The sequence below is a fragment of the Equus asinus genome, chromosome 20 (assembly GCF_041296235.1).
Source record: "Equus asinus isolate D_3611 breed Donkey chromosome 20, EquAss-T2T_v2, whole genome shotgun sequence".
Lineage (NCBI taxonomy): Eukaryota > Metazoa > Chordata > Mammalia > Perissodactyla > Equidae > Equus > Equus asinus.
The window spans coordinates 51595381-51739056 of record NC_091809.1 but is presented as its reverse complement, the minus strand read 5'-3'; the positions used below and the strand labels follow the sequence as shown (position 1 = coordinate 51739056).

At 39.0% G+C, this 143676-nt stretch overlaps 5 protein-coding genes across 18 annotated transcripts; 3 read left to right on the top strand and 2 right to left on the bottom strand.

The window, feature by feature from the left end:
• Positions 1–25705: 25705 nt before the first annotated feature.
• IL18 (interleukin 18) lies at positions 25706–44061 on the bottom strand. 2 transcript variants are annotated; one of them, XM_014855460.3, is made up of 6 exons: positions 43875–44061; positions 35668–35757; positions 34863–34874; positions 30623–30757; positions 29680–29813; positions 25706–25958 (listed from the first exon to the last, which is right to left on the bottom strand). In XM_014855460.3, the coding sequence occupies exons 2-6, from the start codon at positions 35744–35746 to the stop codon at positions 25737–25739; spliced, it is 582 nt and encodes a 193-aa protein (XP_014710946.1). In that variant the 5' UTR covers positions 35747–35757; positions 43875–44061; the 3' UTR covers positions 25706–25736. The 2 variants fall into 2 exon arrangements, with proteins under 2 accessions (XP_014710946.1, XP_014710947.1); XM_014855461.3 differs by having other exon boundaries at positions 35668–35754.
• Positions 44062–46463: 2402 nt separating this feature from the next.
• On the top strand, positions 46464–50840 carry TEX12 (testis expressed 12). Its single transcript, XM_070491499.1, has 5 exons — positions 46464–46600; positions 48478–48556; positions 49328–49439; positions 49537–49588; positions 50572–50840. The coding sequence occupies exons 2-5, from the start codon at positions 48494–48496 to the stop codon at positions 50714–50716; spliced, it is 372 nt and encodes a 123-aa protein (XP_070347600.1). The 5' UTR covers positions 46464–46600; positions 48478–48493; the 3' UTR covers positions 50717–50840.
• Positions 50841–53623: 2783 nt separating this feature from the next.
• On the top strand, positions 53624–101357 carry BCO2 (beta-carotene oxygenase 2). Of its 5 annotated transcripts, none has more exons than XM_070490297.1 (13): positions 53624–53795; positions 63169–63296; positions 66237–66441; positions 78788–78999; positions 79213–79328; positions 80021–80123; positions 83714–83842; positions 84878–85038; positions 85948–86115; positions 96325–96462; positions 97042–97224; positions 97712–97822; positions 99190–101357. In XM_070490297.1, the coding sequence occupies exons 3-13, from the start codon at positions 66251–66253 to the stop codon at positions 99301–99303; spliced, it is 1626 nt and encodes a 541-aa protein (XP_070346398.1). In that variant the 5' UTR covers positions 53624–53795; positions 63169–63296; positions 66237–66250; the 3' UTR covers positions 99304–101357. The 5 variants fall into 5 exon arrangements, with proteins under 5 accessions (XP_070346398.1, XP_014710951.2, XP_014710950.2 ...); XM_014855465.3 differs by lacking the exon at positions 63169–63296 and adding an exon at positions 57706–57803 and having other exon boundaries at positions 53625–53795; XM_014855464.3 differs by lacking the exon at positions 63169–63296 and having other exon boundaries at positions 53625–53795.
• A 130-nt stretch (positions 101358–101487) lies between these two features.
• Positions 101488–109558, top strand: PTS (6-pyruvoyltetrahydropterin synthase). Of its 9 annotated transcripts, XM_070490299.1 has the most exons (8): positions 102312–102630; positions 103780–103860; positions 104189–104268; positions 105452–105543; positions 105932–105988; positions 108292–108362; positions 108560–108614; positions 109381–109558. In XM_070490299.1, the coding sequence occupies exons 1-8, from the start codon at positions 102551–102553 to the stop codon at positions 109417–109419; spliced, it is 555 nt and encodes a 184-aa protein (XP_070346400.1). In that variant the 5' UTR covers positions 102312–102550; the 3' UTR covers positions 109420–109558. The 9 variants fall into 9 exon arrangements, 8 of the variants coding, with proteins under 8 accessions (XP_070346400.1, XP_070346399.1, XP_070346401.1 ...); XM_070490298.1 differs by having other exon boundaries at positions 102372–102630; positions 108560–109558; XM_070490300.1 differs by having other exon boundaries at positions 102395–102630; positions 105521–105543; positions 108560–109558.
• Positions 109559–125184: 15626 nt separating this feature from the next.
• Positions 125185–135734, bottom strand: PLET1 (placenta expressed transcript 1). The gene is made up of 4 exons (XM_014855469.3): positions 135496–135734; positions 130963–131164; positions 128398–128459; positions 125185–126400 (listed from the first exon to the last, which is right to left on the bottom strand). The coding sequence occupies exons 1-4, from the start codon at positions 135677–135679 to the stop codon at positions 126144–126146; spliced, it is 705 nt and encodes a 234-aa protein (XP_014710955.3). The 5' UTR covers positions 135680–135734; the 3' UTR covers positions 125185–126143.
• Positions 135735–143676: the final 7942 nt, after the last annotated feature.

Genomic DNA, 143676 nt, shown 5'->3' with positions numbered 1-143676 from the left:
TGGAGTTGGCCACTTTCTGCTCTGCATTCTTTGATGAAATTAGCTGGGTGGGTTTTGGTAGTGAGTAGATGTAGGCTGGTGATCTTCATCGTTGCAGACTGAAGAGTGTTGGTGTCTGGAACTTCGTCGTCCTCACTCTCCAGAAAGTGTGTTCACTTACCCGGTTAACATTTGAGCACTGGGAATGGACATGGAGACAAATATGTTGGTACTGTATGAAATTTTAAATGATGATGTAGTGGAGGGGGGAAAATGTGCTGTATAACCACAACTGAGAGAATGGGGTCAACACACAAAGAAAAGTCTTCTAAAAATGTTAGTTATATGAAAATCCGTTTTATTCTGCTGAGCGCATAATGGATTGGGAAATGCAGGTGTAAGCCCGAGTTTGAGGGCAAACATTGAGGGGAGCTAAATTGTTCTGCAAAATGAAACAAGGAGAATTTGAAGTTACTAAAACTAATTTAGGAAGGGACTCAGGAAAGAGGAGAGATCAGAGGAGCAGATGAGAAAAGAGGTGGCAAGATGGAGTGAGCCTGGGATCTGGGGGACCAGAGGGGTGTAGAAACCAGTGAAAAAATTTTCTGATTGTGGAGTGACCAAAAGATGGACGAGTGTGTCCGTGTGCAATTTGAAGATTTTTATTTTTACATTTTGACAATGTAACTCATTCTTTTGTCCCTCACAAATTTTCAGTAATATCTACTATGCCTTGTAAGAGTGTGAGTGTTTTGTTTCATTTTATTTTGGAAATTGTATCAAGAGTGAATTCCTATCAAGGTCAAAGCAATATCCTTAATGCAGAGCACAAGTTGGATGCCAAGATGATCCACAAACTATACCAATTCACTGGAAGAAGGACTTTGGAGCCAGAAGTGACCAGGAGAATGTAAGCCTCCTAGGAATTTGCAGAATCTTTGGGGTAGGAGGTGGCGACTTGGAGCTTCCACATTGCATGGAATATTAGATCTCAAGAAAACTTCAGGTGACATCTGGGTTACACTATGCAAAACCCCCTGTCCAGCGTTCCTTTATATTTCCTGCATTCAGGCTCAGCCCCGTGCATGGAGTCCTTCCACCACTTATAAGGTGAGATTTGAATTAGCTCCTGCACCTAGCCTACCTGGGCTTTGTGTTCTCACCTATCTGACCTAAAAAGCTTACCTGAACTCTATTCACTCCTCTAGTCTAGAGAGCACAGGTGAGGCATTATGTCAGCAGAGTCCTATGTACTTTACAGGATTGTTATAAAGATTTTTAAAAGATGTTAAAATACTTAAAACATTTTAAAATGCTATGCCAATATAAAATTTAATTACTGTTATTAATGTTTTTATTTCTAATAATGATGATAGTAAACATTAAATGGTACCTATAATTATATACTAGGTACACTGCTACTTTTCTCATAATACTCATGACATCTACAGGACAGGACATATTATTTTCATCCCTATTTTAGAGATGACGACAAATACCCAGAGCCAAGAATTAAACACAGATCCACCTGACTCCAAAACTATACTTTTAATGGGTTAAATACCATTTTCATGGATTGATTTACAGATTAATTATTGTCTTAGAAAATAAATCAGTGAGGAATACAAACAACTCTTTTGAAAAGTGAGCAGGGGTTATAGGCAGACAAATGACTTTTAAATATATGAAAATAGCAACATCTTTACTTACAATAATCAAAACCATAATTAGATACCATAGCACTTATGTGACGACCAAGGATGAGAAAGCTTGATAACTCAATAGGTGAAGTTATAGTGACGCAGGCAGAAAAGCAGAAAAGATAAAGAAAACCACACAGCTTGATGAGGATCCTGTGAGAAAGAGGAGTTAGAGTCATTCGACATCCTGTCCAGTCCCCTTCAACATGTATGTAAATATGCACAGAAAAAAGAGAGTTCCAGCACCCCAGGAGCTCATGGTCTGGGGGACGGGGAGACAGGTAAGTGAAAGTTTATGAAATGACTGTAAAGGGCTGTAATATGAGTAAGTTCACAAAGTAAGTCTGAACATGAAGAATGGGGAATGGGATTCATACAGCATTTAATTTTCCTATGTGGCTTTTTTCTTTTTTGAGGAAGATTAGTCCTGAGCTAACATCTGCTGCCAATCCTCCTCTTTTTGCTGAGGAAGACTGGCCCCGAGCTAACATCCGTGCCCATCTTCCTCTACTTTAAATGTGGGATGCCTACCGCAGCATGGCTTGCCAAGCGGTGCCATGTCCTCACCCAGGATCCGAACCTGCGAACCCCAGGCCACAGAGAAGCTCCATGTGCACACTTAACCCCTGCGCCACCGGCCGGCCCCCCACATGGCATTTTAAAGTTATAGTGTGGGAAAGGATTGATTAAAAGCAAAGCTCCCAGGCCAGCCCATTAAAAGACGTCCTAATAGTTGTAGTGAAAGTGAAGAGAGGCTTCTGGCATGTACCATAAAGAATTTGCTATAATGAACCGAAGTTAAGATGCTGCGTAGGAGGAAAGCTGAGCCATGGTGCATGGTCACAGGTGTATAAGCAATCAGAGGCTGAAGTAAAAACATTATCATACTTTTGCATCTCCTGTTCCCTCTGCCTGGAATGACCTGCCCCATCTTCTTGCTCAATTCTTCCTCATCTTTTTATTCATGGCTGTCACCCTCTAGAACTGTGTGTCAACATAGTTGCCGTCAGTGTCTTTTCATCTTTTTTTTCTTTTGCCTTTTCCCTCCTTTTCTTAACTCATGTATTTAATCACCTAGAGAGGTTTATATTCCATTTTGATTTAATTTGGCTACATATTATTCTCAGGAAGTTAACCCAGCTTTAAAATTAAAGTTGTTGCCATAGGAATCTCATTGTATTTACATATTTCTTTGCCAGGCAAAAGTTTGTCACTGTCATATAATCTGAACCTTTCCTGACAAAAACGTGTCTGCGTGTGTTCTGTATTCCTTCCTTTGGTTTTTCAGCCATGCTTCCCAGTTAAAAAAGCAATAGCTATGCTTAGAAGCCAAGTGAAACACAGCAGACCTCTAACTCCCCTTCAACAGTGACAAAACGGAACAATCTCCCCAAGTCTTGAGATTTGACCCTGAATCTTAGAGTTTTTTTTTTAATTCACTCTCAGAAAACATACTGGTCATTTAAATAGCTCTTTTTCCTTCTGTACAAACAAGTAAGCACTTTTGCCAAGTGGACTTCCGTATCAGCGTCACGGCTGTGAGACAGCTCTCCGGGAGAACTGTGAAAAGGATGTGAAAGCAAAAGAAATGGCACTGAGTTAAATTCCCATCTTATTATAACTTAGAAATCTTCTGTTCATGTTTTACTTACCCAGTTGGATTGTGACACTTTTAAGGCCTGGGATCCTGTCTCAGATACCTTTATATTCCCACGCTTGAACTCAGCACACTGTCTAGCACATGCTGAGTCATCAGGAAAAAGTTGTTGGATGAATGAATGAGTGTGGCTTCTGTAGCCTCCGCCTTTTCATCAGCAAATGAGCAGCGCACACCTGAATGGAAGGAGGTGTTGTAAACAGAAGTGACGCAGTGTGCAGCTCGAGAGTGATCAACAGATGCTCAACAATACGGTGACATTGTAAATAAATATTTTTTGGCAGTAGCAGCTGCTCTGACAAAAAAACTAGACATAAAAAAAAAAAAAGAGCTAAGCCTCATGGCCAAAGAATGCAGAAAAGTAAGATGGTTTGTACCCAGCTCTTCATTTATAAAAATAACTTGAGTGGAAACATGGAGAGGTCAATGCCATTGAAAAAAAAGTTGCCTTAGAAACGAAAGGCATGCTATGCCATGCAGGGCCACAGTGGGAAGCACCAGTGTTAGTCAGGAGGCAGATAGCAGCGAGGGAAAAGCATAGGCCACAGCTTTTATTGTGTGTTTTTGCAGGAAAGGCAAGGCAGGGAAAAGCAAACCGTTCAGGATTGGATAGTTTGAGTAATTCCAGTGGGCTAGGGCTGTCTCTAGTTGTCTGGTGTCTGGCCCTGGGTTGATTTAGGGCAAGAGAAATATTGGCTTTGTGTGTGAGAGCTGGAGAAAGCAGGTGGTTGGGAGAATGGATTTGAGATTGGTTGGTTTGTATAGGAAAGGTGGGCTCACCAACAAGTTGTTTACCGTCTTAGGAATTAGCTAGCCCTCAAGGCAGATTCTCTCCAGCCAGCAAGGCCCTCCAAAGATGTCAAAACATCATGAAACATAGAAAATAAAAGATGCGACTAATACATAAGACTCTAGAGCTTAAAAGAAATGCTATGGCTAAAAAAGTATATGAATGGGAGTTTTAACCTATACCCATTAACATGGTTCTGCTTTAGGTTCTGTATTAAATCTGGATGTTAACTTGGAAAGCATTGCCATCTTCACTGTATTTAGTGTTCTCGTCCATGAGCATCTCTCTATCTGTTTTAGGGGTCCTTTATTTCTCTTAAGTTTTATCCTTTTTCTCTGAGTAGCTTTTATTACCTAATTAGATTATTCCCAATATGCTCCTTCTTATGACTATAAATGGAATTTTTAAAAAGTATGTTTTCTTACTCATATCACTCATATATTGAAGTGAAATTATTTTTTTGTGGCTATGTGTAACATTTTGCAATTTTGCAGAATGAATGCATTATCTCTAACAGATCTTTAGTTTTGAAAACTTTTGCTATACAAATTAAAAAACCTACACAAGTACCCATCTCTCAGCTTTCACAATTATCAAAATTTTGCTTATCTTATTTCTTCTACTTCGTCACTCGCATACTTTCATGTCTTCTTCAAGTCCACTTAAGACATCCAACAATTTCCTGTAATTTTCTTCAGGCTCCAGCGAAAAGCCATTCAGATGTATGTAAAGCTTCTGAATCTCTGGAAAACTTTTTCCTTTCTCTTGCTTTATTGTTTTGTTTTTTTTAATAGTTTCCATGCTGATTTTTTTTTCTTCTGTTTTCCACTTTGAACACGGTGATATCTGTTTAGATTCAGTTTTTGCTCCCAGGCAGAGTGAGTGAGGATTCCCTTTGGTTCTGATTTCTGTTCGGTGGCATAATGATTGAATCCTTGCTGAAAATCTCTGTGTGGAGAGCAGAGTGAGATGCATATGTCCCAGTTTCCAGCAGTTTTTCGCTTAGTATCCTTCTGCCCTGTTGAAGTTGCATTTTTCTTTTCTCCTATTGCCTGGCTTTCTGTCAGTCTCAGCTATTCTAGTCCATGAGGAATTGTGATTTTTAAAAATGCTGTCCTAGTAAGATTTTCCCTGCGTCCTCCCCCAACTCTAAATGACACCAGGGTCGTATACTCAAGGGCTAGTTAGTTTCCCCAAACTTTCTGCCCAGTTGCACTTTGAGATTCACGTGATTGAAAGACAAAACGAAAGAACAAAAACAAAAAAACAGCTACAAGTATGATTTCTTTTCTCTTTCTTGCGGGGAGAGGCGACCTTCAGGAGACAGAAACTATGGGCTAGAAGCAGAAACTACTCCTTCCAGTGGAAAGAAAGGGACATCGCTGCTAAACAACTTCAGTACTAGCACATCTAAATCTTTCCTGGCCTAGCTCAATATTCTACCCATATGGAGATTTTTTAAAAAAATACCATACACTTAAATAAAAGGAAATTAGGATGCTGTGAATACAGAAGGAAGTGGCACTTTCTATTGTCCACCTGTTCTCCCGCTTCCAGTGTGCATACTCTTCCCCTGAGCAGATGGATGTGACTGATGGCCGGCATAGAATGAACGGTGCCTCCCGAGCCAAGACTCAACCATGTCGGTGGCTCTGCCAAGTTTGTGGCCATGGCACCTCTTCCCCATCCCCAAACTATGTCCATCACTGATTACTCTCTCTCAAGGCTCTTCCAGCAGAATTAGGGGCTTATTTGTCATTGACTTATTTCTTCCTGTGACTTAGAGGTTTGGGGAATTCAATGCCTTTTTATTTAGCTTCTTAGTCTTACTTAATAAGTTTAGAGAATCAAAATATTTTTCTGGCCAGATCAGGGTCTAACCACTACAGATTCTCTCTGACTTAGTGTATATTTTAACCCAAATATACTCAGCATCTCACCTAAACACAACAGTGTGACCTCTTTCTTTTTCTAAGGTAAAATGATCCTGACAATCTTCTCTGGAAAGTTTTCGCTCGTTGACTGACCCGTATTTTTGTTTTTCCTCATTCCCACCCTCCAAGGGAAAAGACATGCAAGCAGAAATTTTTGAACAATCTCCTACAGAGACATTTTCTCCTGTTAGGTATGGAACCCGAGTTTTGGAGTTAATAGACACGTGGTGCAGAGGTGTGAATTTTTAGTTTTCGGGTTCCCCTGCTTCTCTCTCTGCACATCAATTCATTCTTATATTTTGGTCATCTAAAATGCTTTTAAAACCCCATTCTCTGTACTTTATATCTCTTTCAATGTTATCTAAAACTATTAATTGACGTTTCGACGTTAATCTTGCTTTTATGCATGTGCACTTTCTTCCCAATGTTTACGTTCATACTTCCATTGCTCCCACTGCAAAGATGGACACATTAATCAGTGGCAGCTTAAGGTCACCGCTCCTTATTCATAGTCATAATTCTTTCTTTATATAGTGCCTTGCAATTTGCAGAGTTTTCACATACATCATCATTCATTCACTCATGTATTAAAACATATTTAAGTGTCTACTGTGTACCAGGCACTGTGCTGGGCCATGGGGATATAAAGATGAAAAAAACCCGTCTCTTGATCTCCAGGAGCTCAAAGGCACATAAGACAATAGACAGGATACTATATTCAAAAGTAAAATTCTGATAATGATTTGATTTCTAAATAGATTTTTTTTTTTTAGCTAGGAAGTGAGTATATTGACTAATGGACACTGGAATTTTGTCCGTTTGACAGTTTTATCGTGCATGTGTGTGTGAGTGCACACTCATGTATGTGCATAGAAACTGAATAAATTGGCATTTTGGCTTATAAATTACTCTCTTAAGAGCACAGCCAGAACTTAATCTCTACTGGGCAACTAGACAAATGTAAGGATCTGATCCTTCAATTTGAAGCCTGTTTCCATGACCCCTGGTCACCTCACCAAAGGTCAGGCAAATAGGGGAGCCTAGTCTGGTCAGTCAACTGTCGCCTTTTTGCTTCTCAACATTGGTCAATAATGCTGGATAAGTTAAGGATTCCTGTAAAAGGTAAAAGTTTTCTCCTTTGCTGGCATTCATGTTGTAACTCACAGATAAGGAGGTCAGCCTTTTCCCATGCTACTTCGTAACTTTGGCATCATTCAAAGTGGAAATGGATTCTGATGGTGTAAGTGTTATTTCCTGGGCAATAAACATCTTAAATAGAGAAGTGAGTCAGCAGAGCCCGTGAAATTTAAGAACCAAGATTAGTCACACGGGCAGTGAAGCTGCTTAATCTGAATATAACTCTCTCTTCAGATCATTTTGCTTTAAATTGGGTGGAAATCCCCACACCTCTTGCTCAATTTGACAGCTGCAAGGATAAACTAACGCAATAGTACTCTGGCAACACTGTAGCTATTTGAATAATCATAGTCAATCCATTTTAGTTTGAACTTTTCCTTTATATGCTTTAAAAAAGTATAAATTATTAGAAATATTGTAATATCCAATTAAAAGGAAAGGCGATTAAGAAAAAGACTCAGAACCATAGCAAAAACTAAATGCAGCTTTAATTCTAATTGGGGCTGTTTTGGAATAAAGCAGAGTCCCGTGCTCTCAAGAAACAAAGGATGGAGGGCAGCGTGACTCAAATGTCAGTAGGACTAGTTGGTAATCTGATTTATCTATCTCAAGGTTTCAAAGTCTATTTCTAAAAGTTACCTCGTTTTTTTCCCCTCATTGCAAAGGGGAAGTAAACCTTAATTTAAAACCTGAATTTTTGCACTGAGTACATGGAAAGATTACTTCTCAAGTTCTCAGCTCATTGATCCAGCGTAGCTAGATCCCCCGTTAAGGAAGAGCTTTGAGATTATGCTGCTTCTTGACCTTTAAGTGGAGGAAGCAAATTACTTACAGCAGAAATTACCTGAAGAAATCCTTGACTGGCTTTTCCTGACTGTGGAATTGTGACTTTTTTCTCCAATGCCCAAGGGGAAGAGTGTAACTGCCCCCCCTCCCCTCTTCCAATTTCCTCATGTGCATGGCTCTGAGGAGGAGGTGGAAATTTGTATGGGGAACTCAGGAGCCTCTTGAAAGGATAGGCTTTAAGAGTCCAGTCTCTTGCCTCAAGGTTAGGGAGTCTAGAAGGAGGGACGCTGTGTTCAAGCTTGGTGGCAGGTAAGACCAGGGGTTCCAGTTCCCTGCTATAAAATACCCATGATGGCTGAAGATGGAACCAGTGAGCTGGCCTCTGTGCCAGTCAGGTGAGGAGAAGGACACAGCTCTTGGTCTGTGGGGTGATCAGTGCTGGAAGCTGGCCTCACCCAGCTTTCTTGGGGCAGTCTGGCCTCCTGGGGAAGTAGCTGTGTGAGAAGTACTGTCATCTGCAGAACCCCTGACCGAGCTTCACAGTGAGGCACGAGCTTGTCCTCTCTCGAGGAACTCTTTAGACCAGAGCAGCAAATGGCAAGTCCCTCAGACTTTTCTCAGGACGTCTGTGACGCTAGCTCTCAGAGCAACCCTTCCAGGAAAAACCAGTCTGGTGGTGACAGAGGCATCCTTCAGCCTCAATTGTCACGGGGTTGGGGGATGGGGGTGGGGGAGCTCTCTTTCCCTCTCTCTGGACACTGTACTCACACAGGGTTCCCGCACACTCCAGGGGAGCAGAGGCCTTACGGAGACTGAACTGGACTTGCACTTGGGGGATGAGCATTACATTTTGTGGGGAGGGCATTGCTCACACCTCCAACTGTGCAGTTGAACATTACAGTTACGTGAGTTATGATTTGCACATGTAGGGCAAACAAACGTCTACAGTAAGAGGCTTAGTTCTCCCCCTTAAAAGTAAGGGAGGAGACGTGTCCCCCTTCCCCCTTCTGAGAGCATTTACTTCAGAACACTGATCATTGTCGGTTATGTCTCCGTCTCTGAAATACATGCAAATCCTTTTGAGAGTTAAATAAGGCTTTTGCCAGCTTTATGACCCAGGATGTCTTTCTGAAAGACCTGGAGGCCATCTCTCAAATAGTGCCCCTATCTCCCAGTTTCTGTGGGCAGGTAGGAGCCTCATTCAGTGGGTATCTGGCTCCCGCTTGCAAAACTACCTCTTGTCACAAAGATAGAAATTTATTTTTTCTTTGTATAAAACCAATTAACTAACACAGTTGATCACCTCAATTACTAGGTGAATTTAGAATGAACTATATGTAATAAATGGTGCTATCATGAGGACTAGTTACTGCTTCTCTGGAGAACACAGAAGTAATGGGTTGTATCTGCTTGGCTGTCTAAGGGGATGTGATTTCTTTCAGTTTTTGCAACCTCTTAGCAGATTGCTTGGCATGTGCATAACGTTCTGTTTCAATGCTTATTCAATAATAAAACTTTTCTTTCTCTTCCTTTGTGGAGAGGTTTTCTGGATTGGGAGATTTTGTTCCTAATTATATTTCTCCAACACACACTAATGCCACAACTCAAGAGAACAGCAGATGTGAAAAAGAAAAGTTTACATCCAATCGACTCTCTCAGAAGACCTGACTTCTAGTTTATTCCCCTCAGACTTTGCACACAAGAGAACTGCTTTATCTTTTTTCCCTTTGTCTCTTCCTCTTCCCCTCAGTTTCTCTCACTTTCTTATATTGCCTGTCTCTCTTTTATCCTGTTAAAAGGTAACTTTCAATATAAAGTGAAGTCATGACTCTTATACAGGTATAAACATAAACACACATTAAAGATTTTATTCTAGTCGTTAATCAATGAAGGAACCAGGAAGAGGTTACGACTGGTTCAAAAGAGAATCCAAAGAACAAACCAGTTTTAGATCAAGAATATTGAAATAAATGTGCAAATGGTGGCCAAAGTAGTGTTCCAGAAGGAAGGAGGAAAGTCAATCGCTCTTCCACTGGATGGGACAGAACTTGCATGTCTATAGACGAGAATTATTTCGTGTTGCTATTAGTTGTGTACAACTTACAGAATAGTAAAATAGCTCCAATAGAATTGGAATCAGATAACTGAAAGAGTCTTCTTAAGACAATGCAGTTTGATGTGGAAACAGCTTAAATGTCCATCAATGGATGAAAGGGTAAAGAAAATGTGGTATATATATATGTATATGTATATATGTGTATATATGTGTGTATATATAAATATATACATGTGCAATGGAATATTATTCAGCCATAAAAAAGAATGAAATCTTGCCATTTGTGACAACATGGATGGACCTTGAGGGCATTATGCTAGGTGAAATAAACTGGACAGAGAAAGACAAACACCATATGATCTTGCTTATATGTGGAATCTAAAAAAAACAACCAAGCTCATAGATACACAGAACAGATTGGTGGTTGCCAGAGGTGGGGGTGGGGGGTTGGGCTCAAACAGTGAAAAAGGGGTGTGCATTACATCCCCATAAAGAAGTCATAGGGATGTAATGTACATCTTGGCAACTATAGTCAATAATACTGAATTGCATATTTGAAAGTTGCTAAGAGAGTAGATCTTAAAATTCTCATCATAAGAAAAAAAGTTCTGTAACTATGTACAGTGATGGATGTCAGCTAGACTTATTGTGGTGATCATTTTGCAATACACACAAATATCAAATAGTTATGTTGTACACCTGAAACTAATATAATATCTCAATTATACCTCAATTAAAAACAGACAGTAGTTTTCCACTGAACACAAATTTTTCCCTATAGTCTTATTCTTCTTACTGTAAATAAAACAAACAAAACACATGTGATGACACTTTTGAGAAATCGACAGTATGTAGTAATTGTTTCCTCTTTTTTTCTACCAGAACAAGTCTCTTACCTTAAGTCTGATTAAAAATCTCCTCTTCTAGGAAGAGTTCGCTGAGGAACCTTACTTGGCTTGGCTTCCCTGTTGTGGCCTTCATGACTAATAAACATTTTTTGTGTTTAATGTGCTGTTGCTGTGTCTGATGCTTATTGTCAGTATAGATATCTATAGCTCTGTAAGGCCATGCATAACTGCAATAGTTATTAGGATTACCAGTAAAGGTAAAAAAAATTAAGCAATTGCTTTTCTTTTATTGCAAGATCCCCAATAACCTGCCTAATTAAAAAAAAACCAATTAAAAAAATTTTGCTGAGGTCATAATAGTTTATAACGTTGTGAAATTTCAGTTGTAAATTATTGTTTGTCCGTTACCACATAAATGTGCCCCGTTACCCCTTATGCCCCCTCCCCAACCCGCTCCCCCTCTGCTAACCACTAAACTGTTCTCAACAAACCAATTTTAAAAGCTGAATTTACTGAATTGATGGATGATTTTGGCATAACATAGACCCCATTTACAATGTCTTTTTTGGTTTTTTCCTTTTAACACTTTTCAAATATATTTGTTTTTTTCTCTTATAGACAGTCATGTTTCTTAAATCCAGCTCTGTGTCTGCTTCATCTGTGTGTGCCAAGCACCTAGAACAATGCCTGGCATGTTGTTGGTGCTTAATGATATCTGCCAAGTGACTAACTCTCTGGCTCTCAATTTCCTGAAGGCACGGATCTTGCCTGCTGTCTCTCTGGTACGCTCACTGGATATTGGCTCGTGTGCCTCTACTAAGGTCTCAATTAGTCTCTTTATTTTGAACTTCATTTTTCTTCTCTCCTTGGGGCCCAGGATGTCCAATAAATAGTGTTGTGGTTTATGGGAAAATCTTATGGCATCGTGGAAGAAGCACTGGATTGACCAGGGGGCCTGGAGGTCTGGCACTACCAGGGACTGGCATGTGATCTTGGGGCAAAATATTTCACTTCCTGAGCTTCCATCTTTCATTTCCTCAGCACCTCGGTTTACTCTTCTGTGCAATGGGGATAACAGCCTCTTCCTTTCTTTTTTTTTTTTAAAGATTTTATTTTTTCCTTTTTCTCCCCAAAGCCCCCCAGTACATAGTTGTATATTCTTCGTTGTGGGTCCTTCTAGTTGTGGTATGTGGGACGCTGCCTCAGCGTGGTTTGATGAGCAGTGTCATGTCCGCGCCCAGGATTCGAACCAATGAAACACTGGGCCGCCTGCAGCGGAGCGCGCGAACTTAACCAATCCGCCACGGGGCCAGCCCCCCTTTATTTTTTTTTTAATTGGGGCTTTGCAATTATGAACAAGACCTATTCTGTGTGTTGAATTCTATGGAAGCAATTAGAGGATCTGGAAAAACGTGGGCTACAATTTGATTTTTGGTCTCAATTTTTAAAGTCACAAGCATGTATGTTGGTTGTATGTTATTATGAATAGGCACACAGTAGGTTTATCTCTCTTTATCTTGCTTTAGGGATGGATGATACACTGCCCTTGTAGTCATTACTTCAAACGTGACAATTCAATAATCAACATCAAGCCTGTATGGAGGCCTTTTTGAAGATGTCTGTCTGTATGTGATTTTGCACACGGAAAATTCCACTGTAAATGTAGAGGGGCAGATTTTTGTAGAGAGAACAGTAAATGAACTATACCCTTCAGGTATTCAGCTTGCTTGAGAGGTAAGATCGGACAGGCCAGGTGTCTGTGGGCACAGCGATGTCAGCCCCAAACCTGGGGGTCATACTGGACCTGCCTACTCTTACCCTCACGTCCAATCCACCAGCAATTCCTGCTGACTGCTCTCCTCCAAAACACATGTGAATCTCAGAATTCTCTCCACTTCCACTACTATATCCTCATCCGCTGTTATCATCACTCACCCAGGCGAGTACATTGCCTCTTGTCTCCCTGCTTCCACCTTTACCTACTAAAGTCCATTCTCCTCCCAGTGGCCAGAATGATTTTTTCTTTTTTTTTTGAGGAAGATTAGTCCTGAGCTAACTGCTGCCAATCCTCCTCTATTTGCTGAGGAAGCCTGGCCCTGAGCTAACGTCCGTGCCCATCTTCCTCTATTTTATATGTGGGACGCCTGCCACAGCATGGCTTGCCAAGCGGTGCCATGTCTGCACCCGGGATCCGAACCGGCAAACCCTGGGCTGCCGATGTGGAACGTGTGAACTTAACCATTACGTCACCGGGCCGGCCCCAGAATGATCTTTTAGAAACATAAATCAGATCACATCGTCCCCCTGCTTAAAGCCCTCTATTGGCACTTAGGTAAAATCCACACTCCTTACCTGAGTCCACAAAGCCTCTCATCAAGCCTCAACTACCCCTCCCACCCCATCCATGGCCACTCTGCCTTCTGCCAACTCTCCTCTGGCCATAGAAACCCCTTTCTTTGCCTCGTACACTCCAAACTCATTCCAGCCTCAGGACATTTGCACTGGCTGTTTTCTTTGCCTAGAATGTACTTCCTCATAATCTGGGCATGAGAACCTCTGTCTTGGCCTACAGATCTTAGCTTAACTGCCGCTTCTTCACAAACTTTCTTAATTCTCCCCATTGCATTTTTCACTATCTGATATTGTGATCTTTTAAAAAAAATTGTTTCTAGTCTCATTTCCTCTCTCCTAGAATGTAATCACCTTGAGAACAGAAATCTGTCTCTCTTATTTGCTAAATTGTTAGTGTCTATAAAAGAGCTTGGCTCATAGTGTGGGCACAATAAATACTTGTTGGATGCATGAAAGGCACTCAAATAATTCTTGTTAACTTGATTTGTCTTCCTCTACCTATGGGTGAAAATAACATGTGAGCTTCAGGGATGCAACACATGGCTTCCGACCTTGAAGAGCTGGCTGGAAATCAATGAGGGGAGGTGGTGAGGTGGCAGATCAAAGACTGATAGTCAGACAATGAAGACGAGAAGGGACCAGGAAACCAAGTTCTTAGCATCATGGAACCACTGACTGATGAAAGTTGTGACTTTGGCAGGCAGCCCAGGCTTCCCCACTAGTTAGAGGAGTAGGGAGACTCTGCCCTACCCCCAGCCCTTCAGGTTGTTATTGCTTCCTTAAGCAATTTGTGAGCAGTTGGCATAGACTGCACTAGCCTTTCAAGCCTCTGTATTAGGCAGTGGATTCATGGATACCTGTGCAGTTAAATGAAATAATGTCTGGCACACAACAGGCATTCGATAGGGAGGAGTTTTACTACCACTTGGCTGGGTATAACCAGCCCTGTCAGGGTGCCAGGAAGGAAGGGTGGGCCTTTCTGGAAACTGGAAGGTCAGGGTGTGAGGTGTCACTAAGGTGAGAAAGGAATGCCAACCAGCCAGGGTCACTGTGTTCATTTTGTACAACATGCACCACCTGCACAGCTCTCCTCAGTGGCGCTGGGCCCAGCAGGTGTTGGCATTCTCTCTTCTATAGTAAGTATTTTTAACCATGGGAGGTGCTGAGGCTGCCAACCCCTGCTGAGTGATGGGCAAAATCGAAAGTCACAGATGTTGCCCTCTGCCCCCAGCTCAGAAAGCTGAGGCTATTCACTGTGGTCCTCAACACTTCAGAGAACTTGGAAGTCTGTGCTTTTTATTGACTGACTTACTCTGTCTGTAAGAAAGTTTTAAGCCCCAGAATTTGTACTTTACCTTCTTCACTCACTCATATATATTCATATATTGAGCACCTGCTATGTTTCAGGTTCTGCATTAGGTGCTTGGAATACATCAGTAAATCAAACAGATACACGTCCCTGCCTTCATGGAGCCAATATCCTATGGGGGATCTCACAATAAACAATGGCATAGTGTATAAGTTAATTATATAGTATGTTAGAAGGTGATGGGCCTGTCAATGAAAAGCAATGCAGTGTAAGGGGGATCAGTAGTGCCTGGAGGTGGGATGGGGCAGGTTATGGTCTTACATAGAGCAGTCAGGGTAAGCCTCCTCAAAAAACAGAGATTTCATCGGAGTCTTGAAGGAGGTGGGGAATTAGTCAATGGGCATCTGCACGGGAGGGAGGTGGAAAGAATTCCAGGCAGAGAAAACAAGTGGACTCTATGGTGGAAATATCTGTGGTGTGTTTGAGGAACAGAATGGCCAGTGTGGCTGGAGCAGAATGAATGAGAAGAGAAGTAGGAGCCAAAATTGGAGAGTAAGTGGGGACCAGTTGGCATAGGGTCTTGTAAGCTGTTATAAGGACTTTGGCTTTTACTCTGATGGAATGGGGAGCCTGTACAGAATTTTGAGAAGAATTTATGTTTTCAAAAGGACACTGCAGCTGCTATGTTGAGAATAGATGGTAGGGAAGCCAAGGGTGGGAGCCCGGGGACCGGGTGAGAGGCTGTCACGGTAACCCAGGTGAGAAGAAGTGGCTCAAATCAGGGCGGTAGCAGTGGAGGTGCTGAGAAGCGATTGGAGTCTCGATGTATTTTAAAGATAGAGCCAACCTGCTTTCCTGATGGATTAGATGTGAGCTTGAGAGAAAAAGAGGGGTCAAGGGCTACTTCGAGGTGTTTGGCTTGAACAACTAGAAGGATAGAGTTGCTATCAACTAAGATGGGAATAACTGTGAGCGGAGCAGGTTTTTTGGGAGAATTCAACAATGAAAAGGACTGAACTATAGAAGATGCAAAAACTTGGATGGATCACAAAGGCATTTTGTTGAATGGAAAAATCCAGTCCAAAATATTTACATAGTGTATGATTGCTTTTGTGTAACGTTCTGGAAAGGATAAAACTATACAGAAGACAAACAATCTGTATTTTCCATGGGCGAGGATTGAGAGGTGGGTTTGACTGCAAAAGGGCAGTATGAGGGAATTTGGTTGCAATTCTGTATCTTACTTACGTTAGTAATTTCACGAATATCTGTTAAAAATCCATAAACTGCACACCAAAGCTAAGTTAATTTCATAGAATGGCAACTTAAAAATTAACAAATATTAAAACATTTAAAGATATTATGTGTGTGTTTCAGGAAATTAATATTATTTATCCGTATATAGTAATATTTATGGAATTTGTCAGCTTTTAAAAATTATAATTTGATTTCTTTTCTTATTCTAAATAAGTATTCATTTTTGTACCTGATTTTTGTTCATAATATTGTATTATTTTTCTTTTCTTTTTTTTTTTCTTTTTGAAGATTTTATTCTCCCTTTTTTCCCCAAAGACCCCTGGTACATAGTTGTATATTTTTAGTTGTGTGTCCTTCTAGTTGTGGAATGTGGGACGTCGCCTCAGCATGGCTTGATGAGCAGTGCTGTGTCTGCACCCAGGATCTGAACCCATGAAACTCTGGGCCACCAAAGTGGAGCACGTGAATTTAACCACTTGGCCATGGGGCCAGCCCCTGTATTATTTTTCTTAAAGACGCTGTTTCATTGGAGAGGGCTCAGGCCCCTACCAAACCAGCATCTGCCTGTGCGGACTTGAACAGACATGAGACTGGTGACCCTCTGCAGGAAGAGCTTCATTATTGGCTTATATTTCTGTTTGCTAAGGACTGCGCCCAAATCAGTGAGTGGTAATATACAAGTTCACAGTCAACTACTGTGGGTACAGACGTGGATTTAGGGGATACTCTTAGAAACTAGGACCCTATAAACAGAGCCCTGCAGTGACAAGTGCCATGAAAGCATAGGCAGGAAGGCAGGGTTTAGTGGTGCCAGAACAGCAGAGATGCCTCAGGGCACCACTCAACCTCTCTTTCTAGGAGGAGCCTTCCTTGGCCATGCCACAGAAAGTTCTTCTCAAGGCCTTCAACCACAAAGCCTGGTCTGGAGGACAGTCAGGGCTGTGGTGACAAATATGGATGGAGGAAATTGCTAGGATGATTCCATTTTAGACAAGTGAAGTGTGTGTTGTCTGTTAGGCATCCAAGTAAGAATGTTGAGTATATGACTCAGTCATATGTATATATGACTAATATATGTATATACTAACATAGTATATGACTAATATATGAGGCTGTAGTTCAGGAGAGAGGTCTGCACTTCAAGTTTAAATTTGAGAGTCAACATTTATATGGTATTTATTTCTGATGCAGACCTTGCTCTGCCCAGGGAGCGTTGCTCTGTGATAACTCTCCATTTCCTTTCCTGTTTTTCCTGTCATCCTTTGGTCTTTATGCCCCACCACCAACAGTTCAGCCAAGGAAAGGAAGAGGACACAGAGGAGATAAATTCGTTTGGAGGTACAGGATGAGCAGGCTACCCTCCTACAGTTTGTACACACTCTCCCTTCCCAACTAGGAAAGGAAGCCTCAAAGCAGGGGAGGAGGTAAACATGGAGGGGAACCAATGAGAGCCTTCTTGCTGAGTAGGTCTTGGAGACCTGACTTCCCACCAGGCTGAGTTCTAGGAATGGGGTATAGGTCGACACCTCCCCCCAAACACTTGCAGATGGCTTTTGAGAAATAAGAATAGAGGATTTCTATGCCCCCTCTTCTGCCTAGAGCCCTAGGAGGCAGCAAGACAGTAAAAAAGAAATGGTTATGTGGCATATCCAGTAGATCAAACCTGAACGACCTCTCAGAGTTCTCTGAATCCCAGTGGATCCCAAACAACCAGAATACTTTCAGTGTGCCCAGGAGTGTCACTAAAGTAGACTGGGTTTTGTACGAAAGTAATAAGAAATTCCATTCCAACTGATATAAACAATAAATGGATTTTATTGGCTTGGTAATAAAGCTCAGAGGTAAGAGAGACTGATCAGGTGCTGGCTCCATTGCTGTTCTCTTGTGAGTATTGGCTTTGTCCTCAGGCTGGCTTTCCTCCTAAAAGCAAATTGTTCTGTTGGTTCCAGGTCTCAATCTGCCTGTTCAGAAAGGGAACTAATTTTTCCAAGCGTGGAAAAGTACTCCTGGGCTTTAGTCTGGACCAACCTCAGTCACGTGCATGCCCCTAAAATAACCACTCTAACAACTTGCCATCAAGGAGAGAAGGATGGGATTATGCCTGAGCCAATCAGGATCCACCAACGGAAATGGTAGGGGGGAGTGGTTTATGTCAATCCCACCCCAATCACCTGTCTGTTACATAATAGAGAGAGATCACTTGGATCCTGGACCAGCAACCCAATAATGTTAACCACGTAGATGCAGAGAGCCATACACCTACAGGGGCTTTGTGGACAGGAATGAGAGCCTACACAGTAGCAACTTTGTGGATAGTTGGTCAGGGACCAAAAGGGGATGATGGACATCTCAGCAGATGTGAAACTCTGTTGACAATGACCAAGGGCTAGATTCCCTGCCCATCCCATCCTGGACACCTTTATATTATTTAGCCTATGGAACTTAAATACAGCTGTGGAGAAAGAGGGGCACCCGGCAATTATTTAAATTAAGTGTCTACTACCTCAACATTGTGAAAACTTGGAGTAGAAATGAAAACATAGAAAATAAGGTTGTATTTCTTGCCCATTAGAGTTTAAGGACTAAGACTCATACCTGCTACGTCATTAGCGCTCTAACCTTCAAAGAGAACTTTCAACAAATCCAGGTTCACACCCTAGGAGGAAAGAGTCCTTCCTCACATTCATCTATTGAAATTCTTCTTGTCCTTCCATGCTTAGCTTTGATGACACTTTTTCTGTGAAGGTCTCCCCAGTCAGCCAACCAGAGGTCCTCTTCTCCCTCTGTGCTTTGTTTTTACCCGTCTTGTTGCAACGCATCTTTGGAAGGCTCTAGGTTCTGCCTTACGTGTGCTTCTGGTCTTAAAAGGCATTGTGTTCAGAATATGGTATCTGAGAGCTTTCTGGAAATATCTCCACTTGTTGTTTCGCTTCTGTCAAATGGCTTCACAACATGAGTTAAGGATACTAAAAATATCTTGCAGACTGTCTTGCAGTCTAAGAGCCAGAAAGAGAAAGTGTTTCCTTTGTAGGTCAATTGAGGAGCTCTTTTGGGGGCCGGTGGCATCTCACGTCATCTTGCACCAAATTTTATGGTTTCCAATGCCTATACCTTTGACTGCTTTTACTTTCTAGTTTCCTGAACTGAGCTCTCTGAGATATGCTTAATTTAGGTCGTAGACAAAACACAGAGTCCACTCACAGGCGTGAGGGCCCATCCATGAGCAAACCCATTATCATCGGAGGAAAAATCAAAGGCTAAATTTTGAGCCTTCAAATGTCTTCAGATGTGAATAGAAAATTTTGTTCTCCTATGTGGGTTTTGTGGGTCCAGAGACAATCATAAGTAGATTTAGCAAAACTGCAATCTTTGAATTGCTATTGAAGGGGTTTGGAAAAGGCCACCCCAAGATGTGCCACTTTGGCATGTGGAATACTTTGAGCTAAAGACATTTGAGACCCTGCAGGCTCAACAGAAACTTTACCTCTCCCTTAAAGAATTTCAGTTGGGGCCCTTGCCCATAATAAGAATTATTACCAGAAATAATTCTTTTTTTTTGCAAGGGTAGATTCGTCCTAAGCTAATGTTTGTTGTTAGTCTCCCTCCCACCACGCAAGCCCTAGCACATAGTTTTATATAGTTGTGAATTCTTCTAGTTCTTGAATGTGAACCGCCATTACAGTCTGGCTACTGACAGATGATTCTGCTCCTGGGAACCGAACCTGGGCCTCCAAAGTGGAGCACATTGAACTTCAACTGCTGGGCCATCAGGGCTGGCTCCAGAAATAAATTTTTATGACCTATCTCTATGTCAGGGCCAACATCTAATTATTGAACCTGTGCTCTTCTTAATGCCCTGTGGATTAACCTCCTCCCCTCCGAAGCCCCAGGCTCCTATCCCATTCCTGGGCTCAAGATGGCATAAATATCTCATTTTACCTTTCTGTGTCTGAACCTGTCATGTATGTGGGGTCTCTGACCGTCTCATGTATGTGGGCTTCCTGCACGTGTAAAATTAAACTTGATTTTCTCCTGTTAATCTGCCTCATGTCCATTTAACTCTTAGACCAGTCAGAAGAACCTAGAAGGATTCTAGAAGAAAATCTCTTCCTCCCTCACACTATTTTCTGTGGACTAAGGTGAAATTGGATATTTTTGGGTGCAACAAAATCAAGGGTTGAAAATTTAGATGTCAACAAGCAAAACAAAACAGACTTTTATGACCTGACATTTTCTCTCATAGAGCCCATGTGTTGAGATATGATAGGGGAAAAGCAATATATGTCTAAGAGCCAGAAAGAATGGTAGGAAAAGCAGTGCTGTTTTTATTCCTTCAGAGTAAGCAATGAGTTTACACGTTGTAGGAAAAGAAATGACCTAAAGCAATACAGGTTTAGTTCTCGTAGGAAGGAAAGGCCCTGTTTCTCTCTGACAGACGATGCGTGTGTGCACTCACGTGTGGCTCACGTGGTAGTGGGTAGTGGGTGCGTGAAGATGTACAAGAAGGGAAATAATACTTATTAACTACCATGTTCCAGTGCCAGATGCTCTCAGTAGTAACAATCTGTACAACCACCCTATGAGGTGGTCGAGTACAAGAGATGTGTACTTTGGTTATGGGACAAGTCTTGGGTCATGAGACAAGATTCAAAACAAGGTTGCTTGTCTCCAAACCCCATTATCTTCATTTCATCACTTCACACTACCTCTTTAAATCTCCATATTATATTGTCAGGAGTCAACATATAAAGAAAGTAAGACCAAAACAGTTTAGAAAAGAAAAAGGCATGACTCAATCCTTCAGTTTCTTAAACCTGACAAAGCTGGAGACGACTGGTCAAGAGTGATTAAACAAAGCTGTTTTTAGACACACTGTGTTCTGTCTTAATCATTATTTATTTTTATTATTAAAAAGTTTAAGAATGCCAAATTTATTGAAGGAAAGCCTACAGATAAGATAGCACCACAGGATCAGATTTATTTTTCTAAGATTCAGACCTGTGACAAACTGATTTCAGCTTTTAGTCAGTTAAGGAAGTGATCAGGGGCTGGCCCTGTGGCTGAGTGGTTAGGTTCGTGTGCTCTGCTTCCGAGGCCCAGGGTTTCACCGGTTCCGATCCTGGGCGCGGACATGGCACCTCTCGTCAAACTATGCTGAGGAGGCATCCCACGTGCCACAACTAGAAGGATCCACAACTAAAAATATATGACTATGTACCGGAGGGCTTTGGGGAGAAAAAGGAAAAATGAAAAAAAATCTTAAAAAAAAAAGTGATCAAATTACATAATTAAGAAGAAAAGGACATAAAATAGTCTGTTTAATATGATCCTAGTTTTGTGTTCTTTTAAAAAGTGATCTCCCTGTCTATTAAGATCTTGTTAAGACTGGCTCAAACTCCATTCTGTGAACGGAAGAAAGTCCAACGTTGTTATCATAGTTCTTCAGATTCCTGAGACTCAGAGCCACCTTTGGTTCCAAGCTCCTGCTTCCTCCAACAGTGGTTATCTTGACATCCAACGCATGTCAGTCTGCTGTTCACATTGATTCAGATGTGAAATTCAGCCATTCCCCCTAATTTGCACAAAAAATGAGCCGCACAAAGTGTTCTGTGTTTAGCAGACTTTATTAAAGGTTGGAGATGGAGGCATTTACGTTCCAGTAATACGAAGAGTTTAACGTTGTATATGTATTTCGTCAATTTTAAGACACGCAACTTCTCTCATTTTAATATTTCTGAAATAAGAACGTGTCTTACAACTGAAGGCATGTCAGAGTGTAGTCGGCAGTGTCTTTTCTTTCTCAGTGGTACCCAGAATAATGTGCATTTTACAATCAATGGCATCTTAGATTCAATGAAAAAGGGAATTCTACTTCTCTGTGCTTAAAAAGTCCTCTGATGATTTCCACCACCTGACCTCTTCCTTCTTCCCATGAGGCTCTGATCCAGTCTGGTGCCCTGTGTCACATTTCTTCAGCCCACTTCTGATTTTGGCAGTAACTGTAGTGGGCAGTTCCCTATCAACTTTACTAACAACATTGCCCCAAGTGTGCTGTGTGTCTTTTCACTTTCTGCTGCAGATAAATCTGCCTGGCCAAGCACAGCTCAGAAGTGTAGGGGTTAACATCCCCAGGGGCAACCTTCAGCTAATGAGTGTCAGGAGCTGGTGGGTGAATGCCCCTGCCTCCCTTCCTCCAGGGGGATGATTTTGGGAGGCATTCTTTATGCTTCTCAGGAGGTTCTGGACAAATCAGGCCCACAGTGACAAGCTTGATCACACACCTTACAGTAGCTTTCCCACCTTCCTTTTCTCACACTCCCAGCTTTCTCACTCCGCTCCCTGGGATCACTGCTCAAATAAATTACCTACACACAAGTCCTTGTTCTGGGCTCTGTGTATATTTTATTTTTTTTCTTTTTTTGTGGTGGGGAAACTCAAGCATGGACTTTCTTTGTACTCTCCCTCTCAGAGGCCCCTCTTTCTTTATGCAGAACCATTCAGCTCTTTCCATTCCTTACATCCAGATTCAGCTCAGGCTCTTCCTTTGCATGTCCAAGATTTCAACCGCAGCTTTGAAAGGATTGTGGTAAATGTATGCCAGATTCTGTCTAGGTCAAGGGGTAGGGACTGTTTTCGTTTTTCAGCCTACGTCCCTAAAGAAAGAAAAACTGTAAGGACCCATGTCAAAACGTCAAATATGGTTATCTGAAGATGGAAGGATGGGTGTTTAACTTTTCTTCTTTTTGCTCCTTTGTATTTTCTAAAATTTTTGTAAAGAATATGTCAATTTTATAGTAAGGAAATTACAAAAGTTATAAAAACTTGATCAAACTGACATCCCTTTTAAAATAACTTTTCTGATGTAAAATTTATATACTGTCAATTCACCCATTTTAAGTATACAATTCAATGACTTTCAGTAAATTTGCAACCATTACCGTATCCAGTTTTACAACATTTTTTTCTCCCCATAAGATTCTTCATATCTGTTTATAGTTAAACCTTATTCCCACCCCCAACCCTAGGCAAACATGAATCTACTTTTCTGTTGCTATAGATTTGCCTTTTCTGGATATTTCATATAAATAGAGTCACATAATATGTAATTTTTTGTGTTTGGCTTCTTTCATTTAGCATGTTTTTAAAGTTCATTCATATTGCAGCACGTATCTACATTTTACTCTTTTTTACTAGTATTGGTATTCCATTATGGATATACCACATTTTGTTTCTCTCTTCACCAGTTAATAGGTATTTGGGTTCTTCCCACTTTTTGGCTATTATGAATAAAGCTGCTAAGAAAATTAATGTATGAATCTTTGAACATATGTTTTAGATATGTTTTGATATGTAGGAGTGGAATTGCTAGGTCATATTAAAAACTTATATTTAACCTTTTCAGAAACTGCAAAACTGCTTTTGAAAGTGGCTATACTACTTTACATTTCCACCAGCAATGCGTGAGAATTCCTGTTTCTGTACATCTTTCCCAATGCTTGTTATCATCTGTCTTTCCAATCATAGCTAACCTGGTAGATATGAAGTAATAGCTGGTGGTTTTGATTTGCATTTCCCTCATGACTAATGATGTTAAGCATCCTTTCATGTGCTTATGAGCCATTTGTACATCTTCTTTGGAGAAACGTCTATTCAAATCTTTTGCCCATTTAAAAATTGGATTTTCTTCTTCTTGAGTTGTAAGCATCCTTTGTATGATACAAGTTTTTTGCCATATATGTGATTTACAAATATTTTCTCCCAATCTGTGCCTTGTCTTTTCATTTTCTTAATGTTTTTTGAGTGCAAAGTTTTTTTAAAATTTTGAAATAAAGGTTCACAGAAGTTGCAAAGATAGGATAGAGAGGTCTCATATACGGTTCATCCAGTTTTATCCCCAAATTTTGAATTTTAAGTCCAATTTATTAATTTTTTTCAATGGATCATGTTTCTCAGATTGCCTCTAAAAAATCTTTGCCTAGCCCAAGGGTCTTGACATTTTCTCCTGTTTTATTCTAAAAGCTTTATAGTGTTAGCCCTTACATGAATGTCTTTGATCCATTTTGAATTAATTTTTGTATATAATGTGAGGTAAGGGTCTACATTCATTTTTTTTGCATGTGAATATCCAATTGTCCCATCACCATTTGTTGAAAAGACTCTTTTTCTATCAAACTGCCCTTGTCAAAAATCAATTGGCACTTCCAGTTATAAAATAAATAAGTCATGGAGATGTAATGGACGGCATGGTGACTATAGTTAATGATACTGTATTGCATATCTGAAAGTTGCTAAGAGAGTAAATCTTAAAAGTTCTTATCACAAGAAAAAGGAATTCTATAACTAAGTAACTAGGTATGTTGATGGATGTTAACTAGACTTATTGTGGTGAACATTTCACAATATGTACAAATATTGAATCATTATGTTGTAGCTGAAACTAACATAATGTTGTATGTCAATTATACTTCAATTAAAAAAATCAATTGACCATAAATATAAGGGTTTATTTGTGAACTCTCAAATCTGTTCCATTGATCTATACTTTTATCCTTATGTCAGTACCGAACTATTCTGATAACTGTAACTTATATTAAGTTTTAAGATTAGGAAGCGAAAATTCTCCAACTTTGCTCTTTTTCAAAATTTTTTTTGGCTATTTGGTGTCTTTTGGCTTTCCATATACATTTTAGGTTTCTCTTGTCAATTTCTGCAAAAAAAACCTGCTAGAATTTTGATGGAGATTGAGTTGAACCTGTAGATTGATTTAGGAGAACTGCCATCTTAACAATATTGAATCTTCCAACCAGTGAACATGGAATGTCTCTCCATTCATTCAGACCATATTTCATTTCCCTCAACAATGTTTTGAAATTTTCACTGAACAAGTCTTGCAATTCTCTTGCTAAATTTATTCATTTTATTCTTTTTAATACTATTGTTAATGCAATCGCTTTATTTTTATTTTCAGGTTGTTCATTCTTGTATATAGAAATACAATTTATTTTTGTATGTTAATCGTGTATTCTGTAACCTTGTTGAACTTGTTTATTAACTTTAATAGGGGTTTGCGAGCATGTATGTGTTTTCCTTACGATCTTCTGCATACACAATCATGTTGTCTGCAATAAGGACAGTTATACTCCTTTTCTAATCTAGATGACCTTTCTTTTCCTTACTGGCTAGAACCTCCAGTATGATGTTGAATAGAAGTTGCAAGGGCTGACATTCTTGCATTATTTTTTTCACCATTAAGTACGACGTTAGCTGTAGGTTTTTCATAAATGCCCTTTATCACATTGAGGAAGTTCTCTTCTCTTTCAAGTTGTTTGAGGATTTTTACTATGAATTAGATTTTATCAAATGCTACTTCTACACCTATTGAGATGATTGTGTGGTTTTTATCCTTTATTCTATTAAGATGGTGTACTACATTGATTTTAAAAGCATCTTTGCATTTCTGGGTTGAATGCCTCTTGATCAGAGTGTATAATCCTTTTTGTATGTTTGCAGATTCAGGATCAATCTGACTTTTAAAGATATTCTGACTTTGGAAGAAATGCAGGAATTAGTCAAGTGAAGTGGTCGCTTTATAAAATCTTGACGGTTTTAATGATATTTTTAAGAATTAGAAAATTCAAACATCAGTATCTTTCATCATTAGAAGATTCAAAACACTTCTACTGAGTATAATCTATGTTCCAATTAACAATGTAGAATGTTTTTTCAAACTATGCATTCTTTCTACATTTTACAAATATTTTATTCACCTGATAAGAGGGAGTCAATTCAATTTTGTGAAAGTTTATTATCCATTTCTTAGTGGTATCTTTTGGGAGCAGTATTCATTTTATTCATCACAGTTATAGGTTCAAACTCATAAACTTTTTGAAAGACAAAAACTCAGAAAGTTTCAACTATGCAATTTTAATATCTAGTTCTGGTTTTGAACAGTGAACATTACAGATTTATCCCCATTTTCATCCTTTTCTTTCAAAATGAGTTTGAAAAGATCATTCTCTTTTTCACAAGCTAGAAAGTATCCTTTATACAGTGAAGACTCAAACTGTATCTTATCATCATGTCCTGGAACACTTCTCTGAAAGAATATGATGTCATTTCCTTCATCATTGATATTCTCAGGAGGACTCATTTCCTATTGAGAAAAAAAATTACTCAATTTTTTAAGGACATGAACAATTTGAATATGTGCAGTTTATCTTGAAGTATATTATTGCATAGCACTAAAGAAGTTTTTATTCTCAAAAGTTAAGGAAAAAAAAATCTCTGACTATAGGAATACTGATCTCCCCCTCTTAATTCCCAATCTCTTATTCTCCCTGTCCACTCTGGCTTTTCCAACCATGAAATGCACATTCAGGTCTAGGTCTCTAAGTTTTTCCACATTTATCCACCAGATAGCTTCCTTCTCTTCTCTCCCCTTGAGTGGAGTCCATACCTGCTCAAGAAGTAGAGCTCCAGCAAAGACCACAACCTTTTTGGGCTAATGTCAGTGCCTGTCTTCTCCAACCATTCACAGCTAAAGATATTGATGACCCCCACCCACAGGCCTAGCCTAGCTCTAGTTTGTGAGCCAAATGTGAGAGAGCAGGAGGGGCAGGAATCTCAGTTTCTTCCTTCCTTCAGCGGAGCCTAGAACTGAAACTTGCTGTAAACAGACCCACCATTCGTTCTAGGGCTAGGTCCTGGGCTCCTGTACAGCCCTGCTGTACTGGCTTAGCCAACAGACTTCGACTTTTTCTGCCAAGCACTCCAGTTCTATAGTAGTCCTGAATTTCTATTGTGAAAGTAGTCTACTGGATGGGCCCTGCTCTGTAAGGGCAAATACTGCGTCCTATATCTTTCAGCTTCAGAATAGGGTTTTCTCAAGAATGGCTAGATCACTTGAAACCATAATCCTGCTGGTCATCTAACTGATAGTACTACCTGCACTTTTCCTGTTGTTGTGTCATGTCTACTTTACAGGATGGACTAGAAAATGTGAGGACCACCCAAGTTCTTTCCATGTTAATCCTGGAACCAGTAGACATTTTGAACTTAATCTTAACCCCATGGTGACAAAGATCTCCATGATCCTAACTAAGGACTGACTGAATGACCTCCAGACCCAAAATGGCATTCCAGCTTTCTCCTAAGATGCCCGAAAGAACTGCGGGGGGTGGGGTGGGGTTGGCTCCAAATTTCTCAATTATGGAATTTATAGTCATAACTCTTGACGTTTGTCCTTTATTGACAAACGTGAGTCCTGAATTGATGACGATATAAACTGGATCCCCTACTGGCACTTATTTCTGCAGCTGTCTACAGTATATGAGAATTTAGCAAGAGACTCTAAGCTGGTGAAGCCAATTTGAGACTAAGCTAAAGTCTAACGTAAAAGTGAGAAATAATCCTTAGCTGAAATTTCAAAAGCTTTAGAAATACTAAAGGGAGATGAACCTGTCAGTTCAAACCTAGCATGGAAAGTTATAGTTGAAGGTTGGGGTGTGGAGAGGTAGAAGTGATCTCTAATCACAGTTCAATGTCACATTTCAGAACAAACACGAAGAAATCCTAGAAGAGCAGCTTTCCTTGGTTTTGGTGTGGACTATTCAACCCATCATACACACGAATGGATGTGGAAACAATCCTGGTGACCCTGGGGAACCCCCAACTTAGAAAGCCTGGTGCTCTAAGGGCCTAAGGGATTCTTTACAAGAGGAGGGGTTGAATCTGAACTGAGGGAAAGTTAAGCTTAACCTAACATCTGTTCTTTTTTTTTTTTGAGGAAGATTAGCCCTGAGCTAACTGCTGCCAATCTGTCTCCTTTTGCTGAGGAAGACTGGCCCTGAGCTAACATCCGTGCCCATCTTCCTCTACTTTATACGTGGGACGCCTACCACAGCATGGCTTGCCCATCGGTGCCATGTCCGCACCCGGGATCTGAACTGGTGCACCCCGGGCTGCTGAAACAGAACGTGCGAACTTAACCGCTGCGCCACCGGGCTGGCCCCTGTTCTTTTGGCCCTTTTCCAAGTGCATTAGTAAGTCTGAGAGAATCCTAACCAAGGCTGGATGTATATACAAGAAACAGACACTGACAGTAACCTCTTGAAGCAAATCTCTTTTGGTGTCTTGAAGGTTCTTGCCCAAAGAAAGACAGGGGTAACTCTAAGCACTAGGACTTTATAACTAGTAACCAACACAGAAAGGTGAGCATAGAATGGCAGCCAGCTGTGTCTTATTATGTAGAACTTAGTCCATATTTATAATCACCACTAAGACCTTTATTAGTCGGGGGAAAGGGATTAAAGAGCATCAGCTAAAACTGATCCTAGCCTACTTCTTCCTCCCCACTCCCTCCAACTAACATTCACCGAGTTCCTTTGAGAAGCAGATTTGCGATGAAGCTAGTGAAGCTTGAATGCCAGAGCCCCTCAGTTGCACAGGTCTCTTCCAAGCCTCCTTCTTTTCTTATTCTAAATGAATTGTCAACTTTACGCCTTGGGTTATTTTATATGCTCTTTCTTCGAAAGGGCTGCCCCAATTGTATAAGCTTCAGGCTCCCCTAAACCTGGATTTGCCCCAATTCCTACTATATGCCAAGCATTATTTGCATCTTCTTGACACTCTCCCCTGTATCTCTCAGTAAGAATCCACTTACAGGTGAGGCTATCCCAGTTTCCGAATCTGCTTCTGCAGCTGAATTAGTTTTCCTCTACTCCACACGGCTTGACCTTGGCCATCTCCCTCCCTTCCTTCTGATTTTGTTGCCAATAACAACATGCTTAAATCCTCCCAACCCTACCTGACACTCCCAGGCCTCTAAAGCCATTTTGATAACTAAGCTTCCTGACTAGCAGCCCAGAGAGTGGGGACTTCAAATTGCCACCTGAAGGGGTGGCACTCTGGTTGGAAGGGGATGGCTAAGGGATTTGTTTGGGGGCTATATTTGTTGCATACACACTGATTTTACTTGGATTATATTTTAAAGTGGCTTTTTCCTCCCTCCCAAGTTTTCCCTTGGCATGTCCATCAAGCTTATACTTTAACTTTCAGTGGGACCTGCGTGATCTTGAGAGCAGTTCCTTACTGGCAAATCCCCACTCAGAAAATCTTCATGACATGGGATTCACCTTTGAAACACAATTAATTTGTTAGCATTTCCTGGCTGCTCTCATTGGGAGGAAAGTTTTTTGGGTCAATCTGTAGCTACAGTTAGTGGTAGTTTATCTAATAATAATGGAGAAAATAGAGAAAAATAATAATGGAGAAAAAAATGGAGAACACAGAAAGAAAGCAGTGGCTGGAAATAATTGATAGCTGTCTTTGAGACACATTATACTATTGCTTTTACAACTGATCTTGTTAATTTTATTCAGTTAGATTAACATTAAAAACAACATACACCAACTGAAAGCTGAAGGATGTAGCCAAGACTTAGGATAAGAAACAGGAACAAAACAATTAGAGATTAAAATATTATCATCATAATTTACTAAGTAGAAGGTTTACAGAAGGGCAATTAGCTTCATCCTGTGTAGCAAGACTTATTCTGGAAAGGCATATGCAATTCTTAAATAAATATGATAATTCACATACATATTTTATATTATTATTTATCTATAGATTGATCAATCAGAAGACCCAGGTCATGAAACAAGTATCGCGCCCCTTCCTCCCTATGGCAGGCTCAGAAAAACCATGATGTTACTACAACAGGTTAAAGTGTTTGACAATTTTTAGTAACTATCCATTTTAATGGTTCTCTGCTTCTTGCTATTCTTGCTCTAGACAAAAGGTTGGACTGAGGATATTTGAGAGTTTTCTAATTTTGTGTATAAATATGACTAAAATAAATTAAGGCTCAGCCTTACCTTAAAGGAAATAATTTTGTTCTTACAGGAGAGAGTAGACGTTTTCTCACACTTCACAGAGATGGTTACCGCTAGACCTCTAGTGAGGCTATCTTTATACATATATATGATAAATACGGTCTGGGGTGCGTTGTCTGAAATAAGCATTAATAAATGAGAACTCTAGTTAGAAGAATTTTTGCAAATCAATATTTATGGAAATTAGCCAAAGGACAATCCTTAATAGATCCATTACCAACCCCGTACTCTGAGATTCAGCCAGTTAGCAGAAGGAGACTATGCACAGCTACTCATACATGCTTTAAAACACATTCGAATATGTATCACAACACAAATGCAGCAACTTTTTGAGTGTCTTAGAGATATTCCAAATTCTAAAAGATTGTCTTTAACTTTTAAATGCTAAATAGAATATTAAAAATCTGTTAAGGTAAAAGTTCAGTATTTTTCAAGAGCACACATTCACTGCTTCAACTCTGCCTAAACTCTAATGTTTAGAATTCATACCTTGGAAGGCACAGTAAACATTCATTTTCTAAGGTACTCTAAATTTCTGGTAGAAGACAGACTTATTTGAAATGTTAGTGTGTTTATTTTTAATTTTGAGTTTTGAAAATGCTATCAGCAAATTTCAGCTATAACCAGCAGGTATTAAGGAGCCAACTCTATAGACATTTTACATGGTTAATGCAATTACAGTGAAGGAAGTGGTGATCCAAATGTAGGCTCAGAGTAGTGTGACCTCTAGCAATATCTTTATTGTATCAATTTTTTGCCCCACCTGAAAAATATGAGTGCCCTATAAAGTTTCTTGTAAGTGAAATTATTACTACTCCTATGACTTCATCTAAGGACTAGGTCTATCATAGAAAAATACAGGCAGTAAAACAGAATGAGAAGTAGCTTGTCATTTCTACATTTGCAAATATATATAAAAAAATACCTGTACAATCAGAATCAGGCATATCCTCAAACACAGGTTGATTTCCCTGGTTAATGAAGAGAACTTGGTCGTTCAAATTTCGTATGATTGAGAGTTTAGGTTCAAGCCTGCCAAAGTAATCTGATTCCAGGTTTTCTACAATGCACAATAAATCTCATTAAAAAAATAAGTTTTTTTTTCTAAATTTACAAATAGGCATACTATACATTTCAGTTTTCAATAGCTATTAATCACAATTTTCTGTTACAGAAGCAGCTAAGATAAAGTTGCGTGGTGTTTTTTTAACTCACTTCCAAGGGTATGTTTCTTATCACTCAGAACAACTCTACCTCTGAAATCTTAAATTCAAATATCCTACTTTCCGACCAAAATCTCCCATCTTTTTAGTTTTTTAATACTTTTCCTCCACTTCGTTGAGTCCTCCTGACTCTTGCATTTTCTATCTAACCTCTTTCTGTCTTCCCTTCCTTCTCTATGCAGCCCGGACCTCATGTTCACCATTTTACGTACCCTTTTGCCAGCACCTTAAATCCCGAACTCATTTGTCTTTCTACTACAAAACTCCAAACCTGACTGCTGAGTGCTGCTAGTAAACAATTACACAAATGTGCAAATTGGTGCCATTACAGACACATCACTTGTCAATTCTTCTTCTCTTTTACAGTCCGTCACCCTCTCCCATAGTCCGGAGCTGCAACTTTAACCCTTCTTCACGCTTATCTCTACATCATCACCTCTGCTTTCACTTTCAGCAAATGATTTCCTGCTACTCCACTTAGAGACTTAACTGCAGCACCACCAGTTACTTCTACCTCTCTTGTCCTAAAGGAAAATGTGGAAAGGTGCCCCTTCTGGTATCTAAGGCTAATCCTATCTGTGCTCTACAAGAACTTTCTATTGAAACCTCGATTTATCAATCGTTCCCTCTCTTCTATCAACCCAGCAATTCTACTTCCAGGATTTTAACCTAAAGAAACAACCAGACAAACATGTAAATATTTCTTTACAAGCATGTTTAGGGGAGCACTATTAATAACAACAAATTGGAAACAATTTAAATGTTCATTAATTGGGGGTTGATCAAATAAATTTTGATATGCCTTTACTATGGAATATCGTGAATTTAATATAACTGTAATTATTCACTGCCTTGGAAAGATGTCCATGTGTATTAAATTAGAAAAAGAAGCCTAGGTGCAGTATAATATATATATTGAAAGAAGTACAGAACTACAACATCAAAATGATGGTAATGATTATTTCTGGGTTATTTCACGTTTTTATTTTTCTTCTATAAGAAGAATAAATATTCTTATATAAGAAAGAATATTCTTATATTCTATATGTTTCTATGTTACATCCTATATAAGAATATTCTATATATCTATATTCTTCTATAAGAAAGAATATTTTTCTTCTATAAGAATCTTCTATAAGATGTTCTTATCTTCATTGCCTGAATTATTTATAATAAACACATTATTTTTATAATCAGAAAAACATAAAGCTCTTTTCATTTTGAGATTTAAAAATCCTCCACCAACCATATCCTACTCTGTAGCTAGCCTTCTCTCCTCCTTTTAACAGCCAAGCTTCTGGCAGGAACTGTCTGTATCATCTCCGTACTTTCCATTCACTCTTCTACTCGTTGCAGTCTGCCTCCATTTTGCCATCAAACTGCTTTCACTGAGATCGCCACACTCCCTGTTGCTAAATATAATAGGTGCTTTCCAGTTTTTGATTTTCAAGGCTGCAAAATTCAACACAGTGCCTATTACCTCCATCTTGAGATGCTCTTCTGGGATTTTGTGGCATTCTCTTGGTTTTTCTTCTTCCTCTTTGGTTACCCTGCTCTGTTCTTTATTAGCTTCTTTTTCTACTGCATCCTTTATTTATTTATTTATGTTTACTGCATCCTTTAAATGAAAGTATTTCTCAGAGTTTAGTCCTTAGCTTTTACTTTTTCATGCTACACATTTCCTGATTTGTCCTTTTATTCCTACAGCTTCAGATGCCAGTTCTATGCATAAGCCTCCTACCTCTATATCTCCAGCCCAAACTTTCACCCTGAGCTCAGAATCATTATGTCTAAGAGTCTCCTGGACATCTCCACTAGGATGTCCCACAGACAAGATCCAAAACTAAATTCATCATCTGTAGTCCTCTTTGCCCTGCATATCTCTTTACCCTGCTCTTCTTCTTGTGTTTCCTATTTCACTGAATGGTACAAATTGCGTAGGTGAAAAAAAAACAGGCAGCATCTTTTCTATCTTTCTCTCCATCCCCTTCCAAATCCAACCCCAAACCATGTCCTGTTCATTCTTCCAAATATTTCTAAATACTTCATTGACACCCCATTGTGCCTACCTCAATTCATGTCACCATGATTTCTTATAGGGACTACAATAATAGCCTCTTAATTGGCATCCCCCTTTTTTTGTCCCCATGTCAATTATTTACACTCAAGCCAGAAAGAATTAAAGTTCGATTTTAATTAAAGTGAAAATTCAGAGATATGATCATGTTATCTCTGAATTTTAATGAGGCACATGGCCACTCAAAATAAAGATTATATTTTCCAGATTTCCTTTCAGTTGGTGTGGCCATATGACTAAATTCTAGTCAATGGACTATGAGTGGAACTGATGTATACAACTTCCAAGTAGAGTCTTTAAAAGGAACGGGCCTGGCTTCCTCTTATTTTGAACTCTTTCTTGCTACAGGGGCTGTGGACCCAAGAAATGTGATGATGGTTTTCAAGTACAGTATGTGAGTGAATTCAGTAAGTATGGGATGATGGAATAGCAAGAGAGAAGAAACTTGAGATCCTAGCATCATCAGGCTGCATCTAGCTGTACTAATCATGAACTACCTACTTGGACTCGTTTTTGAGAAAAATATTTTCTATCTTATTCAGTTACTACATTTTTGGATCTCTTTGTTACAGCAAACTAATCTGTATCCTAGATCATATATATTTTGCTTAATAAATCCCCATAACCCCAAAGATAAGGTCCAAACTCCATATTTTGGAATAAGAGAAACTTCATGATCTGCACCCTATTTATCATTCTTCTCTCACCATTCTTCTACTCCCACTCTACTCTCATTCTGAATCATTATTAATTCCTCCTACATGCCATGCTTTCTTTCATAACTTGGCCTTTGCACATGGTCTTCTCTCTGCCCAGAACACCTTCTCTTAGCTAACTCCTATTCATTCTTCAAATCTGTCCCTCCTGCAAAATGCCCTCCCAGAATCTACTGGACTGAATTGGGTGCTCCTTCTATGCTCCCATAGTATCCTGTGCCTTTGTAACACTTAACATACCATATTCCAATTGCCTTCCTTATGTGCTTGCTTCTCCCTATAGGAATTGTGTTTTGCTCACCATTATATCCTAGTGCCTAACACAGTGCCTGAGATACAGATCTCAATATTTATTGAATTAAATCAATGCAGAGTAGGTCAATCTTTAAAAAACATGAGTTATATCTCAATCATATCTCAATAAAGTGGGGGGGGGCGGGGAAGAAACATGAAGGAACAGTATTTTTAAAAAGTTGCTGTTTTCTATTTCTAGTCCAGTAAGGATTACCTTACGAATGGGGAAAGTGCTATTTTTAAGGAAAAGTATGAGAAACTAATGACTTTAATAATCTAGGGGTCTGTTAGAGGACCACAGGCTGATGCTCCCTGAATGCCGTAAGAACAAAGGCTGGGTGCATCCACTTCTTAAGAAGACAATGACTCAACCTCATAGTTCTATTTGCTCTACCCTTCCCCACCTCCTCTACTTTCAGAATTCTCTGCCCCCTGGTAGCCTCCTAAACTTATTCCCAAAGCACTTCTGAAACAGAGGGTTGAAGAAGGAAGAGTTCTTGATTTTGGACAGTTCTCATGCTTCAATCCGCTTTTCCTATGTACTCCAGATAGTCCATGACTTCCTGCTAATCTCAGAATCTATGTAACGGGCAAGGTCTATTTTGTAGATTCTAAGAGGTAGAGAATTTCCTAAGGTGTAGAGAAACATATTGTTTAGAGGTTCTTCTTTGTACCCCTTATGATCATGTTTATTTCAAAGCTGTGCTATTGAGTCCACATTCCTTTGAGGGAAGATTAGCTTCTCAAATAGATTAGTACCAGTTTCTCTCTGCTGTGAACGGTGACATGGATGTGTCTGTGAGATGCTTACTCAAGTAATTTTTGCAAAGAAAGAGAAATAAATGTATACTTTACCATCGTTTTCAGCTAAAGGGGAAAAAAGATAAACAAAATATGTTAAATTCTATATTTCAATTCAGACTCTCCCCTCACTCTACCCTTTTATTACTCTTCTCTACAACTCCCTATTATTTAACCCCATACTTACCAGTGATGCCCTTTGTTGACCTCCAACAGAAATATTATATACTCATCCAAAAGGCCCCATAAAATGAAGCTCATTAGACTTAGTGTGTTCTCATGTAAGTTAGATATAAAAACTTAAATTCAGGGTTTATAAATTTAAATTTGTAGCTAAAAAGAAATTTTATAAAGTGATAGATTTTACTCTTAAATTTATTGTTTCAGTGGAAAGTCACCTAATGACTTTCTCTGAAGTTTTCAAATGAAGCCAAACTGCCCATGGAAGATTAATCATAAGAATGTGTTTTCATTTGTCACATATTTACATAAAATGGTATAACTCATTCACAGAACTCTAGACCTAAGGTATCTCTTATATAATTTGCCACTTTAATTTCGGAAATTGTATTCCCTGAATGTACCCAATTTTGTGGGATTTTCATGACATACACCTGCAGCCACGTTGTGAGTGGGCTACTGCTAACTAAAGTGCCAGGACATGTGGTGGGATAAGGTGCTGGGACCTTGGACATATTATAGTTAATTAGAAGCTATTTTTTTTCCCCAGAGAAGAGTGTCATTAGTATTACAATGGAATTTGGTGACAAAAAGGAGTCACTTAATAGTTTGCCCCATACCCCTTCTAGTTCAATATATTTATCTGAACCCTGTATTTGGCCTATGGCTTCAGACTTACCTACAAAGTAAAGTGTGTTGTCAATAAATTTCATTTCCACCAAGCTAATGCAATTGTCTTCTACTGGTCCAGCGGCCATCTTTATTCCTACTGAAAGCAAAGAGTCATCTGTTAAAAGGTAGTGATTGTTCCTTTTACACAAAAGGGATCCTTTACTTCTTACTGCTATATATTCTCTCCAAACTCAGAAGACAGTGAATCACTCAGTATGCTGATGAATGCTGGACATTTAATAAGTGCTGAAAAGTCTTCAGTTTGTGAATACACATGTTCAAATGTTCTCTTACAAACCATCAGATACTTGGAATCTAGAAAGGATTTTCTAATTAAACAATGTTACAAAGGGTGGATAAGTGGTCCACTATTAAACTAAATTATCATCCTAGTATTTTGGGGGAAATATAAATATATTATCAATATAAATATAGGATGCCAGAAACACAGCTAATCCTGTCATTTAACTAGGGACTGGTTCTTTCTGTTTTACAACTAGTGGCTTCCTATGCACGAGAGATTGAAGGTTTGTGACTTCATTGTCAAAGTGCTAAAGGTGAGGTGATGATAAAAATGGTGTTTCCGCTTGCGAGTGGGGGCAGGGTGGGAGGGGACCGAAGGGCTTTGGAATCTGATGGCCCTCTTCCTCCCTGAGCAGCAGCAGCTTTTGCTCTGGAGTCTGGATTATACTATGCCTTTTACACAAGTAATACATAAATACAATCTTTCTGTAAAAGAAAAAACCACAGGATTTGAAAATGTTAAAAATTCTTCGTTTTAGGGGCTGGCCCCGTGGCCGAGCGGTTAAGTTCGCGCGCTCCGCTGCAGGCGGCCCAGTGTTTCATTGGTTCGAATCCTGGGCGCGGACATGGCACTGCTCATCAAACCACGCTGAGGCAGCGTCCCACATGCCACAACTAGAAGGACCCACAACGAAGAATATACAACCATGTACCGGGGGGCTTTGGGGAGAAAGAGGAAAAAAATAAAATCTTTAAAAAAAAAAAAAATTCTTTGTTTTACTCTTCTCCCCTGCTCCACCCCACCCCACCCCACCCCAATATGATGTGTATCCTTCCCCACCTTTTTTTTTTCTTTTGGCACCTGAGCTAACAACTGTTGCCAATCTCTTTTTTTTCCTGCTTTTTTCCCCCCAAATCCCCCCAGCACATGGTTGTGTATTTTTAGTTGAGGGTCCTTCTAGTTGTGGCATGTGGGACGCCACCCCAACGTGGCCTGATGAGCAGTGCCATGTCCACACCCAGGATCCGAAATGGCAAAACCCTGGGCCCCCGAAACGGAGGCTCGAGCTTAACCACTGGGCCACGGGGCCGGCCCAGACCTTTGACTATGGAGCAGGGGTTATAAATCTGGGAAATTTGTGAATTTGGATGGGAAAAATTTGCACAGTTATTTTCACCAACTTCTAACCGAAATTTAGCAGTTCCTTCCATGGTGTAGGAAACAAACCACAGTATCATCAGAAGCACCTATCACTGTCACTAATAGAAATATGTATTTCCTATTGTGTTATAATTGTTGAGGAGATTTTGAAATATGGTTTAAACTTACTACTACTTTGAAATATATGGAAGTTATTAGTCCCACCAGTGGATCTTACTTAATGTGTTAATAAAGAAGCACATATATACTATATCAAACTATGTTAAAAAATTTTTTTTTACACCCCATCAACTTTGCAATTTGCAAAGAAAATACTTGCAAATCATATATCCGGTAAGGGGTTACTCTCCATAATATATAAAGATCTCACACAACAGGTTCAGTTCCTTATACACATGCAAATGAGGATAGTTAAAAAATTTATGTGAATATATTATATATATAATATATATATAAATTGGTAAAATAATGGCTAGGGTGGTCTTCTCTACAAACTTTAATACTATGTAATACACATATATTTTGAAAGTTATTCACCTGAAAAGTACCAAGCAGTATGTGCAGGAACTGGATGAAATTACTAGTGTTTAAGACAGTGAACATTTAGTTAGTTGATGAGTGAATGGATTTAGAGAAGCACATATTTACCTTAAGAAATTCTACTACTACACAATATTTGAATTCATTCATCAATTAATTCTTGAGCACCCACTATGTATCAGGCATGGTGCTAGAAAGCTGACAAAACACACGATTGAGACTTAGTTCCTACCCTCCAATTACTCAAGAATCTAGTGGCAGAGACAAATACATAAACAATTACAAAATAGTAAAATGAATGTTGTAAGAGCTGGATTTACAGGAGATCCTCTCTCTCTGCCTGGTGGTGTGGAAGAAGGCTTTTTAGAGGAAATGATGATTGAGGAAGAGATGCTGCCTTGAAAGACAGGCAGGCATTTTCAAGGCCCAGAGAAGAGCATTCCACAAAGAGGGAGTAATGGGAGCAAAAGCCAGGAAGCAGGGAAGCTGAGAGAACATGGCTTGTTTGGAGCTTCATCATTTTTACTGTAATTAATGCCAATGCAGTTACGTTTAACAGGAAGAATGCGTTTCTGAAGATCTCACATAGTTCACAATTAACAGTTCCCTGGGAATAAATATAAAAGTATGTGAGGAAATATCCTTGGGTACATAAATCTACAACGACCAAAGTGTATTCTTTATTTCTTTCTGTTTTTCAACTTTCTCAGCATTATTACTAATGTTTTGCAGAGGGCTCTCTCCACAAGGCCTATCGTGGTGACACTTGGCCTTTTTATTATTGTTTTCTTGCATCTAACTTTTCCCCAACTTATTTATTTTAAGGTACAAATAATACAGCACAAACAGTAATAATACCTCTTAGTACTTTGATAACATTGTTATCAGATAAAAAAATACTTTAAATTATAATAGTGAGTGTTAAAAAAAATAACAGCACAACAATAACCTGTATGTCTCAAGAACTTCTGAGATATTTAAAGAATAGCCTAGCTTACATGATACTGACACAGAAGCAGATAATTCTACTAGGTATGAGACACTTCCATGTGGCAAGAGTTAATAGTTCACAACTCACTTGGCCTACCAGTTTTCAAACTGTCCTTCTAGATAAACTATTTAATTTGGAGGAGCTCACATTTCCATTTTGCCTATAGAGTGAGACTATTATTTTTACATTATATTACATTCTGTTTGATTCTGCCTAACTTAATTTACATAAAATGTAACTTGCAATGTAGTTCAGTTTGACACAAGCTTGTAAAGGAAAGTCAGATTCAAAGGCCTATTTAAGTAGGTTAAAGAGTTTGAATTTTTTTTTTTTTTGCTGAGAAGATTAGCCCTAAGCTAACATCACCCACCAATCCTCCTCTTTTTTTGCATGAGGAAGATTAGCCACGGGCTAAAATCTGTGCCAATCTGTCTCTATTTTTTGTATGTGGGTCACTGCCACAGCATGGCTGGTGAGTGGTGTAAGTCCATGCCCGGGACCTGAACCTGTGAACCTGGGCCACTGAAGTGAAGCATGCTGAAACCGACCACTACGCCATAGGGCTGGCCCTGAATTTTTTTCTGAAAAAATATTGACTTTTAAGAAGGAGAAAGATATGGTCAAATGTATGTTTTAAAAAGCTCACTCTGGCAGCAGTGTAGAGAAGGGATTTGATGGGGCAAGACTGGACACAGGCCAGAAAAGAACCTTAGAAGCAATTTTAACAGTTAAGGCAAGAGGTAGTGGCTGTGCGATGAAAGAGGGAGAGGATGGATTCAGAGAGATTAAACAGAACTTTTTAGCTGATTAGTTGTGGGTCAAACAGAAGAACAAGGAACTGCCGATGACTTCAAATTTCTGGCTACAGCAATTTGTTGAGTGATTACCTCATTAACTAAGAAAAAAGAGAATGAAAGACACGCTTGAGTGGAAAATAATTAGTTCAGTTTTGCAAATCTAGGAGTGAAGAGTCACAGAAGTCAAGGGAGAAAGGAGCTTCCAGAGGAGCTGCTTGAAATCAGAAGCGTCAGAGCCCATAATTTAGATACAGGCTTAAACTTGTTCAACGAAATTGACAACTAGGAAGTGTGGAATCAGCAGAACAGTTTGGGAAAAGCGTAGCAGAAGGCAAGTTAACAAACATCTAGGACAGAATGGGATAGGAAAAAAGTAAAGTCAGTGAACACAAACTATTCTTTTAGGAAGTGAAGAGAGAGGGCAGTAGTTCCTGGGGGCTATATAACTTTCAAATTTCAATTTCTGGCTCCAGACCCACAGTTCTGACTGTAAGGTATCCTAATGAATTATTTTCCAAAACACGTCCAAATAATCTGTCCAAAACTGAGACCTGGGGCTGGCCCAGTGGCGCAGTGGTTAAGTGCGCACGTTTGGCTTTGGCGGCCCTGGGTTCGCAGGTTCGGATCCCCAGTGCGGACACGGCACCACTTGGCACGCCATGGTGTGGTAGGCATCCCACATACAAAGTAGAGGAAGATGGGCACAGATGTTAGCTCAGGACCAGTCTTCCTCAGCAAAAAGAGGAGGATTGACGGCAGTTGTTAGGTCAGGGCTGATCTTCCTCAATTAAAAAAAAAACAGAACTGAGACCTGGGAGTCCTTCTTGACTCCTTTAACCTTTCCTGTCTCATAAATACTGTAGATTATAACTCAGAAATTTCTCTAGAATTTGGTATCTCCTCTCCATTTCCACCAGCCCTGTTTTAAATCAAGCCCTTACCACTTCCACTATCTTGTATTTTAATATTCCTTTACTTGTTTTTCTTGCTTCCAGACTCTTCCTCCACTCTGTACTGTTGCCAAAGTTATTTCCACTGCCAGGCTGGAACTTCTGCTTTTTTTGCCTGCCGAGCCCTTCTTCATCCTTCTCTTTAAGTCCTAGCTCAAACATCTCTAGGAAAACTTTCTTGTCTTCTCCATTCCTAGATAATCATTCTCTTATCAGGGCCCATCCCACCCCTGCCTTCACGCTTCTGAAATAGCTCTTACTACTCTGAATTAAGATTTGGTAAATTACAAATAGGTCTGTCCAGCTTCAATCTGAGTTTCTTTAAGAAAATGTATTGTCCTTTTTTTTGAATCTTCAACACCTGGAAAGAGCTTATACATAGCAGGAGCTCAATAAATATTAAATAAATAAATGTTTCTATGATAAACCCTGTCGCCACAACAACAGTGAATAAAGGGACTGGTAGAATTTTTTTCTCTTAAAACTTTTACTCCATCTGAAAGCCGATGAGAAAGAGAAAGAAAATGAGGGAAGTCTGAAAAGAGATTTTAAAAAATAGAATAATTTCTCTAATATTCTTCTTCTTCTTTTTTTTCCCTATTAGTTTATTTTTTATTCCATGTGAGTGTTTATTTTGAATTCTTTCTTACTGCTCTTTTTATTAGATTTCAAAACATCTATGATTACAAGTGTTCTGCCTCCCTTCCTCTGTTCCCCCCAGTTTTCCTCTTTTCCTTTCTCATCTGTGTTCCTTTGCTTTCTTAACTCTAATCTATGAAAATTATAGTTCCCATTGGATAAAAATGCTTTGAATATTTCATCTAAGATTATCAGATTATTGACTTCTTTTTAAACGAGTTATATACCACCTTAGAAAGATCCTCCCAGGAGCATGCAGTGACAACTGGTTCTTTGAAACAAAAAAGAATTTTAGTTATACAAGCCTTGGAAACTAGCCAGAGGCTAGTGGATGGTAGAGAGTCAGGATGTAAATTAGGCCACATGCATTCCAATCTTGTCTAGGGCAACTCATTTAATTCTGAGGGTCTCATTTTCCACAGGTGGACAAGGAGGGTGTTGAATGCTCAGTCTTTAAGGTCTTTTCCAGCTTCGGCATTCTGTAATGCTAGATTCTAGTCAAGGCTGCAAGCAGAGAACCATTTATATGTGGGAAATGCCCTAGTAACCACTTCTTCATAATTCTAAAACAACAATACTGACTGAATATTTCTTGTATAGTCAGCATTAAGCCACTAGGAATTTAAAAACACACTATTAGGGGCTGGCCCGGTGGCACAGTGGTTAAGTGCGCACGTTCTGCTTCGGCGGCCCAGGGTTCACCAGTTCGGATCCCGGGTGCGGACATGACATCACACTTGGCAAGCCATGCTGTGGCAGGTGTCCCAGATATAAAGTAAAGGAAGATGGGCACAGACGTTAGTCAGAGCCAGTCTTCCTCAGCAAAAAGAGGAGGATTGGCAGTAGTTAGCTCAGGGTTAATCTTCCTTAAAAAAAAAAAAAAGTACTATTAGATTATAAGTAAAAATGCCTTGAACTTGAAAAGCAACTATGATTATGTTTATCCTTGCTGTGGAATTTCAGTTCTGTATAATAGGTATGGGATGAAATGAGGAAGCACGTTACCTAACTAATTCCCTAAAATCAGGTAGGTAGTCATCTTGACAGCAACAAGATCAAAACCTAACTTTTCAATTCCATTAATCATTTGGTCCTTGAAAATTTTGCCATCTTATGAAGGTATGTACATGGGTATGGTGGAGTTGGGGGAGGAAGAATACTTAGGAAAAAATTTAAGTAAATAGTTAATGACAAAAAGTATATATAATCAACTGCTAAATACAGACTCAAAGCAAAAAGCCAAAATGGAACTGATGTAGTTGGAATGGGCTTGTGTGAAAAGGAGAATTGAATTTAATCTTAAAGAATGCTTAAGATTTGAATAGATGGAGAAGGGCATGGATGAGCATTTCTGTGATAATTAAAACAGTGCTGTGGTGGGGAGTGGACTGAATGGAGCCATTTTTTGACTGTAGTGGAACAATCCTGCTTTCCTGCAGTGAACACAAGGTGGGGAGGGGGGTTAGATTATGGAGGGTTCTGGAATTCATGTAAAATAATCTCACAGGCAATAGGAAAAGCAGGTTACTGAGTTGGCAAGTGCATTATGAAAATGATCAGAGACAGGCTACGAAACTACTGTAGAAATTCACGTAAGAATTTATAACATTCATGTGGCTTCTGTATGAACAAGCCAGATTAAAAAAGATATTTTGAAAGAAGATTTAATAGAACTTGAAATAGCTGGATATAGGCAAAAAGAAAAGAGGCATTTAAGGGGGGGGTCCTAATTTTTTATTCATACTTCAAAATAGAGATATCTATTCAGCCCTTTCCTTATTGTGAAATAAAATTCTCCTGGGGAATGCTATAATGTTGTCCAACTGTAGCCCAGCCTAAGGGTGCTGATGCAGATTCCATTAAGATCATCAACCTGTGCCAAATATTTGGTTTGCTTTTAAAATAACTTAGTCTCCCTTTAAAGGGAATTAAGACTCCGTTTAAAGAGAAATTCATCATTCTAAAGCAGTGATTCGCAGGGGGCTCACAGGGTCAAAGTGATTTTCATAATAATTCTAAGATGTAATTTGTCTTTTTCTTTCTTTCCTTTTTTTTTTTTTAGGAAGATTAGCCTTGAGCTAACTCCTGCCAATCCTCCCCTTTTTTCTGAGGAAGCCTGGCCTTGAGCTAACATCTATGCCCATCTTCCTCTATTTTACACATGGGACGCCTACCACAGCATGGCGTGCCAAGCGGTGCCATGCTTGCACCCGGGATCCCAACCCACGAACCCGGGCCCGCAGAGTGGAATGTGAGCACTTAACTGCTGCACCACTGGGCCGGCCCTTAATTAGTCTTTTTCATTCTCTCACGAGTGTACAGTAGTTTACTAGATGCTACATTCTGTGTGATGCGGCATAGACCGAATGCAGAAGCGGAAGAGAACACAGCTGCCTTCTATTAAGCCAGGCATTAAAGAGATTTGTAAAAATGAAAAACAACATCACTCATCACAGTAGATTATTTTGGAATATATAGTGATCTATAAATACGAATACTGTTTATGCTAACGTGACGCGCTTATTGCTATTTCAAAATAAATTCACAGGTCACTATTTTTTAAATTCTCAGTTTTAACTTCTAATACAGTAAATGACAGTAAATAACCTAGGGAAACATCAATTCTTTGGGGTCCTCAATAATTTTTAGGAGTGTAAAGAGGTCATGAGACCAAAAAGTTTGAGAATCTCCTCTAAAGTGATACTCTCCAACGTTGGCTAAAAGAGAGAAAAAGTTTCTCCTCTGACTTTGCTATGTCACTGACGTTGTTACCGCCTGCCCATCACAGTGATGTCAAAGGACTTAAATTCCTTTCAATCGCTTTTCTAAGTTATCTACCTCTAATCGCCATGCCAGGTTTCCAAATAAAGAAGAATGAATGGTATTTCTTACCTGTGCTCAGCAGTTTCCTACGAGAGGAAGCGATCTGGAACGTACGAAGTTCCTTTCTTTTCCTGAGGCTGTGTAAATGGTGGAAGGCGGCGGCCCCTTCAGCAGCCACAGCAAGCAGCCAGGAATGCAGAAAGCATCGGAAAATGGAACTCCTCACTGCTCGTCCAGATTCAACAGCTGTCCTGGGAGCAGTGAGGGGCCCAGGCGCTTGGGAGAAAGAGGAAGAGGGCGGAGGGAGGAGACTGTTCTGGCACGCCTTGGACCGCCTTCAAACCTGGGCTCTCTCCTGCGGCGACAGAACTTGAAACAAAGTGTCAGAGAATATGGGTATTTCTTTTAATGTAAAATCATTATTTCAACAGCATCATTTCTTCTGTAAAAGTTGGAGCCCCGGCCCTTCCAAAGCTTGTACCTTTTTCAGAAGTACATCCAAGCACTTTGAAAAAAGCACTTGCTTGGTCAGTTAGAAGCATCTTTTCTCACATTAATCTCTATTTTGAGACTTTCTACTCACACTTCGGGATAAAACTTTTTTCTCATTTAACAGTGCTGAATAATCAGCCCCATTAGAATAAGTCCTATAATGTAATCATAGCACCTAAAACATAACTTTTAAAAAGCAGAGTCAAAGCCTTGAAAATAATTAGCAGAGACAAAGTTTCTTAGACAATTTTCTCTTGAACACGTGCTAATTGTATTATCTTGCTAGCAAAGGAATTAACAAGGTGACTTTTTATTTTTGCTTTTATAGCTACTACAGAGACTGTATGAAAACAGAGGAGTTCTAGAGTAAGGAAACAAACTGCTTACATAAGTAGCTAGTTGGGTCTTTTGGTTTTATTTTTAACAAGATAGGGTTTTCATTTTCTAAGGTCATAAAAACATCATTCCACAGCAGTGATTACAAAGCAAGTCTGCAGCAGTATGGTTGGAGCTGCTTGGTGCGGTGACTATCAGAAGAAAAAAAATAGCACATTTAAGAAGTTTATGATAAGAATACACACGGTTGAAACAGACATAAGAAGTTTTCGTCCTCCACCTGTAGCGTCCAACTGGGCCAGTTAACACGAAAGCATGAAGTGGGGTCAAACAGGGATCAGAAGCAGAGCATCAAACAATGTTTAAAATTAAACATTAATTTTAAATGGCCCATTGCCAATTGTTTCACTCCAGGTGTAAAGACGTAGAATGTATAATTTACCCATTTCTTAGTTTTGGGACAAACATTTTTTTCTTTGAGATAGAGCAACCCATTTGGGTCTCCAAGTCCTGCCTACGCCACAGGATTTTTTTTTTTTTTAAAGATCTTATTTTTCCTTTTTCTCCCTAAAGCCCCCCAGTACATAGTTGTATATTTTTAGTTGTGGGTCCTTCTAGTTGTGGCACCCAGGACGCTGCCTCAGCATGGCCTGATGAGCAGGGCCATGTCTGCTCCCAGGATGCGAACCAGTGAAACCCTGGGCCACCAAACCACTTGGCCAAGCCGGCCCCATCCATAGAGATTTTTGCGAAGATTACATGGGATGGTGACAGCCCTTTGAATTTTTAAAGCACTAGATAACCATAACCCTCCACACCCTCTCACTTTCTCTTATTTAGCTTATAAACAGAAGATAAGACTTTAAAAATAAAATAAAATGACCATGGTTTCTCTTAATTTGATGTTAACAGTTATTTATTAGATGGAATCATTTTCCCTGGAAATATTTTAAGAACTACATGACTAACTGTTTAGCTGTTATACAACGTGAAGGCTGGAAGAAGAATTAGATCAGTATTTCCCAGACTTTTGGATTTAACAGACCATTAAGAATAATAACAAAAATAATGATTAGAATGAAGAGGAGAGAGACACTGAGGGGACAACTTTATATTTTACCAAATAAGGACATTAAAAATTTAAAAATCTTTAGATTTCTATTGCAGGAAAGGACACTTTAACACCAAAAAATTAGAAAGGACATAGTATAAAGGACAACCCTTTAAAGTAAATACATTGGGTTTATGAAAAACTCCTTCCTTTTTCCTTCATTTTACCACAGATAAGGAAAATTTCAACACAGATTGGCATCATCCTCGGACAGTAATTGGGATCCTTTAATGACTGCACCATAATCATCTGGCCTAGTTTTATTAAGTTAAACAGAGTACTTGTTTTCTAGGAACTTACTTAAAACAATCAGCTTCTTCACAAACGGCCAACAGATAAACAAACACACACAATACTTACAAGTCTTTATGACAACAAACATTTAAATAAACCAAAAAGGAAAAACATGTTAAATATAATTTGCTAAGGTGTAAGATCATGTACCTGGAATTTATGGGGGGTGTTAGTGACCTTTGCTTTATGAGGTGATATGCTTGCTTTCTTCTACATCTACTAACTAGGCTTTAGTTTAGAAGGTCTATCTTTGAACCGGCAGGTCAAAGTCACCACATTAAAACACGCGAGGAGGCTGAGCTTCAAGGATGCGAGCCATGCGTGTTGCAAAGTATTTTTTGAGAGCTGCCAATTAAGTCCACTACACTTAGTGACACATCAAGTAGGAACTTTTCTAAAAGGGTGTGACTCCAGAAGTCTGCTTGCATCAAACAAAAAGAACTGAAGGAACGTAGTCTCTGGATCTAGAACTTTCGCTTGCAGGCCGCGGGAATGTCGGTAGAAACTCTTCCTTCAAACCAAGCACCTGGCATAAGACGGAACTTGTACTTGAAAAGTGGCGGTGGGTGTACTATTTTGCGTTCCTTTACTGAGATCCCAAGAGGCGGGGCCCCACCCCTGCCTTGCTGTGGCGAGGCTTCCCTGTTCTTTCTTGAGAGACCTGCGTCAGCTTTTTCCCTTCTTCCACAAACAGGCCGGGAGTCAGAGAAAGAGTTTTTGTTTGACAGAGATTCTAAGGTGAGAGAAAGAGCGGGAGATACAAAGCTGCCTTTCCGCGCGCGGCAGCTGGAGGCCCCACGCCAAGCTCCCAGAGGCCTCGCGCGGGGTCACGTGACTGGCGCGCTGACCGCTGGGAACGCCGTGCCTCGCGGCCGCCGGCACAATCTGCGCATTCGCACCCTGTGATCTCTCCATTTCCGGGCTGTCGCTGGCGAGGAAGGTCCCGGCGCTGGGTACCAGACCCATCTTGGGGTGGGCTGGAGGGATGAGCGCCCGTGAGGGTGTGAAATAAGGCAGCAAGAGGATAGAAGCTTCTTCTCGGGGTCTCTAGTGGGGAGGAAGGAGAGGGGGACGGAAGTGAGAAAAAAGGTGAAATGGCCTCAGGGGCCCAGGTGGCCTTGAGAAGAAAGAGAAGTCTGGGAGAAAAAGTTGCATAAGGCAAAGGGGTACTTCTTGGTAATGACTAAGTTCCCGACGCCTGAGATTGCATAGCGGGGGGAAGTGGCTGTGAATGGTGTTTGTCACATGACGAGGCCCAGCCTCTTGACCAGGCCTGGATCCAGCTGAGACCCTAAGCTGTGACGGGAAATTTATTTTTGTGGAAATAGGACTATGAGAGAGGAGATAAGAGATGTAAAAGGAAAAAACAGAAAGGGGAAGAGGGAAGAGAACGACTCTCGTGTTGGCTTCTCTGAAGCAGTTTTGAACTTCCCGAGGCAAAGTGAGCACTACTGTGCATTTTTCCACGTTTTTATTGTAGCACTTAAGTGTGTATATTAGAAAGCTGACAGGAATGTAGAAGCGCTGTACAGAATTTACGAAACATCTTTATTATTTGCGATTGCTATCTTACATATATGATTATTATGTGTGACTAATCAGATTCATTACAATTAGCCAGGTCAGCATAGTTTCTCAAAAAACAAGCACAGTAACTTGAGTGTAGACAGGGCTCCTCATCTCTTAAGCTGTAGAGACTATATCATCCTAGGTTTCAGCATTTTGGCTTTAAGTTTAAACAATCTTTCAGACTCCTAGGGAAATTGGCTTCAGAATTTGTGGGAAAGTGATTTAAAAGTAAAATTCGATGCTACAGGAAGGTAAGATAGGACAGTGGAAACGATCTCAGACTAGAAGAGATCTTGGTTCTAGTCTGGCTTGTTTTACTTGTTTGATCTTGGTCACCTATCTCTGCACCTGTTTTCACCTCTGTAAAAAATGAAATTGAATTAGATGAACTTTAAGATCTAGGTCAACATTAAGAATTTATGAAGGTAGAAGGATCTTAAATGAACCCTGAAACAAGGCGGAAGTGCCAAAGAAACTGCTAGTTTGGCTGACTGTATCTAGAGGGAGTACGTGAAAATCACGGGAGAAGTGGGTTGGCCCCAGGTGATGTAGGACTTTGGCCGCCATACCATGCAGTTTGAACTTATTCTGGAGCGATCAGTAGCCAAGGGAAGGTTTCTGAGTTTAAAGAATGCAATAGTCAGAGTTATGAAAGGTTAAGGGAATATGGGAATCAGAGTTTTGGAAAGATTGCCCAAACAGCAGTTGGCAGATGAAATAGGGAAGGGAGAAATTGAGTAGTTTAGGTAAGTGACAAAGAAGGAGAGCCTAAATTCACAGTGGCAGTAGGAATGGAAGGAGAGGGAAGGATTCAGGAGAGCTCTAGCATCGATTTTGTACTTAAATTTGGCATTGCTCTAAACTTTGCAGCTCTTGCCTCCTGAATATGATGGCAAGTCACCTTGTAAAACCTGATACCAGAAATTGCAAGAGAACAAGAGAGTTGGAGGTAATCTGTATGCTCCCGGAGCCTTCTATTTTATTTTATATGCTTCTCAAATTTCTTCCATGTAACGAAATTATATTGGTAAATGGAATTTAATGTTTTCATATTCCCAGAGCTGGGATTGTCCCAGCAGGAACTGTGTTGACTCCAGCTGTATTTTCACCAAGTGCAGGCCTTCAAGAAACTGTGGGGAGATTTCTTTGTGGTAATTTGTGATCTAGAGACAGAAGTGGGTTCACACCTTTATGATACATAGAGCTTTAAATAGTTATTTTGCTATAATAAGTAGAATACCTAGGTACTGTAGTTGCTGATATTTTTAAAGAGACCACTGTATCCTGCTCTCCTTCACTGCGACCCCCATCAATTGATCTGTTTGCATTTGGAACATTATTTATTTGCTCCCTTAAAGGTTATGTTATCTTGTAAAATTTTGCAAGCATTTGGCTATTGTTAAAATCAAAGTTTTGCTCTGGAAACATCTACTGGTTCAAGAAACAGGAAACTTCTTCGTCAGGGATTAATACCATATTCAAGGTCTAAGGTAAAACGAAAATAAAATTTAGTATGTTGAACAAGCTGCTTGTTGGGTCTGAAAGTTTCCTGAATGATAAAATTTCAAATGACTATTTAGGACACAAGAGCATATAATTTCTAGCATACTTGCTTTTTTTCTGAAAGACATTTTATTTGCTTTTTTTCTTTTTTGAGAGAATGTATATGTTCTAAAGATCTTGTTGACTGTTTACCTGTTTTTTTACTTTCTTCTAATAGTCTCAAATGCCAGATAGTCCACAACTTTCCTCTCTTGGAAAATCAGATTCCTCTTTCTCTGAAAGCTCTGGACTATTTTATAAAGATGAAGCCCTGGAGAAAGATTTGAATGGTGATGTATAAAATGCTTATATTTCTATACATTGATTTTCTGATACAGAAGGTTTCTTACAGTTTTTAACTTACCCAGTGATTTTTTTTTTGAACAGATATGAGCAAGGAAATTAATCTAATGTTGTCTACATATGCAAAGATCTTAAGGCAAGTACTTATAATTCTCTTTAGTCTTTATCTTAGAAATACAGTCATGCATTGTTTAATGAGAAGAGTATGTTCTGAGAAATACATCATTAGGCGATTTTGTCATTGTGTGAACGTCGTAGAGTGCGTTTACACAAACCTAGATGGTATGGTCTACTATACAGCTAGGCCTTATGGTACTAATCTTACGGGATCGCCATTGTATATGTGGTCCACTGTTCACTGAAACACTGTTATGCAGTGCATGACTGTAGAAGTTTTCTGCTGGAAGCTCCATAGTGAGAAGTTTAGTTCAGTTGCTGCAAAACCTGTCCAGTAATTATAATTTTGGAATTTTTTATTCTACCTCAGTTTCTTGTGATAGATTAGTTGGTTATTTTCAAAAGATAACCCCAAACTTCCCTATAACCATTCTTTGTTTTGCTACTACCAGAGCTAATGCTAGGCTGGATATATTTTGATCTCTAATATGATGATACAACATTTAAAATTTTGTGAAAAAACCTCTTTGAGACAAATACCATTTGGTAAAGCTAATGATAATGATAGAGTGATATTAAAGATAAAATAAATATTTATATTTATGAAATACTTAACTATTATCTATATACATTTGAAGGCTGAATTTAAATATTTAATTGGCCTGAGATTGTGTTTTATAAGGTATTTTTTTAAACTACTGGACAGTCACTGTATTTGAATAATGGTTTGTGTGGCTGTTAAAATAATGTATATAGTTTAATATTAGAATTATAATGTATAAGATACACATTTTGCTGTGTTAGGAGACTTGATAATCAAAAATATTTGTGGGACTAATTTAACCTTTAGTGAAGAGTGTTTGTAAATTAACGAGGCTTTCTGATGTACAAAGCCATTTAAATGAAATAGCTAACAAATTTAGAATAATAAAGAACATCACTATGGTAGTGTGTTTAGATGTTATAACTATTTAGTTTAACTTAAAATTTTTTCCCCATTAGTGAGAGAGCAGCAGTAGATGCATCTTATATTGACGAGATAGATGGACTCTTCAAAGAAGCCAATACTATTGAAAACTTTCTAATACAAAAAAGAGAGCTCCTTAGACAAAGGTTTACAATGATTGCAAACACACTGCACAGATAAAGTTGTGTACTTAAAATAAGCTGAGAATTTAAGCCCATTATTGTTGTAATGAGAGAATGACATTTATGCTCTGAAAACTCTCTAGTTGTTAAAGGAAAATGTGTACCTTAAACATAAGGGGAAACTCCTTGAATTTCTTTTCTAGAGTTAAAAGGGACTTTAATCTGGACATTAATATGAAGTATGTAGCTTTTCTTTTGAGGGTCAAATACTTGGCATATTTTATAAAAGTAAATTATTTAACTTATATATGAATTCTTTTCTTTCTTTTTTTTTCTTAAACCTCCTGGCCTTTCTTAAACTTCGAAAAGAGAACTCGAGTTAATTTGATAATGTTTAACAATATTGCACTTTTTCTTTTAGAATATTTTGTTTAAATAGCAGATAGATAGCTTTGGAGATAGTTTTAAAATGTTTTTCATGGTCAATAGTATAAAAAAATTGAAACCCAAAAGTAATTTGTCCACTTTCTCAATATGTAATAAAATATAACTGTGCTATTGCTATTTAACGTTACCATTTGATTATTTTCACTATTATTGTACATGGCTAATAAAAATTCTTGGTTTAAAATTATTTTCTTGTGGTAAAAGTGGTAAAATAAAAACCAGCGATTACTAACCAGAACCTTGTATGAGTTGGCTTTTTTACAATCAACAATATTAATGGTGCAGTTAATGAATTATATTTAGAAGCTTTAGCAGCTGTGTGGTAGCGGATAAAGACTAGTAATCCAGAAGTAAAGAGATTGCCTAAACAACAAGGCAACCTTGGTGGATCATTTCAATCCTAATATAATTCAGAAATTGAATTTGGACTAGAAGATCTCTAATACTCATCAAACTAAAAAAAATTCTCACTTCAGTGAAAGTTATTGCTGTGCTTTTATTGCAAACCTTCAATATGTTATGTAATTAGATATAATAACTATATTAATCAGACTTAAAAAAAATCACAGCACCTATTTTTCAATCATATAGATAATTCAGTCTATAATATGTATATTTTGCTGATATAAGCGTCACAGGTTTGGACATATTTACAAACAGTGCCACAGGGAATTTGGTATTCCTCAGGTGGACACCATGTTTGCCTTGCTGCCTTCTAAATGTTAAAATAAAATCTCATTTCATCAATTTATTATTTTAAGGCATATATACCATGTAACAAATATTCATTCAAGAAAGGATTAAAAATAGTAAAGTAAAATAATATTACTAAAAATATTAATTATTCAGTGGAAAAAATTACTAGGTTTGTAGAGGGATATGCTCATGGCATGGGACAATTTGGAGGTCAATGAAGTAACTATTAGAAATGGGATTTTTTAAATACTAAATACAATCAGAAGACTCTATTTGAGTTGATATGACATGTCACCTGGATTTTGAGTTAGTCTGTTATGTTATAGAGTTCTTTAATGTTCTGAATACAACGATGACTACTGGCCCATGACCATTAAGAAAATGTTCTTGAGTTGTTTTTTTTCTGAGCGATTATTATCAATGTGAAAATGAGGCTAACAGATTGTTTCAGAGTGGGTTTCGTAGTATACTTGTTATATCTTGTTGGTGTCACCGTTGTTCAGCATCTGGTCCTTCCCTCTGCAGGTTCAGAGAATTGATTGGATCATTTCATTTGTCTGATTAAAATAGGGAACTGGTTTATAGTCACAATGTGTTTACTGGTCCGAACAGCTACCTCTGAGAGTAAAAGTTCCTCAGAGCCTAATTAAGGCTTATTTTTATCAAATTTTGATGTCTTTGGTACCATCCACATAAACGAGAATAATTATCTCACAGCTGGAGGTAGACTATTGCAGGAATAACATTGCCCTTTAATTTATACATCTAATATCACTCTTTCATTTCAAAGAAATTTCACAAGTTTATATTTTTCACTGATTACAAATTAAAATACATATCTAATATCTTTGTACATCATACTCTGCAAGCCGTTGTAGGGAATACAGAATAGTGTAAGATACTCTCTGTTCTCCCTTCTGACAGTTTTAACCATCCCTTTCTTGAAATATACTTACCTGTCTTTGCTAGGAAGACATGACGTGTAAGCGTTAGAAGTATCTCTGTGGTGTTGCTAGTAACTCCTCCTAGTGGGAGTTACTAGAAGGCCTTTGGCAAGGGGGTCAGAGAGGTAGATGTTGAAATAGGTTTTTGAAAAGGAAAGATGGAGGATATTTCAGGCAGGGAAAATTTTGTTCAAAGGCACAGAAGAACAAAACACTTGGTATGTTCAACAGTCATTTTACTGGGCTGAGGATTCACACGGGGTATAGCAAATCATCTAAACAAGTAGAAAGCAGGGACTGAATTTTGTTTCTTGATATTCTCAATTTGTAGCACAGTTGTTTGACACATTTGTGCTGAAAAATGTTATATTAATAAAATATATGGTTAGAAGATTTTTAAGGGCATACCTTCACAGGGACTTATTCACATTAGATTGTCAGAAAATGTTTTGTAAATTAAATGAAGATAAAAGAAAAGGATGAATGAAAGTACTAGAAAGGCATAGAGACAAAGGATGAAATGTAGGTTGTGACCACGTTGTAGAGTCCTTTGTTGACAGACTAAATTTGGACTTTATTCTGTAAGGAAAGAGGAGATCTGAATCTTTCAGAGAGGGGCGGCATAATGAAATTGATCCTATGGATCAACTGACTCAATTGTAGTGTGAGGACAGATTTGAAAGAGGAAAGTTTAGGAAGGAAGACCACTATTGGTAGTCCAATTTTAATATTTCAAACAGCTACTTATAGATAGGTTGTTGGGATACTTGTCATGGAAATGAGACACAGAGATTGTGGGAATTTTGAAGCCCCGCCTCTCCACCAGCTCCCCCTTCCTCCCATTCCCTCCTGTTCTGTCAGTGAGCCAGGGACAGCCCAGGAAGTGCATGTTTCAGCTCACTGCCAGTGAGTAGGAGGATTTGGAAATCACGGGAGCTGCTGCTGCTAAAGTCACCGCAAACATGGTTTTTCAAATCTATCTCCATTTTGTCAGCAATCTTTCTCCCATTACAATGGGTCTCCTTTCTGTGAGAGTGCGCTGGATTCCAGGTAAGAGGTTTTCCCCTTCCTGTTCCTCTTCTTACCAGCCTGAACTTAGAATTCTGTGCCTCTTTCCTGAAGAATACTGGGGGCTTCTGAAGTTTTCCACTCTGTGTGGAGCGGATGCATACAGCAACGCCACAGAGCTGGGAATTAAAGAGGTGGGATTTGTTTACTTGTTGTCAGGGAAACAGCCTTTGCGTTTGTGTATTTTACACAACATATAGAGGCAGGATTCAGGGTTTAGCAATTCTTTTTTATCTGCAACCGATCACTCTTTAGATCTTTATCAATTGGAAATCGCTGCTACACGTTCTAATGTAAATGTTTGGTTCTTCTATTTGCATTCTAGGGTACTGCATTAAAACTTCTGTTTATTGTTCTGTAGCTTTTTATTATAGCTACTATTGATACATGATTTTATTTTTCTAAATTGGCTGATACAGAGTTATCAGAAATCATACTGATATATACTATAATCTTTAAATTTTTTTTTTTAAGTTTGGCACCTGAGCTAACATCTTTTGCCAATCTTTTAAAAAATTTTTCCCTTCCTTTTTCTCCCCAAAGCCTCCCAGTACATAGTTGTATATTCTAGTTGTAGGTCCTTCTGGCTCTGCTATGTGGGATGCTGCCTCACCATGGATTGATGAGTGGTGCTAGGTCCGCGCCCAGGATCCGAACTGGCAAAACCTTGGGCGGCTGAAGTGGAGTGCCTGAACTTTAACCACTTGGCTATGGGGCTGGCCTCAACTTTAAAATTGTTTAATTCAATAATTTAGTACTTGCAGTATGAAAGGCAGTGAGTTAGGTACTGGGGTGGGAGCAGATTCAAGACCTTGTACTCAAGGAATACTGGTAGCAAAGGTTATAAAGTATGTTCATCTTTAATGCACAAGACAGAATAAGATAAGTGCCATAAGAAAGCTAAAACAGGCTGTGTGAGTTCAGACTAAGAGAATCAGTTCTTGCTGTAGGAAATGGGAATGTTGTGTTTATGAAGCAGGTGACATGGCACTGGATCTTGAAGGATGGGTAAGGTAAGTGAATTTCTCCTGCAGGAGATGGAAAATATCCTAGGTGAAGAGAAGGGTACAATTATGATGAGGAGAAGAGAATGGAGAGTGGTTCAGTTTGACTGGAGAGGACAGCATTAGTGAGAGGCAGAACTGGACAGATAGGTTGGTGTGAGACTGTACAGTGCCTAGCCAAGCAGTTTAGAATTACTTGGTAGACAGTGAGTAGTCATTTGTGAAGATTTTATGCAGGAATATATGATACCATCAGATCAATACTTAGGAAGATTAATTTAGTAGTAGTGCTTCCCAACCTTTTTCACATTGTAGCACACATAGAAAATGATAATATTTTTATCTCACATTGGAGTAAATTAGATGGGATCTGGAGCCTGGATGAGCTGCTTAGAGCTGGATGAGATTGGCTTGGGGCCTCTGGCCATCCCAAGGGCTAAGGGGATCAAGAAGCCCACCAATTAGAAAGCTCTGGCATAGAAGACAGCTTTCTGTCTAGTTTCTCTTTCAAATTAAGAGGCTGTGATAATATCCATCTACGAGGTTGTAAGGGCCTTTATCAGGACAGTAGAAAGGAAGTGACTGATAGGCAAGAGAATTTGAAGGCTCAGTGTTGATGAGAACAGGTTTGGGCCAGAGGGAAAATTTGGGACACTGCCTGGGAGGGATGGACTGATAAAACTCCCTATAAAAGATTTGCCCCCAGACACCCTTGCAAACTTCTGAGCCCTAGTAATTTGTACTGGCTATCCGATATCATCCCCTCAGCATCCTTTTCCTGGCCCTGCGTGGATATAGTCAGCAGAACTTAACAACTTAGTGAATGTGAGGGGAAAGTCAAGAAGGTGAATTCAAGACCCACAGAGATTTTGAAACTAGGTGATGTAGTAGGTGGCAAGATTAATTTGGGGGAAAATGAAAAATTCTCTCTTGACATACGGGGAGTCACTTGCAAGAAGTACTTGGTGAAATTGAAACTAGATAAGATTACCGAGAGAAAGTGCTGAAATTAAAGAGTAAAAGTCCAACATCAGACCTTAGGAACACATTCATGAGGTGATAAGGGCAAGAGGAGCTAATAAAGGGAATTAACATTTGGAAATTATCTACTATAATTATATTTAGTTATGACGATAGACATGAATGGGAAGTATTATCCTCTTTTTGTCTCCATTATTCCCATTTTATCCTTGAAAAACCTGAGGCTCAGAGTGATTAGTAACTTACCCAAGGTTTTCAGCTAACAGGTAGTGAAGCTGGCATAAAGCAAACAAAGAGGGAACAGGAAAGTTAGAAAAGTGCAATGTCTTGGAAGCCAAGAACAGAAAAGGGTTTAAGGAGTTGTTGACCACAATATGAAGTATTACAGAAAATTTGAAGAGTACGTAATAAACAGCCGGTAGCATGCTATGGAGTAGAGAATATATAGATGTCTGAGTATTTTCTAAAATGTCAAATGTTGTAAATTCATGAATCTCTATTCAGACAAATGACCAATCAGTTTATTCAGTTTAATTCTATTTAAGTAAGAGGAGTAAAATACCAAGCCTCAGGGAATTTATTTTAATTTAAGAGGAGAGTAAGATAAATAAGCATATTAATGAAAGTAGAAAGATATCCAAGGGTCTTCTCCTCTTAGTTTTCAAAGCATCCTCTTCATACCTCAAATATGGTAGTTCTCAAATTTTAATATGCCTAAGAATACCTGCTTGCCATACCTCAGAGATTCTGATTTATTAGGTCCAGACTAGAGTCCATGAATCTACATTTTAGCAGTAACACCAGGTATGAGTGTTCCAAGTAGTCCTCAGACCATACCTTGAGAAACAATGCTCAAACAAAACAGTGATTACAGTAAAAATGATCCATTCGTATGTCTGTTTACCAGGCAGTAAGTTCCTTTACATTAGGGTTCTAATAGTTTTTATCCCTCAGCAGTGCCTACCACTTTGCTGAATGAATAAATAATTCAAAGAAAATAGATATTACATCTTGTTGGATTGATCATTAAAAGTTATATAAATAATAATGTCTGTCATTTTTTGAGTATTTCCTATGTTGTAAGAACTTTTCATAACCTAACTCAGTTATTGTTTGCAGCTTTAGGAGCAATAAGAGTTATTATCATCCCCATCTTAGAAAAAGGAAACAGAGCATAGAGAGGTTAATTGTTTTGCTCAAGGCTATTTATTTGGAAAATGGCAGGCCAAGATTTGAACCTAAGCATTCTGAAGCCAGGCAGAGCCTGGGCCCACGCTCTTAAATATATTACAATATGCTGCCTCTTAAAGGAATAGACTTTGAACAATAGGTAGAATTTCCTTAGGGATAGATTAGTGGGAAGGGCATGCAGACTGAAAGTGAATTTTATTTGGGAAATCAGGAAATAGTTAGGTTTGAGTTGAATTGTTACTGAAGGGCAGCAGGTTTTGCCACCCCAAAATATGTCTCTTTAGCATGAGGATTATTTTGAGCTAAAGGCAATCAAACCCCAGCAGATTCAGGAAAGCTCTTTTACCTCTCACTCCTCAGTTGCCTAAATTTGCATTGGAAAGGGGGCCTGTACTAGGAAGAGAGCTGTTACTAGAGATGTCTTTTATCTTAAGAAACTTATCTGCATAACAGAGCAACCTTTGTTTTCTAAACATCTCCTCTGCTTTCCTGTGAGTGACCTTTCTTTCCCAGATCCCTGCCCCTTTTCTTTGCTTAGGATATTATATAAGTCTCAATTACCTGGCTGCCCTTTGAGTCTTCATATCTTTATGAGGCTCTCATGTGTTCATAATTAAACTTGTTTTTCTCCTGTTAATCTGTCTTACATCTATTTAGTTATTAGACTAGCCAAAGAACCTATAAGGGAAGAAGGGAAAATTTTTCCCCTCCTACAGTTGGCAACTACAAAGGGACTTTCACTGGCTGGATACTGCTCGCTCCAAGGCTACTGTAGCTGAGAGATCCTGGGACCTCTGACAAAAGCCAGCAGAAGGTAAGAATTCTTACCATGTCAGTCTCTCAGATCTCTGCCTACAGAGTTTGTTGGAATCGAGAGTGGTGAGAGTCCTTTTCTTTTTCTAAATTTAGATTAGCAGGAAAAAATACTTGTATTAACTAGTTTCATGAGTATCGAGACTGTGGTAAAAATTTGTAAGGAGTACTTTTATTTTCTACTGATCCCTTTCCTTCCAGAGATGGTCATTATTTTCTTTTGTCTCTATCATCTTGTTCTATGTCCTGAGAGGTTGGATTTATGAACAGTGAGAATATTCTCTCTAGTCTCTGCCAACTGGAGGATTCGTGTGGTGGTGTGCATCTGGCGGATAGCCAAATAAGCTGTGGGTCAATAAGCAGCATTCCCTTTGTCTGACTGTGCAAACTCTTGGGGCTGATTGTCATAAGGGGCCCTGATCCATAAGGGGTCTTTGTCCTCTCAATCTTCATTGTCTTGTTGGTGCTGGAAAAGTTCTCTTCCGGTAGCTCTTGCCCAATGTCACCAAATAGTGGGTCTGTGATTGGAGGCATCTCACGTTCTTGTGGGAAACTGGAGACACCATTTGCACTACACCATTCTTACTGTTCAAAATTGGGATTCTCTTGCGCAATGTGCATAAAAAAACACCGATTATTATGGCATCAGCTTGTGGGAAAAGAAATGTAGCTTTATTTTGCGAGATCTATCTGCAAAGAGATAGGGGCTTGGGGCGCAATTTATGGGATAAAGGACAGGGCAGTCTGAAGTGTGGAGATGAATGATTGAAGGTAAAGAGAAGTGAGATAAGTGATGATCTGCACAAACGAAGTCAAGCTTCATGCCTCTTCTAAGGATGCATGTTCACAAAATGGTGGCGTTACCATGATCTGAGAGTGGAGTTTTTAGCTCCTTGATGTCAAAAAGGTCGCTTGTTGAGCATTTGTGCAGGCCCAGTTGATGGGTTGGTGGTCTCAACTGGCCTGAACTAGACAAAAGGTCTTAGCTCTTGCAGGACAACTCTTAATTACTCTGTCGATAAGATGGGGTCAGTTGAACTGGTCCTGGAGGGCCTGCGGTTACGTTACCACCTGTGTCAATGAAGGTCTTTGCTTTCTTAGGCTAACTCTGGGAGTGAACTTTCTGGATGCTGTGAGAGCTGCATCTTTTGCACTCTTGTTTGGAAAGCCTCTTGCATCCATGCTAAGCCATAAAAAGGCCTATTGGTTTCCATTGCTATTGAGATTACTATAAGTGACTATTTGTCAACGGCCAAATGATGGATCCTTTGAATTGCCTATATTTAACAGAAAAAAATTTTTTTTAGAGAGCTCTTACCCTAAAAAATTGTCTTATTGGTACCTATGGAAAGACCAAGTTTAAAACTGGATACAAAGGAATATAACAGCTGGCTTTAAGGACTCCCTTAATAAGGTAAAAGAACAGAAATTGGACTTACAACAAAAATTAAATTCCACATCTAATGTAAATTCCCCTTCTCCACTTTCTTATACACCTGTTTTATCCCCAACTCTTTGTCCCTGACCCTCCAGAAGATCTTTTGGATCTCTGGGCCCCTGATCTAAACACCCCTCAAAATCCAGCTCCATCACCTCAGCAAATTTCCTTAGATCCCAAGACGACTCCAACTTCCCCAGAAAATCCCTTAAACACCAAGCTGCCTGTTTTGACTTTCCTTTCTTTCCAGGATTTACAACAAGCACTCCAGGCTGATCTCCAGACCTGGGGTATACAGGTTACTCATGTAAATATTAAAAGCCAGGAAGTGAATTTAGCAGAAGCCCCCAAGACAGGTGGTAGGGCTCACTTTGCCATCTTTACAATTCCTCCTACTTTCAGGGCTCTGTAATGAGGCTCTGCCAGCTTCAGGCCTTCCTATGCAGTATCCTTTGAGGATGTAGGACCCCTGGATCCCGACTGCAATGAATTCATGTTCCCCTGGACAGCAGCAGGTCTTCTAAATTGTAAAGCCCTTTTACCTCCACTTTCAGAAGATCCTACCGAGTTTAGAGAGGAATTGGAAAGATTAGTAGCCATTCACAGCCCCGTTTTCAGGGACCTAGATTGGCTGTTAAAAGGCGTTCTTCCTACCCATGATTATACTATAGTTATCATACAAGCCAAATGGGGAAAACACCTCTCACAGAGGAAATAGATAGCCAGAATTTTTCCCAGGTCCTCCTACAAATGACCAGGAAATGGCTCAGCTGAAGGCTGATATTCAGGGGCTGATAGGAGCAATAGTAGAGGCTTTCCCGACTAAGGTGAATTGGTCTAAGTTAAATTGTGCATTCAGAAACAAGGAGAGCATCCAAAGGACTTTTTTTCTTTTTTTTGAGGAAGATTAGCCCTGAGCTAACTACTGCCAATTCTCCTCTTTTTGCTGAGGAAGACTGGCCCTGAGCTAACATCCATGCCCATCTTCCTCTACTTTATATGTGGGATGCCTGCCACAGCATGGCTTGCTGAGTGGTGCCATGTCCACACCTGGGATCTGAACTGGTGAACCCCAGGCTGCCAAAGCAGAATGTGTGCAGTTAACCGCTGCACCACTGGGCTGGCCTGCGAAGGCCTTTATTGAACACTTTATATAGACTTTTCAAAGGCATACTGTACTAAACCCTGAAGCTCCAGAACATAGAAGTCTTTTAATGTCCACCTTAGGAGGAAATTTTCTCCCTGATATAAAAAGATATATTCAAAATAGTGTAGTTTAATGGGCTAGTCAACCTCTAAGCATTATATTGGAAGCAGCTACTCAGTTCTTTGAAGATAGCTTGAAGGAATACAAGAGAAAAAAGGAGTTAAAATCAATAGATCTTGATTTGCAACTTAAATCTTTAGAGAAAAAGCATATCTCTGAGAGCAATTCAAAGTCCATTTACACCCCTTCCCATTTGCCTTCAGATATTTTCAGATATTGTAAAAAAAAAATCAGGACCCTGGAAGTACAATTGTCCTGCACTTAAAAACAAAGAAGGAAAAATTTAAATAGTAATTACTATAGGCCTCCGGTAATAAGCAAATATGCCCCCAAAACTCCATCTTGGAGAAAACAGATAATTTCTCTGTGCTTTTGTGATGTAGATTTTCTACCTCTGTCTACTCTAAGACATAGCCATTCTTTGAAATGAAATGAAACTTTAGGGAGAAGTTTCTCATCAGAAGGAGAAAAAAGGAGCTATTTGGAAATGTCCTTCCTACAAATATTGATAAAAAGCTTTAGCCATCTAAGTGGGTAAACTTAACTTATTCCAATTGTCAAAAGAAAATTTGGATTCAACTGTTCTTTTATAAACTAGTGAGTTTTGTATTCTCGTCCCTGACTCATGGCTAAAATTTTAGTATCTATAAGGTCTCTGTGTCTGTATATATGTGTTGTATGGTATTTTTCTACCTCCAGATAATATTGCTAAAATTAATTTGTAAAAGAGCTCTATTTAATTGGCTTAAAAACCAACAAGTGCTTATATGAATTAAGTATTCCTAAAATTCTCAGAAATAAAACAGAAACTAACCCCAGTGCTTTCTTAGGTGATCTGGAAAAATATTTGGTATGAAAGCTAGTTTAAATTTGTTGGTTTAATTAAAATAGATATATCTTTAGAGTTATCAACATTGAATATAATGTAGACATGCAACTTTTATTCTACCTGGGTTTATTAATCAAATAAATTCGTGTTATCTCTGTTCTAAAATTTGTCAGCAAGAAAAAAATAACTTAGAATGATGGCTGACTTTGTCTAATTTCTCATGAAATTTTTGTGGGTAGCCTAAACATAATTGTTAGCACCAAATGAATAGATTGATGTAAATGAGATAAGAGTTTTTGGGTGACCTTTAGACAATAGATATATTTTATGGTATCTCTACTTAAATAGTTTACCCAAATCTTTTTGGTAACTAAAGACTTTAGAGTTTTTCTAAGTTAAATGATGGAAGATCATTGAATATCTAGATCATTTCCAAAGAAGAGAAAATAATGAAGCATTAATTACTGAATGAATTGATCTACTTTTGGCTTCCTATCACAGAAAAATTAAAGATAAATTTGGGTCTGTTAGCAAATATGTCTCATACTACCTTGAAGGACTGTGCTATTTTAAAAAGGGCATATGTTTTTAGAAATTAGGAAATGTATTCATAAGTTTGCCAATCTAAAGAATGCTAGTGTAATAGTTCACAATTGCTTGCTTCTTAGTTTTCACTAGAAATTAAAGTTCCTATAGGTTAAGAATTCTAATTAATATATATAATTAAAATTACTAGAAAAATAAGGGGAAAAAACTCTGTATACAAGGGAAATAGGATGTGCTTTTTGGTGAGAAAAGTATGAGATATGAAGATGCATTTTTTTTAAGGGAAAAGAAAGTTAATTTGTCCCAAAGTAAAACTGGTTACTTCAAAACAGGAAAAGAGAGAATAAGCGACAAATTAGAAAATTGTGAAGAGAGAAAGAGAGAGAGAGAGAATCTTACATTGTGTGGTCAAGTTGGCTAAAATTGAATGAATTTATTATAAGGGCTATACAGTTAAGCTTTAAAATCAGTAGAGTACTTATGTAAAACTAAAACTTGATTTTCTTTCATCTGTAAAGGACAAAGTTTTCTTGGATTGTTGGTCTGCTACTGATAAGAGATCGTGAAAGGCTTTTCTTTACCTTTTAAGTAATCTGCCTAGAAAGCAAAAATTATGTGTTTTGTCAAAATAATTTCCCGTATCTTTATCATTAGGTCTTTGATTATTTAAGAAAACTGAATCTTCCTAATATTAAAAGAGCTAAGTTTTGCTCACAACTATGCAACCTTCTGCATTTGCCTTTGAAATCTTTTACTATCACTTCGGTCAAATAGATAATTAAGTACTGTTTCATAATGATCTGTGATCCTATTTAGTCAAGTGTCCAAATATTTTGATACTTTTCACAAACTTCACCAACCAAATCAAATTCTAAATGAAGTCTTTTTGACCTATAACTAACTTTGGGATTGTCCAGAGGGCTCCTGGAACATCTCAAAAGATTTATTCTCTCTCCTTATTAAAAAAAAATGGGGTGGGGAAAGGTTAAAATAATTAGGCTTACTTGATATGTTAAATTATGTAGGGAAGCAATGTCAACTAAGGGGTAATGCTAAACTTTTAGATTGTATTTTTTGTGGCTGTATTAATATAAATGTTCCAGAAATTGTATGAAATTCCAAGCTATCTAGTATATCTTGTTATAATGTTACCAGTCATAATTCTGGTTATTCTCTTAAAATGGTATATGTCACAGAAATAAGCAAATTTTCTTGTCAATTGCATTATAGTAAACTCTTATCAGATTTTTGACCATGACCATTTTAAAGTCTTCTGTCATTTACAGTTATTGTTTCACTCTGATGCTTTTGCAAAAGTGTTCCTGCAAAAGTGCTTCATTTCCAAGGAGATTCATGGAAAGGACTCTGGCAAGCACAGGTTTCTAATAACTTTAAGATCGTAAAACTAAACTGGGTAAGAATTTCCAGAACTAATGTAAAAACTGAATTCAAGCAGAACAGGAATTAACAACATAGGACTGAATGAACTGATGAGGGATTTTTGTTTGAAACACTGCTGGTTCTTTACTTTTTGTTTTTCTAGATTTAAGGAAACTTTTTTCCTCTTTTCTCTTAAGCCAGCTATGACTTATAGCAATTTGGTAAAGTTATACCCTTGTAATCAAAGATGAAACAATTACTTTTTCTCCCTACCTGGTCCCTCTAGAATTTGGAAACTTAGTGAACATTCGTTTTGACAATATATTTCTTTGCATAAGTTCAATAAGAATCTGTTCTCCTTGTAACAAGACACAATTGGAAACATTGGTTGTATTACAAATGCTTTGACTGGAATGTCATATTTGAGAGAGCTGTGCATAGAATTAGATATGACCAGACAGCTTTAAGGAACTAAGGTTGACTTTATGGAGCCAATAAGGTGCTTTGGAAAAAACAGCCTGGTACCTTGCAGTCTAACCAGGTGAGTAAGGATGGTCACTTCTTGGTACGTGCAAGAACCTCAGGATATTTTGGGAGAGCTTGAGAAGAGAGGAATTCATCCAGATCTGTAGGTATTGCAGGTGAAGTCTAATGGCAAGTCTGAGATTTCCAATGAAAAGTTTCAGTAAAGCAGATTTAAGACAGCTTGTATGATCAATCACTGTTCTTGCTGCATTTATATAAATAACTAGGCCAAATTTAATGACTAGACTTATTTTGCAAACAAATTATTTTTACTATAATTATTGTTGGTACAAATGGGGTGATTGTAGAGAGAAAAATTCTATTTCGGTAGAAACTATAATACATTCTTGTGGATATCAGATTCTAGTTCTATTCATTGTCTTTGAGGTTTTGTTATTTACCTGTAAACTGGACTGCATTCTAAATTCTTCTAATTGCTTCAAATAATCTGGCTACAAATCTTCAAACTAACATCTCCAATGTTCTCCCACTCTTATTGACTTGGAATCATTGAGAACTATAACTGTCCTTTTCGTGAATCCTGCAAACTGAACCTGAGCAACTTTGATATAAACTTCAGAGAAATTGCCACAACAGCTCACGTATGGATGACCTTTGTGCGTGTTGCTGTATGGGCCACACGGAACATTTACCTAAATCCTTGATGATGTCATCAGAGACATTCAAACTGCAAAAGACGCTTTGACCCTTAAATCTAGAAATCTTATCTTCTCTCAACTGGCAATCCTTGAGATTCAGATTGGGTTTATAGTCTGGTCCAATCATTAACTTTTTTTTTTGTTTCCGTAGAATTGCCTCTTATTAAATACCTGATTGCTTGCTTATGCAATATAGGCCTTACTTTGGGAGACCACCTGCGTCACCCACCTCCTGAAATGAGACATAACTGTTTTAACCGAACTGATCTGTTCTCAAGACTGAGACTGGTTCAATGAGATGGGGAGCAACCTACCAACTTAGCTTCTGGATTGTGAAACTTCTTATTTGAAGTTTCAGAGGTGGGACTGAATGGGAGCAGATTTTGCCACCTCAAAATATGTCTCTTTAGCATAAAGATTATTTTGAGCTAAAAGGCATCATACCTGAGCAAATTCAGGAAAGCTCTTTTACCTCCCCATCAACTGCCTAAATTTAAATTGGAAAGGGGATCTGTACTAGGAAGAGAGCTATTACCAGAGATGCTTTTGTACCTAAGAAACTTACCTGCATAACAGACCAAACTTTGCTTTTCCAAACATCTCTCTCCTTCCTGTGAATGACTTTTCTTCTCTTTTTATTCCCAGAACCCAATCCCTTTTCTTAGCTCAGAATGTTATATAAGCCTCAATTACCTGGCTGCTCTTTGAGTCTTCATATCTTTATAGGGCTCCATATGTACATAATTAAGTTTGTTTTTCTCTTGTTAATTTGCCTTATATCAACTCAGGTGTTAGACCAGCCAAAGAACCTAGATGGGAAGAAGGGGAATTTTTTCTGTCTCCTACATTACGTATAAGAAAATAGAAGGTCCCATGTGCTCTAAACTGAATTTTTGAAAAAATTGGAAAGAAATGGAATATTAGATTTAATATTATAAAATATTTTGCTAAAAGAATACAAATCTCACTTCTTCAGAGGAATAGTGTCCCTATGTGTTAATTTGTTTTTCTAGTTTAGACTTCTATATCACTATTAAAGTTTTATGAAATAAAATAAAGGACTGTATTTTATAGTACCTAATTAATTATATATTTGATCACCCTTCTGTGTTAGGCAATACTGCCTTGTGAACACTCAATAAGTGTGAAATAATGGGGACAATTTTAGCTCCTTATTATATATGATTTTTTTCTTCTTGTGGCTTTTGAACTTCAAGTAATTTCAGACCACGTATTACTGCATAATTTAATTCATGACACCCTTCTCCTAGAAAATGCCATGTACGTTCATGTGTATGGCATTAAAATAGAAGAAATTAAATTATAGCTCCTACTAAATTTTTACAAATTGCTCTATCTTTGGGATCATGTTCTGGTGTACTGAAGTACTGAGGTCAATGTAATTATGATAGTATTGAATGGTGGCCATTTTTTATTGTAACAAATGAGTTTTACTATTAGCACATCTAGGGTTAGCATGTAGATTCAGTCTGGTGAAAAGATGAGCGTTGTTCAACTGTGAGAAACGATAATAGTAGTAATTAAAGTCCTGAGTTACTTCTTAGGCAGATTTGTACTTCAAGAATATAAAAAGGATTATTGTGGTTCAAAAATGGAGAACTAAAGAGTTGATGGTCTGAGAATGAGGAAGGAGAGAGGTATTTGGAGACGGTATTTGGTGTTATGTTTCCATTTCCCTTACCAGTAGGTAAGATTATTGTCTATGGAGAAACAGGCATGTTTATGGGAGATTGGTAAAATTGTTTGTGCTTTTGATTTCCTCTTCACAGTTTTGAAGAAGTACATGGAAAATACTCATCAGAAAAAAGTGATCGTCAGTAAGAGGGAGGGTCTTCCATGTATTGCACCACTACTCACCACGGTGGAGGAGACTCCACAGATCGTCGCTGCTCGAGTCCGAGGACATTTTCCTGACTGGCTCAATGGCTATTTACTTCGAATTGGACCCGGGAAATTTGAGTTTGGGAAGGATAAGTAAGTCTTGATTTTGGAGAACAATCTGGATTTCTTAGCATGGGCTGCTCCTATGCAATATGCATTAGTATCTGCTTCCTCTCTGTGGCTAACATTGCCATGCAATCCCGTTGATTAAAGATGAGGAAACTGTAGCCTATAGCAAAAAAATGGAGATTTAATTATTTTTAAAAGTCCTGATTTTCTTCTCTGCAGAATATTATGAATTTGATGTCCTCTGAAGGTTTATGCCAAAAGAGAAGTAACAGGAACTGTCTGTGTGACTAGTGAACTCTATTTCACCACAAGTTCCTGAAGGAAGGGACAATGTCTTCACCTCATACCACTGCCTTACCCAGTAGTCCGCAGACACAATGGCTCTTTCAGTTCCTCAAGCTGGGCATGTTTATTTTTGCTCAGTCTTAGCATTGGCTCTCTCATCTATCTTTCAAGTCTAATTCTTGTCACTCAGATATCAGTTCAAATCTCATGTCCTTTGAGCCTTGCCTGATCTCCCAATCTAAAAATGCTCTTATTTATTGTATTACCTATTTTAATTCTCTGCACAGCACTATCAATGTCTAGTTTTTTTTTTTTAAAGATTGGCACCTGAGCTAACAACTGTTGCCAATCTTTTTTTCTGTTTTCTGCTTTATCTCCCAAACCCCCCCAGCACATAGCTGTACATCTTAGTTGTAGGTCCTTCTAGTTGTGGCATGTGGGACGCCTCCTCTACGTGGCCTGATGAGCGGTGGCATTTCCATGCCCAGGTTCCAAACCAGCGAAACCCTGGGCTACCGCAGAGGAGCACGTGAACTTAGTCACTCAGCCATGGGACTGGCCCCACAATGTCTAGTGTTTTTTGTTTATTTATTTAAATTAGCTGTGTTCCCCCACTAGAATGTAAGTTCCAGGAGGGCAGGGCTTTTTCATGTTCACCTCATATCCCCAATTTCTAGGACAGTGCCCTCACTTAAATAGCATTCAATAAATATATGCAAATAAATGAAAAACCCTGATAACTCTTCTAAAAAAGTTATTTTATTAAAACTAAATGCCGTAGAGAATTTTAGAGCATTCCCATAGTTATTCTAAAACTGAGGAAAAATAACACTGACTGTTTAAAGAGAACTCTGCTTTTTCTGGTCAATGAAAATTTTTGATAACTGGTATTAGCTAAAATTAGTAAATTAATTTCCACCTAGAAATTAGAGATTCCTAACTGTGTTTTACTCTTTTTGTTCATTTGTTATTTTCTTCTTATGATCACAGTATCATGTCTTATACTACCACTTTCCTTTTGAAATAAATCCTAACAGCAATTAGTTTTATCATTATTTATTTATTTATTTATTATTTTATTTATTTCTTTGTTTTTTTTGATGAAGGTTAGCCCTGAGCTAACTGCTGCCAATCCTCCTCTTTTTGCTGAGGAAGACTGGCCTTGGGCTAACATCCATGCCCATCTTCCTCTACTTTACTTGTGGGACGCCTACCACAGCATGGCTTTTTGCCAAGCGGTGCCATGTCCGCATCCGGGATCTGAACTGGCGAACCCCGGGCCACCGAGAAGCGGAATGTGCGAACTTAACTGCTGCACCACAGGGCTGGCCCCTATTTATTTATTTTTATTGAACTATAATTGACATACAATATTATATTAGTTTTAGATATACAACATAGTGATTCAATATTTTTATACGTTCTGAAATGATCACAATATGTCTAGTTACCATCTGCAACCATATAAAGGTATTGTAGTATTATTGACCATATTCCTTATGCTGTATGTTACATCCCCATGACATTTATTTTATGAATGGAAGTTTGTACTTAGTTCCTTTCACCTATTTTACCCATCCCCTCATCTTCTGGCACCCATCAATTTGTTTTCTCTATCTATGAGTCTGTTTCTGAAAAAAGCCAATAACTCTTTAGTGTATCATTTCTCCGTCTACCAAGGACGTGAAGTGATGTGAAGAAACCCTATGGGAAGGAAGGAATCTGTTTTGCTTTAAACATTTTTAAATATTAGAAGCTTTTTTTCATTATTAAAGTTTTTACCTGTATAAAACTTTTCAAAATATAGAAGAGAGGAGGAAAAAGTGTGTACCACATTCTCTGTTAGCACTTGGAAATACACTTTCCTGCTAGTCTTCCCCCCATTTCTATAGATTTGTTTTAAATAGTTACAATCATGTTATATGTAGAATTTTTAAATTGAGATATAATTGACATATAACAATATTAGTTTCAGGTGGACAACATAATAATTCGATATTTGTATATATTGCAAAATTACCACCACAGCAAGTCTAGTTAACATTCGTCACCATGCAAAAAAAGTTTTTTTCTTTTGATGAGGGCTTTTATGATTTACTCTCTTAGCAACTTTCAAATATGCCATACAGTATTGTTAACTATAGTCACTATGCTGTATATTACATCCCCATGGCTTGTTTATTTTTATGTTTTTTATTATTATTTTTTTTACAGATTGGCACCTGAGCTAACAACTGTTGCCAATCTTCTTTTTTTTCCTTCCAAAAGCCCCCCAGTACATAGTTGTATATTCTAGCTGTGAGTGCCTCTGGTTGTGCTATGTGGGATGCCACCTCAGCATGGCCTGATGAGTGGTGCTGCGTCCGCGCCCAGGATCTGAACCGGCGAAACCCTGGGCTGCTGAAGTGGAGTGTGCAAACCCAACCACTTGGGCATGGGACTGGCCCCCTGACTTATTCACTTTATAACTGGAAGTTTGTACCTTTTGAATCCATTCACCCATTTCACAACCCCCCACCTCTTGTAACCACCAATCTTTTTTCTGTATCTGTGAGCTTGTTTGTTTTTTAGATTCTGCATACAAGTGAGATCATACAGTATTTGTTTATCTCTGTCTGACTTATTTTACTTAGCATAATGCCCTCAAAGTCCATCCATGTTGTCATAAATGGGTAACATTTCTTTCTTTTTCTATGGCTAAATAATATTCCATTATATATATGTACCACATTTTCTTTATCCATTCATCCGTTGATGGACACTTAGGTTGTTTCCATATCTTGGCTATTGTAAATAATGCTGCAGTGAACATGGGAGTGCGTATATCTTTTCCAGTTAGTGTTTTTTTTTACTTCAGATAAATACCCAGAAGTGGAATTGCTGCATCACATGGTAGTTCTATTTTTAATTTGGTGAGGAACCTCCATACTGTTTTCCATAGTACCTACACCAGTTTACCTTCCCACTAACAGGGTGCCCTTTTCTCCACATCCTTGCCAACACTTCTTATTTCTTGTCTTTTTAATAATAGCCATTCTAACAGATGTGAGGTGATAGCTCATTGTGGTTTTGATTTGCATTTCCCTGATGATTAGTGATGTTGCCCATCTGTATATCTTCTTTGGGAGAATGTCTATTCAGATCTTTTTATTCAGATTGTTTGTCTTTTGCTGTTGAATTGTATGAGTTCTTTATATATTTTAGATATTAGCGGATTTTTTTGCTCTAGTTTTAAAAAACCTCACACTGTCAAAAGCCTTTTCATTCATGTTGTTATGAAATCTGAATGACCATTATTTTTAAAGGCTGGATGGTATTCCAGGAACGATTGCCTTTTAAAAAAAATGTGGCAAAATACACATTACATTTACCATCTTAACTTTTCCTTTTTTTACTGAGGAAGATTCGCTCTGAGCTAAGATCCGTTGCAGTCTTCCTCTATTTTGTATATGGGTTGCCGCTGTAGCATGGCTGATGAGTGGCGTAGGTCCACGCCCAGGATCTGAACCCACAAACCTGAACTGCCAAAGTGGAGCATGCCAAACTTAACCACTACGCCACCTTAACTCTTTTTAAGTGTACAGCTCAGTAGCATTATGTACATTCACATTGATGTGCTATCATCACAGCCATCCGTCCACTTTTCGTCTTGCAAAACTGAAATTCTGTACCCATTAAACAATAACTCCCCCTTCTCCCTTTCCCCAAGCCTCTGGCAACTATCCATTCTACTTTCTGTTAGTTACCCCATTCCCATGGGCCTGGTGGGACTATGATCACGGTCATACTGTGCTTTTCCTAGCTGTTGTTGGAAGCAGATCAAGAATTATGGACACGTTCAAGGTATGTTTCTTAATATTCCAGATATTTTAATTTGCTGAACCTGTTGCATCTTGTCTTCACTGAATAATAGACTTATAAGATGATAGTGCTTAAAAGGAAATAAAATGCAGTGGTTCTCCCCATCCCTGGCTACTTCAAGAAGCCCTTAAAAGTTACTTTAGATGCCTGGAGTGGGGGCTGGCAGGGCTGGGAGTTGGGGAGATGGTTTGGAGGTAGAGAAAAAGAGCATGAGTGAGCTGGCTTGTGGATTCCCATTCTGGCCCTATCCAGAGAAGCTCTGCTTTTTCCTATTTTACATACCTGGATTTCACACAAGTTATAATTTGAAAAAAGATTATGAGACAAAAAGAAAGAATAGGAGGAGGAGGAAGAGAAAAATAAAACCACTAGTCCAACCCCCACAGAGTAACAGCCTCTTGCAAAAAGCATATGGTATTTCATCTGCTGCAGAAGCAGCTCTAGTAAATTTTAAACCAAGCAGCAGAGCCACTTAGGGCCTAGGCTTGCACCGCAGGCCTCTTTTAAGGTAAACATCTTTGTGGGAGAAGTGGGTGGTGAGGCTGGTCCTCATAAGTGTCTACTTCATCCTTCAAATCAATTTTTTCAGAGTCAGCAGTAGGCTTTTTTTTTTTAAAAGATTTTATTTTTTTCCTTTTTCTCCCCAAGGCCCACCAGTACATAGTTGTATATTCTTAGTTGTGGATCCTTTTTAGTTGTGGCATGTGGGATGCCACCTCAGCATAGCTGAATGAGTGGTGCCGTGTCTGTGCCCAGGATTCGAACCGACAAAACACTGGGCTGCCTGCAGTGGAGCGCGCGAACTTAACCACTTGGCCAAGGGGCCGGCCCCAGTAGTAGGCTTTTAAAGCAAGAATGGGTCTTGTCTGCTCCTGGGTGTGAAGTATAGATATTTTCAGGTCAAAGAGGAGACAAACTGAGACGTAGTTTAGTGGTCAAATCCCCACATTAGACTTAAAGCCAGTGGAAGAGACCTAAAGCCGGTGTAACCCTTAACCTGTGGTTAGGAAGAGCCCCACTCGGTTGTGACTCTCTCATCTCTTTGTTCGATGCCACTTAGTAGGTCTCTCAACATGAAGACATAGTAATGACATGATAAAGGCCTTTCTTCAATTAAAAATGTTTTATTAATGATTTCATTGAAGGCGTGCTTATCAGTTTTTTAAATTACATGAATCTGGGCAGAATAGTAAATATTGTTAGCATTTTAATATCTACCACTCTCCTGGAATGACTTCAGGATCCATGATGAAGAAGTCTAGCCTCTGGTTCCTTGACTGTCCCCACTGCAGTAATTGTCCCCCTCTGTGCCACTTCAACAAGGCCGTATACTAAGGCTACATCCTGGAACTCCTTCCACAGAATTGTCTTACCTCTGAAATCTTGAACTCTGAAACTCTTCTTTTGTACTCAAAACCTCAATTTTCACACTCCTCTATTTGTTATTTTCAGTCCACTTATTTTCACTCACATTAAGCTCTCCTCTCCTTACTGTTCTCTCCTCTCAGTTTATCAGCTCTCCTTTAATTTCCTCTTCCTAGTGCGGATTCCACCATCAGTCACTTCAAATACACTCTTACCACCATCCTCACTTCCTCGGCGCTGGTGATCACTGCCTCTCCTCTGACCATTTCCAGTCCTAGATTAGCCCATTCCTGGTTTCCTCCACTCATGCCTCAGGCCTGCTGAGCACTTCTAGAGGAAATCTCATAACCTTGCTGATTGATTCAATTACAAAATGATGATTTCCAGCTCTAGCTGAGTCCTTGGTGCCACGCGGGAATCTTGAGCAGTCATTGTTCTTTCCAGCTCCCCACAGGTCCCTTTCCTGAAGTCTCCCTCATTCTCCCTGTTCTTTCACTCTCAACAGATAAACTGGCCTACTTCATAATGAATAGAGGGGCAGTTGGATTTGAGCTCCTTTAATCTCCCTCTTCCCCATGTCCAAATTTCCCCACCTAGGTGCCTATTCCTGCTTCCTCATGATCAAGAGGAGGAAGTGGCCCTCTTCCCCTCCTCTGAAATCTTGCTGCATCATTCACACTCCTCCCCTTGTACCAATTTCTCTTTCACTAACCCTTCATTTCAGTCTTCAAATATCTTCTCATCCTAAAAAAAACCCTCATTGCCTATCCCATCTTCCTCTTCAGCTAATACCCTTTTCCTCTCTTTACTACTTCTGTTTTCCCCCCTCTTGAGGTCTCAGTTCACTGCCCTCTGACTTTTAACCCCACCACTTTACAGTATCAGTTCTCAAAAAACTCACCAAAGTCTGTTAACTATTCAATGAAATGGACTTTCCAGTCCTCAGCCTGACTTTTCTACAGTGTTTGACCTTACTGATCACCCGTCTTAAGTTCTCCCGTCCCTGGATTCCCACATAACACTTTCCCCTGATTCTTCTTCTATCCCTCTGGTTGCATGTTCTAAATAATTTTATAAATTTTATGAGTATATTCTAAAGTAATTTTTTTTGTTGCTCATCTCACTTCACTTGTCCCTTTGATAAATCTCAGCCTCTGCCCTGAATATTCTTTTCTTTTCTTGCATTTTGTGCTTTCTTTGGTATAGTGGAAATAATATATTCTTTGGAGTAAGATGGAGGGGATTCAAATCCCATTTTCATCACTTATGAGTGCTGTGATCTTGAGCAAGGATTTCCATGTGGAAAATGTGACTAATAATACTGATTTTAGTGACTGGGTATGAGGATTAAAGGAGACAAGGCATATGAAGTACCTCATTCAATGGCTGACAAGAATTGGCCCCAGTACGTTTCCATTCTCTTCTTTCCCTTCAGTGCCCTCTCTCTCCGCGCCTTTTCCGGCCAGATGACTTCTTATAGTTCACCTTACGTTTTGGGATGGTGGAGATACCAGGATTTAGAGTCAGCATTGAGTTCAGATCCTTGTTCTGCTACTTACCAGCCCTGTGGCCCTGGGCATGTTCTTGCTCTCAACCTTGGTTTCCACATCTGAAACATGGAAATAATAGTTCCTCACAGGATCAATGTGTGGGGGACAAATATATATTTTATATATAAGGAAAGATGTGGTAAAGTGCTTAGCACAGTACCTGGCATGTAGAAAATATTCAGTAGGTGGTAGTTATTATCTCATTTGTGCCTGTGCCTATTCCTGTCCCACATAGATAACTCTCAAACTTGTATCTCCCACCCCACCCCCGTCTCTTGTGCTCTAGACCTGTATTTTGTGTGTGTGTGTGTGTGTGAGGAAGATTGTTGCTGAGCTAACATCTGTGCCAATCTTCTTCTATTTTATATGTGGAATGCCATCACAGCATGGCTTGATGAGTGGTGTGTAGGTGTGTGCCTGGGATCTGAACCTGCAAAACTGGGGCCGGTGAAGCAGAGCATGTGAACTTAACCACTATGCCACCAGGCCAGCCCCCTCTAGACCTGTATTTTACCAACTGGTTGTGGAACATCTTTACCCTGATATTTACAAATAGCTCATACTCTTATTCAAAACTGAGCGACTTGCTTTTCCCCCAATACTTGCTCTTCACCTATTCTGCATCGCCATCACTTCGAGTATGACTTTTTGGCTCTCTCTTTTTGTCACTGCCTACATTCTGTCAGTCACCTTTGACTTTTTTTGGAATTTGTCCTTATCTTACTGTAGTGCTTCAGTTTCTCTCAACTGAATTATTGCTTGGTCTCCTCATTGGTTTCTCCAAGTCTAGATGCGTCTCTTTCTATCTCATATTCTGCCCTGTATCCAGAGTGACCTTTCTAAAATGGTGGTCTTACAGTTTCACTCTCCTCTTTCAAAACTCCACACTTTCCTCTTGAAGGTCTTTAAGCCTATAGTCTTTAAGTGCCGACAGGTCTTGTGCTGACCTGTATCTCCATCATCATTGCCTGCCACTGATGGCTTTGCCAAAACACTGACTTGTTAACTGGCTCTTCCTTCAAGATATATGCCTTCACGACTCCTCCTCTTTTTACCATCTCTGCCTGGGATGCCCTTCTTTTCTTCAAATGGCAAACAGGCTTAAGAACTAGGGAAATGTCTCTTCCCCTCTTGACCTTTCCTGGATCCCCACATCCTTACATCCTGTTGCTCCTGCTGTGCATGGATAGCATTTTTTAACACTTCTGCATTGTCTCAGTAATCACTTTGTGGCATAGTTGCTTATGTGCCTGTAAGCACTGGTCTTGGTACAATGTCTGGCAGATAGGAGGGACTCAAGAAATGTGGGTTGATTTGATTAAATGAATGCATTGAATGACAGACTCTAGAAGAATCTTGTGAGATGGAATCGAGCAAGTTGTAAATTATTAAAGGTAAATATGGAGGACAAAAACAAATTTACATGCACAGTATGAAAGAGATGTGGTTTAACAGCAGAACGTTTTAAAAATTGCTAAGGAGTTTTGATTGACAACCGTATGAGGTAGTAACAAAGAAAAATAAGGAGGAAATAAAAGAACATGAAATATCTTAATTGGGGAACCTCAATGTCTGGTTTTACACCCAGAGTATTGTGTTTGGCTCTCTGTATTGTAGTTTTAGAGGGAGTTAGATCAGAATAGCAATAATTATTGAAACTATTTAATTTTTAATATTTTTTGAAAAAAATTACCAAGATAGAGAAACCACTAGCTAACATGATCAAGAAGAGAAAGAGAGAAAGCACAAATGTACAAAAGTAAGAAATGACAATTGGAAAGAAACCATTGAAATAGTTGAAAAATTACAAGAGACTTTGTAGGCTCTGTGCAAATACATTTGAAAACTTTGATGAAATGAGTAATTTCCTGGGGAAATACAGATTACCACGGTTGATAGAGATAGAAAGTTTAAACAGACCAATTTCTGTAGAGGGAGAAGAGAAACTTATTAAGGAACTACTTTTCAGAAGGCACCCGGCCCAGATTGTTTCACAGGGAAATTCTAGCAAACTTTCAAATATCTGATAGTCCCGAAGATGTATCAGAGAATAGAAAATGAAAGGAAACTTCTCACTTCTTCTTATGAAGCAAGTGTAATATTGATATCTACACATGATAAAGATGGTACAAAAATGAGAACTATTATTTATTGCTATTATATATGAATATCCATGAAAACGTACAAAATGTATAGTACTAATAAATATTTTGTTAACAAACAGAATCCAGTACTACATTAAAACTGTAATTTACTATGATCACGTAGGATTAATTCCAAGAGTGCAAGGTAGATTCATTATTTGGAAATCCATTAATATCATATACTATATTAATATGTCTCAGGAAAAATAATCATCTCCATAAATGCTGATAAAACTTGTGAAAATTCAACATCCATTTCTCCTAAAAATACTGAAGAAATAGGATTTGATGGATACTTTCTTAACATGATTATTCGAACACAGACACACACATATGTGTGTGTATAAATACATATATAGACATTAATATATCCTAATCTTTGTCCTAAAATCAGTAATACTAAATTGGGAAACACTACAAGTATTTTTTCTAAGGCTGGAGCAAGGAAAGGATGGCCACTATCTCCACTACTATTCAACTAAATATAACCAATATAATTAGACTAAAGAAATTGATTAGAGGCATAAGGATCAGTAAAGTAAAACTGTCTCTTTTTGTAGATGATATCATGGTAGACCTGGAAAAGCATAGAGAATCAGTGACCAAACTAACTCAAACAATAACAGGTAAGGTAACAGCAAGTAAAATTGACATACTGAAGTCAATAGCCTTCATCTACACAATAATCAGCTAACATAATGGTAGAAAACTTGGGGCCAGCCCGGTGGCGCAGAGGTTAAGCGCGCACGTTCTGCTTCGGTGGCCTGGGGTTTGCCGGTTCGGATCCCGGGTGCGGACATGGCACCACTTGGCAAGCACCATGCTGTGGTAGGCGTCCCACATAGAAAGCAGAGGAAGATGGGCACGGATGTTAGCTCAGCTCAGCCTTCCTCAGCAAAAAGAGGAGGATTGGCGGCAGCTAGTTCAGGGCTAGTCTTCCTCAAAAAAAAAAAAAAAACAACATAATGGTAGAAAACGCCATTTACAATAACAGCAAAGAAGATTAAATACTTAGAAATGAACTTAACAAGAAATGTGAAAACTTTAAAATACTCCTGAAAGACACATTTAACACATGGAAGGCATCCTCTGTTCTTAATTAGGATGATTCAACATCATAAAGATGTCAGTTCTCCCTAAATTAATTTTTAAATTTAATGCAATGTTAATAAAAATTCCAACAAAATTTTTAAGGAAGTTAGACAAATTGATACTAAAGTTCATATGGAAAAATAAATATCCCAGAATAGTCAAGAAAAAACTAAAAAAGAAAATTTTCAGTGGGAGGACTAGGCCTACTAGGCATTAAAATATACTATAAAACCTCTATAATTAAAACATTGTGATATCGGTGCATGAATAGGTAAATAGACAAGTGACACAGAGTAGAAAGCCCAGAAACAGACTCAAGAACTTATGGAGGGGGCTGGCCCCATGGCTGAGTTTTTAAATTCGAGTTCTCCGCCTCGGTGGCCCAAGGTTTCGCCAGTTTGGATCCTGGGCGGGGACATGGCACTGCTCGTCAGGCCATGCTGAGGTGGCGTCCCACATAGCACAACCAGAGGCACTCACAACTAGAATGTGCAACCATGTACTGGGTGGCTTTGGAGGAAAAACAAAAAGATTGGCAACAGTTGTTAGCTCAGGTGCCAATCTTTACAAAAAAAAAAGAACTTATGGAAATTTAGTTTATGATAAAGACGGCATCTTAAATCACTGGGTAAAGAGGGCCTTTTCTCTACTTTCTTACTTCCTGCATTTTTTTTTATTGTGGTAAAAAACACATAACAAAATTTAGCATCTCAACTATTTTTAAGCATACAGGTTAGTGTTAGGTTTATTTACATTGTTAAGAAACAATCTTCAGAACTTTTTCATCTTGCAAAATTGAAAGCCCATACTCATTAAACAATAGCTTCCCATTTCCCCTTCCCTCAGTCCCATTCTACTTTCTGTTTTTATGAATTCGACTACTTTAGATACTGCATGTAAGTGGTATCATACAGTATTTGTCTTTTTGTGATTGGTTTATTTCATTTAGCATAATGTCCTGAAGTTTCATCCATGTCGTACGTAGCATGTGACAGATGCTTCCTTTTTAAGGTTGAATAATACTTCGTTGTATGTAAACATTTTGTTTATCCATTTATCTGTTGATGGATACTTGGGTTGCTTCCACCTTTTGGTTATTGTAAATAATTCTGTTATAAATATGGATGTACAAATTTCTCTTTGAATCCCTGCTTTCAGGACCATTGCCTTTTTTTTTTTTTTTAAGATTTTATTTTTTTCCTTTTTCTCCCCAAAGCCCCCTGGTACATAGTTGTATATTCTTTGTTGTGGGTCCTTCTAGTTGTGGCATGTGGGACGCTGCCTCAGCGTGGTTTGATGAGCAGTGCCATGTCCGCGCCCAGGATTCGAACCAACGAAACACTGGGCCGCCTGCAGCGGAGTGTGCGAACTTAACCACTCGGCCACGGGGCCAGCCCCCAGGACCATTGCCTTTTAAGATGATGATGTTAGCTTCCCTTATTTATGCTGAAATTAAGCATTCAATCTGTCAAGCATATGAAAGGAAAGACAATATGATGCTAAACCCTTTTAAAAGTAAAGCCACAATCTTTTCCTTAGTTTTTGGATGTTCTGTCATTTAAATAGGTCATTTCTAGTGTAATCATATGGACAAAAATGATTATCCGGTAAGGACAATCATCTTATTTGTTTACTTTAGCATAATTTTGATAAATTAGAAAAATTTTAAATGGAAAATGTAATATATACAAGATATAAAAGATAACTAGTTCTAAAAGCTTAGGAAGCGATTTTAATTTGAGAAATGTTACGCATTTCTCTCACGCTATTCTCTTGACTATAGGGTAAAGATCAGAATTATCTCAGTAGGCACCAGCTTAGATTTTCTCTTTAGCCCTCTGAAGTGTTAGCTTTTTGACAGAGGATAAGGGTCAGGAGAAGGTAAGTTGCTGTTTCCTGTTGTGCTTCAGGACATACTCAAAAGCTGTTACCCTTTAATTTCAAATTCTCTGACTAATCAGGTTCTGCTGGGAACTTGTCCCGTTTCCTTCTCTCTCTATTTGAAATCTCTCATTTTGAAACCGTGTTTTTTCTTATTAATATTTGTTTTTCTATTTTTGCTCTTGTTTGAAGGTACAATCACTGGTTTGATGGAATGGCTTTGCTTCACCAGTTCAAGATAGAGAAGGGCACAGTGACATATAGGAGCAAGTTTCTACAGAGTGATACATACAAGGCCAACAGTGTTCATGATCGAATTGTGATCTCAGAATTTGGCACACTGGCCCTCCCTGATCCATGCAAGAGTATTTTTGAACGTTTTATGTCAAAGTTTGAACAGCTTGGTAAGCAGCCTTTAATGGGCCCAGAATTTGCAGGTGATGGTGACGATTACTTAAATTATTATGATATATGACAATTTATATAAAGATAAATCTTGAAATAGACTTTTCTTTTGGTGTGAGAGGATGTTTAAACTGCTTTCTCTCCCTGATTGAGTGCTTGGGGCCTGTTATAGTAAGTTGTTGTGTTTTAATAACTCTGGGGTTTGGTTTCAGCAATGACTGACAACACTAATGTCAACTATGTGCGGTACAAGGGTGATTACTACATCAGTACTGAGACCAACTTTATGAATAAAGTGGACATTGAGACCCTGGAAAAAACAGAAAAGGTAAAATATAGGTTAAAAAATAAATAAAAGAGACCCTAAAATTTCTTTCCATTTGAAATATTTTTAGAGTAGTAGATATCTGAAGAAGAAATTGAAGCCTTAACCAAACAAAAACAAAGTTACCCACTGTTTCAAGTTATTGTGCACTCTCTGTCCTGATTAGAATGCCCTGTGGGGTTGGTCTTCCTTAAAGATAATTTTAGACTTCCTCCTTACTTCTAATATCTGAAGGCTAGGGTGAAGGAGAAACAGAATAGTACAGATTTACTTTGGTCAGTTCATGTTCTTCCTAGCTACAGGGAGAATTGAACGGGAGATTGTCTAGACCTATACTGCCTTTATGTACCACATTAATTAAAAATAAAATAAAATTTTGGACCTCAATTTTAGTTCTTCTTCTATTGAACTTTCCTATGATTGTGGGCACACACACACGTACAAAATCCTTACTGGATAATCATTTTGTCCATTTTTGGTGGTAGGGGTTTTGTTTATTTTTAGTTTTGTTTTTTTGTCTTAGTTTCTTTTGCTTTAGTAGGAAAAATAATTTTGATTTCTCAGAGGTGAGATCTTAGGGCTTAGACTGTAGTTTTCATATTTTGTTTTAAAATAGTTGGCACATCCTTACTGTCTATGCCCATGAGATCTGCCCATGTTTCACTGAAAAGTCTCTGATGGTCTTACATTTGCAGGTAGACTGGAGCAAATTTATTGCTGTGAATGGAGCAACTGCACATCCTCATTATGACCCAGATGGAACAGCCTACAACATGGGAAACTCCTATGGGCCACATGGTAAAGTTAGAATGGCGGTCTTTTTAAAAACAATTGAAAGTTAACTATCTTCTCATGTTCCATTATGGTTAAGATGTAAACATATGAAACTTCATTTGAAAGTTTCAGAAAGAAATCTCTAAAGTAGCGTCACTGAACTTAAAGTATGTAATTTATCATTAAGTATGTGTTCTGTGGTCTTTCCACACATATGCTAAGATGCTGATTTTCTATTTGGTTGTTTCAGCATGGCTCACACATTTATGGTCCATTGTGCTTCCTGGCTCACAAGCATTGTAGGGATTTTCAGTACGTGTTTCTTAAACTTGAATTTTTAATAAGTACCATATTGTAAGTGTAAGAAATTTAGAATGCTGCAGCAGTGAGATGTAGGGAAGCTACATTGTCTATCACATGGGAAGGAATTTATTTTTATCATGGAAGTAACACACTAAAGTCAGTTGAGGTTATAGTGCAATTGCGTTCACAGTCAATTACACCACATCTCTTTCCTGATATCCGTGTACTTCCCCAACTGCCTACCAATCTGCTCAGAAAGTTCTTTTCTTTTTTTTTTTTGAGGAAGATTAGCCCTGAACTAACATCTGCTGCCAATCCTCCTCTTTTTTTTTTTTTTTTTTTTTTTTTGCTGAGGAAGACTGGCCCTGAGCTAACATCCGTGCCCATCTTCCTCTGCTTTATATGTGTGATGCCTGCCACAGCATGGCTTGACGAACAGTGTGTAGGTCCGCACCTGAGATCCGAACCAGCAAACCCCAGGCTGCTGAAGTGGAGCATGCGAACTTAACAGCTGTGCCACCAGGCCAGCCCCCTGCTGAGAAAGTTTTAATACCTGATAATGATAGCTAACATTTATTGAGTGTCTAGTATGTACTGGTGTTAAGTGGTTTTTCGTATATTTTTTCATTTAATCCTTCTAACAACTCTCTGAGAAAGGTACTATTATTATCCCCTTTTTACAGACAAGGGCAGTGAATCTTGAGACTTTAAGATACTTGCTTAGGCAAGCTTCCAAGTGTATAAGACCAGACTTGTCAGCAAGCCTGAATCACACCCCAAGGCTTGCTATTAGTCACTGTTAGACCAACTTAAGAATTGTTTACCACTGAGTACAGAAGACTCTCTCAGGGCATGCAAATTCACGTTCCTACTTGAGTACAAATGTTTCTCTCTGTTTGAAAAGGAAGGTGTAAGTATAAGTAGTAGATCTTTCTATCTATCTTAGCTGTCAATCAATCTATCATCTATAACCTATGACACCTTTGTACAGATTACCTTTTGTATAGGTTAGTGTATACCTTTGGTGAGTAATTGGCTTTGTGGGTTGTTCGTCTCTACCTCTCCGTATTTATACGTATGAGTGTATCTGAAAATGAATACTGCAGATGTGTTTTTTACTGGCTCAAGTAGAGATAGGGTACCCTGGAAACTTCATCACCCAGCCATCTCCCCTCTTCTTTATTGCTTGATCTCAGATAGGGATGTATTCTTCAAAGCTGTTACAGGAAACAGCAAACATCCTTTTTGGTAAAATGTTTCAGCAAGTGGGTAAACTGACTCAGCAGTTTTTTGTCATCCGTCTTTTTTGATCATTAAAAAAATCAATTTCTTATTAACTCTGTTAACCAAGTAGATAATTTTGTAACTAGATCATAAAATGAGAAATACTGTTAACAATTCTCAGTTATGTATCCTAAAATAAATAGTCATTAGATCAGTGATTCTCAGCCTTTAGTGTGCCTAAGAATCACCCAGAATGCTTCCTAGCAATGTAGATTGCTAGGCTTTATCTTCAGAGATTCTGGTTCAGTAGACCTGAAAAGGGGCCAAGAATCTGCTTTTTAACCACCCCCTGACTCCTTTTCTTGGTGCATTTAACAAGATTCCCTTCTGATTTTGGTGCAAGTGGCCGCTGGATCTTTGAGGAGCCCTTTCACCAATCATCAGAGGCTGGGCTTATTGCTTTGCCTCAATTTGCTGTCACGAGGTCTAAAGAATCTCGCAGAGTTAGACTCACAGTGTTGGGCAGGTCATTCCTCTGCTGGGTGTTTCTTGGGTCTGTCTCCCCTAATCATGCCTTCAAGACTTGTGGTTAAAATAGTTCTACTAGTCTTTAAATTTAGTGACTTGAGTATTTGTCACTTAACCCAATTGCTGAGACAGGAAATTCTTCTCTTTATCTTCTGATCTCAACTAGAACTGAATTTACTTCGTTTTTCTTACTTGATTATTTGGTTCAGTGAGGAGTTTTTGAACTAGAACTCAAATGTACATGTAGCTACAGGGAGCTAGACTACCTAGGATGCTAAATTTCATCTAGGGGAAATTTAGTGATTCTCATTGTGATAAAGTGCTTGCTGGTAATTTCTATCTTTAGGAAGTAAAAAGCTTTTAATTGTTTTAGCTTTTTCAGATGTTTTAAAAAGGCTTTTTGAAATGAAAAATTCTCTAAATTGTCCTCTTATCATCATCTGATGCATTATATTTTTTAGTTATCGTATAATTTATTAGAATTTGAGCTTTATGAAAAAAGAGCCTTGTGTTTCTTTTGTACACTGCTGTATAGAAGCGTCTGGAATATGGTACTTAGGACAGTTGGAAGATTGCCTGGAGTATAGCTGGCACTTAATAAGTAGCTGCCGAATAAATGGTTATCTTGTCCCAAAGGAAGCTAGTGATTGCAAAATTCTGTGTTACCCAAGTTCTTCAGTACCTACATTGGCAGTTCTAATAACAGGAAGTTAATTCAGTATGACATCAATATTTGTTCATTCATTGAATCATTTAACAAACGTATGTTGTTAGTTAATCCATCAAAGCTGTTTATAATGTACCTGCTAAATGCTAAGTCCTTGTTTGGTACTGAGGATGCAGAGATGATCCTGCCTTTGAAGAGCTCACCAGTCTCCTGGGAAGAAGATAAACAAGCAGGAAAATTATAGTACGATGGGATAAGTGCTATGACTGTATAGATATAATCAGGGCATAGAAGAGGGCTCCAAATACCTTTGGGCTGGGGAAGAGTCAGGGAAGGCTACTTGATGAGTGGACGCTTGAGTTGGTTATTGAAGAAGTAGTAAGCAATAGTCAGATGAATGATTGTATAAATGAATGTTCATGAGACAGGATGAGATGGGACCCCAAAGTGACCCCAGGGATTCAGAGGACTGAAGGGAAGGTGTTGCACATAGATGCAAATGGAGATTATAGTGGAGAGTGAGGAGAGGGACAAGTAGAATTTGAGGATATTCCTGGCTGCTACGTTATCTTTTCCTATGAAGTAGGGATTGAGTGCGCCTTCAGGGAGTGAGAAAGTAACCATTTGAGAGCATTAAAATACAGTAAACCATTTGAAAGCAAAAAAATGGTTGATTACTTTGTGTGTATTGTTTCAAAACCTTAGCTAATAATTTTGATAAAGTTAATATGTTTTTTATATACAAGTCTTTGTTTGAAATAACTCTTCACGAAATATGGATGTCATGCACATTGTATAAAGCTCTTAACTGCTTTTGCCTAGTCTGCAAGTACAAGGGTTATCTTTTACTCTAGAAAGTATGTAAAACAAGACAGGATTTTCCGTTTTCCAGGTTCTTGCTATAATGTTATTCGAGTTCCTCCAGAGAAGGTGGACCTTGGGGAGACAATCCATGGAGCCCAGGTGGTATGTTCTATTGCCTCTGCAGAGAAGATGAAACCTTCTTACTACCATAGCTTTGGTGAGTGCAGAGAGAAGGTAAATTGTAATGGGACCTGCCCTAATGTCGCCATAGCAGAGGGACTAGTTTTGGAAAGTACTGTGTTAATACAGCTTGTCAGAGTACGGGGCTAATGAGATCAAGACTGCATTTTAATGTCAGTTAAGTTTATTCTGTTTAGTCATGTACTTCTTACCCTAACCAACTGACTGCTTGAAAATATATAGTTATTTTAGTACAAGCAAGTACTAAAAAATTAAGTAACAACACCAAGAGTGAACTGTAATGTAAACTATGGACTTTGGGTGGTTACAATGTGTCAGTGTAGGTTCATCAGTTGTAACAAATGTACCACTCTAGTGGGAGATGTTGATAATGGGGAGGCTATGCATGTGTGGGGCTAGGGGATATATGGGAAATCTGTGTACCGTCCCTTCAATTTATTGTGAAAATAAAAAACACTGTTAAAAAGTAAAATTAAAAAAAAATCATTTGACCATTAAAAATTGACAGGATTCAAAATTTTAGGTAACTTTAGAGTCCACAGATAATAATCATACCTGAAAAGGTCTTGACTGAAAAGGTCTTGACTGTATTTGCGGGAAGAATTCATAGTCTGTACAGATTGCTTCAGCTTTTTCTCAGAGTGTTTATCTTCTGCATTGTAAACCTTTATAGCCAGTCTGTTCCTGAATCCTTACCCCCAGTATAAATAGCAAAAGGATTAGGGAATAAAGTTTCAGATCATAATCAACACTTTAATATTATGCTTCTTTACCTTGTTCCTAAACCAAAACAATTTAAAAAGAAAGAACAAAAAGGGGTAACCAGCAAGCTGAAGGCATTCAACTCAAGTTATTCTAAGCAGTTCTCTTTTTCATGTAGGGACAGGAAATATGTACATCAAAGCTGGGAAACAGTGAAGAATTATTTCTGTCTGGGATTTGTTTAGGTCAGCAGTAAAATGTCCAGGCATTCAGACAAGTCCCCATAACTCACATTTCAGACAACTCTGATTTGCGAAATAACATTTTATTGTTTGCTGGAACCTTTTAGGAATGACAAGGAACTACATAATCTTCATTGAACAGCCTCTAAAGATGAATCTGTGGAGAATTGTCACTTCCAAAATTCGGGGAAAGGCCTTTTCTGATGCAATAAGCTGGGAACCCCAGTATAATACACGGTTTCATGTGGTGGATAAGCACACTGGACAGGTGGAGTATTTTGAGTATATTTATCATGAAAATGATTGGACACAAAGGCAAATTTCCATATGTTGATTTTTACCTTCACTGGGCATTGCTTGTGTAAGACGCTCTTAATCAGGATATACCTTTTTCCATAGGTAGGGCTAACTACTTATTAGTGGATTTTGTAGGAAGCGATTTTATCCTTTTAATTATCTGATTCAATTAAAATGACATCTAGACACCTTCTTAGCATGGGTTTTTCCATATCATAATATTTGCTGAAGAGGATCTTGTTTATGCGGAGGTGTTCCTTAACTTTTGCAATGGTACTTCAGTTAGTTACTTCTACCACTGCTTGATATGTAAATGTGATAATCCTACCAAAGTCCAAAGCACATTGGCTAAATATCTTTCTATACTCCTGATTAAAAGCACTATTATATTTGTCTACTTTTTACCTCTCTAAAGAGATAGTATTCTAAATTTACTGTACCCTAATTTCATTACCAAAAAAAATCCCATCTTAATAAAATTGAGTGCATTTTTCAAAGAATTAGTCACTTAATTTATCATAAGCTACTTAATAGCAGTATTTTCTATTTAGCCATGTAGTTAGAGTCCAGGATTTATTTATTCTTCAAAACAATGGACCATGTTTCATGAGGACTTTTAAGTTAGTTGTGGCAGTTGATTGGTCTATATCAAATAGCCCGAGTTCATTGATTAATATGAGATGAGACGACTTGAGCAAGCAGTGCTTAAATCAAAGCGGATTTGCTTCTACATTCCAAATTCTACTTTTTACACCTACCGGGCCTGTCACTTCAAGGGGGGAATCTTCTTAATTTGAGTTTTGTGGATCTGTTCCTTAAAGGAAAAAAATATAAATAAAATAAAATGTCTCTTTTTCCTTGTTTGTGTTTTCCCCTGCAGCTTCTTCCAGGGATGTACTACAGTAAACCTTTTGTTACTTTTCATCAAATCAATGCCTTTGAGGACCAGGGCTGTGTTGTAATTGATTTGTGCTGTCAAGATAATGGAGAAAACCTAGAAATTTACCAACTACAGAATCTTAGGAAAGCTGGGGAAGGACTTGATCAGGTAAACACCTTTGATTTGTCAGGAGTTGTGAAATTAATTTTGAATTAGCCAAGTTCTGGCTTTGGCTTTGGCATTAGCTGTTTCTCTTGCTTCTTTGGCAGAGAAGGATGGAGAATGGTTTTAAAGTGAAGACACAGCTTTGTCATTTATTTATTTAATACTTAAAAATAATTTGAAGTACTTACTTAATACTTAAATAAAAAGCATGTTAAAGAAAGTCAAGAGATGTGTTTTGAAGCACTTGTGATTAGTTCCTTGTTACATTTGAGCACTAAACAGACTTATGTTTCCTGGAAAGGAGAACAAAATAGACTATGATCTTAGTTCTGTGATGAAAGAAAGTCTATTGGTTTATCCAGCTGAAGGGATTCACTTTTTCCTGATACTGAATCCAAGGTAAAATTTTTCCTTGGATTATGTAGTGTAAATTGTTTTCAGTTAGAGTTTTATTTTTAAATCTTTTAAAAACATTACTTTTAAACTTTACTTATACTTACTAAGCTTATTTGTGTTATTATAGGCATATGATAGGTCTTGATAGCTGCAGTGTAAGTCCTTTAGCTCTTTTCTTTTTTCAGATTGTCTGAGTTTTTCTTGGCCTTTTGCATTTCCATAAATTTTAGAATCAACTTGTCAGTTTTTGCAAAGAAAAAAAAAACCCCTCTGATTGGGATCATGTTGCAACTATGGATCAATTTGGGGATAATTGACATATTTACAACAGTGAGAAATATTGAGTCTCCAGTCCACAAACATGGAATATCTCTCCATTTGTTTGAGTCTTTTAAAAATTTTTCTCAGTAATGTTTATAGTTTTCAGCATAAGGATATTAGATATCTTTTGTTGAATTTATACCTAGGTATTTAGTGTATTTTGAAAATATTGTAAATGGTATCTTTTAAACTTTCATTTGTATATAGAAATGCAACTGATTCTGTATGATGACCTCATATTTAAAGACCATGCTAAATTTGCTTATTATTTTAAATAGTTGATCTGTAGATTATTTTGGATTTTCTATGTATGTAATCATGTTATCTGAAAATAATGACAGTTTTATTTCTTTCTTTCCAATATTTATGCCTTTTCTTTCTTCTTGCCTTATTGTACTAGCTAGGACCTCAAGCTGAAAAGAAGTGGTCATAGCAGTAATCATTTTCCCCATCTAATTTGGAAAATTTTTAATAATTCACCATTAATTATGAAATTACTGCAGGTATTTTTGTAGATACCTTTATCAGTTTATCTTAATGGTACCTTTTGATGAACAGACATGAGTAGTCCATTGTACATCTGTTTCAGACATCTTCCTATGCTAAGGTCATGAAAATATTCTCCTATGTTATCTTCTAGAAGATTTTTTAATTCTAAAAATTACGTATCCATATATGTATTGTTCTGTTTCTGGACTCTATAGTCTGGTCCATTGGTCTCCTTAAGTATACTTGTGCGAGTGTTACGTTGTTCTAATTACTGTCACTATTATAAAAAATCTTGATGTTTAGTAGATCAGGTCCTCCTAATTTTTTCCTCTACAATGAGTGTCATGGCCATTTCTGGTCCTTTACATTTTTGTATAAATTTTAGAATCAGCTTGTCAGTTTTCACACACAGACACACACACACAAAACAAAAACAAAAACCCTTTCAGATTTTAATTACATTTGCAGTGAATCTATATATCAGCTTGAGTGAGGATTAACATCTTTACACAATGTGGAGTCTTCCAGTACATGAACACAATATATCCTTCCATTTCCTTGGGACTTCCTTAATTCCTTTGAGTGTTTTATAGTTTTCTCGTTAAAAATTTTATACGTCTTTTGTTAGATTTATTCCTAGGTATTTGATATTTTTTGACATTATTTTACATGTTATTTACTTTTGCTTTCCTTTATGTTAATACTGCTGTATAGCAGTATGGTTGGTTTTTGTTATTGATCTTGTGTTCAGTAATGCTGTAATTACACTTATAAATTCTAGTAATTTATAGCTTTTTTAATATTTTGTACATCTACAATCATATCATATGCAAGTAGTGACAGTTTCTTTTCTTCCTTTCCAAACTATTGGTATTCTTTTTTTGCCTTATTTCACTGCACCTCCAGGACAGTGTTCAATGTAAGTGGTGATAGTTGGCATCCTTGTCTGTTCCCTGTCTGAGAGGAAAAGATTTCAACATTTTAGCATCAAGTATGCTGTTTGCTGTAGATTAAAAAAAAACACTAGTGACTTGATTTTTTAGAGAAGTCTTAGGTTTAAAGAAAAATCAAGCAGAGTACAGAGTTCCCTTCCCTTTATTCCCTCAGTTTCCCCTATTATTAACATCTTGCCTCGATGTGGTATATTTGTTACAAATGATGAACCAATATTGATACATTATTATTAACTGAAGTCCATAGTTTACATCAGGGTTCACTTTTTGTATTGTACAGTTCTATGGACTTCGAAAAATGCATAATGTCATGTATCCACCATTATCGTATCATACAGAATAGTTTTACTGCCCTAAAAATACCATGTTCCACCTATTCTTCCCTATTGTTTTGTGTGGACATCAGTTATCAAAATTTTTTTTTAAAGATACTTTTTGTTCAATTAGGAAAGTTCCCTTCTAGTTTACTAAAAATTTTTATCATAGATGGACGTTAGATTTTATCAAATTTTTTTCTGTGCTATTGAGAGAATCACACGACTTAGCCTTTATTCCATTGATGTGGTGAAGCACATTGATTGATTTAAAAAAAATTTCTAACAGCTATTGATTGATTTTTGAGTGTTAACTAACCTTTCATTCCTGAACTAAATTCCAATTGGTTACACTGTATTTTTGTTTTAATATATTGCTAAGTTTGCTTTGCTAATATTTTGTTTAGGATTTTTTTGCATGTATTTCATGAATAAAGTTGCCCTGTAATTTTTCTTCCTTATAATGTCCTTGTTAGGTTTTGGTGTTAAGGTTTTGCTGCTCTCATGAAATGAGTTGGAAATTGTTCTCTTATCTATTCTTTGTATGAAAATATATAAGATTGGCAATATTTCTTACATGTTTGGAATAATTCAACAGTAAAGAGCTACCTATTAATTTCTTAACAGGTGATCGTAAATTATGAGTTCTATTTCTTTAATAATATAGGATTATTCTGATTTTCTATTTCTTATTGTGTCAGATTTGGCAAATTGTGTTTTTCTAGAGATTTATCCATGTCGTTTAAAATTTCAAATTTATTGACCTAATGTTATTCATAATATCATCTTATGTTTTTAAAAAATGTATGTAGGGTTAATTGATATTCCCTGTTTTTATCTCTAATATGGTTGTTTTTACTGACTGCCTTTTTTGTTTGTTTAGGCTTGCCAGGATCTTAGCAATTTAATGAGGCTTTTCAAAGGACCATCTTTTTGGCTTAGCTGATCCTCTTAAATGTCTGTTTGTTTTCAGTTTCATTGATTTCTGCACTTAATTATTTCCTTTTCTACTTTCTTTGTGTTTAATTTAGTGTTCTTTTTCTAAGGGTATGGATCCTTTATTTTTGATCCTTTCCCCCCAAAATATACCTTTGAGAAAAAAAATTTCACTCTAAAGAGCTTTAGCTGCATCTCACAAGTTTTATGTTTTATTTTTATTACTTTTCAGTGAAAGTATTTTCTAAATCTTGTTGAGATTTCTTCTTTGAAATGTGTCTTTCAATTTTCTAGCATATGGGCACTTTTCTAGTTATTTTTTGACATTGATTTCTAGCTTAATTTTGCTGTATGATTCTAAACATAAAATTTATTGAGATTTGCCTTATGGCCCAGCATAAGATCATTTTTTTTTTTTTGAGGAAGATTAGCCCTGAGCTAACTACTGCCAATCCTCCTCTTTTCGCTGAGGAAGACTGGCCCTGAGCTAACATCCATGCCCATCTTCCTCTACTTTATATGTGGGACACCTACCACAGCATGGTGTGCCAAGCGGTGCCATGTCCACACCTGGGATCTGAACCAGCAAACCCTGGGCCGCCGAGAAGTGGAACGTGCGAACTTAACCGCTGTGCCATCAGGCTGGCCCCCAAGATCATTTTTTAAATGTTTTATGTGTACTTAAAATAATATATGTCCTAGATTTTGGATGCAGTATTTTATATGTGTCAATTAGATCATATTTGTTAATATTATTCAAATCTTCTCTATTTTTATTGATCTCTATTATATCAGTTATCATATAACATGAAAGGTATATTAAAATCTCTTACTTGGAGTATAGATTTTTCTGTCTCCTTATAGTTATGCTAATTTTTACTTTATATATTTTGGTGCTCTGTTATTAAGTACATACAAATTTAGAATTGTTTTCCCTTCCTAGTTTATTGAACATTTATCTTTGAGTAATGCTTTTTGCTTTGAAGTCTACTTTTTGCTTAATGTTTGCATGCTGTAACTTTCCCATTCTTTTACTTTTAATCTTTCTAGATGCGTACCTTGTAAGCAGCATATATTTTAAAAATCCATTGTGCTAATTCTTTCTTTGTTTTCTTCTCCCAAAAACCCCAAGCATGGTTGTATATCCTAGTTGTAAGTCCTTCTAGTTTTTCTACGTGAGCTGCCACCACAGCGTGGCAAGTGACAGATAGGTAGTGTGGTTCTGTGACTGGGAAGAGAACCCAGGTCACCAAAGTGGAGAACATGAAACTTTAACCACTAGGCCGTCAGGGGTGGCTCTATTGTGCCAATTCTTAACTTTTCATTGGGGCATTTATTTGAACGAATCAACAATATATTGGAATTTAAGTATGCCATCTTCCTATTTGCTTTCTATTTGTGTCACTAGTTTTTTTTCTCTCTCCTTTCTTGCTTTCTCTGGATTGTTTGAGTATATTTTCTTATTTCCTTTCCACCTCCCCTCCCCCAAACTTCACCCCACCCTCGCCCATTAGCTTGGTAGTTATACATTCTTTTAGTAGTTATTTTAGAGATTATGGTATACATCCTTGATTTAACACAATATATTATAAATTGGTTCTTTTAATTCTTTCCAGACAATCCAAGGACTCAGGAACACTTTACTCCATTTACTCTACTTCTGATTTCTATGCTACCGTTCTTGTGTATTTTAATTCTCTCTCTCTGTTAAACCCTATAAGGCATTATTATTAGTGTGGCTTTATGTAAAATCTTGATTACCCATACTACCCCTTTACCCACATCTCTACCTTTCTATTGCTCTTAATTCCTTCCAAACTCTCTGAGCTTCCACATGGAATCATTTTCTTTCTGACTGAAGAATATCTTTTAGTATTTTCTTTAGTTCAGATATGCTGGTGATGAAATCTGTTTTTGCTTGTCAGAAAAATGTCTTGGGGCCGGCCCCATGGCCGAGTGGTTAAGTTTGCACGGTCCGCTTCGGGGCCCAGGGTTTCACTGGTTCGGATCCTGGGTGTGGACATGGCACCGCTTGTCAGACCATGCTGAGGCAGCGTCCCATGTGCCACAACTAGAAGGACCCACAACTAAAATATACAGCTATGTACTGGCGGGACTTGGGGAGAAAAAAGTGGAAAGGAGAAGAAAAGATTGGCAACAGTTGTTAACTCAGGTGCCAATCTTAAAAAAAAAAAAGAAGTCTTTATTTTACCTTCTTTCTTAAAGGATGTTTTCATTGGATAAAGAATTAGGTTGTTTGTTATTTTCTTTTGACACTATAAAGTCACCATTTTATTATCTTCTGATTTCTGTTAAAAAATCAGTTGTCAGTCTAAGCTTTGCACCTTTAAAGTTGATCTTTTTTCCACTGTGACTGTTTTTAAGATCTTTTCTTTGATCTTCTGTAGTTAATGATATCTCTCAATATGGTTTTATTTTGATTTATTTTACTTGGAGGTTTAGGGAGTCTGGAATCTATGGTTTGATGTCTTTCATTAGTTTTGAAAAATTTCACCCCTTGTTTCTCCAAATATTACAGCTGGTAAAACCTTTCTCTCTTTTCTTTCTGGGACTGCAGCACACATATGTTACCCCTTTTCACTCTGTCCTCTGTTTCTTATGTTATTTTTAGTATTTTCCATCCTTTTCTCTCTCTAAAGATATTTTTTCTTATCTGTCTTACAGTCAAACATTCTCTCTTTAGCCGTGTCTATTCTGCTGTTAAACCTAGCCACTAAGTTCTTAAACTCATTGCATTTTTCAGTTCTAGAATTTTGATTTGATTCTCCTTTATAATTTCTAGTTCTCTGCTACAATTCTCACTTGAAAGGAATTTCCTCCAACATATTGAGAATAAAGTCTGATAACTCTATTATCTGGATCCCCTGTGGTTCTGTTTCTATCATCTGTTCTTTGTCTTATTGTTTTTTTTTTTTATCATACTCTCTTGTCTTCTCATGTGCTGGTTAATTTTTATCATATACAGAATATTGGGTTTGAAAAATGGTGGAGATATTTTGAGACCCAGGATGATGTTATCTTCCCACAGAGAAGATTTTCATTTGCTTCTGGCAGGTGGCTAGGATACATTATCAATTCCAGATATTCTTAATCTATTTATAGGGGTTGAGATAATTTGAGTGAGGATACAGTCTCGGCAAGAGCTGGAGTATTTCTAGTTGTTTTTACTTCTAGGGTGCAGACCTAAGTGCTCCTGACACAAAGAGTTAGAGGTTTATCAGGGCATCTCCTTCTTGGCAGACCCTGAACTCCAACTTTTGTCTCTCTAGCTCCTCAGAACTATCAAAATCTCTTCTCATTAGGATCAAGTGGTGGAGGAGTTGGTGTGGCTATATCCTTATAAAAGGGTAGCATGAAGGATCCTTGTGGTGATGGAACTGTTTTGTATCTTTTTTAAAATTTAATTTAATTTTATTATTTTATTGAGGTAACATTGGTTTATAACATTATATAAATTTCAGGTGTACAACATTATATTTTAGCTTCTGTATAGACGGCATCGTGTTTACCATCAAAAGTCTAGTTGCCATCCGTTGCTTACACACGTGACCCTTTACTCCTTCACCTCCCCTCACCCCCCATCCGCTCTGGTAACCACCAATCTGTTCTCTGCATCTGTATGTTTGTTTGTTTATCTTCCACATGAGTGAAATCATATGGTAATTGTCTTTTCCCATTTGACTTATTTCGCTTAGACTAATACGCTCAAGGTCCATCCATATTGTTGCAAATGGCAAGATTTTATCTTTTTTATGGCTGAGTAGTATTTCATTGTGTATGTATGGAACTGTTCTGTATCTTGAGTGTTGTGTGGTGATCACATGAATTTACACATGATGAAATTGCACAGAACTAAATAGACACACACACACAAACAAGTGTATGTTAAACTGATGAAATCTGAATGAATTTGATGGATTATATCAATGTAAATTTCCCAGTTCTGATATTGTGCTGTAGTTATGCAAGACATTATCATTGGTGAAAATGGATGAAAGATACATGGGCTCTCTCTGCATTTTTTTAATGTGATAAAATATACATGACATAAAATTTACCCTTTTAACCATTTTTAGGTGTACGGTTCAGTACCATTAAGTATGTTAACAATGTTGTACCATCACCACTATCCATTTCCAGAGCTTTTTCATCATCACACACAGAAACTCTGTATCCACTGAATAACAACTCTCTATTCTACACCCCTCCACCCCTACCCTCACACCCACCCCCAACCCTTGGTAGCCTCTATTCTACTTTCTGTTGCTATGAATATGCCTATTTTAGGTACATCATATAAGTGGAATCATACAAGATTGGTTCTTTTGTGTCTGACATTTTATTTGGCATAATCTTTTCAATGGGCACCCATGTTGTAATATGTATCAGAATCTCATCCTTTTAAGGTTGAATAATATTTCATTATATGTGTATACCACATGTTGTTTATCTCTTTATCTGTTGGTGGACATTTGGGTTATTTTCACCTTTTGGTTTTTGTGAATAATGCTGTTATGAACATTGGCATACAAATATCTGAGTCCCTGTTTTCACTTCTCTTTGGCATATACTTAGAAATGGAATTGCTGGATCTCATGATAATTCTATATCTAACTGTTTGAGGAACTGCCAAACTGTTTCCCATAGCAGCTGCACCATTTTACCTTCCCACCAGCATGCACAGGGTTCTACTTTTTTCACATTCTTACTAACGTTTGTTATTTTCTGGTTTTTTTCCCCCTAGTAATAGCCATCCTAACGATGTAAAGTGTTATCTCATTGTGGTTTTGATTCACATTTCCTAATGACTAATGATATTGAGCATCTTTTCATGTACTTATTGGGCATTTGTATTTTTTTTTGCGAAATGTCTATTCCAGTCTTTTGCCAAGTTTTTAATCAATTGTACATTTTTTTGTATTATTTCTTACAACTGCATGCGAATCTGCAGTGAGCTCAAAATAAAAAAGTTTAATTAAAAAATTCTTTTATTTTTCTCAGCCTTTCAGCTGCCTTTTCCTAAAAGCAGCTGATGTGCTTAGGGGAAAAGTTGCCCCCAATATCTAGTATGTCTCTGTGGATTTTCTTCTCCTCCCAAGTCTCTGCCCCATTGTTCTTCACTGCCTTTTTAGCTCACCAATGCCTTCAAGTAGCTTTTTTTAAACATTTTTTCTGGCTTTTCTAGCTGTTCTCAATGGGACAGTTGATCCACATTACCTAATCCACCATTATTGGAAATCTCTTTGTGTTCAGCTATAGTTTTGCAAAAGAGAAATATATCTAAATAAATTTAAAAGTAATTTTTTAAAAGCTAACTCTTTATGAAACTTAAAAATGGCGCTAAATCTTTGCTCAGTAAAAACATTTTGGCATGAGATGGAGATAACATGGACTAGGTATACGAGGGGAAAAGGCACGGTTTGTTCTCCATTTTACAGTATTTCAAGAGAGGAAAATGTGTTTTAAGCATTCTTATTGTCAGAAAAATTCACTTATTTTATTAGAGTCTCCTGCTTAAACACCATCTCTGCAGAGAGACTGTGTTGGTGGTCCCCAAGACCACTCCTTGGTTTGATGATTCACTAGGAGGGCTCACAGGTCCTAGAAAAATCAGCAAAAGGCAAAGGCACATGGGATGAAGTCTAGAGGAAACCAGGTTCATGCTTCCAAGAGTCGTCTCCTAGTAGAGTCACACAGGACACGTCTAATTCCTCCAGCAATTTGTTGTGACGGCATGTGTGAAATGTTGTCTGCCAAGGAAGCTCACCCAAGCTGGTTGTCCAGGGTTTTTGTTGGAGATCAGCACGTAGGCATATAGCCCCTACGTGAGTAACCTCAGTTCCTGAAGCTCCAGACTCCCAGAGGGAAAGCAAGTGTTCATCATAAATCACATTGTTATCACAAACTATCTGGACAAACAAGTACAGTGTGACTCAACGCCTCAGGCGTGCAAAACCACTATCAGACAGAATATTCCAAGAATTCGGTTTCCAGGTGCCAGCCAAGGACCAGTCATGAAAACAGGCTTTTCCTGAGAATGTGCAGGGTTTGAGCAACCGAGGTCTGCTAAATTAGTCCTTTTCTGCACAGAGGTTTACCGTGACCAAACCTGAAGAAGGAAGCACCCTTTGTTACTCTCTAGTCTCTCACCCTGCACTATATTTCTTAATGGCACTTATCACTGTCAGACCTTGGGCTATACAATCATTTGTTTATTTGACACTAATTAATAACATATATATATATATATTTTCTTTTTGAGGAAGATTAGCCCTGAGCTAACATCTGCTGCCAATCCTCCTCTTTTTGCTGAGGAAGACTGGCCCTGAGCTAACATCTGTGCCCATCTTCCTCCACTTTATATGTGGGATGCCTACCACAGCATGGCTTGCCAGTGGTGCTATGTCTGCACCCGGGATCCGAACCGGTGAGCCCCAGGCTGCCAAAGCGGAGCGTGCGCACTTAACTGCTGTGCCACTGAGCCGACCCCAATAGCGTATATTTTATTTCTTATTTCTTAGCATTCTTTCTCCACTAGAATATAAATTCCATGAGGCCAGAGACTTTGTTTTGTTCACTGCTGTATTCCCAGTGTCTAAAACAGTGCTTGGCCTATGGTAGGTACTCAACAGATACTTGTTGAACAAATGAATGAATGAAAATTATCATTTACACAATTACTTAGGAATGCCAATAATGTTGACCGGGTCTAAATTACTGGGACATACTGTTATCCTATGAATGACAATTTTCTCATCTGTTTATTTCTCTTTCCTGAACAGGTCTATAATTCAGCAGCCAAGTCTTTCCCTCGAAGATTTGTTTTGCCTTTACATGTCAGTTTGGATGCCCCTGAAGGAGAGAACCTCAGCCCATTGTCCTATTCTTCGGCCAGTGCTGTGAAACAGGCTGATGGAAAGGTATGCTGTGAATGGACATTACACTAAGACTTTGAACTTTAACAGTATTAGTTTTTTCATTGGTTTTTCTCCACAATGTTCGGTGCCCAGTAAGTTTCGTAACATGCAACTAAACAGGGTAAGGTTATGGAACATTGCTTGCACAAGAACCGCAGAATTCTGGGTGGGAGTGAGCACTGTGTTTACCTATCCTTTTTGTATTTTGAAACAGATGTATGCAACTTTCTAATGGTTATGAAATGTCTAAGTATTTGAGATTGGTATGGACCAGCCCAACCTTTTAGGTAATTTGTGCTTATCACAGGCACATCGTCATGGAGCTGTCAATGTCTTAGCTTTAGTAGAATAAAAAGCCCACTTGCCCCTCCTGTGCCATTTGACAGCTTAGTCACCAAACCCAATAATCTTTTATGCATTCATATATATGATAGAAAGAGGAACAATGTGAAAAATGACGTAGGACCGCCGTTTCCAAGCCCTGTCACAAACTTTTATAGTGTATTAGCCCCTCACTGACCTACACTGAAGAAAATAAGTGAGAATTAAAAATTACTACAAATCCTTTGGAACCTCTTTTAGATTTGGTGCTCTTATGAAAATCTGCATCCCGAGGACCTAGAGGAGCAAGGAGGTGTTGAATTTCCCCAGATCAACTATGGCCAATTCAGTGGCAAAAAGTATCATTTCTTCTATGGCTGTGGCTTTCGGCATCTGGTGGGGGATTCGCTGATCAAGGTTGATGTGGTAAACAAGACACTGAAGGTAAGGAAAATCTCTTTCCTTTCCTGAACTCTTAAAAGACCTTCAAAGTAGTTTCTGTTTTGTTTAAGGTAGCTCTTGTGATTCTTTAGTATTTAAGCAGCTCAGCCATTTGCTTTTAAGTTTGAGAACCATGGGATCACCTAGGTTAGGAGTCTGTTCCCTCTAGAGCATCTCAATGAACCACAAGCCCAGAAAAACAATTCTGTGCATGATGTTACTTTTAGAGAAATCGTGGGGTTAAGGTTGTTGGGATGCCTATATTTCAGGTTGGTGGGAAGTTATAATTATACAAATTGTGTTTGATGATCATGGAATCTGCAGCTCAAAAGCTCCCTCTCTCTAGCCTATATTCAACTCAGGGAGCCTGATTCTTTTACAGTTGGAATATTACATTGACAGCCCAATACATGCTGGGAGTGACAAAAGCTATAGAAAGTTTCCAGCTCGTAACCAGCCTTTTATCAGATCCTTTTTTTGGGATTTACAGGTTTGGAGAGAAGATGGCTTTTATCCCTCAGAACCTGTTTTTGTTCCAGTACCAGGAACCAATGAAGAAGATGGTGGGGTTATTCTTTCTGTGGTGATCACTCCCAACCAGGTAAATGTATTTCACTATCACTAGTCAGAAAGAAAATCAGCACTGAGCCTTTTGAGGGTTATGTTTAGTGATGCTATTGATAGGTGATTTTGATTCCAGTATGGCACCTTCTCCCTTCTGTTCCTCTCCTTACTATTTACATACCCTTTTATCATAATCCGTACTTTATTGTTATTTTAAAGTTCTATTTGTAGAACCATAGTAGTAATTTACATTTGCATAGGAATTTATTTACAAACTACTTTCATATGTATTATCTGATTTAGTCATCAAAACAAGTTTGTGGGATAACATTTTACACATGTGGAATTTGTAACTTAAGGAAGCCGAGACTTGCAGCAGATTGCATGGTGGTAAAGCCAGAATTTGAATCTTAATCTTCTGACTTCTGGTCTAATATTCATACCATCTTCTATGCTGCCAATTCCAATCGAGTGACGCAAAAGTCTAATGTGGCAAGCCCTGACCTAGTGTTTCAATAATATTGATATCTAACTTCTCATCTAGGGCAATCTTATGGCAAATAGGTTCACTTTGAGTACCAAGTTTTGATCAATTATTGGTGGCTGCCTGGGGTATAGGATTCTGAGGCTTTTTAAGGGTTTGGTGAGAAAAATGCTGTGGTCAATTAGTAATGTCTGCCATGGGTTTAGGAGGACTTAGTCCTCATACGTGTTCTTGCCACTCCTGTAATTAGGCCAGGGAAATTCTCAGTCAGCCCTGCAATGCTACCTTTTGAACAGCTCCACAGTAACATGAAATGGAGGCATTTCTGATTTGGAGGAAGGAATTTCTATGTCTCTTGAGAGATTGAAAAGGGGCAGGTAGAAAGATCATTCGGGTCTGGCCCCTGTGGCCTAGTGGTTAAGTTCTGTGTGTTCCACTTTGGTGGCCCAGGTTTGGTTCCTAGGTGTGGACCCATACCACTCATTGGTGGCCATGCTGTGGTGGCGACCCACATACAAAATAGAGGAAGGTTGGCACAGATGTCAGCTTAGAGCAAATCTTCCACAAGCAAAAAGAGGAAGGTTAGCAACAGATGTCAGCTCAGGGTGAAGCCTCTTCAGCCAAAAAAAAAAAAAAAAATCCTTAAACTCAAAGAGATCCTATGAAGGTGATTAATGTAAACAACTTAATTTTTTTGCTCTAGATATGAACTTCTTCACCATAATTTCTTTTTCAGTCTAGTTTAACAATTCAACAAACGTTCAGTGAATGGATAGGCAGGGCACTGTGCTCAGAGCTGGGGATAGATATGAAGATGAGTAGGACATGGTCTCTCCCTTAGTGACTTTACAGCCCAGTGGAGGAGATAGATTTTTGATGGAAAAAAAAAAGAATTTTCAGTACTATCTTTCCTTTTCTAGAATGAAAGCAATTTTCTCCTAGTCTTGGATGCCAAGAACTTTGAAGAACTGGGCCGAGCAGAGGTGCCTGTGCAAATGCCTTATGGGTTCCACGGCACCTTCGTAAACATCTGATGGAACAACCACAAGATCTGGGAACTACGTTTAAAATGAATGTGCTCTGTACAGAAGAGAGAGCAAAAAGGGCATCTTACCTTTCAAACCATGATAACTGGGTTTTAAATTTCTATTAGAAACAGAATTCATGAGATAATTATGGGTTTATATTTTCTTCAGACTCTTCCTTGAAAACATTAAGCAAGTGTTGATACAACCTTTTGAAGAGAGTTTTAAATTTATATTTACTAGACATATCTTCCTCTATGTAATATGAATACATGAAAGAAAAACTAGAACTGGGTCATTACCACCACCAGATAGGCGGGTGACAGAGGTCCTCACGCTTAGGAGGAGAAATACAAATAATCATAGATAGTAGAATATGAATATAGATCTGAAAAGTAACATGTCTTTTCCATCCCAGCCTGCCTGTTGCCACTGGTCCCAAGGTACTCACAGACGACAGGAAGCCAGCTATGTCATTCTTGGAGGCTTCTTCTAAACTGGCTGTTTCTGTGCTGTCCATGCAGATGCCACTGCATTTGAACCCCCACTACCACCTCCCACCCCGCATAGGGTGTTCTTTTGAGGGACATCACTAAAATCAGGCATTTCTTCTAATCTCCAGATGTATAGTTCTTCAGAGATTGATGAAAAGTAGATAGTTCTTCAGTTAGTTGGGCAACAGGTGGCACTAGAGACCATATAATCTCCACATTTCTAACCCTCCCCAGTTTTTACCAACAGCTCGAATCAGCCTAGGTCTATCACTTAAGCCACACTCTTGCTAAGGCCTTCAAAATCCCTTGTTCCCTTTTCCTCCAGTTATATCCCCTCCCTCCGCTAAACTCCAACCCTGGGCCAGTTAAACTGTCCTTGCTCCCTCTGCAGGCTGAATGTTGCTGGAGAAGCCCCCCAAACATGTAGTCACCTCATTAGGCTCACTGCACAGTCCTGGACCAACATAATCAATTGCTTCTCAATTTTCCTTGAGTTATTATAAACGTCACAAACTCTATCCGCTTTAATGAAGTGTTCCATACACACAAATGCCACGTGTGGGGGTTTACCTTGTGGCAATAAAATAAAAGTTCCAAGTTTTGTATCTGGGTTGGTGAGATACAGAACAACAGCAGCAGTTACAGAATGGGAAGAAGATGCCTCAACAGAGTGGATGTAGCAGATGTGGGAGCTTAGAGGCTGAGGTAGCCATAAGAACATAAATCATCTGCTATTTCACGGAAGTCCTTGGAAAGGCATTGTACTCCCCAGACAAGACACGGAGGTTTGATCTAGATCTTCTCTGAACCTGAAGGGTCAAGGAGACTCTAGTTGACATCTGGGAAGTACACAGATCTGATCACGTCTTTCCTCTGTTTGTAAACCTTTACTCCATCCTGATACACAGGGAGTGAAGTTTAAACATATAAAAGTTAGCAGTATAATCATAAAATTTTGACCCAAGGATGCCTGAATTCTAACTTGGCTCTACCATCTATAAGGTTCTTAAAGGAAAAGACAAAAAAGTATTGATGACATTTTAAAATCTGGGAGCGTATGCCTGGTAATCCAATGGAGAAAGTGCTCATAAAATTGAGTGAGCATATGACTAAGACTCAAACCTAGGCAGGGCCTCTTCCCCTCTCTCCAGCCAACTCATCACTGGCCATTGTCTGCAGACTCAGGAAGGGGAGTGTGTGGTGCACAAGTGAGGGGAAAAGGGATTTGGGTCCACCCTAGTGACCTTATCTTAACAAATTACATCTGCAAAGACCCTATTTCCAAATAAAGTCATATTCTGAGGTACTGGGGGTTAGGACTTCAATACATTAATTTTGGGGGGGACAATTCAACCATAACAGGATCACTGAGAGTGAATTTGGTGAATACCTTTATATAGAATTAGCTTTAATAAAAAAATTTAGAGCAAGAACTCTTCACATGCAATGACTAAATTTTTCCTGAAGTCAATAAGTAAAGCAATTCTCAGAAATTCCTTCTAGTTTTTACTTTTGAATTTGATTCTTTCAACTGTTTTGGAATGAATAAAGTGTTTGTGTGACCACTGAGTATTATGGTGTTGTTAAGAGTATTTATCTGATGTAGTCAATGCCTGGGAAATATTGTTTATCAGTCATCTTGGATAAGTAATTCACTTATATGGGCCTGTGTTTTCTTATCTGTAGAGTGAGAGGACTGAACTAGATAATCTCTATCTCAAAATCTCTGAAGTGTATAATTCTTGGAAGTTTTTTCTTTACGGCCCAATGGGGGAGGTCAGAAAAGTATTTGAAAATGTGTGAAGAATGTTTGCACATAACACATAAATAATTTAATGCAGAACAAACAACATATAGCTGGAGACAGGAGAGATTTGAGAGAAATCACCATTGGAACTTATATTTCTACCACTCCCATGGTTTTGTCCATGCTTCCCAATGCCTGGAAGAGTACCAGCCACAGAGTACATATTCAATAAATATTTAGGAATGAATGGAGACAAGATGTGACATGGTACTGGGACCTGTAAGTAGTTTGGACACTCCTTATGAGCAGATGAGAGGAAACACAACGCTTTCATCACTCCAGAGGGGTCTACACTGGACGGAGGATTGCTGTGTGTGTTCACGGGGGCATGTGTTCACATGGCGCCAACCCAGAGTGATAAACGGGTCCGTGCATGCGTGTGGCTGATAAGAACAGCTTGAGAATTTCCCTTAGTAAGAGTCTTTAGTCCAAAGGTAGTATCATCTCTGAAAGCCACGTGGTCCCACACATGCCCTCCAATTCCTGCTCCCTTTATGCTTTAAGCGCACTGACCCTGGGACTCATCTCAGAGTAACCAACCACTGGAGGTTTCTGTTGTAACCCAGGGCTTTCTAGTAGGGAGTGGGAGGGGTGGTTCCAAGAGGTCCCTCCAGGACCCAGAGTGTGTCCAGATTGACCCTAACCGCGTGACGTGGCCTCAGGCTGAGCAGACATAAAAATGAGGGACACTAAAACCCCACCCACCTAATCTGACCGCTCCAAGGTACACCTAGCTATTTGGACTCTTGGTGTCCAGAGATTTAGATAGTAAGGACACCTGTTACTGCCTCCAGGCGGCAGAGGGAGCCCCGCCGCCCGACGACTCGGCCGCCTCGCGAAGCGGACAGCGCTCTGGGGTCGCCGCCCGCACTGCGCAGCCGCGGGGAGGCCCCGCCCGCCGAGCCCGCGCGCGCCGAGGAGGGAGGCGCGGGTGCCCGCGCGGGCCTGCGAGGCCATGAGCGCGGTGGGCTGCGGTCGCCGCCAGGCGCGAGTGTCCCGCCTCGTCTCCTTCAGCGCGACCCACCGGCTCCACAGGTGGGGTGTGCGCACAGTGCCAGTGTTGGGGGACGGGGTCCCGGGTGCGAACCGAGGCGTGGGCGGGGCGCACTCGGGCCTTCGTGTGGCCGCCGGGCTTCCTTGACACAGTAACAGAGACATCTGGGGTCGACCGGGCTCCAGAGGAGGCCGTGCTGCGTGGGGGGTAACGCAGCCGACTGCGGAGAGACACGGCCGGGGCGCGCAATCAAACAGCTCCTGTCGCTGCCTCTGTGACCTGAAGCAACTTCTCTGTCCAATCTTAGATTCCCCTAGTTTAGCTCAGAGGGGACGTTCAGAGGAGTTAAACCTGCCCAGATTACACAGCGCCAGGAACACGGTACACTCAAGAAACGTTAGCTACGGTTACATGCCAGGAGCATTAGCTCCTGGAACTGACACAATTACAGCAAGACAAGCACCTTTTACCGAAGATAAAATGCACCCAGATGTTCAGTTTCCTAAGTCAGCTCTGAGAGCAAGCAGCACAGCTGGGATTTGAACCCAGCGTCCTGGCGGCTCGATTGCACTGAAGAGTTGATTTTGAGCAGAGTGTTGCCGCTCATTAGCAAGCTCCACGCTCTGAGCGTCCGTTTCCTTATTAAAATGAGAATAATAATTTCTCCCTGACGAGGGTCATCCGTTCGTTCACTGGACGGGTGTTTGTTGCTGCTTGTCTGGTCTTGTGCTAGGTAACGGGGATGCAGCCGGGATCAGCATGCACCGGTCGCTGCCTCTATCCGGAGTGTACAATGTGGCCAGTTTTGTGGAGGGTACAGCGGGATCATTTTGTGCAAAAGCTTTGCGAGCTGTAGTACTCTAAATGTAAGTGGATGAGCAGGAGAAAATGGAGGAAGTAATAAAGAGGGTCTCAGAGAGAAAGGACTTGTAAAATAGAAAGCTCAAGCATAGGAGGGTGATAAGGCCTCGCTGAAGACGTAGAGCTGACTGGACAAGTCTAGGTATAAAAATCTATTAAGAAAATTGTTCTCTATTTGGAACAACAGCTGAGTATTATAATTTTGAAGTTTCACCTAGTTTGAATACCGCTCAATGGATTGGTGAAGTTGTCAGTAGGCAGTAGTTGAGGCCCTAATAAAGCAAGATTGTGAAAGAGGAGACATACCAGGTCGTGTAATTATTTTTCAGGAGGAATCAGATTTTAAGCCACTTGAGGACAAGCATCTTCTTTTGTCATTGTATGCCCTTACTTCATTCGTCCCGTGCCTAGTATGTAGTAAGTGTTCAGTAAATGTTTGCTGAGTTGAAAAATAGAGGGGCCTTGAGTAGATCAGTTGTTGGAATCTTGCTGTGAAAGAGTGTTGAATTTGTTTATGCTAATTTGTGTGGTGCTGTAGTCTAATTAGGGGGCATGCCCTGGTTTCTAACATAAAGCTGAGTAATGAAATCAAATTGATTTATGGCTTTCCATTTGGTGAGCTAAAGTAATAACAAATTGTGAAGCTTTTCAAAGCCTAGAGCCAATAATAAATGAAGGGAATAGAGAAGGTGTCTGAACTTGAGTCGTGTTGACTTTTTTTTTGTTTTTTTTGTTCAGCAAATCTCTGAGTAATGAAGAAAACTTGAAACTCTTTGGGAAATGCAACAATCCAAATGGCCATGGGCACAATTATAAAGGTGAGAGAAAAACTGATGAAATTTTAGCCCTTTCAATAAGGGTGAAAGAGTGTTCGGCAAACGTGGTCTGAGTGAGTAGGAAGCCTTGTGGACAGAGCAGAGCGTGAATGCTTTGAGCCTTGATGAGAAGTTCAATGGAAGTTCAAAATGAAAAGATCTGTTGCCTTGGTTGGATATGTCTTAAGAGTTACCTTGCAATTGTCTGCTCTGTTACAGATAGTCAAAAAAAATAAATGGTTTAAATAATTTTTTCCTTGGTCTTAGTGTGCATAATGAGATCCTTTTGGCACCATGTTTCCTTCTAATTAGGTATCGCTGAGGCCAGTTTTAAAATTAGATTGTGTTCTTTGAGTAAATAATGACTGGGAAAAAGGGAATATCGGTTGGGAATATGCTTTATGGCAGGAGAATACATTGGGTCTAAAACTTTGCCAGCTGTGTTCCAAGAAAGTAATTAATTTATGCAAGGGTGAGAGACTCGATTCATTGAGATCTAGCTGAGGTGTCAAAAAACAGCTCCGTAAGCCATAGAGCATCACAGCATATGGTATGGTGGAGAAAAAGGACCAGAAAAAGTGGCAGAAGATCAGGATTTCTAGTTTAGTTACCGCCTCTTACTTGATCTGTGATACCTCTCGTTCTCATTTACTCATTTATCACATAATACCTAGTGGTGTTTGTGTGGAGCTGAAAAAATATATGAAAGTTATTAATTTATAAAGCTCTTTAATCATCAAGATTTTTCAAATGCTTCATACAAGCACTTGTTAATTTACAAAGCATTGCTGTAAACTGTGTATACATTCACGTGAGTAAAAGGATAAGAGTTTTAGGCCCAGTAATAGTTGTGCTTGCTCAGAAACGTACTGCCCAGAGTTGGACTAGCTCAGTGTGTAGCTGGACTTCTTGCTGTACATTTTCTACTTTTACAGGCAGTGATCGAGCAGTATCTCGAGCCTATGTAATGGAGCTTCTTACCCAGTGCATCAACATCATAAGCAGAATTTATGCCCTTTTTGGCCTTGGCTAAGCTCCTCTGCTTACCCAAAGCTACTTCTAAGCTCCTCTGTCTTGGCTGAGTCTTGCTTTAGTTGATAAAAAGATCTTAACTAAAAGAAAAGATGTTTTGGGGAAAATATACGGCTTTGCAGGCCAGAGATCTGATACTTAATTTATGTTCCAGACTTGTGCTTGGATGTTAATCTGTTGAAAGTCATGCTGGTTTTTTGGTATTTTGTTCTCTTTCCCATAGTCATGGTGACAGTACAAGGAGAGGTACGTGCTGAAAATATCTGTATGGTTTGTGAAGATTGCTGGACGCTCTTTCAGCCTACGTGATGGATTCTGTGTTGCAAAATTCTGTTCAAATCAGTATTGCTTCATTGTTGACCTTTGTGTATGGTGAGCTGCTGCCATTCCAGACCTTTCCTCTCCCAATGTGTCATCTTTACTGTGCTGTGCATGGACAGGTAGAAGAGCAGTATAATGAACAGGTTGCCTAGAGCACTTGGTGTTTCTGTGCTGAGATCGATGATTGTCTTGGGGAGGAAGGCAGATGTGGGCACAATTTCTGCACCTTGGACAGCCTTTAATAATTTACCAGAGGTTTAAATACGAAGAGAGCATATTATAGTAATATTCACCTTTGTTGTTTATTCTTTAGATTGATCCTGTTACAGGCATGGTTATGAATTTGACTGACCTCAAAGAGTATATGGAGGTAATGGCACATTGGATATTTATTATGTGCTGCCCTCTAAGTATAATATTTAATGGCCCCCTTTTTGCTTCCCCAGCCGAGTGTCTCCAGAGGTTCTGTGACCTCATGAGTGGAATTGGGTGTGGGAGTGGGGGGGCAGTTGGAGGAACTACTTTCGTGTTCTTCTAAAGGTGTTTGGGTGACAGTGGAAATTAGTCACAGTTGTATGACAATGATGGGAGTACGTGTGGCATATTAATCTTGTATTTCTTGCTGGCGTATCCTAATTTCCTCCATTTAACACATTCTACCCTTCTTTCAAGATACAACTTTCTCTTTGAGGGTTTTTTCCCTTCTCTGAATTTTCCTTATGCCTTTGGTCACAGATTTTTAACACGAACCTGTGTCATTCACTCTAGCTTTATTATAAACTCACTGGGGCACTTCGTCAGAGGGATGACACAAAAGAAGTTATGCGATAAAGGGCTTACTGATTGTATCATTATAGAATTCTTGTCTAGAGATTATCTAGACCAATTTCTTCATTCTATAGATTAAGACTGAGAGACGCTGAACAGTTCACTGACTTGCCCTAGCTCGTGTGGTTAGTCCTTTACAAAGCTGGGAGTAGATGTCCTTCTATCCAGCTTCATTTTTATTATGCCCTCATTTCGCCTGTTTCTTTGGTTCTTCCCTTCAGCTCTGCTCCTTATTTTTGTTCTAAAATTTGACATTTGTTTCATAAAAATGCTGTTATTAATAATCCTTACTTTCACATTACTTATAATCCATATATTTGCATACTTTGCCTCAGTCTTTGAGCTAAGTACTAGAAATACAAAGATGCCTGAGACATACCCCTTACTCACAGAGTGCTCGTGTTGCCTTTTCTAGCAGGTACAGAATGATAAGTGCTTAATAAGTGTTGGTTGAATAAATGAATAAGAGAATGAAGAATGAACAAACAGCACTGTGTTCAAAGTACTTTAGGAAAGCTATAAAGACAGAGTTCTTGCACTTACTGGGGACATATACACACAGTATTGTCCAAGACAAGACAACAATATGAGGAATATGAGACATCCCCAGCAAGCTTGTGGTTAAATACTAGACAGGTTCTCTATACTTTTTCCCACCTTTGTATACCTGAAGGACACCACACACTCCTATCAGTAAAAGTAGCTCATCATGGCCATGGAGGGTAGAGTTAGAAAGAGCCCTGTAGAACAGGCTTCAATGGAAAAGTTGGGACCTGAACTAGAATTGAAGATAAAACAAAGATATTTATTTTCTTGATATCCACGTAGATATTGTTTGATCTATTTTAAAGGTTGTTTGGTTTAGGGCTTATCTTTTTATATGATTCTGGTTTTGCTCAAAAAATGATTGCTATTATTGTTATTAAAGTACCCTTCTTGGAACTATACCATATGGAAACTTAGATTGTTTCACAAATGCTTAGATTTTGTATGACAGCTGAAAGTAAAAACTTAGAAAGGATGAGACAGTTACAATTCTTGCCATTGACAAAGAAAAACATTATGTTTGTGTACAGTCACACGTCCCTTAACCACAGGGATATGTTCTGAGAAATGCACTGTTGGGCAGTTTTGTCATTGTGCAAACATCGTAGAGTGCCTGGAGTGTGCTTACACAAACCTAGATGGTGAAGTCTACTACTCACATAGGCTATATGGTATTAATTTTATGAGGCCAACATTATATGTGTGGTCCATCGTTGACTGAAATGTGATTATACGTGGTGCATGACTGTATATAAACATTAGGAAACAATAATAGTCTTTATGTATTTAGGTTTTTTCTCCTAAAGCCCAAGATCATTCTTAAGTTACTTCTTATAGCAGAAATTTAGAACCACTTACATAATTTCAGTCTTAGCCTGCTTTATAAAGTGTAATATTCACTGGATCTTTGTCCTAAAACATTGTGGCATTATGCTGAAGGTGAGACTTTAGGGAGAAGTATTTCTGTAGGTTTTGGGACAGAATTCAAGAAGTGTTAAACTGAATTATGAATCACAATGGCTTGTTATGAGAAAGCTCCAGTGAGTTCTTCTCTACTTTTTGGTGTCTTACCTCTTTGCATGCAGTAATGAGGATAACCAGTCATTATGGAGAGCTGGGCCTTACTTTATTTTACAACTTTAAACTTTGTAAGATTGTTTTGTAAGACACAGATATAGTACTTACAAATATTGAGTTAGCGGCTAAATGATCAGGTAAGGTTTAGAGGCAAAGGTGGAACACTTTGGAATTAAGAGTCATAAATGGAATCAATGATGTTTTTCCTTTGTTTGTCTAAAGGAGGCAATTATGAAGCCCCTTGATCATAAGAATCTGGATCTGGATGTGCCATACTTTGCAGATATTGTAAGGTGAGTGTGACTGTCTTGCCTTATGTATAGATAGTAAGGAAGAAGAATTGATTTTAACATTTTGTCTGATGACTGTGTGATTTCTAAAGTTTTAGTTTAACGATATCTTTTAAAAGCTAGAATTTGTGTTCTCTGTAACTATTAAACATGAAATTTTGTTTATTTGCCTTTTGATCTTCTTTTCTTTTCTTCTACAGCACAACAGAAAATGTAGCTGTATATATCTGGGAAAACCTCCAGAAATTTCTTCCTGTGGGTGTTCTTTATAAAGTGAAAGTATATGAAACTGACAATAACATTGTAGTTTATAAAGGAGAATAGGTCTTAGGGGTAGATACTATAGAAAGATTTAATTGATTTCCATATTTGAAAAAGATCTTTTTCCCCTCGGACTGTTAAGAAATCATCACATAGTTGTTGGACCTCCACATTGTGTTCTCGAGTGCCTAATTTATTGAAATTGTCAGTAAGACCTGTTTTAAATTGAAATTTATCTAAAACCAAATTTGTAATGTATCCTGAGTATTACTTAGGAGTCTTTCATCTGTAGATTAAAAATCACTTCATTTCAGCAAAATGTTTTGGTGTAGAATTATTTGAAAGCAAAAGAAATCTATTTTTGTTTTTTCATTATCTCATTTTTAGTATTCATTTTTCTCTTGATATAATATAAATGGCAAAAGTGTTTATAAGACTTACAGTAGGTGAATCTTAAACAAATAAAATACAGGTGATCACAGAGTCTGGAAATGTAGACAACGTGTATTCCTTGACTGTTTGTTCTAGGGTATGCTTCAGGCCCAAGTTTATTCAGTGAAAATTAGACACACAAATAATCTGAGGCAGTGCATTGTAAATGGATGTACAAGGACTGATGGAAATGCTGCTTTACTGCATATCGTTCATTGAAATTTTGCACAGCTTATTAAACTATGAATTGCTAGTGAGGAACAGCATGTTGAACATATCATGGAATATCGGTAAACTACTTATTATTAATATTTGTGCATGTTTCCAGACCTACGGCCACCTGAACAGTTTTAACTCGGAAGACTGAAGGATAATCACATATATTAAACCCTATTAAAATAATCAACATGAAAAGGATATATTACTCTGTAAAGCATCTCTTGTATACAGTTTTTCCTAATTGATCCCATTTTGTTCTGATCATTAAACTTACTTGATTAATTGAACTGTATTCTTGGCATTCATCTCTGGTGTCTTTTGCTCATGACTAAATCCACAGGAATGTATTTACTTGCTTTGCACAAAGAACTGTTCTCTCTCGTGTTCTCTTTAGTATTCTACTTCTTATAGGGTTTTATTTTTCTCTCCACACAGCAACTAATACACAATGTATTCTCAGACTGTTTCCTCCTGAAAATAGCAAAAAGACTTATGCAGTGGTTACTCTATTAGAGACATTTTCAGAGGAGTATACTTTTATTTTGGAGAGTTAGTAACTGCAGGAATTTTATGATAAATTTTGATAGTAATGCAGGGCCCACTTAAAAAAATCTGAATGTGTTTTAGTTATCAAACACAATTTTTATGTTACTTGTTCCTATATATTTTGTACTGATGACTTGAAAGACAGGATAGCTATAGTTTATTAAGGCACTTTATGTTTTAATTCCCACAAATACCATGCAAGGTAGGTATTATACCTATTTTACAGATGAGAATATTAAAATTGAGTGAGTTTAAGCTACTTGCCTAAGATCACTCAGCAAATAAATAGCAAACTGAGTGTTTGACACTCAGGGTCTGTCTAACTCCCAAACACAGACTGTAAAAAAAGGATAATGTATGCATATTTCAAGATTTTTTTTTCAAATGCCAATTTTGCAGATCTGATATCATATTAGAAAAACATTATTTTTCATAGTAACATGGACATTCCAGGTGTTTGTTGTTTATGAGTTATTTCAAGAGAGCACTTTTTTTACTTGCTCTCCGTAAGAAATTGGGAGTTCTATCTGTCAATCATCTGTCTTTCTATCTGTCTGTCTATCTATCTATCTATCTATCTGTCTCTTGAGTGAATAAGTGAGTAGTTGAGTGAAGGACTAAATATGTAGGTGATTTTCTTCTAAGTCTCCCTAGAACCTGCTGTCGGAGACCTCATCAAACTATATTGCAATTGTTGCTTTAACTTTCTGATTTTTCACTACCTTGAATTCCTTATGGACAAAGTCTTTATTCTAAGCAGAGTATCTGGTAAATACTACTCAATAATTTTTTGTTGATTAAATAAATGGATGGCATATTGGTAGAAACTGCTGAAGTTTTATAGTGCCTTATACATAATGGACACTTTGTAAATATTTTCAGAATTGAATGACATGAAACTTTTGAGGTTTGAATTTTAGTCCTGGTCCTGTTACTATTGAGTTGTGTCACTTTCATCTCAGAGCCTCAGTTTCTTTACCATAAAATGAGTGCTTGGACCAGATGCTTTCTGAAGTTGCTTCTGCCTGTTCTCAGATTTTATATCTTGATGATTTTAAAAACCAAATGAGTAAATATTAATTTAGAGAAGGAAAAAGATTGCTGTGGGGTGGTGAGGTTTGGAAGAGCTTAGTGGAGGAGGGAAGTCTTGAATGGTACTGAAGTGCTGGGGCAGGGGGAGTGGTGGTTTGGAATTCAGCAGAAAAGAGGGAATAAGTACCCTAAGGGTCGGATTTTACTAGTGAGGTTAGAGGCTGGGAATGTATTTGGGAGATAGTGAATAGATTAACCTTAATAGAGTGGTGACGAGGTGTGAGAGTGTTGGGAAGGTAGCTTGGAAACAGTGGGGACAGCCTGGAGGGCCTTGACTATCAGTTTGGTTTTTATCCTTGCAGGAATAGGGAGCTGTTGAAGTTTTGTTTGTTTGTTTTTTAAGAAAGATAGCCAGCTGGACAAAGGGAAGCAAGGAAACCAGTTGCAAAGCCTGTTGCAAGGATCTAGACATGAGGCGGTGGGTGTTAGGAGTGTGGTGGTGGCAGTGGAAATAGAGCGACAGGGCAAGGAGAATAGAGCTAGTGTTGTGCAGTGCCTCCTGTGGTGTCAGGCATTCTGCTGAGGACTTTTTATATTACCTCACTTTGTCCTTATAACCACCCTGCGGGTGAGTGTATTAGTTCTCTACTGCTGCATAGCAACATACCCCAAACATAGTAGCTTAAAACAACGCACATTTATTATCTCACAGTTTTTTTTTTTTTACTTTTTTTAAAATGGAGATTCAGAGGCTGGCCCCATGGCCGAGTGGTTAAGTTCGCACACTCCGCTGCAGGCGGCCCAGTGTTTCGTTGGTTCGAATCCTGGGCGCGGACATGGCACTGCTCATCAAACCACGCTGAGGCAGCGTCCCACATGCCACAACTAGAAGGACCCACAACGAAGAATATACAACTATGTACTGGGGGGCTTTGGGGAGAAAAAGGAAAAAAATAAAAATCTTTATTAAAAAAATAAAATAAAATGGAGATTCATAATAGTTTACATCATTGTGAAATTTCAGTTGTACATTATTTCTTATCTGTCATCACATAAGTGCTCCCCTTCACCCCCTGTGCCCACCCTCCACCCCCCTTCCCCTGGTAATGACTGAACTGTTTGTCCATGTGTTTGTTTATATTCCACACATAAGTGAAATCATATGGTCTTTGTCGTTCTCAGTCTGGCTTATTTCGCTTAGCACAATACCCTCCAGGTCCATCCATGTGTTGCAAATGGGATGATTTTGTCTTTTTTTATGGCTGTATCTCACAGTTTTAATGTTCCAGAAATCTGGATGTGGCATAGCTGGGACCCTGGCTCAGGATCACTGGGAAGGCTGCAGTCATCTCAAGGTTTATCTAGGAAGGATCAGCTTCCCGACTCACGTCGTTTTTGACAGGATTCAGCTCCTCATGGGTTGTTGGACTGAGGCCTCAGTTCCTCCCTCCCTTTCTTGCCATATAGGCCTCTTCAGAGAGCAACTCACAACATGGCAGCTTGCTTCATCAGAGTGAGCAAAGAAGAGGGCAAGGGAGAGTGCCAGCAGGAGAGAGGGGGAGGAGGAGGAGGAGAGAGGAGGAAGGTGGGAGAGGGAGGGCTAGCAAGACAGAAGTCACAGTCTTGTAAACTAATCTCTTTTTTTGTGTTTTGTTCCTTAGAAGCAAGTCTGTAGGTCCATCCCACCCTTGGGGGGTGGATTACATGTATATTCTAATGTGTAAAGTGTGATGTAGACAATAGCAGGAGATGAGGAGATGAGGAGGAGAGGTAGGCAGAGGGTGTGTATCTTGCCCGTTTTTACCCCAGGGAAAGCACATCTCACTTTACCAGAGTGAATTATCAGAGCCGCAGCGGTTGTTTCCAATGGGAATGGTGGGGTTTGTAAGTAGGTAAATTTAGAAATCTTTGAGCTGTGATTCTTGAAATTAAAACCGACTCTAAAGTGTGAAGTTAAGAAAAATTATATCGACCATATCTCTGAACTGAATGACCAGAACCCTATCATTTCTGTTGCCTGAAGTGATGTTGTCACCACCAATGTGTTACAAATGTGGCCAGAATAATATGATCAGTTGTATACTTGTGGCCACTAATAGACTAGACCTATGATAAGCGTCCGTCTTGTTTTTAAAAAACTCCAAACTTTTACTTTCCTCCTGGAAAGAAAGTGTCTTGAACATGGGAAACAGATTGTGCTCATTTTGCTTTTGTTATGTCTGGGCTATTTCTAGCCTCCCTTGCAGATAGAAGAATCATTGTTAGTTTCACACAATTTAACTTTATAGCAAGATTCTGTCGCAAGACACTTTTGGAAAATGTCCCAGATAAACGCTGTCTCCACATAGCGGCAGAGAGATCTGCTGTCCCCACAAAAGAAAAGTGGGAGAAGGTGGTTCCTACCCTGGAGCATTTTCAGAGCAGCTCTTCTGCTTTCAAGGAGCTCACTACTTGGTTTGCTTCCTTCAAAATCCACCCACACTCTCCTGCCAGTATTCTGTCACTATCAAGACAGGAGTATTCATCATTAAAAGAAGAGAATTAGAACACTGTTCTTTTTTTTTTCTTGGTTCTTGGCTGAAGAAATGATATCCCAAACTTGTCTTCTTAAAGATGCCCTTGAAACAAGTCCTCAGTACTTAAGCCCAAGTTCACCTTCGTCCAACCAGTTTATTATTCAGTGAAAATTCCCAATTTAGTATGCTAATAAATATGAATAAGCTTAAAAACCCTTTTCACCTTTCACAAACGTCTTAATAAATATGAGCACCTTGGCTGATGACAACCTGCAGAAACAGAAGGGCTAGGGTTGTCTTTCACCTTTTAAAGTTTTTATTTGCCCACAGATAGTACCGCCTAGGAGTAGTCGGGTGTCTCATGGGCATCTCCAACTTAACATTTCCAAAAGTGACTTTCTGATTTCTTCTTCAGAATCTATTCTTCCATCAGTCTTCCCGAAAAATGCCATTACCATACATTCATATTTTCAAGCCAGAAATCTGGGAGTTGTCCTGAATTCCTACCTCCTACCCCTAATCTTTCAGAAAGTTCTATTGGTTCTACCTCCGAAGTGTGTAATGATTTTTGTCTTTCTCTCCGTTTCCAATACCACCACCCCAATCCAAACCGCCACCATTTCTTGCCTGGGTCACTGACATGGCGTCTTAGCCAGTCTCCTGCTTCCACTTTGGTTCTCTTCAACACTCCTCTCTGCCCCGCCCCCCCCAACCCCCCACCATGTTATCTTTTGAAAGCTTCCTGTTGCTTTTAAAATATAATCCAAACTCCTCACATTGGCCTGCCAAGCCCTATATGATCCAGCCACTGTGTACTTCCCAGCCTCAAGCCGTTCACTATGTTTTGGTCACACTGGCCTCTTCTTAAGTCCTAAAGCACACCGATTTCATTCCTGCCTCAAGATCTTTGCATTTTCTGCTCTTCTGCCTGGAATGCTGCCCCTACCCCACCTCCATCCCTTTCAAAAACCTAATATTCTTCATATTCCAGCCTAAATATCACCCTCTTGAAGAAGCCTTCCTCAATCACCCTATATAGGTAGAAATCCTCTGTTATTTTCTATTGTAATGCCTATACACTCCACTTTCTTGCAGTTTTAAAATTTTATATATATGTTTCCTTTTGTCTTATTTATTTGCTTGCCACTTTATTGTCTGTCCCAACCTTGAGGATGTCAACTTCATGAGGGCCAGAGCCCTGTCTGTCTGACTCATTTTTGTTTCCTAGCGCCTAGTCCAGTGCCTGCTATACATCTCCAAGATATTGGATTATTGAATGGATGAAAGTGCCTGCCATCTGTAAAGAACTGGTTGAACTTGGTTTGGTAAAAATTTGAGATTTAGGGGCCAGCCTGGTGGCATAGTGGTTAAGTGTTTGCGCTCCACTTCAGCAGCTTGGGGTTCGCAGGTTTGGATCCTGGGCGTGGATCTAGCACTGCTCATCTAGCCACACTGTGGCAGCGTCCCACATAAAATAGAGGAAGATTGGCACAAATGTTAGCTCACTGACAATCTTCCTCCAGCAAAAAGGGGAAGATTGGCAACAGATGTTAGCTCAGGGCCAATCTGCCTCACAAAAAAACCCCCCCAAAACCACAAAACTTTAATGCCAAACTTTTCAAGCATACTTCAGATAGGTGTTATTCTTTATGTGCTTCAGTTTAGAGAACAACCATCACAACATAAAATAAGACCCCCTAAGTATTCCTCCAATCTGTTTATTTGGCTAACTTTATCTTCCTGGGAATTTTCCTTTTCCATTCGTGGGTAAAATTTTAGTCCTCAGCTGCTAAGGATGGGCTAGGACTCTGAATCGAGGGTGTCTTAGTAAATTGCCATCTTCATGACCACACCGTCATTTGTTAGCAGCCCTAACTCAGGGGCTCACTGACTAGGTACTCCCTTTATAGCAAGATAAACAGTAAAGATTGGTGGGTAGTTATTGTCCCAGCTCCTGGAGAGTAGGTTTGCCCCAGGCAGAGAGGGCCTCAGCTGGTCTTGCAAAGAATGCCGTTTATCGTTCCATCTGTTTGGCCCCTAGGAACAGGGTTCCTTGTAGAGTATAGAACTGAACAGATCTGTGGCAACATTGAGACAATATGTGTTTTTCAGCAAACGAGGGCCTGATTTGTTGCCATAATAACTTTTAATAATTCCCAAAGTACTAGGGGGAAATCAAGGCTCCAATCTTGAAGGAGAAAACTGTTTAGAAAAGGAAAAAGAATGCAACCTACCCAGATTGTGGGGGAGAACATTCCACTCTCATTTGAGATTGTGTTGATGTCTGTGTAGTTAACTAACTTCAGGTTTTTGCATTCGTTGGCTTATTGTGAATTAACATTATGCTAGCCATTTGTGTCCAGTGTCTCAATCACTATGACTCTTTAAGGTAGGAGTCAGCTCCAGTTCACCCCGAGGAATCTTGGGTGTAAGGAGATTAAGAGTCTTGTTCAAAGTCACTCAGCAAGTGGAAGAGCTGGAATTGGAACCTAGGTTTGTTTGGCTTAAAAAAAAAAAAAAAAGAAAAAAACAGACTCAGCAATTAAAATAACTATTTCAAAGATTTTTCCAAGCTCTTTATGTTATTTTCTATTCCCCAATGTCCTTTTATTGTTTTCCTTTTTTGTCTTTTCTGTCTTCTTCTTCTCTTTTAAAAAATTAATTTATTTTTTATTGCGATAATATTGGTTTATAACATTATATAAATTTCAGGCATATGTCATTATATTTCAATTTCTGTGTAGATTACATCCTGTTCGCCACCCAGAGACTAATTACAACCCATCACCACACATGTGCCTAATCACCCCTTTCACCCTTCTCCCTCCTTGCTTCACCTCTGGCAACCACCAATCCAGTCTCTGTTTCTATGTGTGTATTTGTCATTGTTTTTATCTTCTAATTGTGAGTGAGATCATAACAGTATTTGACTTTCTCCCTCTGACTTATTTCACTTAGCATAATGCCCTCAAGGTCCATCCATGTTGTCACAAATGGCCGAATTTCATCATTTCTTATGGCTGAGTAGTATTCCATTGTGTATAAATACCACATCTTCTTTATCCATTCGTCCCTTGATGGGCACCTAGGTTGCTTCCAAGTCTTGGCTATTGGGAATAATCCTGCAGTGAACATAGGGGTGCATGTATCTTTATACATTCGTGTTTTCATGTTATTTGGATAAATACCCAGCACTGGAATAGCTCAATCATACGGTACTTCTATTCTTAATTTTTTGAGGACTCTCCATACTGTTTTCCATAGTGGCTGCACCAGTTTGCACTCCAATCAGCAGTGTATGAGGGTTCCCTTCTCTCCACATCCTCTCCAACACTTGTTTCCTGTCTCGTTAATTATAGCCATTCTGCCGGGAGTGAGGTGATAGCTCATTGTAGTTTTGGTTTGCATTTCCCTGATAGTTAATGATGTTGAACATCCTTTCATGTGCCTGTTGGCCATCTGTATATCTTCTTTGGAGAAATCTCTATTCGCATCTTTTTGCCCATTTTTTAATTGAGTTATTAGTTCTTTTGTTGTTGAAATGTATTAGTTCTTTGTATATTTTGGATATTAACCCCTTATCAGATAGATGGTTTGCAAATATCTTCTCCCAGTTGTTAGGTTGGCTTTTTGTTTTGTTGATGGTTTCCTTTGCTGTCTAGGAGCTTTTTAGTTTGATGTAGTCCCATTTGTTTATATTTTCTGTTGTTCCCCTTGCCCGGTCAGACATGGTACTTGAAAATATGTTGCTAAGACTGATGTCAAAGAGCGTACTGCTTATGTTTTCTTCTAGAAGTTTAATGGTTCCAGGTCTTACATTCAAGTCTTTAATCCATTTTGAGTAAATTTTTGTGTATGGTGTAAGATAATGGTCTACTTTCATTCTTTCGCATGTGGCTGTCCAGTTTTCCCAACACCATTTATTGAAGAGACTTTCCTTTCTCCATTGTATGTTGGCTGCCTTGTTGAAAAGTAGCTGTCCGTAGATGTGTGGGTTTATTTCTGGGCTCTCGATTCTGTTCCATTGATCTCTATGTCTGTTTTTGTGCCAGTATCCTGCTGTTTTGGTTACTATGGCTTTGTAGTATGTTTTGAAATCAGGAAGTGTGATACCTCCAGCTTTGTTCTTTTGTCTCGGGACTCCTTTGGCTATTTGGGGTCTTTTGTTTTTCCATATAAATTTTAGGATTCTTTGTTCTATTTCTGTGAAAAATGTTGTTGGAACTTTGTTGGAGATTGCATTGAATCTGTAGATTGCTTTAGGTAGTATGGACATTTTAACGATGTTAATTCTTCCAATCCAAGAGCACAAAATATCTTTCCATTTCTTTGTGTCTTCTTCAATTTCTTTCAACAATGTTTTATAGTTTTCGGTGTACAGATCTTTCACCTCTTTCGTTAAGTTTATTCCCAGATATTTTATTCTTTTTGTTGCAATTGTAAATGGGATTGTATTCTTAATTTCTCTTTCTGCTACTTCATTGTTAGTATATAGAAACGCAACTGATTTTTGTATGTTGATTTTGTATCCTGCAGCTTTACCATATTCATTTATTGTTTCTAAAAGTTTTCTTTTTGTTGACCTTGAAGATTTTTTTTAATACTTTTTGGTGAGGAAGATTGATCCTGAGCTAATATCTGTTGCCAGTCTTCCTCTTTTTTTCCTCCCCAAGGCCCCAGTATATAGTTGTGTATCCTAGTTGGAGGTCATTCTGGTTCTTCTGTGTGGGATGCCACCACAGCATGACCTGATGAGCGGTGCGTAGGTCCACACCCAGGATCTGAGCTGGCGAACTCAAGGCCACAGAAGCAGAGCACGTGAACTCAGCCGTTTGGCTACAGCGCTAGCCCCCTATTTCTAAAAGTTTTTTAGTGGATTCTTTAATGTTTTCTATATTTAAAATCATGTCATCTGCAAATAGTGACAGTTTCACTCCTTCCTTTCCAATTTGGATCCCTTTTATTTCTTTTTCTTGCCTGATTACTCTGGCTAAGTCTTCCAATACTATGTTAATTGAGTGGTGAAAGTGGGCATTCTTGTCTGGTTCCTGTTCTTAGAGGGATATCTTTCAGCTTTTCTCCATTGAGAATGATATTAGCTGTGGGTTTGTCATGTATGGCCTTTATTATGTTGAGGTATTTTCCTTCTATACCCATTTTATTCACAGTTTTTATCGTAAATGGATGCTGTGTCTTGTCAAATGCTTTCTCTGCATCTATTGAGATGATCGTGTAATTTTTGTTCTTCATTTTGCTAGTGTGGTTTATCACGCTGATTGATTTGTGGATGTTGAACCATCTCTGCATCCTTGGAATAAATCCCACTTGATCATGGTGTATGATCTTTTTAATATATTGTTGTATTTGATTTGCTAGTATTTTGCTGGGGATTTTTGCATCACTGTTCATCAGTGATATTGGCCTGTAATTTTCTTTTTTGTGTTGTCCTTGTCTGGTTTTGGTATCAGGGTAATGTTGGCTTCGTAGGATGCGTTAGGAAGCTTCCCTGTCTTCTTCAATTTTTTTGGAAGACTTGGAAGGATAGGTATTAAATCTTCTTTGAATATGTGGTAGAATTCACCAGGGAAGCCGTCTGATCCTGGACTTTTATTTTTTGGTAGGTTTTTGATTACTGTTTTGATCTCCTTACTGGTGACCGGTCTATTTAAATTCCCTATTTCTTCTTGATTCAGTTTCAGAAGGTTGTATGATTCTAAGAATTTATCCATTTTTTCTAGAGTATCCAATTTTTTGGCGTATAGCTTTTCGTGGTATTCTCTTATAATATTTTGTATTTCCAAGGTGTCCATTGTAATTTCTCTTCCTCCATTTCTGATTTTATTTATTTGAGCCTTCTCTCTTTTTTTCTTGGTGAGTCTAGCTAAAGTTTTGTCAATTTTGTTTATCTTTTCAAAGAACCAGCTCTTGGTTTCATTCATTTTTTTCTATTGTTTTTTTTTTTTTTAGTCTCTATTTCATTTATTTCTGCTCTGAATTTTATTATATCCTTTCTTCAACTGATTTGGGGCTTTGTTTTTCTTCTTTTTCCAGTTCCTTTAGATACACTGTTAGATTGTTTATTTGAGATTTTAATTTGTTTGTTGGGGTAGACCTGTCTTGCTATAAACTTCTCTTTTAGAACCACTTTTGCTGTACTCCATAGATTTTGGCATGTTGTATTTTCATTTTTGTTTGTTTCTAGGTATCTTTTTATTTCTCCTTTGATTTATTCATTGACCCAATCGTTGTTCAGTAGTGTTTTTTTTTTTTTTTTTGAGGAAGATTAGCCCTGAGCTAACTGTTGCCAATCCTCCTCTTTTTGCTGAGGAAGACTGGCCCTGGGCTAACATCCGTGCCCATCTTCCTCTACTTTATATGTGGGACGCCTGCCACAGCATGGCGTGCCAAGCAGTGCCATATTCACACCTGGGATCCAAACCGCTGAACCCCCCGCCACCGAAGTGGACTGTGCGCACTTAACTGCTGAGCCACTGGGCCAGCCCCAGTAGCATTTTGTTTAATCTCCACATATTTGTGTCTTTTTTGATTTTCTTCCTGTAGTTGGTTTCTAGTTTTCTACCTTTGTGGTCAGAAAAGATGCTTAGTATTATTTCAGTCTTCTTAAATTTATTGAGACTTGTTTTGTGGCCTAATGTGATCAATCCTGGAGAATACTCCCTGTGCATTTGAAAAGAATGTGTATTCTGCAGTTTTTAGATAGAATGTTCTGTATATGTCTACTAAGTCCACCTGGTCTAATGTGTTAAGGTCAATGTTTCTCTGTTGATCTTGTTTGGATGATCTATCCATTGGTGTAAGTGGAGTGTTAAGGTCCCCGACTATTACTGTGTTATTGTCTATTTCTCCTTTTATGTTTGTTGATAATTGCTTTATATATTTAGGTGCTCCTATGTTGGGTGCATATTTACAAGTGTTATAGCCTCTTGTTGGATGGTTCCCTTTATCATTATGTAGTGTCCTTCTTTGTCTCTTGTTACAGTTTTTGTTTTGAAGTCTATTTTATCTGATATGAGTATTGCTACCCCAGCTTTCTTTTCTTTGCCGTTTGCATGGAGTATCTTTTTCCATCCCTTCACTTTCAGTTTGTATCTTTAGGTCTGAAGTGTGTCTCTTGTATGCAGTGTATATATGGGACTTGTTTTTTTATCCAATGGACCACTCTGTGCCTTTTGATTGGAACATTTAGTCCATTGAAATTTAAAGTAGCTATTGATAAATATGTACTTATTGCCATTTTGTTACTTTTTTCTGGATGTTTTAGTAGTTCTTCTCTGTTCCTTTCTTCTTCTCTTGCTCTCTTCCCTTGTGGTTTGATGGCTTTCTTTAGTATTATGTTTGGGCTCCTTTCTCTTAATTATTTTTGTATTGAATATAGGTTTCTGGTTTGTAATTACCATGAGGTTCATATATAATAACCTATGTATATAGCAATCTACATTAAGTTGATGGTCTCTTTAGTTTGACCTCTTTCTAAGAGCTCTCCTCTGTTACTCCCTTACTCCCACATTTTATGTTTTTGATATCATATCGAACCTCTCATTTTGTGTTTGTGTATCCATTACCCTCTTATCATTGAAATAGGTAATTTTAGTTCTTTTGTCTTTTGACCTTCATATTATCTTCATAGTTGGTTGATTTGCTTCCTTACTATATTTTTGCCTTTATCAGTGATTTTATTGCCCTTTTTTTTGACAATTTTCTTATTCCAATTTGTGATCTTCTCTTTCCCACTTAAATAAGTCCCTATAGCATTTCTTGTAAAACTAGTTTCTTGGTGGATAAATTCCTTTAATTTTTGCTTGTCTGGGAAATTCTTTATGTCCCCTTCCATTCTGAATGATAACCTTTTTGGGTGGAGTATTCTTGGCTGTGGGTTTTTTCCTTTCAGCACTTTAAATATATCATGCCACTGGCTTCTAGCCTGTAAGTTTTCTGCTGAGAAGTCAGCTGATAGCCTCATGGGATTTTGTGTGTCACTTGTTGCCTTTCTCTTGTGGCTTTCAGCATTCTCTTTATCTTTAATTTTGGACATTTTAATTATAATGTGTCTTGGTGTGGGCCTCTTTCGGTTTATCTTGTTTGGTGCCCTCTGTGCTTCTTGTACCTGCGTATCTGTTTCCTTCCTTAGGTTAGGAAAGTTTTAAGCTATTTTTTCTTCAAATAGATTCTCTGCCCCTTTGTGTCTCTCTTCTCCTTCTGGGACACTTATAATACGAATGTCAGTGTGCTTGATATTGTCCCAGAATTCCCTTAGACTGATCTTGTTCCTTTTAATTATTTGTTCTTTTATCTGTTCAGCTTGGGTGATTCCTCTAGTCTTTCGTGCAACTTGCTGATCCATCCCAAGCTCTTTAAATTGCTTTGTCTACATATTTTAGCCAAAGGCTTTTTTTGAGTTTGTTGGACTCAAGCATCTGAGTTTAAAGTTATTTTTATGTATAGGTTATATATGTTTGCATAGATAAATATGTAGATTTTTTGCATATGTTAAATTAGTTCCCACTTGTATCAGGTGTATATATTTAACTTCATTCTGGATGTAACTTATGTAAAAGCAGAGTGGGGGTGGTCCATATGTCCCAGTTTCACTGCTGAGCCACATTCAAAGAAATACAGTCCAGCAATCAGAAGTAAAATAATTCTTGGGGCTGGCCCCGTGGCCGAGTGGTTAAGTTCGCATGCTCCACTTTGGTGGCCCAGCGTTTCACCAGTTCAGATCCTGGGCATGGACATGGCACCGTTTATCAGGCCATGCTGGGGTGGCATCCCACATAGTACAACCAGAGGCACTCACAACTAGAACAGACAACTATGGGGGGCTTTGGGGAGAAGAAGGAAAAACAAAAAGAAGATTGGCAACAGATGTTAACTCAGGTGCCAATCTTTTAGAAAAAAAGGTAAAATAATTCCAATTTTCACATGTATCTCTTGAAGGACATTAAGGAAGAACCTGTTTGTAACTGAGAACAGCACTTAGAAAATTCCCTAGACCCTCCTTTCAGTCCACAGAGGCTCAAAAATTTTCCTCCTGTCTCCACTCCCACAGTACTCAACCCAAACTCTCTTTTCCTCTTTCTTGCCCCACCCTCCCTCCTGACTCAGCTCTTTATTATGTAGAATAATTTAACCCATTTACCCATTATTTAGATTCTCCACAAGAAGAGAGAGCTTAGGAGCTGACTCAGGAAGTTAGAAGACCTTCCCCTTAGAAGTTTGAAGGTGAAGCTGGAGCTGGAGGGAGAAAGACGGGAAAGCAGACATTAGCTATTTCTTATAATAGTTACAAATGAATAATTTTAGTCCTTGTTGTAGGCACCATTTTATTTGCGCATATTTATATTGTTATAATACTTGGCTTTCTTATACATCAATGTATCATTTGTGGTGCCCTTTTTTAGGCATTAAATAATTATATAGTGCTTACTTTGTGCCAGGTGCTGTTCTGGGTGCTTTATATACATTAACTGATTTAATCTCCACAACGACCTATACGTAGCTACTATTTTTCTCCCTGTTCTACGGATGAGGAAACTGACACACATAGAAGTTGAGTTACTTGTACAAGGTCTCACAACTAATAAGGGGAAAAGTCAGATGTAACTGAACCCGCGCAGCCTGGCTTCAGAGTTTATGCTTTAAGACAATTTAAGACTTTTAAGATAACTGCCAAACTACCTCTCTTATGAAATAATAGAATTTTACTTAATTATTAATATTTTCAACATTTACTTTAAAAAGTAATTTGGGGGTTGATAGACGACAATAAGATACTGTCTCAATTTTCTGGCTGTTCTGCATTTTTTTCCTGCTCTGAATGATTGGTGTTACAGTTGGACCATTGACCAGGTTTGAGACTCTTTCTGGTGTGTGAAGATCTTTGAGGTAATGGGATTTGGAAGGCATCAGTCTTCTTTCCTACTTTCTCAGAATGAATTGCCACTTCCCTTAAATGGGTAGGCAATTGCTCTTTCTAACACAGAATAAGAATGCATTGAATTTACAAAACACGAAGCTGCAAACAAGAAAACACAAAAGTGGAAGTACAAGTTTGGGCAAGTGAGTATGGGAGCGATAAGCAGTGCGTCTCTTGTTCATCTCTTCTTTCCGTGCATGAGGTGCAGCCTGTGGGCTTCCTTGCAGTGGCCTGTGTGCTTTGTTTTCCTTTTGGTGTATCACTTTCCCATTAGTGAGGATCAGGGTTAGCTATTCCTGACATTCAAATGTACACACTTACTTAGTCCTCTACTCTTATTCTGCAACCCACCCTGCTTGCCACTTTCTGGATTCACTTAAAGAGTGACCAAGGATGGCAAATACCTGGAACCTGTGCTGCTTCAATTCCTGCCTCCTGAGCCCAAGGAAGATATCACTCGTTGAATACAACACTATTTCTGAGCCTGGATTTTGCTTCAGAATCCTTCTCACGGTGCTCCCAGCAGCCTCTCTCAATCAACCAGGTGTGGTATAAGGTAATAGTTACTTAGTGTCTCTGACCAGACCTTTAGAACTAGGTCTGGGTGTGACAGAGAAATCAAAATTGAGACCTGGAAGAGGGCTGGCATACTGGGCCGACCCTTTATCTAACAGGTGAAAAAACTGAGGTGAAAGAAAGTAAAACCACTTGTGTAAGGTCGCCTTTCTACTTTGTAGCAGGACTGGAATTTAACAGTTTCCTGTCTCCTAATCCGATGCTTTTGCTCAGCCACCTCTATACTGCTTGTCTGAACTCAGCTTTCTTTGAGTCTAAAAGTTTTCCAGCTTCATAGAATATCTTTCCTGGGGCTTCAATATGTGTCACACCTTCCACATTGAGCGTGAGCTGGGGGGCCAGGTTGGGCTATGAAAGATAAATAGGAAGCTTGTTCCTAGCTTGTCGGGTCAGGACTCACCGTAGTTTATCTTGGAGATGGCAGCAGAGAAGTGGGGCATGGAGGAGCACTGCGGAACATGCAGCCTGCTTGTTGTATCAGCAAGGGACACTCATACTCTTTGCTTGTCACATGACCCAGGGTTACCAGTTGTTCTGAGGGATCCCGGGTGAGCAGGAGCTGCTCAGGGTGTCCTGGTTAAGGGTGCAGGCTTTGAAGTGGAATAGACCACTCTTCAAAACCCAGCTTCACTACTGACTCACTGAGTAACTTTGGGCAAATTATCTCTCTCTCTGCCCGAGTATCCTCATCTGTAAAATGGATATGTTTTATAGGGTTGTTGTGAGGATTAAATGACACAGTGCATGTACAGTGCTTACTACAGAGCCTGGCAGATACTAATAGTTGCTACTGAGTGATGTCACAGGAAATGGTGGAGTAATGAGTTCTAAGAATGGCCCCGCCACTAAAGCAAACATTAAGCTGGCAAAAACTATCAGAGTCAACTTTTTCAGAGCTCTAGAATCTAATAAAAACTCACAGCTATGAGGGGAATGCATAATGAGGAAAGAGACTGCTAAATTTTGACATTTAACAAAAATCTGTCAGGTCACTGGCTGACTGCTGAGATCACAGAAAAGAGCCTTCAGTGACCATACACAACAAGGAATGAAGTCTTTGCAAAAATACTGTAGAAAAGTCACTAAACAAATGGATGACTGCAGCCCTCGACAAGCAACAACAGTATACCCTAGGGAGAAGGGAGAATCCGATTTCCTGAGTTACCACATTATAATATTCAAAATGTCCAGTTTTCAACAAAGAAATTAAAGACGTACAAAATAGGAAAGTATGGTCTATCAACAGGGAAAAAGAGGATATTGACAGAAACCATCTGTGAGGAAGAACAGTCGCTGCATGTTGGCATACTGAAATTTAGCATATTTATTAAAAGAAAATTTTGTTGCTTATTACTGGAAATACCATGCTTTCTTTTGGTTTTGCATTATATTATGAATATTGTAAATATCTTGTCCCATTTATCTTAGTGGAAATTATCATTGGAGGAAAAGTGCCCAGTTTGCACTTGAGGAAAATTGAAATTGAGAAAATTTTACCTTAGATCTGGCCTTGAAAACTCTCACCATTCTATTAATTTTTTAATGCTCCCATCAATGAATAAACTTAAATAACATTCTCTGTATTTTAAGTTAAAGTAATCACTCATTAAACACATATTTGAATTTAACATCTTCATCATTCTTGTTTGAAGTATGGTTTATTTGGTATGACATAGAAAATAATGCTTTTATACCATAATCTTCACCTATCCTTGGCTGCTCAGACATGGCACATTCTTATTTTCTTGCCCTTCAAATGCTACTGATGTTGCCAATAGCATCAGGGCTATTAACTCTTTCTCTTTTCCTAGTTGAATCACATGAATCATAGAAGCTCTGTGTAACCTGAGTGGGTTTCGTCAGAAATCTGAGATCATCTTGAAAGTGAGGAAAGATTCTTCCCACAGAGACTCAGGGGTGCAGAGGAATCATTTGGCAATGAAGAAAAGTTTAAATTGGCTGTCAACATATTAAAGAGAGCCAGAATTCCAGGTTATACCCAGACAGGGTCTAAGTAGTTACAAAAAGCCTAATTTATGTACTGAAAGATCCATTTGAACATCTGTGTGCCCCAAGTCCACCAGTGAGTGGACTAGCTACCCTCCACTGAGTTACCCTTACGTCTCTGTGTGGGTCTGAAGTGGTGGCAGTAGAGCTGTACATTTGAGAACGTAAAGCCTTTGTTCACACACATATCGGAGCACTGGCTTGGAGCTGAATGTAGGAGAATGCAGTGGAGGCAGGAGCAATTGTGCCCCTAGCTTCCTTCTAGAATAGAAGTTTGCTGGTGAGAAAGATGAGCAGGATATGGATGGCATCTGTGATGGGGCTGAGGAAGACTCTGTTGGCCAAGCTTCTGGGTGTGGTTCGATGTGGGGTTGTGGTTGGCCTGGTACTGGAGGTCTTGGAGGCCATGGAGGTCTTGGAGGCCATGGAGGTCTTGGAGGCCATGGAGGTCATGGAGGGCCTGGAGGTTGTGGAGGGCTTGGAGGTTGAGGTTGTGGGGGTCAAGCTTGTGGTCATCTCTGGAAAGAAAACAATGGTATCAGAACCTCTTTTGGGTGGTGGGTGGGCACTAGAGAAAGGAGGCTAAACTGATGGAACACTAGAGCGAGTTCACGAGCAAAATTCAATAAACACTTCTCAAGAGCCAAAGGTGTATAGAGGAGGGGGAATAAAAGAGGGTACAGAATGTCAAGGAAGAAAAAATAAGTAAGAAACACTTTGTACCCTTAAGATCTACACAGTCCTATGCGGGAAGGAATTTATACTGAATTTACCCAACTACTAAATTGTTATTGGGTAGGTAATCAGCTCTCAAATGTCTTCATGTCCTTAACATTAGATCAATCAGTGCAAATATGATCCACAATGACACAATTTAATTTTTTCATGCTAATTTCAAAGGTTGCATATAAAGCCTGTAAGAACTGGATACCATCTGGGCCTGAGCATGGCTACCCCCACTTTAAAGGAAGTGGAAAGAGGCCCCGTCCAAACCCCTGAATCACGGTTTCTGAGGCCCTAGTCATTTTCACTTGCTGGGATCTGATCACGCAGTGGTTCTCCGAGGGTGCCTTGCAGAGAAGCAGAGAAGCCAGGCTTGCAGCCCTGGGGGGTTGTCTGATTCTGGAAAGACTGGAGTTTGGCAATGCTACCTCCAAGGGAGTGAGTGAATCACAGAGGGGATTCTAAGGAAGGAGGGAGATGTCGAGTGATTTGCTCAGGCCTGTGCCTTCTTCTGCCTGCCTGGAGGGTGCCTTCCAGTTCTGTGGCATTGTCTTATCTCATTTAGCATTTCCCCTTGTTTCTCAAGTATCCCACTGAACCAGGAAGTCTGAACAGAACCCCTTTCTTTTTCTTTTTTTAACTGGATTTTATTAGCATGGAGCTAAGGAGTCCTGACTAGAAATATTTTTCTTTTCTTTCTTAGCATTTACACAAAGGTTCATCTCAAAAATGTCTTTGAGCAAGAAAATAACATCCCAGTTTTTTTCACAGAGGGGAAACCACCAAGGAAACAGTTTAAGGCTTTTATATAATAGTTTGATTAGGCATAATCACTTTAAAATTTATTGTTGAAAATAGATATCTCTTTCACTACATTGGCAGTGCCTGACTGGCAGGAAAATGGGCAGCATACTAGGTGTGTTTCAGTGTTTAGGGGCTCATGAGGAAGACCTGTTATTTGGACAACGAGAAAGACTAATGGTTCTTGTTCTTGGTGAATCTTATATTTAAAAACTTTGTTAAAAAAAAAGATTGCCTTTATAGTTTTGATGTAAGTCTAAGAAAAGCACAAGAAAGTATGTGATGTGGAATTTGAGTCCTAGTTTTACCATTTAGTTTTTGTGTGGCTTTAGGCAAGTTACCTTTGTTTTCTGAACCTCAGCTTCTTGAATTTGTTTACGCTCCCTAGAGGGAGGTAAGGGAGAAGGAAGGGGACGGAGAAGGGAGAGGAAGGGCGAGGTACCTCAGGATGGTTTGAGGACTACAGCCTGGGAAAGGCCAGTTGAAATTCCCGATGGTATTGGTGGTGGTCAAAGGCCACTCTGAGAACTAATGACATTCCTGGTATTTCTATGCTAGCAACCATTCTTTGTGCAAATCTCTCCCCTCCTCCCTTAGACCCTTTGGTTAAAGTCTGCTATGCCTATGAAGGCTTTGCGTGGGTGGGAATTCTTTCTGGAAATTGCGGAAGGAGTTGACATTCATATTGGTGTCTATGTGGTATTGAATAGAAACAGCTTCTGAGGAAGCAGGAGTCTGAAGCCACAGGTGACTGCGAGAATATGAGGCCCCTGGGAATTGGCGGAAATCTTAGGGATGGCTGTTATTTCCCACAGGGCATAGGATAAGGGATTGAGCTAATCTTATGTAGGTCTCAAGGTACTGGGAGACTCAATTGACATCTGGGTAATGAGTGAGCGAAAGACTCTTTTTTCTAGGGCCTCCACAAAGTAATTTTTCATGCTGATTAAGTTCACTGCCAGATATGTAAATAGGCTGCAGAAGGACTTACCATTTTTTTTCAGTTTCAGAAAAGAAAATGTAGCCACGTTGTCGAAATTGATAGTGAAGGCTCTGTGGAGGGCAAATCAATGAGAGATAATGGTGAGGACCTCAGCTATGGAACTCACAAGTTCAGCTCACATTTCTGCCTTCCCACGGGACCCCAGTGTCTTAATTCCTTTTGTGCTTACTTTCTTTACAGCACAATTAGCAGATCATTAAATACTGGTCAGCTCTATATTATTTTAACTAAGATCCTCCATGATTTTTGTCTAGACAAGATCCTGTCCGTCCCTTACTGACTTCATCACCCTGAACCCCCCACAGGCTGGTGGTATACACCTCTGGTCTGTTCAAGCCAGTTCTTCTGCCTGTAATATCCATCCTGGTCATATGCCCACAGACTCAACAGTGTCCTCCATGAAATCATTTCTCCCTGTTGTCATTAACCCAGACAGATCTCCACCAGAGAGACATGCCCCTCTACTGCATTGCCTTTGTTTGAGCCTCTCCTACCACTGGAGGGCCAGCTCCTTAAGGGCAGGTTCTGCTGTCAACAATGCCTGACACATAGTAGGTGCTTAATATTTGTTAAATGATCTGTACAGCGTAGTCTGTTGCTCTTATATCAGTGGGCTCATTATTGTATCAATCTCTTGTTCGTGCATTCAAGAACTAATTAATGGGAGTGCATGACATGCCAATTACTGTGCTTTGTGCTGAAGGGACAGCAGTGAACAATACAGGCATGGTTCTTACCCTTGTGGCACCTACAGTCCTTTCAGAGAGCAGATTTTAAACGAATAATCAGCTAATGAGTTAAACAATTGATCACACTTGTGATATGTGCTCTGATGAAGCAGTGGAAGTTATGAGAGTGAATAACGGGCAGCTGGAACTTAATCTGGGCATTTAGGGAATGCTTTCTTGAGGAAGTGCTGTTTAACCTCGGTAATTATTTCTGCTTGGCCTTGCCTCCCCAAACCTCATCGTAAAGTCTCGTGGGCAGGGGCCTCCTCACATCTCTTTTGTGCCCTACCCAGCATAGTGGACTTCCCTGCTTTCTGTATCCCATCATATGTGCTGCTCCTTCCTTCCTTGTCAGCCTTGCTGATCAAGGCCATGTGTGTATATTGTAAACAGGTAAAGAGGCCAGTGCACGTAGTGGGGTGCGAGTTAGGAGTCTGGAGACCACACTGCCAGCGGGAATGTGCTGTTTCCATTGCATACTGTCACTGTTTGGTCTTTTATCTGTTGTTGCCTGGAGTGCAGAGGCTTTAATGAGGTGAGATGAAAGGAAAGACATTGCCCTAATTAGCCTTGGCCAGCTTCTAAGACAGTGCTGTCATTGTGAGGCTGGATTGTAAGCAGCTCCCTTTGGATTCTACTCTTGCAAGTCACTCTGTGGGCATAGTAATGCCTCCTCCAGAGCCAGCTAGGTCCGACCAGGCCCATGGCATGGCAGCAGAGGGCAGGATGGCTTGACAGCATCATCACCACCACTGTCCACGGGGATTTGGTGGCTGCTCACAGTGGATGTGGCCTGAGGGTCAGACCAGCCCTGTAAGTACAAAACAGCAGTCCGAAAGCGTAAGGACCTCTCAGCATTTGGTTCCTAACGTCATCTCAATAGCGAATCCCTAGCTGGGAGGAAGGTTTTTTTGTTCAAGTGTAATGTGAGTCCCCAGGTGGCCTCACCTCAGAATCTGAGTGCGCCCATTTTGTGTGACACTAGGAAGCCAGATTTATTACACAATCATCACACTTTCAGTTAGCAGACCATTTCCAAAATGAATCTACGTTTTAAAAAATGACTCTCCAGTTTGAATATAGAGAATTTGAAGCAAACAGGGTGCCCAGTGACAAAGATTCTTTGCTTGACCAGACTTTAGTCAGGCTCTAGAACCTTCTTCTATGCCCCTTTGTGTACTTCTTTGTAAAATCCAGTTTGAGCAAAAACCCTGCTAAGTCAGTTTAGCAAGAACCTCCCACCGTTGATATCTGATCACCCTTAATATCTGATCGAGTTCTTTCTCCTCCACCCCGCCCCAGGTGATGTCTGATCACCCTGGCCTGCCTTCTGCAAGAATCCTGTTAGGTCAGTTTAGCCAGATCCCCCCTTACAGGCCTTGATTTTTTTTTAGTAATTTTCCATCCACTGACCCCCAGCTTTCTCCTTGGCTATAAAAGCCCATTTGCCCATGTTGTATTCAGAATTGAGCCTGGTTCTATACTGAGATCTCTTTTCTCCTATTGCAATAGACCTGAATATAATCAGTTTTTACTTATTCATTAATTCATTTTGCTTTAACTACTGTCCAGCTCTGGTTTTCTTTAACACCAGTTCTTTCTGTTTATGTTGAATGTACCTGGTGTGTGTATATGTGTGTGTATATAAACTCCTATAGATAAAAGTAGGACAAAGAATGACATGGCAGAAAATGAGTGCAGCAACTGAATTCTCCACATCATAGCTGGATTGTAGTTGGAGTCCTTCAAGGCCAGTGTAAAACTGTGTAAACCCAATATGAAATTGTAAATGCCCAAAGCAAATCACAGATAGATAGGTTCTTACTGTAGCTCGACTGTGGTTATGTTCCTGGAATTAGGAGATATCCAGTTTGCCACGAAGATCATGTTGTGTGAGTCCTTCAGGTTATAGATGGCACTGCTGTTGCAATACTTGTCTGCTTTTTGCCAGTTGCCTATGGAGTTGTTGTTGTTGTCCACTGCTCGTAGGACCACAGAGCTGATACTGTTGTTCACAGGAACCCATACTAGGAAGAAACAATATGGAAACAATCAGCATTGTGCAGTAAGACAAGGGATAAGTGTCCTGAAATCAAAATTGTGTGAAAAAAGAAAGTTATAAATAGTTTGTACATATATCCTGGTCCCATTTTTGTAAAAGAAGTTGAAAAAAGTCTGGAAGGAAATACATCAAGATATTAAATGCAGTGATTTATTAGCACTGGGATTATAGATGATTTTTATTTTCTTCCTAGTGTTTTTTGGGATTTTCCCAATTTTCTACAGTAAAACGTGGACAAAGGAAGACCTGTACTCTGGCTTTGGTTTTGCTACACACTGGGGGTGAGATCCTGGTTAGCTCTTAACCTCTTGAACCTGGTTCCCATCTATCAGATGAGGAGGATAAGCCTGCTCTGCCCTTCTCTCAGGGGGAGTGGAGTGTGGGGAGAGAAAGTGTTGATGCATATGAAAGGGTGAAGTGGGCCCCTTGGGAAGTGCTTCATGGAATAAGGGACTGTTACTGCCAAATCAAGGAAAAGCCCATTTCTTCATCCCAGAAATGCTGATGCTCTTGGTCTCCCTTGTTGGGGATGAGGGAACAGGGGCCGCTGAGCCCTAGGACCCCTAATCCAAGTACCTGTCAAATAACCCCTTTGGGTTCCCTGACCTTCTCCACTCAGGTGAGTCATCCTTATTGACCTAGCCAAGGGTGTGCTCACAGAGACCCCACTGACGCTCGCTAATTCTGCTTGTTACTTTCAGCATTCTGATGTGTAATGGGGGGGAAATTTCAAGAGAATTTTTCAGTCTGCCCATTTCTTCCCACAGAAGATCCCTTCTGAATGAATTCCCCAGTGCTCAGGTGTTGTTCTCCAGGGCCCTCTCAGCCACCCAAAATTCCTTCAAAGACTTCTCCTTCACACAAAGCAAAGAAAATCGATCACGTAGCGTAATGGGATCTGACAGTCCTGAATCTGAATTCTAGCTCTGACATTTTGGACCAAGTCATTTTACTTCTGACCCTCAGTTTCCTTATTGTTTATCATTCACTCCACAAATATTTATTGAATGCCTACTTTGCACCAGGGCATAATGACAAGGATAATGACATTATCCCTCGTTATATGGAGACCATGATACCTTATCTTGAAAGGTTCCTGGGAGGAGTAAAGAGAACAATGTAAGGACTTTAATACATGGTGGGTGTTGGATAAATTGCAACTGTTATTATTTCTATCACAAAACATTTCTCTGTTCTGTTTGTTTTTGCCAATCAAGGTAGGCTGAGCCAGATCCCACAGGCCTTGACTTGCTCAGCGAGAACCTGATGTTTGTCCTAGATGTGTGCATGATGGTGAGATGGATAGTGACGAGCAATGGTGTCATCCAGATAGTCATCAAGTCTGTCAGCTGTCCCATGGGCATGCTCTTGCCTCTGTCCTTTCTTCTGCTTTCCTTTCACTCTGGCTTGCCTCCTCTTCTCCTCCCTTTTACGCATCTTTATTATCTGGATTTCTGGCCTCCACATTATCCTCCCCTCAGGCTGCGGCCAGATCAGGCTTCCACACACAACACTTTCATCAAGACACACTCCTCTCCCAAACCTTCAAAGTGCCCTTCTTTCTATACCATATAAACATTTCTGCGTCTGTTCTGTCGATTACAGTACCCAGCATATGGCTTTTAAGACCCTCATAACCTAGTTCACCCTGCTATTTGCTCTCCCACTCTAGGGGCACCCAGTCTTCTTCTGGTTCTGCAGACACACCTGGCTCACACATGCCCTGGCCTTTGTTCATGTCTGGCTGCCTGTCTGGAATCCTTCCTTCTCATCACGCAGCCCACCCCTTCTTATTCTCTAAGATCCTGCTTATGTCCCACCCCTGGGCCAGTTCAGCCACCTGTCTCTCACTCCTGAAACATTTGTTTTCTAATGTAGATTTGAGTACTTAATTACATTCTAGTTTGTACCATACACTGTGGTTTGTTTCATCTGTGTCAGTATGTGGCCAGCCCAGTGCTGGGCACCTGGAGGGTGCTAAATAACTAATCATTGATTGACTTAAAATGTTGGGCATCTATTGTGGTAGAGTGTCCTTAAAGCTGAAAGTTCAGAAAAAAAAAAAAAAAAAAACGCAGGCAAGTTACCTCCTTCTTGCCCACAGCGGTGAAAAATGAAGGCGGGTACTTACTCAGCACAGTCTTAATGTAAATGTCTCTGCATTACGGCTTCTTTCATTGATATTAAGACAGACCCAGGGAACCTGTGCTAAGATACTGCCTGAGCTGCAATTGTGTCTTGGGACTTGCTGAGCCATTTATACCTGACTTACCACCTGTTGACACAAACTCTGAAATTAAAAAAAAATTCAAAATCAAAATAAGGAGAAGTGTTTGGCCTGTGTGGGTATTTACTCAGTCCCCCTAAAAGTCCTGAGTCTCAGTGCTGCAATGACACTCTACAAGGAAATCGTGGAGCCTGATGTGTAATCCTACGTGTGGAATCTGGCGCTTCACAGCTCCGTGGGCATAGGATTTTGACTCTTAACTTAAATCATCCCTATAGTGAGTCAGTTTATCACAGAGCTTTAGCACATTTCTGTTCTGAGATGAAATCAGATGCAGTTTGGGGAAGTGTGTGGTGCGTCATGGGCGTCCAGTGAGACTTACTTGCTTTCGTCCTTCCCCTTTCCCTCTGCTCTACCTAATGCCTCTGTACATGCTGTGATTTCCCTCTCATCCAGCATGTTCTCTTTCAAGGGGTCCTATGGATCTCTTTTGACCCTTCTTTCTCCTATCTTTCTACTTTCAGAAGGCTCCCATTCCATCCCCTCCTCCCCAGCATCGTCACAAGTTAGGTTTCATTTTCTTCCATTTCAACAGCAAAATCCTTCGCCTCGTGATGTGTTATCTTAGGTCAGAGCTCTGTGATCTCTTTTGCATTTGTCCCTCCGACCCCTCAGGTCCTTCCTCATGTAAAAAGTCCATGGTCCGCCCTGCCCTGGTAGGACAAGATCCACTGCCTGAGGAAGTGGGACATAGCCCTGTCACAACTGAGCCCCTTAGCGACAGACCTTATGAAAAAAAATAGAAAAAAGGACAAGCTGGGATGAGTGTGCAAAGGCAGGCTCTAGTTCTCCTGCTGAAGCCTGGAATCTGTAGACCATGGTGTGGATATCACCCTGGTGGTCTCTGCAAAATTTGGTTAAAGTTCTAAGAGAGGCAGGATAACAGAGTAGATAAGAAGGCAGGCTCTGAAACTGGACAGCCTGGCTGGACAAAGCTGGACACATTTTGGCTGTTATTTAGGTTCACATATTAGCTATACTACCTACTAATAACCTTGGGTGAAACTTTAACTTCCCTGTGCCTCAGTTCTTATCTATAAAATGGGAAGATAATAGCATTTACTCTTAGAACAGGACTCAACACATAGTAAGAAGACTTCGCTCTCATTTCTATAATTAAGAAGCTTATAGTATAGTGGTTAAGGCTCAGGTTCATACCCCAGCTCCACCATTTAAGTAATTTTGTGACCTGAACAAGTCCCTAGCATCTCTACCTCTGTTTTCTCATCTACAAAATGGGAATGAAAACAGTATCTACCTAATAGGTTGTTAAGAGGACTTAATGCATTAACATATATAAACACCACATTAAATGTTGTTGTTGTTATTATGAAAGTAATTAGAAAGCACTTGCCTTGACTTCTAGGTTTCATTGATCCAAAAAGGGATATTTATAAAACAATACTAGGCACCTCTAAGAAAAGCATGGGATTAGGAATGAAAAGACCAACATTTAAGAACCAGTTCTGCCACTTACTAGCAGTGAAACCCTGAGCAAGTCATTTAACTTCTCTTAGGTTCAGGCTCCTCATAAATAAGGTGGGATAGTAATATTTTCCCTGCCCAGCTCACTAGATTTTGCACCCATAGACTAGATGTCAACAGTGCTTCCTGGAATTGTGCAATATACAATCATCCGTGGCAGCATCGTTTTATCAAATAGCCATGAAAAGACTACAAACTGTGATGTAATTATTATCCCTTAAAATAATAAAAGTGCTCATTTTATTTACATCAGAGGATTTGCTGCATGTATGCTCTTACTGGGGCTCAGTTAACCTGGGAGTTGGGACTTAATGACTCCTGTGGATCAGGTTCACACAGGGAAGATGCAGAAATAGACTCACCCAATCCACTTTCTCACTTGTTCTCTTTCTGCTCCCATTTCCCATCCAGGTCAAAAACACATGTTTTGTGTGATTGAGAGCAGAATGGAGGGATCTGTTCTGAAATTCTGGTTAACTCCCCTCAGAGTACAAAGGACAACAGAGAGAACGGCTTCTCCTTACCTGTGTAGATTTTGTTGCTTTTATAGACATCTGAATCAACCCTGATGGCTGAGCCAGTGGTGGTGATGACCTTATCAAAGGGCATGCAGTTGTCAATGTCAGCGACAGGGTTGGCAGAAGAAAACAGCAGTCTGAGGCACAGACACAGCCCCAGTGGCAGCAGCATGGACCTGAGGACTGCCATAGTCTTGACCTGGGAACTGCTGGGCCTGGAACTGGGTAAGAACTACGACTTACTTGTTTATATGCTCCTGGGCTGGAGCTTCTGGGTGAGGTCATACATGCAAATCTTCTTCCCACTCCTCCCTAAAATGAACTGGCTTCTGGAATTTGGCCCAAGATATCACCAGGAATGGATCTCCTTTTGCTTGTCACCATGATCCTTTAAAACTCCAGTTTTGCTCAAGAGAGGGAATGTACAGATCATGGTTTTATTTTGCATCTCATTCACCTTAGCATCTGCTATTTGAAGAAAGCTGTTGAGAAAGGTTTAACGCCAGCAAGGTGAAATTCTGAGTTGAGTAGTCACCACATACCTGGCTCATTTAGAAGCTCCACTCTTCTCCCTTCTCTATTCAGTCATAAAAGCCCTCTTTCCTTGGAATGTTACATATCCTTTTCCAAGTCTCCTGAATTGAACGTGTCTATAATCCCAGTTCATTTTGTGACTAGCATGGAACTAGGAAGACTGTGCTTATGGATTTATATTTATTTCTTTGGAAAGAAGCAGCTTTTTTTCACCTTGCTCCTGACACTTTCCTCCATAGTATCATAGCACAAGAAAACTACTAAAAAAATCAGAAAATATGTTTTTTCATACCTCTTCTCTGATTATTATGATTTACTCACTGAAGGAGAAAAGAAGGAAGAAATATTCTACAACTTGAGTAGGAAAGAAAACAAAAAGTGTAGAACTGAATCAAGGTGATATGTATAAATGTTTCTTCAAGAGAAGCACTTACAGAATGGTGGAGTAAGGACCTCTGAAAAATCCACTCCTCCAGAAAAGCAGTGGGAACACTAGCAAAAATGGTCAAAGTCAACTTTTTCAGAACTCTAGAAATTAACCAAAGGTTTACAACAATCTGAGGAGCATTTGTATAAGAAAAATGGCTGAATCTCATTAAGCAAGCGAGCATTGTGGCATTTTTAACTTGCCCTATTCCCACGCCTCTCCCGCCACCTCTGCAGTAGCCTTAAAAACCAATAGCCTTGTAACTATGGTTGCCATGAAGATCAGCAAACTAGCAGCCAATGGAAGGGACACAATGGAAGGGTTTGGCGCTCTCCAAAAAGCCTCACTCCAGAGAATTGTCACTATGTGACCTGTCTGGAAATTGCCTATAAAGCTGAATTCTCAGGGCTTTTAAAAATTTGACTTGACTCAGAACTTTCTCTATGTAAACAGCCTTATTGCTAGGGTATTTGTTGAAAATAATCAGTGGGAATTTCTTAACATTTTGGCTGCCTGAGGCAGTGATTCCAACTGAGATTAACAAGGAGCTGAACAAAAAACATAAAAGAAAATACTGGGGAATGAGATGTCAGTTGGGGGCTTTGAAAAGCTCTGATAAATTCCTGGAAATATGGAAGGCCATTTGCATGTAGAGGGCTATGCATATGTCCAGGAAAGAGCTGAGAAAGCCCTAATTTCTCATCTCTGGCTGACCTTGAGACTCTGTACAAGTAGGAAATGAAGGCAAAGGTAGAATTGTAAACTGCCTATCTGACCAGTGAAGGCATGCCCCCAAATACACAACTGGAGGAACTCGGCAAAGTTTGAGAGACTTAGTGTTTCAAGGCATTTAAGGAAATCTCTGTCTATTCATTAACTGACCACTAAGCTAATTGAGCAGGGACTTCAGTGGCTGCACATGATCAAAAATAGACTTTCAGAAAAGCTGCTAAACAAACAAACAGTAGCAACAGCAACAAACAACAATAACCAATGGGAATAACAAGAAACCCTAGGAGGGAGGGGAATCTGGTGTCCACAACGGCCACGTTATATTTTTTAAATGTTCAATTTTCAACAAAAAATTACAAGACATACAAAGGAACAAGAAAGTATGGTCCATACACAGGAAAAAACTTCCAGCCAGTAGACACTGTCCCTGAGGAAACTCAGTTGTTGGACTTACTAGACAAAGACATTAACTCAAATACAGTCATGTGCCACATAAGGATGTTTTGGTCAACAATGGACCACATATATGACGGTAGTCCCAGAAGATAGTACCACGTAGCTTAGGTCTGTAGGTGGCTGTACCTTCTAGGTTTATGTGAGTACACTCTATGAGGTTTGCACAACAACAACATTGCCTAACTTTGCACTTCTCAGAACGTATCCCTGTTGTTAAGTGATGCACGACTGTATTATAAATGTGTTCAAAGAACTAAAAGAAACTATGTCTAAATAATGAAAAGAAAGTATAAAGATGATGACTCACTAAATAATGTTAATAAAGAGATAGAAATGATAAAAAGAACCACATAGAAATTCTGTAGTTGTAAACTATAATAACTGAAATGAAAAATTCACAAGAAGAACTTAACAGATTTGAACTGGCAGAAGAAAGTTTCAGTAAACTTGAAGATATTCAATAAAGATATTGAATAAATTTAACAAAAGAAATACAAGACTTGTATATCAAAAACTACAACAAAGGACCCAGAATAGCCAAAATGACCTTGAAACAACAACAACAACAACAACAACAAGAAAGTTGGAAGACTCACACTTACTAATATAAAAACTTACTACAAAACTATAGTAATCAAGACAATGTGGTACTGGCATAAGGACAGACATATAGATCAATGGAATAGAGTTGAGAGTCCAGAAATAAACCCATATGTTTATGATCATCTGATTTTTGACAGGGGTGCCAAGACAGTTTGATGGGGCAAAGAACAGTCTTTTCAACTAATGCTACTGCAACAACGGGATATCTACATGTAAATGAATGAAATTTGACCCCTGCTAACACCATGTAAAAAATTAACTCAGGGTGACTCAAAGACCTAAATGGAAGAATTTAAACTATAAAACTCTTAGAAGAAACCATAGGTGTAAATCTTCATGGCCTTGGATTAGGCAACAGTTTAATAGATATAATGCCCAAAGCAAAAGCAACCAAAGAAAAAATAATTAAGTTGGACTTCATCAAAACTAAAAAGGACACTATCAAGGAAATGAAAAGACAGCTCAGATAGTGGGAGAAAACATTTGCAAATCATATGTCTGATAAGGGCCTAGTATCCAGAATATATAAAGAACACTTACAACTCAACAATAAAAAAAGACAAATATCCCAATTTAAAAAATGGGCAAAGGATTTAAATACTTTCTCCAAAGAGTATATACAAATGGACAGTAAGTACATGAAAAGATGTTCGATAGCATTAGTCATTAGGAAAATGCAAATAAATACTACAAAGAGGTACTACTTCACAGCCACTAGGATGGCTTTGATCAAAATGACAGATGATAAGTGTTGACAAGGATATGGAGAAATTGGAACCCTCATACACTGCTGGTGGGCATGTAAAATGATGCAGCCACTTTGGAAAACAGTTTGACATTTCTTCGAAAAATTAAATATAGAGTTACTATGATATGACCCAGCAACTCCACTCCTAGGTATATACTCAAGAGAATTAAAAATATGTGCCCACACAAAAACTTGTACATGAATTTTTATAGGAGGATTACTTGTAATAGCCTAAAAGTGGAAACAACCCGAATGTCCATCAACTGATAAGTGGATAAAAAAATGTGGTGTATCCATATAATGGAATATCACTCAACTGTAAAAAGGAATGAAGTACTGATAGGTGCCACAACGTGGATGAACCTTGAAAGCATTATGGTAAGTGAAAGAAACCAGACACAAAAGACACATATTATATGATTTTACTTACATGAAATATCCAGAATCCAGGCAAATCCACAGAGACAGAAATTAGTTGCCAGGGACTTAGGGAACAGGGAGAATGGGAAGTGACTACTACTTGGTTTGGGGTTTCTTTTTGGGGTGATGGAAATGTTCTGGCATTAGATTGTGGTGATAGTTTCATAATCTTGTGAATATACTAAAAACCACTGAAATTGAATTTTACAGTGTGTGAATTATATCTCAGTAAGAATTTTATGTATGTAATATTCTGTGTAGGTAAGTTGGGGTAGTAGAAAGAATGCAGCAGAATTTGAGTATTAGATCCTGTTTAGCAACCTGGCTTTGGGAGAGTTTTAACCTATCTGAGATTTAGCCTCCTCTTCTGAAAATTGGGGTATTAATCGCAATCTTACATATTTTTAAGTATATTAAATGAGAAATATATGTAAACTGCTTTGGGGGATGAGGTGGGTCTGACATAGTAGGTTTGTTACACGTGTTAATTTGTTTCCTTCCTTCCTTTGTACCAGATTAAGGCAGTGGATCAAGAGAAAAGAAAATATAGGAGTTCTGTGGTTGATGTTGACGCAATAGTCTAAACCTTACTATGAACTAGGGGCAGAAGACTAGGGGGACAGGGAACAACTTAGAGGGGAAAACTGATTTAAGCAGGATTGTTCCATTCATTCACTGCGACATAGAGCTCAACCCAAGAGAGGGTCTGTATGAAGTCATCAACATTGGCTACAGGGACAGTTGTTGGGGAAACAAAGTTGCCCTTTGATTTCAGCCAGAAAGGACTTGATTTTTCTTGAGGACAGGGGATCACAGGAGAACTAGTTTTTAAAAGTATTTGGGCTTTCCTCTATTCCTCTACTCCTTTCTCTGGAATTTTGGACTCTAGTTCCTGGAAATTCACACTTTTAAAAAGCTCCATAGGTGATTCTAGAATAGTGCTTTTTTAAACTTTAATGTGCATTTGAATCACCTGGCGCATCTTGCAAACATAGTTTCTGATTCAGTAGGTCTGGTGTGGGGCCTGAGAGTCCTCATTTGTAACAGGCCCCCAGGTGATGCCAGGATGCTGCTGATCAATGGATCACACCTTGACTAGCAAGGGTTTAGCAGCTGATCTGAGTAAACCAGGTCAGAACTGGATGTCAGACTAATTGTTGAAGTTGGAAACCTGGGTTCTATGACTATACCTTGCACCTCAAACTTGCCAGTCTGCCTAGAGCTCATATGCTGAGACTCTTCATGCTGTAGAAAGTCTAGTGGGCACTTCAATACCTCGTTGGTCTTTCTGAGAAGGAGAGCTATCAGAGAGGAGAGAACAGCTGATCTTCCTAAGGTCAAAGTCTAAAGGGAGGTTCCCTAAAATTCACCAGAAGTGACCACTGGTGAATGAAGTGATCGTCAGCCCGAGGCACCTCTGGGTTTTTGATCCAGTCTCCTGGGTGTGTCAAAGGTGTGAGAGATGCAACATAGTGCCCATGGGGACAAGAGAGTAGGTTTTAGAGTCAGAGAGGCCCCAGTTTGAATCCTGTCCCTCATGTTGAAACCTTGGACTGCACTTAACCTATCTGAACCTCATTTGTCTTATTCATATAATGGAGATAATAATACCAACCTTGCAGGATTGTGTGAAAATTTAAGGGACAATGCAGGTAACATGCATGCCACAGTCAGCACTCCATAAGTGGTGGTTCTCTACCTGGGAGAGGGAGGGGCCCAGAGAATGTTTATTCTTATTTGTTTGCCCACAGTGGGTACTTAAGTCAACACTCGTTGATTGAGGGACAGATTAGGTTGTCCCCTTTGGCTATTTGGTTCAGGGTGGTGGGTGTTATGCTTCTGAGGATCTCATAGTGTGGATCCTTATGCTTTAGAAGATAATCTAGTGGTCAGCTGTTTAGAAGATGGAGACCATCCTCATTTCCTGGCGCTTGCAAGTTCTCTGAGAGGTGACACACTATTATATCCTTATATCTGACATTAAGAATTTTCAAGCTGAACTGGCCCTAAGAGATCCTTTTAATCAAACTTTCTCATTTACATCTAAGAAAACCAAACACGAAAAGATTAAATTTGCCGAAGGCTATAGACCCACTTAGTGCCAAAGTCAGGGCTACAACATTCCCCATCCTCTTCCTTCCTCTTGGCCGGGTGTGTTCTCCACTGTGCAATTCTACTATCCAGTTAATACATGCTTGCTGCTACTTAGCATTTTAGGTTCAGATGGGTCAAAGTCAAGGCACAGAACACTTTAGTTTTAATATGCTGTGTGTATACTTTGTAGTACATTTGGGACTCTTGCCCAGTCTATTTGCGTTCTATAGAACTTGGAGAGAAGTTTACTATTGCAATAGTTGATTGTCATATTCTTGCTCAAGACATTGTTGGTCACATCTGTGGCTTCATTTAATCCTACATTGTGTGCCAAGAGCACAGTTAGATTGTCACAGTGCTTTACCCACTTTGCCTCATTTGTGTCCTTGGTCAGTGGACAAGGGTTGGGGGCATTGAGTAAGCTGCTCAAGGTCATGCAGCTTTAGGGGAAAATACCTCCAGCCTTACAGTCACTCGTTGCCAAACTCCAGCCTGGCAACAGTCTTGATCACCTGTTCACTTGTCCTCATGGAATGAGAGTAATGAGAGCAAAATGATGAGATTTTAAAAGAGAACGTGAAAATTTACTCAATTTAAAGGTCTGCCTTTTATTCTAACATTACAGCTTTTTGATGTTTTGTTGTTAAAATATCCTTTCTTTTATGAAATTGTGGTCCTTGTAGATTGTAGATAGTAGATCCTCCTCCACTTTTATCTGTTTATTTTTTTTATTTTTTATTTTTTTATTTTTATTTTTTAAAGATTTTATTTTTTTCCTTTTTCTCCCCAAAGCCCCCCGGTACATAGTTGTATATTCTTCGTTGTGGGTCCTTCTAGTTGTGGTATGTGGGACGCTGCCTCAGCGTGGTTTGATGAGCAGTGCCATGTCCGCGCCCAGGGTTCAAACCAACGAAACACTGGGTCGCCTGCAGCGGAGCGCGCGAACTTAACCACTCGGCCACGGGGCCAGCCCCCCTGTTTATTTTTTTAATGTCCTTATTTGGCAAAATGAAAAATTGGCACCCTATCTAGGTCTGGAAAGTCTGGAAAGCAGGGATCTACAAAGATTTAATTTGCATCGTAATTTCCAGAAATGCCTGTGTTACTGTGGCAAGAAGCAGAGATTGCTGGCATTTAAGTAGGCTCTGGAAAGTTGTCTCAGGAAGAGTGTTCAAAGACTTCTTTCTCACTGAGTGGGAGGTTGAAACTTTCAAGCTTCTCCTTCTAATATTAGAATCCATTGTCCCCCCAAGATTGCAAATTGATTTCATTCATTTTTAGGCAGAAACGAAAGTGTTGAGGGCACTTAGTGGTCTGGTCAAAGAGTGGGTTGGTGGGTGAGGAAGTGAGATGAGACAAGAAGAGAAGTCAGGGCTCAGTGCTTCCCAATCCCCAAACAGAAGAGGAACTAGAAGGGCATCCCCAGCAGCGGGAGGAGGAAGGTTTGGGGACCCTGATTACATGGCCAGCCAGGGTGTGTTCCTCCCTGGAGAGACAAGAACTCTGCCTGAAAGGAAGTGCATTGCAGGGTGTCTCAGGAGAGTTTAGCAAGTCCAAGTCAGATATGTCTGGAACCAAATGACTCTCCTTAGCTCCCGTTGGCTACACTTTGAAATTTCTTTGGAGGGCATAGCATTTTATCAAGAAATTCAAATGCCTTGTCCTTACTGTTTAACTGGACAACTCAAAAGTGAAAAACTATGGGACAGTTTAATCAGTGGGGCATGAATTGGAACTCCCAGGATGATCTGTGGATCAGTGTGGAGGTCTGACCAGAATGTGATGGAGACGGCTCTCCAGGGGCAAAGTAAAGGAAATATGCTACTTACAGGAGTTCCCTTACTTCCAATTCTTTAAAAGTGTATAGATTTCGTAATATCCTACCTTTATCACATAGGATTTAAGGGAGCTTACAGAAATACAAGATTTGAAAAGTAAGAAGTTAAGGACACAGGGAACATAAAGATAGAATAAGATAATAAGAGGAAGGTGGGGTTCACTATTTCAGAAATGTTTGCTGAGTGTCTCTGTGGGTTTGGTGCTGTTGTAGGCACTGGGAGAATAAGACAATGCCCTGCTCCCCTTGAGTTTATGATGTGCTGATGTGGTATACAGCAAGGCTACTGAAACACAGCTCTGATCTAGCCCATACCTTTCCCTTTTCAATATCGTT

Excerpts from the sequence above, each read along its gene's own strand:
- IL18 (XM_014855460.3), bottom strand. The coding sequence starts at position 35,746 with ATGGCCGCTGGACCAGTAGAAGACAATTGCATTAGCTTGGTGGAAATG. Across the intron at positions 29,814-30,622 it reads GCCTGATTCTGATTGTACAG|ACAACGCACCCCAGACCGTA; the intron begins GTATTTTTTTAT and ends TGCTTATTTCAG. Across the intron at positions 25,959-29,679 it reads ACAAAATTATTTCCTTTAAG|GAAATGAGTCCTCCTGAGAA; the intron begins GTAAGGCTGAGC and ends TTTTCTCAATAG.
- TEX12 (XM_070491499.1), top strand. The coding sequence starts at position 48,494 with ATGATGGCAAGTCACCTTGTAAAACCTGATACCAGAAATTGCAAGAGA. Across the intron at positions 49,440-49,536 it reads CCTGGAGAAAGATTTGAATG|ATATGAGCAAGGAAATTAAT; the intron begins GTGATGTATAAA and ends TTTTTTGAACAG. Across the intron at positions 49,589-50,571 it reads ACATATGCAAAGATCTTAAG|TGAGAGAGCAGCAGTAGATG; the intron begins GCAAGTACTTAT and ends TTTCCCCATTAG.
- BCO2 (XM_014855464.3), top strand. The coding sequence starts at position 53,708 with ATGGTTTTTCAAATCTATCTCCATTTTGTCAGCAATCTTTCTCCCATT. Across the intron at positions 79,329-80,020 it reads CCCTGGAAAAAACAGAAAAG|GTAGACTGGAGCAAATTTAT; the intron begins GTAAAATATAGG and ends TTACATTTGCAG. Across the intron at positions 96,463-97,041 it reads TGAAACAGGCTGATGGAAAG|ATTTGGTGCTCTTATGAAAA; the intron begins GTATGCTGTGAA and ends AACCTCTTTTAG.
- PTS (XM_070490298.1), top strand. The coding sequence starts at position 102,551 with ATGAGCGCGGTGGGCTGCGGTCGCCGCCAGGCGCGAGTGTCCCGCCTC. Across the intron at positions 102,631-103,779 it reads GCGACCCACCGGCTCCACAG|GAGGAATCAGATTTTAAGCC; the intron begins GTGGGGTGTGCG and ends ATTATTTTTCAG. Across the intron at positions 104,269-105,451 it reads CCATGGGCACAATTATAAAG|ACTTGTGCTTGGATGTTAAT; the intron begins GTGAGAGAAAAA and ends TTTATGTTCCAG.
- PLET1 (XM_014855469.3), bottom strand. The coding sequence starts at position 135,679 with ATGGCAGTCCTCAGGTCCATGCTGCTGCCACTGGGGCTGTGTCTGTGC. Across the intron at positions 131,165-135,495 it reads AAGCAACAAAATCTACACAG|TATGGGTTCCTGTGAACAAC; the intron begins GTAAGGAGAAGC and ends GTTTCTTCCTAG. Across the intron at positions 126,401-128,397 it reads TCTGAAACTGAAAAAAAATG|AGATGACCACAAGCTTGACC; the intron begins GTAAGTCCTTCT and ends TTTTCTTTCCAG.